Source organism: Aythya marila (assembly GCF_965140915.1).
Source record: "Aythya marila genome assembly, chromosome: 1".
NCBI classification, from domain to species: domain Eukaryota; kingdom Metazoa; phylum Chordata; class Aves; order Anseriformes; family Anatidae; genus Aythya; species Aythya marila.
Genome location: NC_139042.1, coordinates 181416743 through 181560921, shown reverse-complemented (window position 1 = coordinate 181560921; position 144179 = coordinate 181416743). Strand labels below are relative to the sequence as shown.

The window sequence follows — 144179 nt, the reverse complement described above, 5'->3', positions numbered from 1 at the left end:
ATCTTGACAGTAGCCTTTTAATCATGTCTGGAACAAAATCATCTAAAGGAAGAGAAAAAGGGTTAATGACACATTTTCCCTAAAAAAAAAAAAAAAAAAAAAAAAAGCTTGGACAAACATGGTTCACTATTTAATTTCATTTTTAAAAGCCAGATTTATAGATTACATCTCATTGAATCAATTATTCCTGTAAATATAGAGAAAATAACTATCTTTCCAACTAGAAACAGCTGTGTTTTTCCAATACTATTAAAAATTGAATTAATACTAAAAGGAAAAAAATGAAGGGAGTAAGTGGATTATAGGCGTTACTTGTTCCAAATGACATAATTCCACCACAGGCTCCGCACTAAGTATTTATGGTAAAATGATACTTCAGCTTTAAACTATTATTGCTGAGCTCTTATTCATATTTACTGTAAACTCTTCTCTATGGAATTGGTAATCACTTCCACGAACAAAAGAAAGAAGCAAAACTCAATGTGAATAAGAAGCTTTTAGTTTAAAAATGTGATTAATTAAATCTCAGCTCTGCTTTTCACAGATTTCTTTCATGGAGGTGATGTCCAGTAGGGACCAGTATAATCAACTGATGTGACCCTCTCCTGTCTGCAGACTTTACCTGAAAAGATGGATTAAAGCACATTTTATAGAAAACCACTTCTCAAAGACTGGAGGTTGTTATGAATTTACAGCCTCTGATAAACTGATACAATGTTTAATTACCTTCACAGCTAGGAAATTATATGCTATTTTAAGAAACAAAGCTGTTACTTTTTTTCCACCTTTTATCTTCAGTTTCCAGTTGTTAGATATTCCAGTGTTTTTGCCTGCAATATTGAAAAACCCACCTCTGTGTGAGCAAACACTTTGTTTATGGATCAGATCTTTAAAACATTCAGTCTCCACATTGTAAATTGTATGTTTCATGATCTGAATTATTCACATGCCTCTTTGGATGCATGTCAGTATGCCAGTCACATGGCCAGAGTCAACAACAATCTTCTAGCAGTGTTGCTGGTCCTGGAAATACTAGTTCAAAGCGCCTTCACAGCTTATTACAGTATTACCCTATGTTCCTATCTGAGTGCTGTATTCAGTGGCTTGGCCACAAAATTGGAGCAGGTCAATGAAGAACCACTCCTTTTTTTTTTTTTCTAGTGACTGCTTTGATGAGTCTCTCACACTGTAAGCACAGCTGGTGTTCTTTGCTCGCAAACACAGCACATACCACTTGCCCCTATTAGAATACTTTTTGCTGGACTGTGATCAGTCACCCTAGCAATTCTATTCATCTGTAGCAGTAACTTGTCCCTAATCTCATTAGAAGTCACCCATCTTGGTGACAACTTTATTCTGTGGTTATGATAATAAACTTTGATCTATGTTTATGTGAGAAAGTATTAAATAACTTCAGAACAAAAACTCCTAGGAGGTTTCAGAAAACACTGTGAGTGCTGGATCCAGGACTAATTATGAGATGAAACTATTACATTACTATTTTAATACACAATACTGAATGGAGATAAGTTTTTTAGCCTCTCCATCAACTCCCACTGCAGTTTCAGGGGTCTTTGTTCCTGTTCAAATTTGCAGAATTTTTTGAAACAAATTTTAGCTTCCTGTGGGTTTATCTTCATAATGGAGTCATATAGGTTGAGTCTTTGACTCTAACATAAACATTGTTTAGATATTTTCAGGCAATGACAGGCTTAATTGTTTAAATCCTTAGATGAATGTGAGTTCAGCAATATAATTTTTGCTCATGGATAAAAAAGTGTACAAAATCCAGGGAAAGGTATCATAATCCAATTGCCTTTATATCATTCAAATGATCTCCCAATATTATCATAGAATCATAGAATAATCTGAGTTGTAAGAGACCCACAAGGATCATTGAGTCCAACTACTGGGTCTGCACAGTACCACCTGAAAACTAAATCATGTCTGAGAGTGTTAAGCACTTTGTGAACTCCAGCAGGCTCGGTACTGTGAGGACTGCTCTGGGGAGCCTGTCCCAGTGCCCAACCACCATCTGGGTGCAGAACCTTAACCTAATAACCACCCTGACCCTCCCCTGTCCCAGTTCCATGCCATTCCCTCGGGTCCTGTCACTGTCCCCAGAGAGCAGAGCTCAGCGCCTGCCCCTCCGCTCCCCTCGTGAGGGAGCTGCAGGCCGCCATGAGGCCTCCCTCAGCCTGCTCTGCTGTGGGCTGAACAAACCAAGGGACCTCAGCTGCTCCTCATATGCCTTCCCCTCCTGACCCTTCGCCATCATTGTGGTCCTCCTTTGGACAACCAATTGTTTCATGTCCTTCTCATACTGTAGCACCCAGAAGCGCACATAGTACTTGAGGTGAGGCCACACTAGCATGGAACAGAGCAGGATAATCCCTTCCTTCAACCACCTGGCAGTGACATGCTTGATGCATCCCAGTTGGCTTTTTTGGCTTCCAGGGCACACTGCTGGCTCATATTCAACTTGCTGGCAAACAGAACTCCCACATCCCTTTCCGCAGGGCTGCTCTCCAGTCTCTCATCATCCAGTATGTGCATACATCCAGGGTTGCCCTGTCCAGGTTGTAGAATCTGGAACTTGCTATTTTTGAACTTCATTCATTTGGTGTTTGCCCAGCCCTCTAATTTGTCAGGATCTCTCTGCAAGGGCTTCCTGTCCTTGAGGGAGTCAGCAGCTTCTCCCAGTTTATCATCGTCTGCACATGTAGTATACCTTCAAGTCCTGCATCCAAGTCATTTATGAAAACATTAAAGAGAACTGGCCCTAAAATGGAATCCCGGGGAAACTGGCCACCAGCCTGATGTAACCCCATTTATTACAAGCTTTTGAGCCTGACCCACCAGCCATTTTTTCACCTGTCTTATTAGGCATTTTATCTAACCACATGATGGACATTTTGTCCAGAAGGATACCATGAGAAACAGTATCAAAAGCTTTGCTGAAATCCGAAAAGCTTATATCAGCTGACTTCCCTTGGTCGACTAGATGGATGACTTTGGTATAAAAGAAAATAAAGTTTGTTAAACAGGACTTTCCACTTGTGAATCCACGATGGCTGTGACCAATGACTAAATAGTCTTTAAAGTGTTTTTTGATATCTCCCAGAATAATATTCTCCATATCAAAGAAGATCTCTCTTTATTAGACACAGCCAAACATTTTCACACTGTATTTACAATGATGCTTTTTAAATCTGCTGGCACCTTATATACCATGAGAACTACAGTAGAATTAAGATGAAACCTGTGAGGAGGCCCTGGGGGGAGGGCAGTGCACCAGGATGATTTAAAGAAATGAGTTCAAAACAAAAGAACAAAAGGAAAAAAAAAGAAAAAAAAAGAAAAAAAAAAGTGAAATACAGAAGGAAGAATGATAAAAGAAGCACCTTCTAAAAACAACAGTGGCTAAACTTCTTCAGAGTGCAAAAGTTCATGAAATACCAGAAGTGCTATTTTTTTATATACTAGTAATGAAATTCAGACCTTTGCTAAGTCAAGATGCATATTTCACAGACAGAGGCAGTGCATTGTCCTGCAATGATTGATTTAGAATAAAGACGTTCCATCTGTAGCATGGCAGTTCTCCAAGCTGTGGGTCTTACAGGCAGAAATCAGGCAAAATCTCTCATGAGGTGAGGACTACAGACTATTGATGTGAAAGAGTGCACTGACTTAACAAACAGCCAAAACAGGTACATGGCAAGTGCTGAGAAAGAGAATGTGAGCAAGGATTTAATATCATCTGAATGTCTGCTGGAATACCTCTTTCATTAATTTATTTTAAGCAAATCTTCATGTACGCCAGCCACATGGGGTAAAAACTCCCTCTCTTTCTAATACGACAGAGATTGACCAAAGGGCAGGATTTAGATGTGTCATTGTCCTTGAGACAGTGATTTTGTAGCCATAAATGCAGGAGGAAGATTCTCCTCCCCTTTAAAATAAGACTTTTACTACCAACACAGAAGGCTATGAAGTAATTTTCCCCCATACCTCTAATGATACAAATGCCTGAAGTTCTTAGCCCGAAAACCTGAATTTACCTTTTTTTTTTCTTTCTTTTTTTTTTTTTTCCCCCTCTTCATGTGGGATGAATGATTCATTTTGTTCTCTGAAGCTGTTTCCAGCTGAAAGACTGCTATATAATGGCATTCAGGCTTTCCACTTTTAATTCAGCTTTGGGAATTTCCTATGCTTGCCACCAAGGCCTTGGTGGAATGAATATCAGGGTGATTTTGAATCAGTTGTAAGCAATGCACACAGGGTATATTTTTTATAGTTGTGTTATGTTTCCTTAAGAAATAGTGTACTTTCTCATATGTAGTAGTCATCCAACTTCAGAATTTAACGTTTAAGCTAAATATTGCTCTACCTTGTCCATGAAAAAAAATCTCATTTCTTATCAATATGAAATCTCCTCATCCCCAGAACAAAAAGACAGTCCTGTTCAGGAGGGAAGTCAGGCGTCTGTCAATCACAAGACCATCAATGGAAAGAATGTACAAAGCTTTAATGAATCAGATAGGAATGGACCACTGTGGGAAGAAGTTACTACAGATAACTAGATTTGTTATTCTTTTTATTGAAAGAAAGAAAGAAAGAAAGAAAGAAAGAAAGAAAGAAAGAAAGAAAGAAAGAAAGAAAGAAAGAAAGAAAGAAAGAAAGAAAGAAAGAAAGAAAGAAAGAAAGAAAGAAAGGGAAAATTATTCGGAGGTATTATTTTGCTTTATATAAAATCAAACAAGTATTTCATCACACTGTAAGCACTTACTGAAACAGATTAAAGACACTTGTCAATGCATTCTAGATATTGTACTCTTCTCTGTCAATGTGTTATTAAATAGCATTTTATATATGACAAATGTGTTCTCTAAGCACTGAAATGCTTTGTTTTGTTTGTGGGGGAGGAGGGGATATGCAGCAAAGCAGCACTATTGGGCCATATTTTTAGCTTCTGTGAATTAACATAGCTCCACTGGGAGTAATGCCAGGAATTTAAAACAAATGTTGAACTTCTTACAGTAGAATTGGCTACTGTGGTACTTCAACAGTACAGAGGGCTGGAGTGTAGCAAACATTTGAAAAAAGCATAATAAATTATCTCATGATAAGCTTTGCTTCAGTGCCAGGTGAATAGAATACATTATATCAAGCTGCAAAACATTCAGTGCCTGTAATGTGTTTCAGTACTGGCACTATAAATGCCCTATAGGGGCAAAGCTGATGCACAGAAGGAAACCATACCTTCTTAACAGAGTAGAATTCCCTGTGTGCAGACTCTGAAGTAATGGCTGAAAACCCCATTGTTTATAATCAGTATGGGGATTCACACGTTCTCAAATGAAATCCCTGTTAAAGAAGCCATATGGTCATTATACTATGGCTGGTAGCAAGAGGAAAAAGCGTTATTATGAATCAAAAATCAGATAGCAGGCATAAAACAAGAGAGTTAATGAATTACCTTATTTGGATAGCAAAATGAGATAGCAAAACATGTATTATAAAATTAGTTACTGCTAGGAAAAACAGTGTGAAACCATAATACTCCTAAAAAGGCTAGTAAGAGAAATGCAATAAACATTTATCAAAGGTGCTTAACTAATCATACAGCTCCACTGAATATTAAATTAATAATTTCAGCTCTGAAGAAAGCAAATGGCACCATGGAGGACAGCTCTGTGAAGACATTGCTATCCAACATGAGGTCTTAAAAGCAGAAAAAATCAGAATATTGAAAGAACAGTGTAGAAAATCCAACTGGAAGTAATCTAATATTGTGCAAATCAATCTTTCCTGGAATGCTGTGTTCAGTTCTGCTCCTCTTGTCTCAACACATATATAAACAGGAAGAAGAAGAGTTCAAAATTGGGTCACTCACACCACAATCACTAAAGGAACTCACCACCACGAGTCACAATTAAAATCAAGATTAATCTTATAGTAAGTGAATGATGAAAACAACAACACTTACAGAAACAAAGCACTATCATAACTCTGTCAGAGTTTTGCAGGGGAAAACCAAGTAAGAAATTACCGTGGCCAACAAGCGTTCTTTTCAAAGGTCATATGTAATTTGCCCCAGCTGCTTTCAGCTCTCTGGATGCCCCATCATCTGGCTAGGCAAGGCCCATCTTGGCAAACCAGGTACAGGAATTGACTCCTTGGTTGCAATAACCAGCTCTGGGTGTAAATCTCAAAATACTCAAAGCAAATTATTACAAAAATGGAAACTGAGGTACTGAAGTAATTCATTGCTTCGTATGGGGGAGGATTCTTAGTATAAAGGCATATGGAGGGCTTGATGCCGGTGAAATAGTTTAGAACTAAACAAAAGCAAAATAAAATCGTAATCATGAAAGAAGAACCAAAGCCTGTAGATCACTATCTGGTTCAACTGCTGCCAGATCAGTGTGCAAAATCCACTCCAACATGAATTTATCTCATGCATTGATGGGAGCTGGAGCCCAGTAACAAAACACAAAGGTTTTTTGTTCATCTCCCCTCCCCACCTCACCCTCCACCCAATATATATATATATGTATATAATAATTATGTCCACACCGTAGGGTTCTGGTTTTAGCCCTGTAGAGAGCAGAAGTGAAATGAGGGATTTCCCTCATTTAAGATGTAGCATTAATGTGCAGCCTTTCCTGGTGTCTTTTAACATACAATTATTTCTTCCTTGATAAGATTCAATTAATTGGTGAGATGATGAAGCAGTTATTCCCCAGGAATTATTATATAACTTACATTATCTTCACTTAATACAATGAGAGATATTAAAGTTAGCAGCCTTTTGTTTCTTTGCTGTTCCAGCTCTTTTGCACATTCATATTTTATACCAAATGATCATTTTACACACCAAGTGTTCAGTATTATAAAAAAAGTTCTCCTAAACCTCAAGCAAGTGGTGTTTTAACAGCACATCACTTCACTGATTTGCTCAGTGAATGTTTGTTTTGTTCTTATTAATTACAAATATGCATGTAATGACACACAGGTTTGATTTCATTATGTTACACAGGCTTTCTAAAGCTGTTGCCTAAGGAGTATAATGCAAGCTGCTGAGCCCTGGGCAGAGTGATTTACAGACTGTTCTACATTAACCTGTAGTTCACGCATCACTGAGCGTTTTCCTCCCCTAATTAAGACTAGCCAATTGCACTATTTATGATTACTTAATATGATGAGAATTTATGCAGAGAGAGATTAAACAATGAGAGATTTAACAAAAACACCAAGCACAGACTAAACATTTAATTAGCAGAACAATAACTTTCAGGGCACTAGTATCATCAAAACGTGCTTTTTATTAGTTTGCTCTTTTGTTATCTGAGCCTACTTTGTCCAGGTGGAAAACACATTGGCATAGTACAAAAAATCTCAGAGTCTTATGTAGAAAACACTGACACAAAAATCTTCTTGTGATTTCAATAAATGTGTTGATGCAGATAACAGTATTTCAAGCTCTGCCTCTTAAGAAGAAGGAGTAATTATTCCATATTCAAAGCTTTCACTAAATTCCCTTACAGTACTGGAATATTGAGGGGGGAGGCATAACTCCCACTTCAGATTTCCCTGCATCAGTTTCTGTGAGGGTAGCTCCATTATTTACTCATATGGAAATTTGAAAAACAAAAACAAACAAACAAACAAACCAAACAAAAACAAACAAACAAACAAAAAACAAAAACAAAAACAAAACAAAAAAAAAAAAAAAAAAAACCACTGCAAAAAGCAGTCTTAGCAGTAGAAGATCAGAAGTTCTTCAGCTACTTCCTTATGGAGCAAAGCTATTTCTAACCTAGTCCAGATCAGAGCTGAGCAATTCAGCTTTCTCAGCTTTTTCATCTTCTTTCCTCCAACAAAATTCCTATTCCAGGGGCTAGAGCGACTCATGTTATCTCAATAAACCCAGTTGCTTGAACGATTCTTTCCATAACAAGATTGGATGAAAGAGTTAATAATCCCTGATACAGTTATGCAAGTAGTTGCTTGCTCCCTTGATCTCTGATGCAGTCCATCTGGAAGATCCAGGTTAAAAAAAAAAAAAAAAAAAAAAAAGCTTAAATACAGTGTTTCCCCTAACCCAAGTCGTACTGACTGAACCAGCTCAGGGTGCAATTGTCTGTGAAGTTATGCCAGCAAAACAGAGAGAAGCATCTGTGAGTGTATAAGGGCAGAAGGGACACCCTGAGCAACTGCAGTCAGCCCAAAGAAAACCTTACCAAAGCAAATGTCCTAAAGAAAGAAAAGGATTCTGTTCTCTGGTTTTAAAAATATTTCTAACTTCTCTGGGCTCATTGTATCTGCAAAGTAAATCAGATGATAAAAACTGTTTTCTATAAAATGTGATCTGAAAGTGTCTTGGGAGAGACAGAATAAGATTTGAATTCAATGGCAGAAATATAATGTATAAATAAAACTATAAAATTTTAAATCCTTGCAAAAGCGAGAAGAGGAAGGAAAGTGTTTTGGCAGAGCCAAGATAACAAACACAAAGCAACAGTACATTTCCAAAATGAGAAACAAAAAAGCTCTGAAACTTTTGGAAACAGCTAAGAAAAAAAGAGCATAGCTCATTCTTTGCCAGCATCTTTGGAGTGCTTTCAAACACTCTTAACACTGGTCAATCCCTAACATTTACACAAATAAAAATATACCACCATGAACTTAGGGGCTGAGATCTGTGTGTTGCGACTAACCTGTACTACCACTTCCATAGGTGAGAGACAAAAGGAAACGTGGGCAAGCATGGTCAGGATAATTTTGCAAAGGAGACAGGAGAGCACCACAATGAGCTGTGTGGCCCTGTTGTGGTTCCCAACCTCAGAGCACCAGGCAAGCTCAGGCAAACTGGAGCTGAGTAACTCCAGATCCTTGAGGCTTCTGTCACCGTTGTGATTCCCTGGAGTCCCATGTGCCCCTCAGGAGCCTGCTGCTCACTGAGCTGCCAGCACACATTGCAAGGGGTTACATCTTGATCACCCAGGGTAAAGGAGAAGCAGAGGAGAAGGACTGCATACAACAAAGGCATGGATAATCTAGAAGTATGCTTTAAGGTTTGAAGTACACATTACACATACATGCGGTATTTACTTTTGAAAAATGTGCATATAGGTTTTCATTTCATCTTCTGAAGAGATGAAACTTTATCAATGGTGGGCAGTCTGTGGCTTTGCGTGGACAGCATGTACCCTTCAGTTTTGTCAGAAAGAGGAAGGTATGGCACTGTCCTTCATCTGGAGGAGAGAAGGGTGACTGAGAAGTGGCACAGTGCATTTAATTACCAAACAGTGTCACCTGCCCACAAGCGATTGAGAACTGTGTATATGCATAGTTGCAGCATGATGTTTATAAAAAGATAGGGCTGCATGTTTAGTTTCAATGAGAAAGTCTGATCAGCCTGTTTGGCAGTATCATCTCTTTCAAACCTTCTTACACACATTCAGTTAACAAAATGTACAAAATCAGCAGTGAGTTGCTACTGATGCTGTTGTGTTACAGAGCAAAATGCTGGGACAAAGCCAAAATGGCTGGATTACGTCAGTCCTGTGAGCTGACAGGGGACAGACCTATGAGCTGTTGAAAGGACACACCACGGGGAGACAGTGAGGGAAGCTTAAGCACAGGCTGCTGACTTCCAGAGGTCTCTAAAGGTGTGGCTGATCTGAAGAGAATGTCTGGCTCCAGCTAGGACATGTAGCAGTGCTGGAGTTTACTGAAGTGTGCTTTCAAATTAAGACTTGTATTTGTGAGATTCAGAATGATGTTGCAGTGACAAAAGATCAAGAGAAGTAACAAAAGCTCTGAGTTCTGCTTTATACCACAATTCCTCTCTGATACATGAGCTCTCATGAATGCTGTGAATTTGTTTTGCCATACTTTATCTCTTTATCTACCTATTTATCTATCTCTAATATATAGATAAATAACTATGTTATGGGTGCTCTGAAGGACTGATGAAATGTTATATAAATGAAAACTGCTAATTTTATATGCTGTTATACAAGGCATGCCAAAGATGTTTGGCTAATCACTACTCCCACTTTTATATTATATGTCTAAAATCTCTGACGTTTCACAAAGGTAACCAAGATCAATATATACTTTCTTTGCTTCATGCAGAGTGAAATCCTTGTTATAGAAAGTTAATGGTTTATTTCATTTATTACAAATATCACAGTGATAAATATTGCCTTTGACACAAAGAATTTTCCTAAATAAAAGATTACATATTTGGTGAGTTGTCACCCAAACTGGTCACTTGTAAAATTTTATGTACCTTTCTGAATGTGCTGAGAGAGTTCACACCTGGTATTCCATGTCTATTATCCTAAATAGCAAGTCTAATTTATTAAAAGAGCATTTCTTTTTTAGAAGATAAATAATGGTAGGATAATGTTACACTAGAGGTAAAGTAAGGTCAAAGCTGTTCAGAGCCATCAAATAATCTGTCCTGGAAAAAGAATACCAGCAGGCTGAGCTAATCGAACAGCCCGGGTGACTGAGCACTGGCTAACACACTGTAGCACCCTATTGACTTTCCAGAACACGTCAATCCGTCCAACTGCACATGCATTCATGTCACCATGAAAGATCAGCATACGTCCCAACCTTTGCTACAGTTCTAACTGCAAGCAAGGCAAATGTTTCTGTAATACTTTGTATCTTTTAAACCTTCACACTTCTGCAAGCTGACAAAAAAAAAAAAAAAAAAAAAAAAAAAAAAAAAAAAAGGACTAGGAAACCACTAAACCACTTGAAAAAAAATATCTCTTTGTTTTCCCAAAGAATCTCTGGAAAGTCATGTGTTTTTGACGTGCCTGTGAAATAACATCTGTTCTAAAAAATCCTTTGGTTTTTTTTACTCTTTCTTAATCCTTCCAGTTGTGAAGTCTTGGTAATATGTTTGCACAAAAGAGAATAGCACTTGCAATTTAGGTTATATGTAATTTATTCAGCTATGTATTTTTCCAAAACAGAAGTGCCTATCTGTTATCAGCAATCATTATTGGTGTACTCTATTGCTCCCCTGATGGTTTACAAACATGAACTTCGATCTCAGCTAGCGTTTCTTCTTTACTTCTAAAGAACTCCACTTGCTAGCAGTCCCTGGCTGCCACAAGACTTTCTCCCATTCTTTCAAATAAAGACCTTGTGCCTTTGCTTTCTTCTCTTCACTTGAGCTGCAGTCAGCTCAAGCTTTTACACAGTCTCTTCAATTTAATGAAATAACACAATGTCAAGTGCTGTACAGCTTATGAAGGAATTAAAATTTGCTACAAAGGGATCATTATAGTCAATAGCAGGAAAGAGGAAAGAAATAACAAACCATATTCAGTTAGAGACAGAAAGAACTCCATAAAAGCTCCTGAACTCTCAGAGAAACCAGATGGTTCAAGGCTTACGTGGTGTGTGTAGCTGTCCTACTATGCTGAAAACTAGAGAATTTGTAGAGCTGTTGGGCCAAATCCTGCACTCACCAGAGCATAAAGCTATAATATTTCCATTAGCCTTCATGGATTTATGTCACTGTAAGGGATATCAGAATCTGACTATTTATTTTCACTGCTTTATGTGATGAATTATGTGGTCATCATAAACACAGTTTATCAGGAAAATCAAAGTACTGCATTTTAGAGATTAGAATAAATGTCCTTTGAAGTGACTGGGCAGCAATTAAGACAGATAGATGTTCCTAGTGAATACACACCCAAAAGCCTACCTCTCACTCTTCTTTCCAACTTGACTTCAATCAGAACAGAAAGATACCCATTTGTCAATCTAATTTTCTAAGGGCTTTGCCCAAGAAAACAGAATAGAATCACAGAATCATAGGATCATTTAGGCTGGAAAAGACTTCCAAGATCATCAAGTCCAACTATTCACCTAGCACTGAGAAGTCTACCACTAAACTGTGTCCCTAAGCACTACATCTACACATCTTTGGATACCTCCAGGGATGGTGACTCAACTACTTCCCTGGGCAGCCTGCTCCAATGACTCACAACCCTTTCAGTGAAGAAATTTTTACTGATATCCAACTTAAACTTCCCCTGGTGCAACTTGAGGCCATTTCTTCTTGTTCTATCACTTCTTGCTTGGGAGAAGACACGCACATCACTAAAGCCTCCTTTGAGGCAATAGAAGAGGGTGATAAAGTCTCCCCCAAGCTTTCTTTTCTCTAGGTTAAAAGTTCCCTAAAGACAGTTCCCTGTCTTGAAATGACAGCTTACAGAATACAGAGAGAATTAAAGAATTTGTAATCACATATTTAAGCTTTCTTTAAGCACGATTTCAGAATTTTATGGGACCAAAATGTTGTAGGCTGGAGGTCCAACTTCAGGTGTTTTCATTTTATGCAAAAGGCAAAGACATAATCAAAAGTGGGACATTACGTTGACACATTCATCTTTGTCATAACTCTGGATATTAAGTGTTTTTTGAGGTAAAGAAATGGAGTATCTTATACATATGGATTCTGAATGTCTTTTGACACTGAATACAAATCAGCTGTGTACTAGACAATGCTCATAAGGGAGGGCCAGGGCTAGTCACCTGTGCTTTGGCCATTTGAAGGCTGAAGGTCACCAGGATGGCCTTCAAGCAAAGAGTGGCTTGATGCAGTGAAATTTGGGAAAGGAAATGCAAAGAGACTCAGCAACAGGGCTAGTGGTGGTGGGGCATCAGGCCTGAGTTCCTATCTGGTCTAATTACACTCATAGATCTCCAGTTCCTGCAAGATCCTGTCCTGGAGACAAAGTAGGCGATCCTCAGACTGCATTTGCTGAAAACACTACTTCAGCTCAACACCTGGAAGCAGGGTACTGACAGTCATATGCTCTGCTCAGTCTCATTGTGCTGCTGCTGGGGATGTGTGGCCTGATTTGGGGAGGAGCAGGGATGTTAGGAGCAATACACTTAGAGCATATTTTTAAATTAAAGTAGTACCTCATAAAACATTTAAAGACCATCATTGTCACCAGATTAGTCTTATCTCTGGCTTTGTGTCTGAATGTGTAGTGTTGTGAATCATTAGAAATCAGTTCATAAGCTTCTGTAACTTCTTGTTTACCTAACAGGCAATTATTCCTATTAATCACTTATGATAAACACATTTAGGGCTAATGACATATTTCCATAAATAACATTTCCAGCAGCCATTATGAAGCCAGCAACCATTGATGATAATAGGCATCCTGAAATATCACTGATAATATCTACCATCAGCCAGGCATGGATTTACTGGGCAAATGCAGACTTACAACCCTGTGCTGGCACCGCATGTGCCACATGCTCTGACACACTGAGGAAGAGACAGATCCAGGCCTGCCATCCATTTTAGAAAACTCAGGAAACAAGCATGTGATACGTTGCAGGTAAGGACAGTCTGCTAAAAGATGACAGTTTGTGCCAAACAGTGTTCTGAAAGGCAGACCTCTGCTGCCAGCAAGTCTGGGGATGGGGATGTCCAGCACCTAGAGGACAAAAAAAGGTCTCCAGGTTCATGCTGCACTGACCTCCTGAGAAAGTGGCTAGAGGTTCCTGTTCCTGGACAGAACAGCCTGGGGGTTGATGCAGTAGATGATGGACTCCAAGGAGAATCTTTTGGAGGATCTAATCTAAAACATGTTTTTAGAAGCATTTGCTGTTACAGTCAGCCCTTTCTATTGATGTCAAGTTTGGCAGCAGTGTCAAAGGTTTGGACCACTGTCCTAATATATCTTTCTGCATGGTAATATTAAATGATTAACTGAGGTTGCTTTTATACCCAGTATCATGGCTAAAGCAAAACTAGAGTCATATAGTTGGTAGCATGCATAAAGTTTCAATTTAGTCACTGGAAGATACCTGCACATTTCTTCATGAGAAAAAAGAAGCCTTGTATTTTTACAGAATTCATTTAAAGAGAGACAGAGAGAATAAAAGCAGTCAAAATCTGAATGGCACAAAATTCCCACCCCAACATAGCACCCCAACATTCAGAAATGCTATGGACTTCTTGCTTTTATTAATATCTGTGTATTTACTGTTTGAGAACATCTGCAAATCCAATGATATAACAGGAAACATGAATTTCAAAGTGCCTGATCTTAATTATTTTAATACTCTATCAGAAGACTTTTTAAAAGGCACCACCTTTGTCTAATTGCCAGGAGTTCATATGGGCATGAGCTGCAGAAAACAGACGCAGTGAGAGGTGTCCCAGTCATAGAGCGCATGGGATCAATATTAGCAGAAAACCATTTATCTCATATAAAAGTTATTTCTTTGTTTAGCTGAATTTACTTGAAATATTTCTAGACTTGACAGAAATATAAAATAAAATTATGAGTCAAAAATAGATGTTTAAGAAGCAAAAGAATCTTATTTTCAGACTGATTCTAGCTGTTACCCTGTATATTCAAACTGTTTTTTTCACACATAAAAAATCTACATGTACTATATATCTTTTGAGCAGCTATGTTTCCATTTCTGATGTACTGAATTTCCAAGGGGAAAATCTTCCCTAACCTTTAGAAAAAAAAAAACAAACAAACAACAACAACAAAAAAACATAGTACAGAGCTGTAAGTATACACATAAGAGCATTAGAAAGCAGATAAGCTTGCTTTGAACAGTTCAAAGTTCTCACATTTTATGTACTGTTTTTTTGTGTTTGTTTGTTTGTTTTTTTTCTCCTTAGCAAATTATAGAAGCCCATTCTATTTGTTGCATCCATCTTATATGTTCAGAAAACACTCTCTAGAAAAATTGCCTGTATTAAATGTAAGGTCTCATCAAACCTGAACATGGTTTCTTTATTAATTGCTTGGATGTCTTCTTTGACATAGCACTAATGATCACTGGTTTAGAGAAAATGTCTCAGTCACTGTAAGAAATAAGCTGACAGAAAGGTGATCAGCTTTGCTATTGGAGTTACACTGAAAAAAAAAAAAAAAAAAAAAAAAAAAAAGTGTCATTTTGCATCTATGTACAGAAAACCTGAATTCTGCTCTGCTGCACACTTTTGTAATAAAGGGATCTAAAGTGAGTTGTGATGATGGAGCTGCAAAAGGGATTCAACTTCTATAGGAACACCGGTCTGAAATGACAACCTAGGTCAACAAATCCATTTCCCTTTCTCATTTTCCAAGCAGCTGCACAAGGGATGCTAAGCCCTTGAATGGTCTAAAAAATCTGCTTCCTTCTGTAATAATGCCAATTTTTTAAATTGGGAACAAACAGTATCTACAGTAAGAAAATAGATCTATAATGGTTACAGAAAAAAAAATAAATAACCAAAGATACTGTTAATGTTGTAGGTTTCTGCACAGCAGGAATTTAATGTATTCACAGAGGATCTAGGGCAAAGACTGTATACCTCCATGTAGAGGGACAACAAAACAAACAAACAAAATGCCCTAGCTATTCCACTTAGCTTAAGGAAAAAAAATCTTCCTGATCCTAAATCTGGCTACCAGTTTAATTATAAACTCAGTTAAAGTGGCACCAGGAGCAGTGCAGCACTGTGTTTTTACATCCTGTCTAGACACGTGGCCTATGTCCAGTTGGCTGGTCATTAGAGAAACAGAAAAAAAAATTCCGACCAAAAAAAAATCTAGGAGCCAATTTATACATCAAGAGAGAAGAGGAAAAAAATCCTTCTTGGCCCAAAGGCAGCCAGAGAATGCCCTAAAGCACAAGGATTAATACAATATGATATATGTCACAAGCAAGCACTGATCCAATTTCCTTTCAAAACTGCCTGGAGGCTTGGACCCAAAGATTCATGTCTGTCCAAGGTTGCATTGGGTATTGAAAAGCATAGTTTTCAAAACAGTTTTCTGCAAGTATAACTTCTCTTTCTGAGAATAAAATAAAATAAAATAAAATAAAATAAAATAAAATAAAATAAAATAAAATAAAATAAAATAAAATAAAATAAAATAAAATAAAATAAAATAACAAAAATCTTTTATCTCTGCAGAACTAAACACTGATCTAACGAGGCATTTCAAAACATGAAGTCAGTGAAATACTTACCCTGGGTAGATGGTCATCTGGGATGTGGGACCTGGGGGCAGAGTTGCAAGCAGAGTTGTTGGGAGTGAAGACTTTCTAGCACAGTGCTCTGGAAGTCCTTCCCAATGAGGCTCCATGCCTTTCCATCTCAATATAGCATTTTAAAATTCATCACAATGGCTTCCTGTTCCTCATAAAACCAGAACACAAGGAAGCACACAAAGAGGATGGGGAACTTGACTGGATTTCTAGGAAGTCTCATTTTCATGTTCTAGGCATTGCATTTCAATTTCTAGGCATTGCATTTAACTTATGAGATGAGACATTTTACATCAGCAGAAAGAGATAAAATTGTGGTGGTGGTGATCATAGCAAAAAATGATGTATATTTGGGGACATGAAAATATTATTTTATTTCTTAGAATCCTAAGCACTTTTTTTTTTTTTTTTCTGATGTGTTTACTTTACTTTCATGGTTTATTATTAAGGTTATTCTTTCCTGTCTGATTACATAGGTTAATGAAATATAGTAACTATAGAAGTTGAAGGTATTACCCCTAGCTGAACTAATGTAATTGTACATCTGTGTGTATCTGTGTGTGTGCACTTGTGGGCAGGAAAAAAGAAAAAGGAAAAAAAAAAAAGTTTTTATTTTTTCTAACTTGGGAAGAAAACATCCATTATTTTTATTGGAGTTAATATTCACTTCAAAGGATATTGTTTCTGTTGTAGTAGTGCCTACTGTTCTAATTGGAGATAAAAGCCCCTGCTTGGCATGCACTGTACACATCTCCAACAAAAAGCATGCCCTATCCCAAAACCTTACCATCTGCACATTTAATGGGAGATAACAGTAGATACAATAGGCCAGAGCAGATTGAAGAAATGGAGGCACAATGAAAGCAGTGTAATAAGCATCAACCTAAAATGAGCCAAAGACTGGTCTTGCATTGCTTATTCACGACAAAGGGTGCTGTTATCTTCATATACCCCTGTTCTAGCACTGTGGGGAAAAAAAATCCTTCAGAAATGTCATTCTCTTTTCTGGCCATATTTACAGTGATGTCAACAATAAAAGGAAGAAATATTCCTACTTTAGCACTTATAACAAAGAAAGGTTTACCCCAACCCTTACTATTATGATATACATGTATATATATATATTTTTTTAATGGAGTCTTCCTGTACGAATAATATTTTGTATTTCAAAAGATGGTTACTTGAACTGAATTAGAAAAGCAAAGGTATTCCAAAGGAAGCAGGGTGTACTGGCAGATTTGTTAGAAAATTAATACATGTTCATTTCCACTAGATAAGACTAGATAGTTCAGGAAAATGGTAATTTCTTTATACATATTTAATACTGTCAGCTGGAATACAGCTTAGATTGGTTATAGCTAAAAGTCTCATTCAGTGTATAAGATGTGTGAGAAATGTTAACTTTATGGTACATTTTTATTCACTTCCTTTTGATGGCAGATATCATTGCCTCAAACCAATTTCTAGCAGATGGTTTTCACACAACCAAATTCACAATGACAGAGCAGAAGTGGTCCCATAGGTTGTCTTTTCAGGCAGTTTGGCAGTTACCAAACTGTTGTAAGTTGCATAAATGAATATATTTTGTGGTTTAAAAAAAATCTAGACAGGAAACATTAATTCTCCTAATTCACAGTCTAATACACACCTTTAATTTTGAATTTGTTTTATTATTGAAGTGTGGAAAAATAAACATTTCACTTCTCAAAAATAGACACCTTCAATTTTTATTAAATCAAAAGTATCTTTCTCCAAATATATAGAAATAAGAGAGATTTTTCCTGTGTGTTTAATATATTGCTAGTGACTCATGAATTGTAGCTCTTAAGTACAGAAATGGATAGCCAACATCCCAAAATAGAGAGGCAAGCCACACAGAGTGAGAAAATGCCTTTCATCTCCTTCTGGACACCTTTTCCCAAGGGCTTCCTGATACATGAGAAGAAAAATATTTCAGAAAATGTGTTGGTTTTTTTTTGTTTGTTTGTTTGTTTTCCTTCACAGGAGCTGGATGTAGAATTTCATTGAATATCATTGAATTGGACATGCCATAATGAACCCCTTGTCTCTCCGGTAGTACTACAGGAGCTGAGGTTTGGGTGCTTCATGCTCCCCTTGTTATCTTAAGGCTATCTTGTTGCTCAGCCTGTTTCTCCTGAGAGCCCCCACCCATCGAGTGGCATCAGGAATAGATCTCATGGAAATATCCTTGGAGCCATGACGAGGATATAGCAGACTGAACACACTGTCAAATTCAGTATTTCTTTTATTTATTGAATGTTGGAAAATATAGCTACATATTGCAGCTATATATTACAATAATATATCATCCAAACCTCAACTTATATATGGATGGATGGATATGCAGCAAGTTCAGAACATCTCATAGTCAGTAATCCAATACTTTGAGCGCATAATACCACAGCATGATGCAGGGGCTAATCTAGCTCCAAACGTGGGTAAGGTTTGTCTGAGGACATACACGTGACTGTAGAAAGATGCTGCTTTCTGGCTATTTTTTGAAGCTGAAAACAATCCTTTCCAAAACATATAGTTTTGCATATGTATTGAGGAAAGGAGGACATGTGCCATTCATTTGACAAAAAGATGGGCTAATTATCAGGCAGCCAGATGGCAAAATACAGACTATAATTCACAGGCGAGCATTCAGCACAGATCAACACCTCCCGTATGGCTCCCACACCCCAACAGCAGTAAAAGCACAGAGATACAGAAATGAAATGCTGCAAGGGTCTCAAGAAACCATCCAATCCATCTTCTTGCACGAGCAAGGAATTTTTTTGTCAGTGCAATACAATTTTACTCCACAGAAGGATTGTATGGACAAAAATTTTCATTAATCAAAAATTCCTTCATATGCAAAATGGGCAGAAACAACAACAAGATACAGAGCAAAACCTTGAGAAATTTGCTGAAACCCAAACCACAGAAACCTCAGAAGAGAGAATAACCACAGCACACTGCATCCTGACTGCTGCAGACACATGTGGCTCTTTAATGTGGTTACAAGTAGAGCATGCAATGGGAACCTTATATTGCACATGGGATCATTCACACACCTACAGAGCAAACAAACAAACAAAAAAAAACAACACACATTTCCATAACATGTGCAAAAAACTCAGCTTCTGACACAGACTAAAATAAGCTTTGCTGTAAGGGGCTCAGAAAGCAATGTGATGGACAAGTTACAGGAACCAGAATAAAATACATGTATGTACAACATTCATCATGAATTGGTGCCACCAAGAGACAACTGAAGAACCCACATGGGTAGGCATGCGGCTGCCATGGGCTGGAGACATGTAAGGGTGATGTAGATAGCTCATGTAAGGGTGATGTAGATAGCTCATGTCCTGCTGCAGAAAGTCGAGCATGAGCTATGCTGAGTGGTGGCAGCAAGGAAGGGGTCCCAAACCCTGTGAACACTTGTAATTCTTGAATTCATAGAAGATGACCTGAAAGACCCTTAAAAAGGCTATAATGCTTACATTTGGTCTGGACTCAGACCCCCAGAAGTCAGGGGTCTTCCTTGTCTAACTCTTGAATTGCATGGGCACATCTGAGGAACACTGCTGAGGCAATATGTGATGTGGGGATCCATTTTTGGTTTGTCCACCCTTGCACCACAGTGATGAGTACATGCCCACCACCTGCTGACTGCTGGGACAAGTGGGAGAGAATGGCATCATGTTGTACTTTGTGGTTTTTAATTAATCCCATATTTCTGTACTAGTTTCTATAATGCAAGAGAGGATACAGTGGAAGCCTTCTTACCCATTCATAACTGTCAGTAGAGTATATATAGGGCTGTCTGCTCTGTGTTTAGAGGAGAAAATAAGGAGTCAGGATATGTGTACCTAATTAGTGCAGTTTCTGAACCAAATTCTGAAGCAACATACATGGCAGTCTGATTTAAAGAGCTGCTGTTGTTTCCATTTTTTTTTTTTTTTTCTTTTTTTCTTAACCTCCCTGAAACAGGGAAAGCAGGGCAGGAGTACTGGGTATTTTTGCCTCAGCCCCTGTTACTCCTGAACACTGACCTGAACCATTTCTGCACTGGCCCCTTGGCATGCAGGAGGTCCAGCCTGCTGACAGCGCTGGCCCCTTCGGCGCTGCCCTGAGGGTGCTCACCAGAAGCAGCACTTCTGAAATTCTCCAGCGCTTCACCCACGTAGCTTTTGGGTGCCCTCCCATGTGGACTGTGGGTTGCACCTACCACATTTTGTGAAGGAAGAGAAAGCTTTCTACATTTAAAATTTAGCCTTCATGCATTTGCACAACTCCTGTGGTTACCAGTGGGTGGTAAGGGTTTTTCTCAATGCTAGTGCTTAGAAATTTAACTTTCTATATGAACTGGAAATGCAGTAGTCTCACCTTTTCTTTACATGTGCATTTACAAACTCACCTTTTTGGACTATTTTGTGATACAGTGATATAATGAAAAAGAAAATTTTATCAATGAACTGGATGTATAAGTGTGGGAAATACATTTGTGAACACATATATAAAGTGAACATCAAATTTAATTGCATTTTCTACAAGAATTATTGAACTGCTGATTTATTAAATAACAGATATATTTAAAATAATATGGCTACCTGAGATTTAACATTAGAAAACAGTAAGGATGGAAATGTCATTTTCTCAGATGATGTATAGCTATCTTTCATATTCAAATTCTGCTGGAATACTCACCAGAGATTTGAATTTCAGGGCCTTGTACACACATTCTGAATGCTGAGAGGCAGCCCCATAACAACACCTTTCTCCCCCCTCACTTTCTTCAGCTAAGACATTCTCTGTCTATGTTCCGCTCTTTCTGCATCAGCACTTCAGATCACACCTGTATGGCCAGAGAAAACCTGCAGTAAACCAGGAGCTCAAATAAACCAGAGTTGCTTTGTTGTATAATGTAAAATAATGCTTAGGCATCCTGCACAGTGGGTACCCTATGTTTAGTTTCCCTGGATTTTCATTTCACACAACTCTAGAACAGTGTATTTTGAATGACAGACCAGATGGGCTGGGTTTCAGTGACTGCACAGATTCCCTGCTCAGATGTTCCCTGTGGCTCTGCTTTCAAAATGGAAAGGATTTTACTGCTCCCACCATGAACTGTCACTGACTACCTCTTTGCATAAAAAATCTTTTTGAAGATTCATGTATTTTGTCGTAATATTTACATAGTGTTTGACATCTCCAAACTACTTCCATAATCTTAAGAAATATATTCAGACAACTGTATATTTCTAGGCACTTTCTTCCACAAGAAGTCCTGTATAAATCAAAGTTTTTGTTGTTGTTGTTGTTGTGCTTTTTGTTTTTTTGTTTGTTTTCAGAATAAAATGCTACCCAACATAGCAACAACATCAAAATCTTGTAGTGCAAATAACCTAAATACTCCAGGATGAGGGTGGTTGTTGCCGACGTTCAATGCTTACCCTCATAGGCCTTGATTTACATCCGAGGACAACACTACATTTGAAGCACAACCTAAAGTTTTCTGCAGGCTTTGTAAATTATTATTGTAGCTGTTACAGAAGGTACTTCGAATACTGAAACAAGATGTTTCTCCTTCTTCTGAGTGAGGTTCTCTCCTTTCTGGAAAAGTAAGCCAGAGGACAATGAGTAACATCCCCCTTGCAGCTCACCACTTTGCTGAGAATAAAATAGAAAAATGCATCCCATAATGATGTCTAACTGGCATGCAGAGTCTGGTACTAATCTTAGACACAGGAGTAATCACTGTGAAATCATCTCCTCTGCAGGGGCGTAAGCAAAAACTGATTTTGTAAAATCTTTTCTATGCATTTAGCCAGGATTAGACCTGATAATCCTGTGTGTTTTCACTGTGAACTTATCTTGACAAAGCAAAGGATCCTAAAAGGTTAATACAAACATGATTTGGAGACAGGATATTTTCTGTCCATATCTGCATGAATTGTCAGCTACAAGTGCACATGATTTGTACCACAATCAGAGTCATGACAACGGTGGGACAAGAGTGGCAGCAGATGGTGACAGATGTGAGGGCCACCACCTCGGGGTGCTTCGCAGGTCCAGGGCAGACTCTGGAAAAAGCATCTGGCAGCTGAGAGGCCACAGAGGGCAGCGAGACAGGGGGAGAGGGGTATCCAGAGAAAAGAGCACTGGAGGAATAAAGCACAGGCATCTGGTGTACCAAAATGTCCTGTCCTCCTCTGAACACAACGAACAGCTTTGTGTATGGTCCTTCAAGCACCATGTATAATTAGTGCTTGATTATTTTATCTGATTAAAATAATTTTATTTGGGGAGAGAGGAAAATACATGAACTTTTACTGCATCTGCAATCCACTTGTATGAACAAAACCTTCAGTATTTCTTTACATGTTATTTCACTTAAATCTGTTTTATACTGTCATAATCCTGCTTATTTCAGAAGACATTTTTACATTGCAATATCTGAGGTCAGAGTGGGTCCCGTGCAACTGATTTTAAGATCTTGGGGAGATCTTTCATCCTGTGGGGTAAAATTATTTATTTATTTATTTTTAATTTTCCTGGGAAAACTCAGATCATAGCTTTTGTATGCATTTCAAGTGTTGTGCATAAGGGACTATAAACAGCCTTTGTGGAAATGGAAGTATGGAAGTCTGAAATAATTATGCTGAATGTTTCAAATGTTTGCTATTTTCACTGCTCAGATTCATTAGATGTACAATTCCACTAGCAAAAAGAATTGTTCTCTGCAAAGGATTATTTATCTGATTTTCCTATTTAAACATATCCCCTTCACAAAGCATGCATTACATTTAGTCTTTCATCTAGTGTGTAGGTCAGTAACCCATGGTTTTGACATTTTCTCTTTTAATTTCCCAATCCACAGTGTTTGATATTCTACCAAGATTAGCCTTTGCATATTTCACCGTGGGTTATGATTTTATCAGAATCTTAATTAAGGGGCCCCAAGCAGAAATTTTAAACTCTGTCATGTTTAGTTTGTAGCATGCATTGACAAACACAGTGTAAAGTATGCATCTTTACAAGGGAACTTCTCTTCCTTGAACTTTTTGCATTAGAAACATTGTACCCTGTTAAAACAAGGAGTCTGCACAAGAAAAAATGAATTGTGTAACCTCACTTGGTCAGTACCACATCCTGCTATTTATTCTTCATCCTTAACTGCATGCTGCAGGGTCGTGGTCATTCTTCTGCTAATCAATGTCCTCTGTAATGCTCAGATGTTAAAATGTGGGAAGCATCTAAAACCACTGCAGCCAGCTGTAATGAAGTGCAGTCCATTACGAACATTTTCCTTACACCACACTGCTCGCTGCAGCACATACATTTATTAGACCCCCTAGGCACTGCCTGACATTGTGAGGACATAGTGACTGAAATAACGAGTAGCCACTATGCAGTAACATGTCATTTTACAGCAGGAAACCTTTGTGTGGTAGGCATGGTGCCACACAAAGATTGATTAGAACCAGATGGTAAAAAATGCATTGCAACTGGCACCCCAATGAGCTTTTTGGAGTGATTATTAAAATGATAGAGTGTTCTTCCTGAAGGATATGCACATTTCTGAAGGCCCTTTCCGGTTCAGGCAAAGTTTCGGACATTGGTATTGGAATGGAAATGATTGTAGTCAACCATGCTGCTGAATACATGCAATTATGTCTATAGTGTCCAGTACAATGCCACCAAACTCTAACCAATACAAGAGCTCCTACAGTCTGTTTTCTGGTCTGGAATTCATAAAATCTGCACCTCCACCATATTCTGCCTGTACACTGCAGTATTATCTCTGTGGGTAAAGGCCTAATCCAATTGCTGTCACTGGCAAAATTCCCACTGACCTGCACAGAGGAAGATTTTAATACTTAATCTGCATGTTCCTCATTTAGTAAATAAAGAAGATATTTCTCTTCTCCTAGTACATCTGTCTATTGTTTCTTTATTTAGACTGTAATCTCTTTGGACAAAGACTCTATCTAACTTTGGCTCTTCTGTAAAATTAACATCAATAATAGCCCGTGTCATATTGATTAACATCAATAATAGCCCGTATCATCCATCAGCATACAACAACCCAAAGATTGGTAACACAGCTTTCTAAATATCAAACGTTCACCAATGTGTGGAAAAATACAACTGAACTTTTGTCAGAGGCTTACATGATCATGGTGTGGCATGCAAGTGGCCCTTTCTTATTGTCAGCCCTTCAGTGCCTTTCCCACAGCTTCATGGTTGGCACTACACTGTGTGCCCAGAAAGAATAAAGATGTTGTCCTGCATTTCACTGGGAACTTAGAGCAGCTCAGCTGCTCCAAGTGTGTAGGACAATTAGATCATTCTCTGAAACCACTCTCACAAAAGGATGATCACTGCAGCACAGCTGATATTTTGTAAAGTGGTCATTCTCAATTGAGCTGGATTAATGTGGTTAAGAATATTAAACTTACTCTTAGATAATATCTAGTACAAAGGCCTTCAGTCTTAGCTGAGATCTCTCTGGGTTACAGTGATATAAATAATACTTAAATAATTACTGTGGGAATTAACTGATATTTAGCAATTTCAGTTTTATTACAGCACTTGCCCTTTGAAAACTGAAGATGAGGTGATAGGTTCTATAGGAACATGAGATGCTTGTGGAAACACAACTGTAATTAATGACAACAGCAAGATCTACTGAGAGAAAATGTGATGAAATCTCATAGCATAGTTTACACAAAGAAAAGGATTTGCAACATTAGCACATATAATAAGCATTTGTTTTGTTTGTTCTACAGGCTCAGCAAAAGTTTTAAATATGTAAGTATTGAAAGCATTCTTTTTTTGTCCAGAACTGCCAAATTGTAAATTATATCTGTAGTTTTCTCTTCAGTGAGACAATCCATTCTACTGGTGAGAGCTTGTATTTCTACAGTCTAGTAATACTGTCTTCCAGCGTGATAGATTTTGTCTTACACTACAGTGCAGAGTGAATAATTTTCCATTACAAGTAGGACTGTATTCTCACTTTCAGCAGGAAGGGAAAAAAAAAAAAAAAAAAAAAAAAAAAGCTTAATTTTCATCCCACCAGTATTTAATTCACTTTGGGTCTATTTTTCATTCTAGCTAGTTGAGTAATTCATGCCCATCTGTTTCTCTGTGAGTCAAGCAATCATTTTTATTTTTGAAACGTGTTCTTCTTTTTCATATATTGCAATAAATAAATTGAATAATATTTTGCTGACCAGTTGACTATTTCCACTTGTTACAGAAGACATTTAAAACTGGAGCACTAAAGAGTTGCCTTAGCACCCATGAGACACAGTTCACAGTAAGTGCAAAAATTTTCTTTGGTCAAAGCTAAAATGAAAGCAATTATTGTCAGCAGTGCTGGATTTATGCTATGCATTCACAGTCAAAGGCAAACTTGGGTTTCTAAATGCAAACCATTTAAAATAGTCTCTCAGCTCTAGAAGAATGTATAAGAAAAAGGAACAGAAAAATCATAACCTAAATACACATGGCAGCCTTCTCTTCACAAATTGACAGTAGAAAAATATATTTTAAAAAGAAAAGAAAAGAAAAAGAAGATGCGGTCATTCAGTGGTAAAAATAGTGAAATGATTCTTGTGGGTCAGATATAAAGGAAAATTCTTTAGCTTCAGATGCATATATGAATAACTGGAGACATTGCTGCCAACACACATTATACTGGTTTGACCCAACTTGTCCTTGTTATTGTCCACACTGCTGGGAGAAGTATTCTTTAGAAGTATTCTTTCTGATCTTGATGTGCTTCTCAATTTGGGCTCTGGCTGCTGCATAAGAGGAAGATCTCCTCGCCTCACTCCATCCCCACGAGGCAGTGTGTTCAGTGGAAGCAGCATGGGAGAGACCACAGCAGCCCCTAGGTACAGAAGTTGGAGATAATTTTCTCTGTTCCCTTTTCAAGGCGAAGAAGGAGAGCTTTGTGCGTCAGAGACCCAACACCCCCAAGGGCCGCTCCTGGAGTAAGCAGGTTGCCCAGCACACATTGCTCACAGCTATAGCTGAAGGCACAGCCTCACCTTGGCTCCTTGGCACCCCCCTGGCACTTAGGCTTTCTCTTTTCAAACTTACAAAAGAATCAGATGCTTTGATGAGACACTTCAAATAATATCACATGCTGGTGAATAGTTCTCTTGGCAGCAGGCTACCACGTCATCGTTCTTCCATCAATACAAAAAATATGAAGGGGGTCTGGTCTCAGCCCTCACTTTCATTCAGGAATAAGCTACCGGCTCCCTGGATTTGTGTTTTCTACTGCAGGGATCTTGGAGAAAAGCCAAAGAATCATTCCTAACTTGAACATACAGTAGAATTAGTTTTGTCTGTTTTTAGACATCTTCACTTTATTTTCTAGCCCATGACATGAAGCTTACAAAATTAAATCCTTTGTTTCTTCTTTTAGCTGGCTGGCAGCCAGCTCCCTGTCTTATTATCTTTGGTATTCCTTGACCAATTTCAGCCCTATATGGCAGATGGTTAGAGATCTCAACTATAACAAGTGTCTAGACTGAAAGCTAGAGGTTGATTAAAGAGAGATCTTACCGTTGCCTCCTCTAAAGAGAGAATTCAATGTTGTGTGTTCAGCTGCATCTAGCTGGTCAATCAGCAGGCATGTACTTACAGGTTATGCAGCTAAAATTAAAAAAAAAAAAAAAAAATAGCATCAGTTGAGGGAGAGCTAGGTTAATACCAGCAAGCTGTAGGAGTCCTGTGGTGTGAAGAGAAGGTATAGAGGTTTGAGGGGAGGCTGTGCATACTGCAGGGGAAGCTAGGAGGACTGCAGATACCATGACAGTGGCAAAGGAACACAAGAGTGTACTGTGGTGAGGGTATTGTAAAGGATAAAATGCACTTACCCAGTGCATCTTCACCAGTTCCACTGACCATGGGTTGACTGCTTTTGCCTAGCTTCCTCACCAGGACTTCAGGTGTGAAAAAGAGACCCTGGATAGGAGATCCTGACAGAACTTAGGTAATTGGCTTTGCTGTGGGAGGTTTTCTGCAGGTAACCAGGCTAGACCAAGAAAGCCAGACACTAACAGCTTCAGGAGCAGGCCCAAGTACTCTTCACAGACCCACAGCATGATCAAGGTTGGCAGGAACCTCTGAAGGCCAGATGGTCCAATCCCCTGCTCAAGCAGGGGCACCCAGAGCCAGTTGCTCAGGACCATGTCCAGGTGGCTTTCGATGATCTAGGAGAAAAACACCATGACATCTCTGGACAAGCTGTGCCAGCGCTCAGTCACCCACACAGCAGAGCTTTTTGATGTTCAGAGGGAACCTCTTGTGTTCCAGTTTGTGCCCATTGCGTTGTCTCCTGGCACTGGGCACCACTGAAAAGAGCATATCTCTGTCCTTTTTCCACCCTCCCTTCAGGTATTTATAGACATTGATAAGATCCCCCTTGAGCCTCCTCTTCTCCAGGCCCCTCTTGTTCAAAGGGGGCCCAGAAACATCAAAATAAATAAATAAATAAATAAACAAACAAACACTTTTCATTTTCCATGTTCAAACTAGTCAGTCTGGGACTAAACTGTGTACCTTTTAAGTCTGTGTGACTAAATTTTACCTGGCTCATTGCTTTTCCATTTCAATTTCATGGTTTGATTCTCTACTATCTTAATTTGTGTAATTGCATTGCTTCCTAATTTCCATGGATCTGAATTGAGAACATAGAACAGCAGAACAGGAAATGGTTTCCCAGTCTAGCAGGATTCTCAGCATTCTCCTACACGTATACTGAATATCAGACTGAAATTAAAGTTTTTAAAAAACATCAGAGGAAACAAGACAAAACCTATTCCTTCATTCTGGAACAGTCCCATGATAAAGGCATTCATATAGCATCTACATCACCTGCAGAGGAGTTAGTTTAGTTGGATTCACATACAGGCTGACAGTCTATAGATTCTTCATCTTTAATGTATTATGTGTGCACGTAAACAAACAAACATACACAAACACAAGGATATATCTATGGATTATTTTTCTGTATGATGTGTGATACTGATAATTCTGCAAAAAGTGTCCTCCCAACCCTGATGGTGAAAGGAAGCTTTTTTAATTTTTCAGAATTTTTTCTATTATTATTACACGTGTGCATGTGTGTGTATATGCATAAATATAGATATGCGATTATACAAAAATCTGAAAATGTTGCTGTGTTTGCAAACATGATTATTGGATATCTAAGTCAAAATGAGTGCTTTTTTGTACAGCTGTCAGCGCAGTGAGGTTGAATGCCTGCTCACTAAGCTATCAGCAAAGCCACAGGACTGGGACAAGTCTAGCCACACACAGTTAAGAAGTTTTACTGTTTGCGGACTATTTTATCTTCCAATAGAGGTAATCTGTCAGGGTAGCTGGAATACAGGATGAGAGGGTGATTTCCTCTCTGAGCAGGTCCAGTGTCCTAGAAGACTGTGACAGGCCCTTGTTGGATCCTTCAGCCAAAAGGGCAAGCGGCATAGAACAATTAGAATTATATTCCTGCTGGGTTGTACTGATGGGCAGATAAGCTGCTGCATTATGCACATGTCTGATAGATTAAATAATTAAACAATAGGTGGACATGTCTTCCTTAGAGTTTAAGATCATTAAGAAAATTTATGTGGAAGCATTCCTAGACTCATGCAATTATTCTTATTAGACTTAATAATACCACAGGATGATGTGGGCAGTCAGCATCTTTCCAGAAATGGGCTTCATGCTGTGTAATTTGAAGTAAAGTCATATTACTACTTGCCATTGTTTGTTTTTTTTTCAATGTTGAAATATTCTGCTCTCAGCACTGTGTATACGTGGCATGTTAGTGCTGGGAAGTGTCCGTGTTATCTGTCCTTCAGCAAGCACCCCCTTATTGACCAACAGTTAACTTGACAAGTAAATAGAACCATAAAATGACAAAGCAGTTGATCAGAGGAGTGTCTCTTACTGACTTCCCATTATTTAGCAATGGTCATCAGTCAAATATGCAGGTAAGACTTATCCATAAGGAATAAAAAGAAAGTTACATGTACAGACTGCCTCTATTAGAGATGACCCTGTTTGCCTTGGAAGAGAACCCGGGTTATAATGAAATAATCACATTTTATCTCCAAAATGAAAATATTATATGCAATGTCTTAGCAATTGCATAATATTGTTGCATCAAATTAGATGTTATAAAGCTTTTTTTTTTTTTTTTTTTTTTTTTTTTTTTTTTTTCTCTATCAGTATTCACTTCATGCCTTGCCAGAGCTTGGCTGAGATTCACCTTTATTTCAAGATGGATGTGTGATGACCAGTGCAGTTGAACCTCCAACAATTTGCTCAAAACTTCTGTGATCCTCTGATTACTGTTGACCACCTAGAAAGCTCCAGCCATATATGAATGCTGCCTGTCAACTGATGCACTCTCCCTTTGAAAAGGCCTCACTCTTATTACACTAGAAACAGATGAGCAGAATGAAGAGGGGAGGGTAGATATAGACAAAAGCAGAGCTACGGTTCTATCTTATATACCAGTCTATGTATTAACGAGGCAGTTTGCACAGCAAGTGGTGACGGTGCTTTCACTGACTCTGATGTATCTAACCAACCCTCACAGTGAAGAATTTCCTCTGAATATCTAATCTAAACCTACCCTCTTTCAGTTTAAAGCCATTGCTCCTTGTCCTATCCCTGCGCTCCCTGACAGAGTCCCTCCCCCAGCTTTCCTGTAGGCCTCCTTTGGGTACTGGAAGGCAGCTATAAAGTCTCCCCAGAGCCTTCTCCTCTCCAGGTTGAACCCCAACTCTTTCAGCCTGTCTTCATAGGAGAAGTGGCCTCATTCTAAAATTTCAGTGTCCTTCTTGTGCTGTGGCCCCCAGATCCAAATGCAGTGCTCATGGTGGGGTCTCATGAGAGCAGAGCAGAGAGGGAGAGTCATCTCCCCCAGCCTGCTAGATATGCTTCTTTTGATGCAGCCAAGGATATGGTTGACTTTCCAGGCTTCGAGCACACATTGCTGAGTCATGTTCAGCTTCTTGTCAACAAATATCCCCTTCTCAAGGCTGCTCTCAATCCATTCTCTGTCCAGCCTGTATTTGTGCTTGGGATTGCCCCAATCCAGATGCAGGACCTTGCACTTGGCCCTGCTGAACCTCATAAGGTTTGCACTTGCCCACCTCTCAAGCCTGTCCAAGGCCCTCTGGATGACATCCTTTCCTTCCAGCATGTTGACAGCACCACACATCTTGCTGTCATCAGCAAATCTGTTGAGGGTGCACTCAGTCTCACTGTCCATGTCACAGACAAAGATGTTAACAGCTCCAGTGCCAGTACCAACCCCTGAGGAACCCCACTTGTCACTGGTCTCCACTTGGACATTGAGCTGTTCACTGCAACACTTTAAGTGTGATTATCCACCCAATTCCTTATCCAGTGAGAGGTCCATTTGTCAAATCCAAGTCTCTCAAATTTAGAGACCAAGATGTTGTGAAGTACAGTGTCAAATGCTTTTCAAAGGTCCATGTAGATGGCACCAGTTGCTCTTCTCTTATCCACAATGCTGTAATCCCATCATAGAAGGCCACTAGATTTGTCAGGCACAATTTGCCCTCAGTTAAGCCATGGTGGCTGTCACCAATCACCTCATTATTTGCCATGTGTCTTAGCATATTTTCCAGGAAGATCTGCTCCAGGATCTTGCCAGGCACAGAAGTGAGAATGATTGGCCTGTAGTTCCCTGGATCTTCCTTTTTCCCTTGAGGAAAATGAGGATTATGTTTTCTCTCTTCCAGACAGTGGGAACTTCACCAGAATTTGTCTTCTGTGACTTGGACAGTGTGGCTAAAGCATTTGCCAGTGTAGCCTGAGGCAAAAAAAAATAATCTTTGAGCACCTCAGTCTTCTCTATATCCAAGGTGACCAGGTCTCCCGTTTCCTTCCAGACAGGGCTCACAATTTCTCTAGTCTTTCTTTTATCACTGATGTACCTACAGAAGCCTTTTTGTTGCCATAGACATCCCTGGGCAGATTTAATGCTATCAGGGCTTTAGCTTTCCTGACTTGATCTCTGGCTGCTTGGATGATTTATCTTTATTCCCCTCAGGCTACCAGTCCATTTTTTCCACCCTCTGCAGGCTTCCTTTTTGTGTTTGAGTTTGGCCAGGAGCTCCTTGTTTTTCCAGGCAGGCCTTCTGGCATTTTTGCCTGACTTCCTCTTTGTTGGGATGCATTGCTCCTGAGTTTAGAGGAGGTGATCCTTCAATATTAACCAGCTTTCTTGGGCCCCTCTTCTCTCCAGGGCTCTGTTCCATGGTACTCTACCAAGAAGATCCCTGAAGAGGGCAAATTTGCTCTCCTAAAGTCCAGAATCGTGAGCTTGCTGTGTGCCCTCCTTGCTGCCCTAAGGATATTGATCTCCTCTGTGTCATGGTCACTGCAGCCAAGGCTGCCCTTGAGCTTCACATTCCCTGCCAAGCCCTCCTTGTTGGTAATACCCATATCCATTCTGTGGTAATCACAGAACTCCACAGACTTCATATTTTCATCTTCATATGAAATACAGGACCTTGCCCATTGACTCATGTGACAGGGAAGCACAAGAGGCTGAGAAGTTCCATGTTCAAAGTGGAGCCTGTAGTTTAACACAGATAAACACAGGGGAACTGCAGAAAGTTCTCCAAATGGTCACATGTAGTTTACAATATCTGGTTTGTGACAACAGAGCTAAAACAAATATAGAAAAGTGAGTGGCTGCAATTCCAACATGAAAAGTTTTATCTCCTTCAGCTTCACCCAGCACGGAGTAATGGGAGCCATGAACATTGGTATGGCATTTTAAGTGGCAAGATTCCTTACTGTCCTATCAGTAGAGGCACTGGTAGCTATTTTCCTTCTCCTCTTTTGCGCTCACAGACTTTGTGCCTCTCTTCAGTTGATTAGCATTTTGAATTTTGCCACACAAGATCATTCTGTTTCTATAGCAATCTTGGCACTAATAGTATAGGCTCATTTCCTATCAGTCATGGTTTACTTACGTCAATGAACACATTATTTTCAATTGCATTTCTTTCATTCCTGCATCATGTAGGTCATTATATTTATATGCAGCCAATGAGACCAAGTTTCCAAAATTGCCAGAATATTTAGAACAGTCTGACAAACTGTACTATGTTCCTGCCTATTAATGCGCCATTATGTTGGGAAAACATAGCATAAGTAAAAAATAATTAGGAAAATAGGTAAATAACAACAACAATTGCAGTAAATCACTCAGAAACAAAAAAAATCTAAAGATATACAAGTTAAAAAGTCAGAGCGTGATGGTTCTTCAGAGGCAGAAATGTTGAGTCCTACACGGGCTTACGCTGCCTTAGTAAGAACAAAACAGAAATCTGTGACAGTCTACAGAAAAATCCATTCCTGTTTTTCCTGTTTAGTTGAGGTTCTGGCTATTATGCATCATAACATGCTTATAGCACAGGGCAGATCTCTTGTACTGATCTATCTTTTGAGAAGGCAGCTGTAAATCAGATAAATGAGCTTTTCTAATTCTGTGTCCTGTAAACAATTCACAATTGTCTACACCAATCTGTCTTTTTAGCTTTCAGTAACTACTATAATAATTTTTTGTTCTTTTGGATTATGAACGTGTATGATGAGGGAGGCCTCTGTTTCCAAACAAGGACAGAATTCAAGAAGAATTTGTCACTGAATGGGACACCTAACAGATAAAGACAAAACTCTCCCTATAAATGATCTATCGTTCTTCTAGTACAAGTAATCTAAAATATACTGATGTAGCTTAGCTATGACTGATGAAAACAGGGATGTTGTTTAGACAGTTTATTTAAATATGTTTGAATTTCTCTGTTCTTAAATCACATTTTCCATAAAAGTATCAGAATTCTATCTTGAGGTAAAGTTATGTAACAGAGATTGAAGCAAATAGTAAATGTTTCCATTTAAATGGAAGAAAACTACAAAAATATGAGGTTTTGTAGAGAGGATGGGTAGAGTTGAATGCAAGTATTCTTTGTTGATCACTATGTGCTACGATTCAGTAACATGCATGGCTGGGGAAAGAAAAAAAAAGGCTTATGAAAATGAGTTTGCAGAAATAGAAATTGCGGTATAGGCACTGAATATAACATTTATATCGTTCCAGTTAATACAAATCTGTGAAATCAACCTGAAAGCCCAAAGAAGGTTATTTGACTTTGAACTTAAGTTCATCTCTAGCCCAGCCACAAATGCTGCCATTTTATTAAATGTATATCCACTAAACTTAAGGACTTTACAAAGCCTCTTCTTTTAACATTTTAAGGCTAGAGACCAATTATCATTTACATTTGTGCTTCTCTATGTTCTTGGAACAAGTGATGCCTCTCCAGTTGTAATCTTGCTGATTAAACTCTCTGCAAGAATGGTTATTTTTGCTAAATAGTAGGATAACCTTCAGCAAAGCTATTAAAAAAATGAGCAAGAGGGGACAACTGGGTTAAGCTCTTACTATACAGCACTGTAGAACACTAACTTGTAATTTTTTGATATATATATTTTTTAATATATATTTTTCATATATTTTTTAATGTCATTAAAAAATGTTCTGGGCTTAATTGCAAGTTCGAGTCAGCTCTGCAACTGATGTGCATCATCACCATTTTGTTCTTTTGGCTGTTCGTTTTCTACAACAGCCAAGAATGTTTTCTCCAATAAATACAAAATTTACTGTTAGCTCTGTCAAAGTTCAAGGATGCAAAAGAAGGTAAATCACTCTATACCTGGAACTACTACTTGTGTTTGTATTCTCTAAACTCTAGATCCACAAAGTAGGACTGAGTCTTCAGAACTTTAAAAAGTCCTGAAAAAAGCTCTGCTGCTGCCTCTTCTCCAAAATAACCAATTTTCCAAGGATAAATTTCTAACCCAAGACCACTTTCTTGTCAGATTCAGGCACCTCCAAAACTAACGAGCTTGCTAAGCAAGGTGGTACCTAGGTCTCATTGAGGATCTGGGCCTGAGTGAAATCACTGCTGAAGACAACTGGGTTAAAAGTAACAATATCACAGAGAGACACTGAAATAGAAATGAGATGAAGGTTTTGGTTAGTCTGTAACAATAACTGATTCAGTAAATTTTCTGATCAAAGAACCATAAAACAAGTCTTAGCTATTTCTAATGAGAAAAATGAAAGAAGAAAATGTACTATAGTCAATGAATGAATCTTGACCAGAGGCCCAGGATTCACGGCACCAGATGACTAGGAGTTCTACAGAATGATTCAAAGTAATATAGCTACACCCCAAAATGTAAGAAAAATAGAGAACATTAATACACAGTTCATTTCAATTTTTATCTAATGCTTTCAAAACAGACAAGTGAGAAAAAATACAAATGTTCATCAAACAAGTATAAGGAAAAACAAGGTTTTAATGAAGATTCATAAGATTGCATCAGGTAGTCAAAAATCAGTGTTGCAAGTAAAGCAGGATGTGAGTCACACTTATTTGTAGGATATTGTGTGAGTTCTGTCATGTAGACAAGTTATATTGGTCAGGTTCTACAACAGAAACACATACTGAACCAGCCTGAAATTTATGGTTGTCAGCATGCAGTACATCCTGGCTCCTTGGAACTAGACAACAGATCCACCTGCTTTGGAAGTGGTACAAAAGGAAAATCTCTACTAGCTAGTAGAAATATATTACATATGACGAATGTTTGAGCAATATGATGTTATTGACATGTGCACTCTCATTCACTGCAAAATTGAAATCTTTTTTTTCAAGAAAACTAATTAAATTTCTAACTTTCTTTGCCTGTAACACATCTTTGTGGAACAATCTTTTTACTTATTTATTTTTTTTTTAATAAATCTTTTCCCTAATAACCAGTTCATTAGGAGGTGTATATATTATTTGTAAGTTGTTAGCCTTGAAAAAACACAGTCCATAATGCTTTTGTAGCTTGCATGGAAGAACACTTGTCCCTATGAATAGCAAAGGAAGGCAACTTTGCCATTTGTGTGTCCATCAAAATGGTGAATGAAATGGCTGTCTGTCATACCTTTCTAGTTAGAAGTAGTGGGGAAAAAAATAAAAAACAGAACAAAATAAAAACAAACAAACAAAACCAACCAAGAACCAGTGGAATCAACCACTGTGTGGTTGTATTTTTGAGATGCGAACTGCTATGGAGACAAAGAGCTGTGAAAAATTCACGCCTCTTGCCCACATTTGATTGAAATGGAATGTCCTCTCCAGACTCTTCACCACCTACTGGAAGAAGACAGGTTCATACTTTTTCTGATTTTATTGTGCTTGTTGTTTACCTGATAATTTTGCTTGCTAGCATGTTCTGTGGGCATTCAAAGCTATACAGTATCAGTCTGACTAATGTTTCAGTTCTTGAAGCATCCCAAGGCAGTTTATCAGACATCAATACTCATGACATTTTTCTGCCATGTATCTATCCAATGTGAGGTGACTCAGAGAACAGAGGGGGAGATTTACTCTTTAACACGTGTCTTGCTTGCGGGCAGGCCAAGCCAAAGTGCTTCCCATTGACCTTTGTTGCATTGCATGCTCCCTCTGCACAAATGTTAATGTATTCAAGACGTGGGAGAAGGCATCCTTGTGTGTACAAAGACTTGTGTGTACAAAGACTCTCCCATCCAGAGTCTCAACTTCTTTCTTCAACGAGAAAATAATTATCACATTCTCTTTCTGTAATCGATAAACATCTAATAATTTTTTTCTCTCTGATTTTCTTATTACTCAGTTCATGTGCTGAGAAACTAATTTATTTGCTTTGCTGTTGGTTACATTTAGTCATTGTCACTTTGCAGGAGTTTCCAATATGCTGCTGATAGTTAGGTTTTCACCTCCAATAGTAACTTGCTTTACTGTGAATGCTGGTTTTCTTTGCGATGACTGGAGTCTTATCTTGGCTGCCTGTTACAATTCAGTGGGTATAACCTGCCTCATATAATGAGTAAATATCTCGATAAGACTGAAATGGTTTTTGTATCCATCCCATTATGCCACTGATGCCTTACCAGCTGAGCATTGTGAGTGAATGACATATTAGTGATAGGCCTCAAGTTGCACCAGAGGAGGTTCAGGTTGGAAATTAGGAGACATTTCTTCTCAGAAAAAGCAGTCAGGCATTGGAATGGGTTGCCTGGGGAGGTGGTGGAGTCACTGTCCCTGGGGGTGTTCAAGGAGAGGTTGGATGTGGAGCTTAGGGACATGGTTTAGTGGGTGACATTGGTGGTAGGGTGATGGTTGGACCAGGTGATCTTGAAGGTCTTTTCCAACCTTAATGATTCTATGATTCTACGATTCTGTGTTGCAATGTGTTGTTATTGAATATTTTCACTGCAGAGCTTTCATATTCATACTCTGAAGCTTTCCCTTTTGTGCTCGGCTACAGACCTGAGCTACTCAAAATAAGGTACTGGTAAGGATCAGTTCAGGTCTAGGCACTTTAATCAGGGCAACAAAAGAAGAAATATTATATTCTAGCTCAGAACCTTTAAACACTTCACTGTAACCATATCATTGCTGAAATTCCCTAGCTGCAATTACAAGAAAACTAGCACAATAAAAAGCAAATATTAGGCTTGGCACAGTCAGACACCTTTGAACAATTTGTCAAATTCTGAATTTTCTGTGGATTAATAAAGCTTGTCCATCAGAATGCAAAATGCCTTACCCTGTGACGTGCCTAATTGCATATTTTCAGGATCCTCCACGGAAGAGGCCCATGGCAATAATTAATACCTAATGCTGTAAAAACCATCGCTTTGGGTGTTGCTTGGCAACCAGCATCCCGTAGGCTTCCGCAGGGGCTTCACATAAAGGCAAGACATGGAGCATTTCATACTGCCAGGGACAGAGCAGCTTTGGACTAGGCTGGCTGCTCTGTTCTGGCTGTTTCTGGAGTGGTCTCCATAAAACAAATCTCTCTTAAGAGGTTACACACCTGAAAAGCCTTTTCAATGGCTAAACAGATTCCAAATGTCACACGTGGTATTTTTTTCATGCCTTGAAACACCTGTTAGGATCAAAAATGCATCGGGTGTCCTCCTGTTATCACACAGAATCCCAGAATCACAGAATTTCTAGGTTGGAAGAGACCTCAAGATCATCGAGTCCAACCTCTGACCTAACACTAACAGTCCCCACTAAACCATATCCCTAAGTTCTACATCTAAACAAAGCCTTGTTTCCAGTGGTAGTGTTTCTGTGGGTTCATTTCTACTTCTAACTACAACAGTTTGCCTTCTCCAACAGGGCTGATTTATTTATGTATTTATTTATTTATTTTTACAATACTTTTTTTTTTTTTTTTAGAAACCATAAATTGAATTTAAAAAAGGAGTTGAGCTGCGAGGGGTTTTTATACAAATACCGCCGTATCTCAGTGGTATACGCAGGACAGGGCAGAGCATATTTCCCTGAAATGCAGTCCTTCCCAGCTGTGAAAGCATTCCTTTTAGATATTGCTTTTTTTTTTTTTTTTTTTTTTAAAGTACCAGTTCGCTTCCAATGCAATCTCTTTACCTTGGCGCAGGGACATCTAAATCCCATTTAATTTAATATATGTATTTATTCAGATGGCCACTTCAGTAAGAGCAAACCAATACTCCAGGTTTTCCTTTCTCAGTTACAGTCTCCAAACTCTTTTGTGGTCCTTAGCAAGTCGATCAGCTTTTCTTCATCTTTGTTTTTCCATCAGAATAACTGCTCAGATAACTTCTGACTCAGAAAGATACTGTAATGCTTTAATAGCAGCTACTATATTTTTTGATAGCCCTTAAGGAAAAAATACTAGTGTAGGAATGTATTTCATTTTGTTATAAATAATGCACAATTTATCTAGTTTTAAGCTAACACATTCAGCACCAGTTGGTTAGAAAAGATACAGCAAAAAAAAAAAATCTTATTTTAAAATAATCATTTTATTAACAGGACTGTGAGCAATCCTGTCCTGTGTTTCTATGAATCATAGTTGCAATTGCTCTAAAGTAATAAAGTTCAAATATTACAAATATTATGTAAATATCCCTCATTGCAAATCCACCAACTTTCCTTTTTTTTTTTTTTTTTTTTTTTTTTTTTACCTTTGTCCTTCAGCAAGATTATTCAGTGCTTTGAGATATTTTGTAAAGTCATTATATTCATACAGATTTCTGGCTGCAACAGATCTTCCGTAAAGCCTTGCTTTTGTATTCAGAATCACAGAATCACAGAATCACAGAATCACAGAATTTCTAGGTTGGAAGAGACCTCAAGATCATCGAGTCCAACCTTCATGCTCAGTCTTGACATCTCAGAGAAAATTGTCAAGGCACAGATAGGAGAGTTCCTAGCATCCATGGAAAGCTGATGAAACTTTGGAGCCTAAACACTCTTTTTTTTTTTTTTTTAATTATTGTTATTGTTATTTTGGTTTGTTTGCTCAGTCGGTTCATTTTTTGTTGGTTCAACATATTAGTTCATTCACACTTTTAGAATTTCATTTCTGCCTAATTCCCTATAAAGTAGCCAACTGACATTTAGAGGACCAAAGTTCTGTACAACCTAAGTGACGTAAAATATCTCGGTCTTGAATGATGGGCAAAATCCTCATAAAAGATAACCTTAATCCAGAATTTAAACAGTACAGCTGGGGCAGAATCCATGATCCATCTTACTTAAAGAGTTTGGTGAAGTTGTACGTTGAAAAATACTTGGGTTTACCAGGAAAGACTAGAAAGGATTCTCTCTCTTCTGCTTGTTGCTTGTCCTCTTTTTGCCTCACTTATATGTAAAGAAGTGAATTTTACACACATACTAAAAGCAACATGAATTTTAATTTCACCTTTTTTACTTGTGATTTCATGATTAAACTTTTTTTTCTTTTTTTTTTTTCTTTATTCCTTTTTTTTTTTTTTTTTCCCCTGATTAAAACATTCATCAGCTCTTGTGCTAGCCATAAATTTGAACCACGGACTTACATATGAGCTGCCTATCTTTATTTCAGGTCATTGTGCATCTTGGCAAAAAGATGATGTTAGTTCAGTTTATGGCACTCTCACACTGTCAGATCTCTGTCTTTTGACAGAATTATTTTTCATCTTTGAGAGTGTAAATAAGGAGTTACATTGCAAAGTTGAATTTCATCCATAAGTAAGTGCATTACTTTCCTACAGGCAAGAAATTTTGTTCCTTTATTCTAGCAAATGCTTGTTTTCCAGGAGAGTGTTAACTCCTCAGCACAATGATTTCTGTTCTGTGTCAGCAGCACAGGAACTAATTCTCCTGGGTTGTAGTTCTACAATGTATGTGGTGGAGCTAACAACCTATTGAAGCAGTTTCGTTTCATTAGCAAGGGAATTTCTCCCTAGTGGAGCATTTCAATACAAACAACATTTCATTACCAAGTCCCCATATAGAAGTTTAATTCAAGTGCTAAGGTAGCTACCACCTCACTGGAACTGATCCTTCTTGGCAATTGATTAACCTCCCTCGAGATTTGATTTCCACAATTACAGAGTAAAGCTCCTCTTGAAGCTGTTTCATGCACTGAGTGCCCACATACAATACTGCACTTGCACAGTGAGATCTCAGAGCTCTAGCTGAGCTCTGGCAGAAAGGGCAGCCTCCACTGTGTGCAATATCATTTCAATTCCAGCCGAGTTTCTTCTTAGATACAGTGGTCCATCTTGGCAGTGGTACAGCTTCATCCCTACAGGGGAGCATTTAGTCATTCAATTTTGTTCCTAGGATGTCAGCAGCATTAGAAAATTTCAAAATTAACCTTTTGCATAATGAAAAGGGAGAAATGCCAAAACAGTAGGGAAAGACATCAATGGGTTCTTGCTGAAAAAAGAGATTCTGAAAAAAAAAAAGTGATTTAACAATCACTGAAAAAAAAAATAATTTCACAGTACAGGGATTTGTGGGCTAAGAGTTAAATTCCAAAATGAGGTAGTGTACTTCCCAGCACTGCAGATCACTGCATAACTCCTGCCAGTGAAGGAACAAACTCTTCCAAGTCTGGCAGTTGCAGCATGAATTCCCCTGCCTGTTGCCACTACAGCCAACGTGATCACAGCAGCATGCATTTTTCCTATGTCCAGAAAAAAAAATGTGTTTTTTTTTTGCCTGGAAGTGCTGATGCCTGTAAAAGTGCATTAGTCATCAGGTCTGCACAGGAAAACTGGTTCTGAGAAGTCTTTATTCCTGCACCTTTATTTCTTCAGTTAGCGATCTCTTGCAGATCTGCTTTGTGTTCTTTACTGGTACACAGTCTTCATGAAAAGATGAGTGAAAATGAGAAATACTGCAGGGGTTTTAGTTTTTCTGAACATTTTTATGCATTTTCCATCTGATAATTTTAACTCTCCCATACCTTTCCAATACTTAAAATGCTGCACCCTCTTTTTAGTCTTAATAGCAAATATGAATAAATCATTTTCCACAGAGAAACAGATGTAAAGCTAAAAAATACCCAACTATTTCAGACATTGCAGCATAGATTTGAAACATATATTGATAGCCTGATAGAAATGTATAGATTTCAGCTCCAGGGAGATCAGCATGTGATTTATATATATATGTATATATATATATATTATAACACAGACTGAAAAACTTACTCTAAAATAAATGTTGTTTCAAATTCATAGACTGTACCCATTTTTAGTTTCAAATTCCATTCTGGGCTCAGATTTCTAAAAGCTAGGCATACCAAACTCTTAAAATTTTAGGTTCCAGCTGGATCTAGCTTTCTTTCCACCTATGTTAAAATGAAGTCTCATTCAGAATTCCCCTGCTCAAGGTAAATTTATTGAATTGTCACCTGTAAGTTTTAGACATTCCCAAAATGTTATGCTGCTGCCAGAATGATGTCACTCAAGGTAGAACCTCAACATTAGCAGTTTTCTCTTTATATGTAAAAGATACATTGAAATCTTGTCATTTTGTCCTTTAGTATGATGTGGGGTTTGCAGTAGACACTCATATTTCAGTTTATGTATCAAATATTAAAATGTTACTCATAAACATTCAAATAACATTTTCTGAGATGTCAGTAATGTTAACACATACAACACCATTTTGATATTTTGGTAGTTTTTCCCTTTTTGTCCACTTGTGTCTTTCTAAGCAGATTACAGCCAGTTTTCAACATTCCAGTCATGTGAATCACATCACTAGCTTATAGTAATATGCAGCACTGTTGAATTTATGCTCACAAATCAACAATTCCAGTACTTTTTTATTTATTAGATATGTTCCTTGTGCATAGCCAATTAGAGCTTCTCTTCTGTTGTTCACTAGAGATTCCATTTTGTTCTCAACAGTTTGATTTTTATCTCCTTTTCACCTTCCATTTGGATGTCAGTTTAACATCCTCAGAAACAGCCAACATGGCTTCTAGAATACCAATTCTCTTTCTATTGAATTTCACTTGGACAGTGGAGTGCCATCTTCTAGAGAAAATAACCCTTTCTTCACAAAATCCTAGTTAAGGTTCAACAGTCAGGGTGTTCTGTGTTGCTTGCAGGTCTTCAAGACCAAAGGTCCCTGAAGTGGTAATCAGTGCAACATTTGAATTATGTTGAATTCGTGTGAATTATGGCTTGATGAGTCCTAAATGAAGGTGATGGCAGAAATGCCTTAAGTTAGCACTGGGGTGACATTTTAAAAGATTGTGAGGAGACAATAATTTCTGAGGTATCTGGGGGTTCAATGCTTCCTTCTTGCTTTAAATTCAGACACAGGTATATTTTTTCTTTTTGAGAAGAATGAACAAAAATATCATTTTGCATGTTTATTGTTGTTGTTGCACAAAAATGGTTAGTAGCAAGTAAGTAATGCCTCAATACACTGTATGATTTAGGTACATAGCAGTTTGCTTCCCTGCCAACACACAGCCAAGGCATACATTTTCTATCACAGCAGTTGCGTGCTAATGGAGGGAATGAGCAGTGTTCAGCATAGCAGCTGCATCCTGTGAGTTGTGGACATCCCACCTTTGTGTGCCAGGTCTCTAATCATAGGAGAGGAACACATGTAAAGCTCAGCTGTAAGGCCTGCTCCTAGGCTTGGCCTTTCTTTCTGCCACTCGAGACAAGAAAACTGGAGCAGCAGAAAAAGAGTAAATTACCTCTAGTTTGCCAGAGAAAAGCAATGCCTTTGCCCTACTGTAGTGATAAAATTATCTGTAAAAACCATTGGCAATTTCTCCTGCTAGCAAGGCTCTGGCTTGGCCATGCATTAAGATGTTCTATTCCACATAGTACAGGCATAGCAATGACGGTGCACTGTGGGAACAGTCACGAAGTCATGCTGTCCCTCTCTGAATTCGCGTGTTATGTGTGCAGATGCTGTATTACTGAAGGTGTAAAGCCAGTTCTGAGAGAAAAGATGTCAGTAGCACAAACAGAAACCAGTGAATAAGTGACACCTTGTCCAGTGATGCAGCACTAACAATAAAGAAAAAAAAAAAAAACTTCCTAATAGACAGTTGGTCCCAAGTCCAAAGCCATTCTTCATGCAGCAAAATCGCAAAGACTTTTGGGCCCCAGTGCCATCACTGATGCATGAATGATTGATACACTGCATGAGAATCTATTCTCAGTAGCGACTAGTAATATTCAACATGGATTTTAGCACTCTCATGCCACCAGTAAGTCTTGTTGCTGTCATTAGGAGAGAGAGTTAAGAAATACAAACATTCAGTAGAGGCTCATACAACTGCAAAAATCAATAATATTTTCAAAATGTTGTGATGATTAATTTAGTGGCATAAAGAAGAAATCTAGATCATCCCTCCTTCAGAAGCATGCCTGTCATCTTTCTGACCACAACAGTAGGTCAAACTACTTCCAACGCTTCGATGATGTGCTGGATATTAGTTGTCTGGGGGCGGACTTTTAGTTGAAGTGTTGCTGGTCCATCTATCCTATTAACTTTTGTTGGATGAGATCTGAGTCTTCCACCCCCTTCTCTCTCAGAAATCATTTCTAAATTTGTCTTCCGATGAGGAAAGAGAGATCAGTTTTCAAGTCTGAGATGGTAAGCTGTGACTAATCTAATATGCATTGTTATTTTGATAAATGTACACTCAGTAATTGATAAAATATCAGTTAAACCCGAGTTTATGATCTCGGCAGAGCAAGAGATAAACGGTGCAGCCTTTGCTACATTACTGCTGTGATGCAGATGGAGTTAAAGAATATAAAACTTACATGGTATGTCGTGTGAGTGCTTTGTACCAGCTAAGACAGAAAAACACTTAGGTAACTGTGATGGCGAGCAGATGATTACAACATAAGTTAAACAACAGGGAAATATTGGTCATGATAATGGTGGACAGAATTCAATAAAAAATACTCTCAAACCAGTTAAAAAGCTTTGGTGTTTAAAACAATTTTGAAGAAGAGTAAATATGATGATATCCATATGAAACAAGTGACTTTTCAATGAGATTCTCAATGGCAAAGCACCAGATACTCTTAGAACTTTAAATAATTAATTAGTAATATATGGTACTTTGCTCTCAATAAAGTAAGCAGTGGCAATATATTATGAAACCAATTAAATGGTATTAGAGTTCTGGGAACTGAATAAAATAAATAGGTTTAGGCTCTGTCATCAATGGAGTTTCTCTGCTTCAGCAGTGAAAGGGATGTGAGTACTCACCACAGCTATAGAAAGTGAAAAACTTGAGTAGGAGGAAAGCCGTATGACTTTTGAGGGGAAAAAACAAACAAACAAACAAACAAAACAAAACAAAACAAAACAAAAAAACACTCCTAAACCCAGGGTGCATCTATTTGACTGGAGGGTTTCTGTGCACTGTAATGGATCCTGTACAATGAATTCTGCACTGTTCAGCCTACATTTGTATCACAGTTGTTTATGCCTCTTGTTGCTCATTGGTTCCCCTCCCAGCTATGTATAGGGGAAAGTTCATGTATGTTTTTACGTATATCCTCAAGTGCAGCACTCTTAGAAGAACATTTGCTGATTTTGATCAAGGGAAGTCATCAGTCTCTTTCTCCTGGTCATGGTGCCAAAGGAATTGGAAACAAACCTGAAAGTGAGGTGTCCCTATTAGACAAGGAGACCAGCAAGGCTCCTTGGGGTTACTTGTGTTATATGTGGTAGTTACATGAGGCTGTAGAATAAACAGGTCCCAGGTTTGGCTTGTCATGGATTTGTTTCTTCTAGAGAAGGGTTCATTTAGATTTGGTCTGTAGCTAGGCAGGTGGGTTCTCGCTGAGGGGGAAAAGAGTTGAGGCAGGGCTTTGAGGAACATCTCATGGAGGAAGGTGTATGCTCTTGGGGGGCACAGACATGCAGATAGCCTATAGGGTAGTGGGCTTAACATGACGGCCTGAACCTTCCTCTGGAGGGGTTAAAGCAGGCTTTGACTTAGGTACTGGTCTGGAAAGGCAAAAGGCAGCCCCAAACCAGGATGAGCTCCAGGGCTGGCGCAGAGATGCTTTCTTTAACCTGGCCTCAAAGCACTAGGCCTGCACGAAGGTCCACCTCACACAGGCTCTGAAGCCACTCAGGCTCGAAAACATGTCTGTAAACAAGGGCTGGTGACAGCCATGCGTGTCCCCCCTCCACCGGGGAGGCGGCGGGAGAGGTGCTCGTTCCTGTCAGCCCCCCCTGAAAGACTTCAGCTGGATCCAACCGGCCAGGTGAGCCAAGCCCACCACACCGGCTCCTCTCTTTCTTTCCCCCCTCCACCATCTCTCTCCTCTCTCCTCCTCCCAAGGCAGGGAAGGGAAGGGAACGGAAGGGAAGGAAGGAGGCGAGCGGTGCCTGCGCGGGGCCCGGCGCCGCGCCGCGCCAGGGGCACTCCCCTCAGCCACCATCGCGGGCGGGCAGCCAGCCGCGGGGTCCCGCTCCCCCCTCCTCCGCCCGATGGCGGGGGGCGGAGGGGAGGAGGGGAAAGCGGAGCTGCCGCGGGCCCGGCTCCGGGATTCGCTCGCCCGGGGCGGCTCGGAGCGGCGGCGGAGGGGTTAAGCTCCCCGCTGCCGGTGGGCTCGGTGCCGGCGGGGAGGGGGTTAAAGCGCCTTGGCGGCGGCGGCGGCGGCTGCCACAAGGCTCCGCGCCGCGCTCCGCGCCGGAGCCGTTCCAGCGGGAAGATGGCGACGGAGGGAGCGGGCGGCGAGCCGGGCTCCGGCGCCCGGGACGACTCGGCGGCTGCGGCGGCGGTAACGGGCTCGGCTGGGCCGCGGGGGGTCGGAGCCGGCTCGGCCGGCCGCGGGGGTGCTGCGGGGATGGGACGAAGCGGCGCTCCGAGACCTGCCTCCCCCGCGCCGTCCCTCCGCCCTCCTTCTCGCCCCCGGGGCGGGACGGGGCTCGGCTGCGGCTCCCCGAGCCCCGTCCCGCCCCGGGGGGGAGAAGGAGGGAGAGGCGCTGGGGGTCCCCCCGTCCTCCTTTCCGCAGCCGGGGGGCTGCCCGCATTGTTCCTTCCCCGCTGCCTGAGAGCGGGGCTGGGCAGGGCAGGGCGGGGGGGGGTGCCCCCGGGGTCCCCCCGCTGCCTTCCCGCAGCTCCCCGGGCGGGCTGAGGCGGTGACAGCGCCCGGGGCCGGGAGAAACATCGATCCTACAGCCCTCCCCGGGCTGCCGAGCCCGCAGGAGCCTTTTTTTTCTCCTTCCCTTCCCTTCTAGCCACCCCCCCCGCACCCCCACAGCCCCCGAAGGCAGCCGGGCAGAGCCCCCCGGGGGTGCGGGGCGCCCCGGGGCCAGCCGCTGGCGGGGCTTGGGGGCCGCCCCCTCCGCTCCTTTCATCGCAGGGCTGAGCCCCGTGCGGTGCCCCCGGCTCCCTGGGGCTCCTCGCCCCCCTGCGGGACCCCCCTTGGTTGGTGGGGGGGCTGCCGGGGGGCTCAGCTCCTGCAGAGCCCGAGGAGAGCCCCCGGCAGCGCCCAGCCCTGCAACCAAGCGCCGGGTCGGGGGCAACGCAACCGAGGAGCTGCGAGGTTTCGGCTGGGTCTGTGCTGAAAGCAACGGCCCCAGAAGGCAGGGTGGCGCTAGATTTGGGGGAATTGGGGGTGCTACTACTGTGTGTGTGCGTGCAAACCTCTATATACCTCTATATACCTCTATATACCTCTATATACCTCTATATACCTCTATATACCTCTATATAGATACATATTCTTTTCTTCCAAGTAGGCACAAATCCCTATCTGAAGCCATGTTCCGGCTCTCCAGTTAATTTTCCTTGCACGTTTTAACTCCTGCGCTGTCACAGACATTGAGTTTTACTTAAAAAAAAAATAATAATAAAAAGGTAAACCTTATGAAGTGAATCACACCACTGTCTTTTAAAGCAGTGACATGGCTGTGATATAAAAGAATACTGAGGTGATGATTCATAAAAGCAAAATATTAAATACTTTCAAGTCCTAGTTCTGAGTAAAAATTATACTAAATTGTTTAGTGTTTCATGTTCTTACTACCTTCAGTTTCGGCTTAAAGAATTCAAAAAAGTACCTTAATCAAGTGCTGCTTTAATATTGTCCTGTTAGGCAATGGAGTACAAGCTGCTCATGCAATTTGATGTTCTCATTGTCATGAAGGAGTGACAGCTCTACACTGCGCGCTTTTTCCCCTCACTATTATAAACGTTAAATTGTCGATTTCATTTTATTGTTGGTATAGGAAAGTAAAAAGAACACTTATGGGCAATGAAAAGATTTCTAAAAAATATTTATATGGTACTCCAATGTTCCTTTTGAAGGGTTACTGTGAGTAGCTTATTTTATGTCTTCGAATTCAAGATATAAAATTATGAATTGAATCATCTTGCTTACATTTAGGACGGCAATAAACATCTAGGTGGCTGTCTTGTAAGTCATGCTAAACTCAAGTTATAGTGAAATACTGTTTTCTGTACAGTTTTAGATTTAATTCTCAGAATCCTGATTGCACAAATGGTGCAATGGAAAACTGTAGGAACAGCATTGTAATGGTAATGCACTAATGTGCAATTTTTATGGTATAATCAGGAAATGGACACCACAGGACAATACAGTAGGGTATCTTCATGCTGTAACTCTTGTATGTTGGTACAATATCAGGTACATCGGTACATCATCAGTAACATCATTGGTGGGGGAAAGAAAGACTTGGTTTTTACTGTTTTTAGAAGCACTGTAGAAAAGGACAGAATGTGGCACCCAGATTTCTCCTTTTTTTTTTTTTTTTTTTTCCCCAACCCACCCAAGAGAAAGTGATAGAAAAGCCTAGGCTGTTCTATAATGTTACATTTAGGAGCAAAGCTGAGAGCCTTGTCCTTCCAAGTTCCCTTGGATGGAGTACAGCTCTTGGTAAGCCCACCAAGTGGGCTTTCCTTCTCGCAAAATATTGGTATTTTTATTGCGGTAAGGATGACAAAAATGGAATGGAAGTGGTTTGGTCCTTTTTCATACCTGTACAGCTTGATTGTCTGAGCCAGTGAAATTGTGGTGGTGCAATTAGGGATAAAATTCAGGAGAAAATATGCATGTGTTTTAAAACATCTTTGAATAACTTCCATCTGCATAATATCTACCACTAATAATTATATAATAGCAAGAAACAATTCAATTTGACCTTCTGTTTTTGAAACATTGAACACCAGCCCGCTGTGTGTGGAGGGCTGTCTTGTCACACATTGTTTCAGTGTAGGTTTAACAAACAGCATGAAAATCCTCTTATAAATCAGAGAGTTTGTTAAAGTTATTCAGTAAAATCTCTGGTGTTGATTTTACTTGACTAGTGATCAAAAGCACAAATGGTATTTTTCTCTAGAAGGCAGTAGTGTCTGCTGGCTGCAAGGCTGTACGTATGGAGCATATTGGTGGAACGATGCCTTGACTTCTCTAAAATGAGTAGGGACCTTTCTGCTGCCTTCATCAGTCAAAAGTTCATTGGGAATGATGTTTACATACTTGAAAAGATCACTCGGGGTCAGTCTGGGTTGCTGTGGATCAAGTAACAGCATAAGAAGTTACACTACAGAAAAAAAATTGTCAATATTAAGTGGATTAAAAATTGATGACTAAACGAAATAAATGGAGAGAAGTTCCATGATGCTTTATGGTGACATGTTGGGAGGATTTTATACTTAGCTTGGTGTATTCAATATCTATCGATCCGCAAGAATGTTTGTAGTAGAATTGCCATTGTGGGCAGTGTAGTGACATGCTAAACGATGGTTTGATCAGGTTGGCTCTACTGGCTGATGTAGATAAGTTGGAAAGAGTCTTGGTTGAAAAATACTGCGTGTAGCAGAAAATGAGACCATAACCCTTGAAAAGCAAAGACTGGGTCTCTTAGTAGGGACTGCATCCTGGAAAATTATTGCTTCCAAAAGGATTTTTGATTGACTACCATGACCCTCATCAGAATACAGTGCAGTGGCAATGTTCAGAGAAGTTATTTTCCTCTGGTCAGATGCACAGTGCTGTTGGGGTGTTCCAACAGGTAGGTGAGATGCAGACACTGCACAATCTGTTTCAGTTCTGCTACTGCTCTGCTTCTGCCTGTAACGAGTGGCTGGTAACAATCCACCCATCGTGCAGTGGTAAAGTTCAAGCCTTGCTCCACAACCTCTCTTCTGCCCTGCCTCCCGCTAGCCCAGCCTACATCCTGCCTTTTCTGTGCTGCTCAGCTCCACGGCTGGCAGCACGGCCTCTCTTCCCTTGCTGCCAAGGGTCTGGGGGAATGGAAAAAGAAAGCCAGTGAATGTTGTCCACTTTGTAAATGCTCCTTTCTTTTCCAACCATGGTCCTGTCACTCTGTCCCGTGCTAAAGGAGAAGTGCAGAGGGACAGTGCTGTGAGCCAGGTAGTGGTGTGGAGGGGCAGATCTGTGGGATTCAATACATCCTGCTCTTTTCCCAGCTGCTTGGATGTTTGTGCAAGTGTAGGGAAGAGAGGCGTTGCTTTGGTCTCAGAGGTGGTATAGCAAGACAGGATGAGATGGAAATGAAGAAGCAGAGAAAGTAAAGAAAGAGCTCAGTTTCGGAAGACAACAGCTGGAGGTCTGCCCCTGCACCCACTCCTCCCCAGAAAGGGAGCAGTAGATTTACAAGACCGGTGTCATCCTTGAATATGTAAACAGGAAGGAGTCAAGTAGGCTTAGGGAAGAGGCGCTGCCTGTGGGGTTTGGGAATTCAAGGTTTCCTGGGCATTGGGGTTTGGTTCCAACATAGCACAAGGAAAGGTGTGAAATTCTGAAAGATTTAAAAATAGCTCTAAAGATAACTTGATCCAGGTACAGGTTCACATTCTTCAAATCATACTATTTGCCTTAGAAATGGCCTTCAAGTAAGTGACTTTCTGAACAGGAATTTCCTGTTAAATTTAGTAGCAGTTTAAGCATGGTCATCGAAGGACAGGTATAAGCCTAGATTCAACAAAAAATACTTTGGCATCTCTGATTTCAGTGCAAGTTAGGTATCTAAGTACCTTTGTGGCTGTTTGTAGATTGCAAACATGTTTTAACAGCTATGAGAATATCTGGGTATGTGTAAAGGTCAGTGTATTACTCATTTTGGAGGGGCTGTGGGCTGTGTGTTTTTTTTCTGTTGTTTGTTTTGTTTGTTTCTAAAATACAGTTCTCAGTTCTGAGGTATATTTATGGTTAATGCTGGAGCTGTTAAAAGTTTTGCAGTTAGCCCAAGCCAAAAAAAATCCACAGCAGCTAAACAAAACCTCCCCCATGCCTTTTAGAGAAAGCCTTTGAAAAAAAAACAGAAAGCAAGGGAGCTGTGCTTGGAGAAGAGAGGAGCAGTGTAAGCTGGTAACGTTGTGTGCTGAACAGTCCAATAAGTCAATGAACTAATGGATGGGCATAATTAACTGCATTTAAAGTACCCTCAAGGTCCCTGAGGTGATGTTAAAGTTGGGCGATATTCTTTTCAGGAAGAAACTTGGTCTGAGTTTAGGATTATTGCTTTTCCTTGAAAGATATTTCTCTGCCTTCATATTATTATTTTTGTTGTTGTTGTTGCCAAGATCATTCCTATAGGTCTCATCTTCTTAAGTTCATTTTGGATGGGGTGGGAAGCGGACGTGTATTCTTGCATCAGATAATTTCTGGAGAAGCACGGCGTCACTCTTCTTCTGGTTTCAGCCTGAAGAACAGGCCTTCCACAGCCAAATCAATAAACCGTGCTTTCTCTTAAGTATCTGTGAATGTTATATGGATTTTGTAACTACTTCTTTCGCATTTTCTGTTTGCAGAGTTTTCTTTGCTACAAGAAGGTTAGGATTCATTTGAGCACATCCCCGTGTTTGCATTGAGCTAGGTCTTGAAACTTCCATTTATAGTTGGTGGAAAGACTTAAGTGGTTACAAGGAATGATCTGTTTTGAAAACATATTTGTGAAATTTCTCTGGCTTTAAGTGAAGTGGCTTGACAGAGGACTCTTGGAGGTATTGGTGGGATTCAAGGCACTTGAATTTAAATGTTTACATGTATGCACAGTGTTAATTATCCTATTACAGCGAGTGGAAATCCGACCGATACTGCCAGTGGAGCCTTGAGCAAATAGTTCCGGTGGCTGGTAAGCTGAACAGCTTTCTTGGCTGTTTTGACTGGGCTGATCAGTTTTCTCTTGGCAATAACGGGAAATTCATCACCTCACTCACATACTGACACCTGCCTTTTGGTGTCTCAATCCTGTCTTGAGGGCTCCCTTTAGTGATCCACATGCATGCTCTGGGTATCCCAGCTGACCTTCTAGCAGCCCAAACAGTGTGGGTGATTCTCCTAAGTTCTGTATCATATCTACCTGCCCCCCTCCAGAAAATCTCTTTAATCCCCAAGATACCTAAAATTGCACCAGACACTTGCATGTAAGCAACAAAGTAGAATCAGTTGAAACGTGCTTATACTTGGTCAGGTGAGTTCTACCTGGTGGACATTAGGGTTGGTGGCAAATTTGTCGTCAAATGTGTGAATCAGGGTTGTGTTTCCCTGGTACGTGTATTTCCTGGGTCTGACAGCTTTGAGGCCATCATGATATTAAAAGTTTGCTTTGTACGACCTAATAAGTAATAGCAAATCCTTTTTATTTTTAGAAGCTCATCTTGGAAGTCTGCTTTGTGAATCCTCAGGAGGATTCTTGTGTGTATTTAATGGAACACCACATAAAATATGTAACAAATGTGGATATGTACCTTTTCCCTCCCTTCTGAAGGGACTCCCGATGTGTTTTCCTATACACCATTTTTTCTTTTTGTCTTTTTAATTTCTCTTCTCCTCCTGTCTTTCCACCTCAGCCCGTAATCATGCTTCACAGTTTTCTTTCCCAAGTCCTGGGCTGTTACCCAGCTCCATCTCTAAAAAGGCCACCCAGCTGCTTTCTGAGCAGGAAGGAGATTGTTTTCTCTGGTCATCCGTGATTAATCCACAGCTACTGTGCTTTTTACCCTGGTTCTGCTTAGGGACAGTACAAAGCTGTGGCTTTCCTGCTGCCCCTATTCACACTTGTGCTGAAGGCACAAGGAACGATGCCTTTAGCTCCTGAAATTGCCAGCAGCATCAGCAGGGCTAGGTCAGTAAAACCAAGCTATTGGTACTGCCCATCCCTCACAAGACATGTTGTTGTTTCTGGGGCACGGTGGGGATAAATCTAACGCTAAAGACTTTTTTTAATCTCTGGTTTAAATAGCTCTGTATGTGGGAAGGAGTCCCTTCTGTTCCCATGTCTCTTGGTGCTCTTCCCATTCCATCCCTTCCTGAGTTTTCCTCTCTGGTTCAATCCCTGTGTCCTAACTCAGCCTTCTCTTGTTTGGAAGTTGTGCTTTTGTCATCTTGGCTCATGATAGAGCTTCGTTTATCTTTAGATGGTGCAGGTTAGGGTTTTGCCTCTACTCTTTTGTGATGAGGACACGGGTATTTGAGTTTTAGCTAATTAGCAGTTTTCTCTGTTGTCAGTGTGCTTGCTGCCAGGCAACACAAACCCCTTACAAAGTTGGTCTGAAAAAATAACACCAAGCTTTAGAGACATAGAGAACTGAAAAGGACACAGTGTTTTTCAGATATTTTATCCTTATAAATCAAATAAACCAGACATTTTAAAATCTGGAAGAAGGAAAGAAAAAAAAAAAAAAGGCTATGTTCTGGTTGTGTATGCCAAATTTCACCCTGGGGCACCATATTCATGTATCTCTGTTGTAAAACAAATATAGTGGATGGCTTGGTTATATAGTTGTTAAATTGTTGGTTAAATTGTTACAGCTTGGCACTCTACCAGAGGTATTGTAGCTAAACCCCAGATGACACATAAGCCATGAGCTACTAATGGAGTCTTTCTTTTCTGGAGATGTAAGTGTTACTGCTCCGCTGGAAGATGTTAGGAAGATTACTTTCCTAGGCCTAAACAACAGTTTTCTCTGTAATACAAGCCAAAAATGCTCCATCTGGATGAGAACTTCACGCAAACCTGCCATGACTGACATCTTGGTCCCCAGAAGATGGCAGGAAAGTGTTTAAGAGGAAGATTAGTTTTATTTCATCATATGCCAAAACTACGTTTAATAAATCAGAAAGCATCAAAGAGAAGTAGCTGATGGCAGACTCACAGCAAAGGTGGCAGTTCTTCCCGCAAGGTATGCAATGAGCTGCAGGAAGGCTGTGGGTTCTTAAATTACATAGAGATTCAGAAAGCAGAGGGGCAGATTCATAAAGTCTATGTCCTTCAAGGGACTGCTATGTGCAAAATAATTTATGGCTCAGAAGGTGAAAACTGCTGGAGGCTGGAAGAGTATTTCTGGGAAGTATCATTATGTGCTTGTCCTGCTCTGGTGCTGATTTCAAGTCATCCACTATTGGCTGCTTCTGGAGACAGGGCACCAGGCTACGTGGGCTTTTAGTCTGGTGTGCTAGAACTGTTCATGTATGAAGTAGCTTTGCTAGTTCATGTTTTTCAAGTCAAGTTTTCAAAACAAATATATATATATATATATATATATATATATATATATATATATATATATATATATATATATAAATTGAGCTGTGTATGTAGTTGGTATGTTTTTCTTTTAAAATTCCTTGTGTCTATTTCCATCTAACTTTAAATTACTGGAGAGCACGTTTGATTGGGGCAGCCCTGGATAGATTGAGGGACGAGAGGCTGGAGAGCACCCCCATGGAAAGGGATCTGGAGGTTCTGGCTGCCAGCAGGCTGAGCGTGAGCCAGCAGTGTGCCCCCGCAGCCAGGAGAGACAAACGTACCCTGGGGTGCATCAGGCCCAGCACTGCCAGCTGGGCGAGGGAAGGGATTGTCCTGCTCTGCTCTGCGCTGGGCGGCCTCACCTCCAGCACTGTGTGCAGTTCTGGGCACCTCAATATAAGAAGGACATAAAGCTATCAGTGTCCAAAGGAGGAATACCAAGATGGTGAAGGGCCAAGAGGGCAAGACATATGAGGAGCAGCTGAGGTCCCTTGGTTTGCTCAGCCCCGAGCAGAGCAGGCTGAGGGGAGGCCTCATGGCGGCCTGCAGCTCCCTCACGAGGGGAGCGGAGGGGCAGGCGCTGAGCTCTGCTCTCTGGGGACAGCGACAGGACCCGAGGGAACGGCATGGAGCTGGGACAGGGGAGGGTCAGGCTGGGGGTTAGGGAAAGGTTCTGCACCCAGAGGGTGGTCGGGCACTGGGACAGGCTGCCCAGGGCAGTGGGCACAGCACCGAGCTGCTGGAGTTGAAGAAATGTTTGTACAGTGCTCGTAGACATAGCGTCTCATTTTTGGGTGGTCCTGCGAGGAGCTGGGAGTTGGACTCGATGATCATTGTGGATTCCTTCCAACTCAGGATATTCTATGGTTCTACGATTTTATGAATTGCTCATTGTTGCTGTCTTTTCATATGCTCTAGTTTGTGGTATGTACTTGAGTCAGATTTACTTTAATTGCTTGATCAGATGGTTAGTTAAAAAAGCTCATCTTGCACCACATATGTTGAATTATGCCTCTGGTTTGTAAAGAATGTAAAGGTCTTTTTGTTTATGTCTCGTGGAAGACTGTAGGAACGAAATGTTTCACCTGTGATGTACAGTCGGTCTTCTGACAAAGGGCTGCCCTGGGCTTTACCTCCCGACAAGCTGAATTTACTGACTCAGAGAAAAGAGGAGGGTCACACTTCTTGCACTGTGCTTTTGCGGATGCCCCTCTTAACTTTGGCGGTGCCTATCAGAAGTCTTGGGTGCCTTTTATTTTTTATTTTTCATCAAAGGAGGCAGGTATATTTTTGAAGGCGAAACCACCGAATGGAGACTTAAGGCTTTTTTACATTGCTTTCTGTGTGGTTTGGAAAAAGTACTTGATGTCTCTGCATCAGCTTTCCATCTGAAAAATGGAGACAGTTTTTCATGTATTAAAGGAAATTTATATGAATGGATCCATTGTTGTCCTTCAGCCTTTAGATATTATGAAGGAGTTCATACAAGGAGGAGGGTGTATAAGTGGGTCTTGCTATCTGGCAATTAAATTCAGTGGTTAGAAGTGCTGAGAGTGAAATCTGCTGCAGCCTGTGAGGCAAAATCTAAAATTTCATGAGGAGCTGCATGCTTTCGGTAACTGCACTTCATGCACATCCATTGATTGCTGAGCCATGTGGAGCACTGTGAGAGGCTGCTGCAGCATATGTTGGGAAAAAGCCTTCAGAGAAAGAAACTGGTTGTTTTTCTTAAACATGGGCATGAAGGATCTTTTGTATCAGCAGAATAGCTGAGCCAGGCAGCAAAATTGGAGGATAATTGTTGGTGGAGGATAATTGTTGGTCATTTTTGTTGGTCAGTCTAGAAATATCGGTTGGACTGGATGGTCCTGTCCCAGAAACAGTTACATTTGGTAGAAATCATTGGTGTTCTTTTGATCCATGTGGTTCGAGTAGATGAAGAAGCTCAGCCCAGTGTGCATCGAATATGAACAGCTAATGTTCTGGCACACAGTTCTCACTAGCCATTTGTGCACCTGCATTTTAACTGCAAAGTAAAAAGGGAACCCAGAGTAAATATAATATAGTTAGAGCTTTGGGGTGCTTTTGATCCATCCCTCTGACCAGAGGGAAGGACAACTGTTTGCTCTCCTCTTGCCTTGAGAAAGAGGAAATGGCACCTTAATTTTTATTGTATTTTCCTGAGAGGAAGAGTAGCTCCTGGGTACCTGAACTCTTACACTTGACTTCTTCCTCCAGGGAGAGCAGACTCTATACCCAGGTAGGCAGTTAGCTAATTTGGCAGCTCATTACATTAGACTGAAGATAGATGAGTGTCCTCATCTCAGGGCTTCACTAGAAGGCACATCTGTGTCATAGCAAGGACTCTAGTATTTCTATTGTGGTGAACAGCGTATGGGAGATCACAATGGCAGCTGAATCTGGCACATGGACTAGGTGCTGTTTTTTTTCCCTTAAAATGATCTCCTAATTTCACTGTTTCCTTCTGTTAGCATTGTGGAGTTTGGTGAACAAAACCAATTCGTATTCCTCTTACCCCCTACCTTTGTGATTTGTATCAATAGCATCCCTACACACAACCTCGGAGAGAAGATTTCCACCCTTGTGGTCTTTCCTCATACAGCAGTTACTCCTTCTCTCTTAATCCTTTTAGCTGTCCAGTTCCTTTGCTGTGGGTGAGAACTTCATGCCGCAAAGGACCCCCTCTACGCGCCTGTCTGTTGACAAGACCCTAGCAGTATGAGGCAGGAACTTCATTTTACAGGAGCCATGCTGACTTTCCAAGCAGACAGTGTTTATGCATGTGCTCAGTGATCTTATAAACTCATTCTACTGCCTTTTCAGAAGTGGACTTATGTGAAGCTTGATAACTGCAGAGTGAGGAGGTAATTGTTGCTATGAACTGTTTTTTGTCAGTGCCTCTTAAACCTGAACTATATCCTCCAGTCAAAAAAACGGGACTGCGAATTAAGTGTACAGATAAGATTTCACATCTTTTCTCAAGCTGTGCTTCGAAACTTCACATTTAGTCCTGTAATTTGCTTCTGTCATCATCTATTGCCTTCGTTCTTGATGTGTTATTTCAGGTCTGCTGAAACGTTTCTGTCACTGTAAGGCTGTATATAGGAACAAAGTTATTTTTTTTTTTTTTATCATTTCGCCCTTATCAATTATGAGACTTTCAAGGGTCAGTTTCTTGCAACAGTATAGGATATGAAGCAATGTCATGCTGGTGGGCTTTTAAGTTCTTCACCTTAAATGAAAAGAAACAGACTATTTATTTTGACGTTGTGTGCTACAAAGAAAGCCATCTCAACTTTGACAGTCATGGATGTTTGAGTAACCCATAATTAGGATGCTGATATGTCTTCATTTCATATCTACAGTAACCATTGCAAACATTTAATTAGTGTGTTCATTAGTGTTTTGTTTCTTACAGAAAAGAGAGTTTGATGTGGATAACTTGAGCAAGCCAGAATTGCGGATGCTTTTGAGTATAATGGAAGGAGAACTAGAAGCACGAGACCTTGTAATTGAAGCTTTGCGGGTAAGTTACAGGGTTGTTGTGGTTTTTATATATATATATAGATATTACATTCTCTTTTGCCAATTCTTTTGTACTGAGCATAGAATGTTATTAGTGGAAGAATAAATTATGATTTTTAAGCTTTAGGTTGACTAAATCTCAGTAATCACAAAACATGTTCTTGTTTAATTGTTGTCATTCAGTAATTCTGTGTAATTTTGGTGTAAAATACCAATAATGTTTCAGGGAAAGAAGTGCAAAAATGTGAAAATGACTTCCTCTTTAAATTCTTTTATGCTGCAGAATCTGTTATTTGTGAAATGAAGGAATGACTTCAAAGGAGAATTCAGTCCATTCTTCATTTGTTCTGATATTCTATATATTTGTACATTCAATCATTCTGTGAGACAGGAGGAGCAACAAAGTTGGATGGTTATATCCAATTAAGAAAAAGCTTTTTTTTTTTTTTAACAAAAAAAAAAAAAAAAGGAAACTACAGGATATGTATTCTAGCAGCACTCCCAGGTGCTTGATTAGTTTTGTTTTTGTTTTTTTTTTCTGTGCTAGGCACATGTGAAGGTTAGTTTCTGCTTCGAGAGGTTGCAGTCTGAAAGTCAACTTAGAAAGCTGACTGGAAATGTACAAACAAAACTGTATTTTAATAATAAGATGATACATTTTTATGACGGTAACAAATTTAAATTTTATTCTGTTACCAATCAATTTAAACAGAGCTGCCAAACAGTGCAGGTTTAGGGGGAAAACAGTCTTACATGGATTGAAAATATTTATAGCTTCACAGTTGGATAGAGGCAAATTATGCCCTTTAAGGTCTCTTAAAGCAAAAACTGAATGCAATAAAATATATTAATACTAAATATTAGTAGTATATGCAATGATAATCAGGTAATGTGGGAACATTTTCCATTTGTAATGTCACAGTAACAATTGCAAATGCATTTTTATTCAATTTTAATTTGTTTTTTGGTGGCTTCACATCGTGATGCAAATGGAACTTTAAAGTAGCTGTCACTGATGCACCTGCGTTAATAACTAAAGACTTTATAAGTATAAAACTCTATTATAAGATATAATTTTCATTTTGTAGTGACAATAAGGTGCTGGAAGCAATATGATTCTGGGGGATTACTGCACTTTGAATTCATTTGGTGTTGAGCCTTCATGTGTGCGCATACATTGAAATGTATTGCCTTTTCATCAAGCTGCTTTACAATTTCACATCTCAGTTGTCCAGACAAGAACCTTTTCTTTTCTGTGACTGCCAGTTAAGATTTTGTAAAAGGGGGAACGTGTACACCTCCATTCAGAATCTGTATTCTGTTTTTTTTTACTATTTTTTATACTATTTTTATTATTTTTTATACTTTTTTTTTCTTTGGTTGGTTGGTTTTGGCTGTAGGAATGCAAATATTCAGACAGTTTTCTTTACTATATGTTCATGGCCAACCTACTATACTGCACACCAAATAATGGATGCATTGAGATTCAATGAAAAAAAAAATAAATTAATGAGAGTAAATGCTAAAAATGTGGAGCGCAGTCTCAGGAGAGAAAGAGTCTACATTGGATTCCCATGTACCTGCTAAAATAGGCAGTATATTGGTCTGTACATAGTAGTTTTTGATAACTAATACAGATCGATATAAAAATTGCTCCGTTATACATATGGTATAGAAATGTTGAAAAATGGTGATGTTTTTTTTCATTTATTCTCCTGCATCTCAATTTCTACTTCCCGTGTGTCGTAGTAAAATCCTCTAAACGAAATCCATATGGAACTCAATCTTCCAGGCAATGTGCCTGGTTAGCTGTACCAGTACTGGGAAACTTGGAAGTTGTACCTGCTGAAGATCTGTAGCCTGATATCTTGGAATATGATACTTTGGGATCTCCTGGTTTCTTGAGAATCAGTTACCACAAGTCAGCAATACTAGCGGATACAGTCTTTTAGGAACCTTTAAAAAAAAAAAAAAAAAAAGCTGCTAGATAGTCAGATATTGTTCCTTTTTTTTTCTTTTCATATTTTTAAAAAAGAATAACAAGATAATTCCATTGGAATTGTGTTGAATTTAGTACCGACATTGATTCATTTTGACAAATGGACATACATTGTGTATCTTTAAAGCCATAAGGAAAGGCAAATGACTTTTTTTCCATAATTTCAGAAGCTGCTAAAGCTCTATTTTAAAATGAGTAAAGTTTGGGATGGGTATTGTTTTTGTATGTGTGTTTTGTTGTTTGTTTTCTTTTTGATTTTATTCTACTAGTAATGCAAGGCTTTTGTTTGAAAGCCTAATTTCTTGGATAGGTTGGAACTGGTTAATTTCAAGCCATATACTAAATAGTGTAAATCGGCTTTTACTCTTAAGTGATTTTCCTGTCAGATTTTAGTTTCTGTGATGTATACATTTATTAAGCTATTTCATATGTTATTGAGCTTTTTGTAAGACCAAAGAACTGGGTCTCTTAATCTCCTCTTAGAAAGTAACTTCATCTTTGTGGTTGTTGTATCAGATTTTTTTCTCTATAATCACTAAAATTTAAATACATCATTCTTAAATGTACATGCCATTACCCATACTCATTTTGCAGCGTTTCACTGAGCATTTGTAAAATTTGTGCAATCAATAGTGTTTATACATCTATTGGAAATGTCTCTCCTGGAAGATTCAGACACTGGAAAGAACTGGTCTTGACTGATCACAAAAGAACTGGGTAACACTGAATATAGTTCAAGACTGACTCATGTGGTACTACTCATAACCTGCCTCCAGCATTAAGATGAATCCATTCTAACAGGACCTGTTTGAGGCATCTGTTAGTCTGTCCTTTCCGCATTGTATGTGTTCATACACCAACCTCTTGTTTCCTGCTTCGCTAATTTTGTGTGAAGCCATGTCATGTGCTTTACTGAAAATCTGAGACAGATCTAATGTACCTTCTCTGTCTACAAGGCCAAGTATGTTTAAAATAAATAAGTTTCAAAAAACACCTTCAACATCCATAGGTGGAATTTCTTGTCAAGATGACTCTTACAGGAGCACAGTGCCAAATGGTTTCTCATTTCATAACAGTCAACACCTTATCCACTGTATTCCCTGGTGGAATGGAACAGAGATTTCTTTCAGAGTTAAGGGGTAAGAACTAAGGAACAGAAAAAATCTCATTGGATAAGATATGGATTGGAATTTGTGCCTTGCTGTTTTTTCTAATTGACATGTTTATAGTTTATACATGTTAGGGAGCTATCGCTTAAACCACTTAAAAACTTGCTTTAAACGATTTTTTTTTTTTTTGGCTTATTTTGGAAATTTCCTTTTCATGATTGCAGTTTAATTCATATCATGTTGTGAAGAGTAATTTGCTTGTGTGGGTTCTGCTGGATTAAGCAGAAAACATTACTGACTTTGTTTTTTTGTGGACTGAGCCACAGTCATATATGGAGCAAACTCTACTGAATAGCTCATAGAAATCTAAAATAATAATCTTTTGAATGTGTTCTGTTTTCATAACTTCTGTTTTTTCTTGGTTTCTCTTGTTTAAACAAAAATAGCAATAAAATTATGCATGGATTGAGGAGTCAGTGAAAGAAATTAAACTCCAAAAGGATACCCTGTATCCATTAGTTCTGCTGTAATATTGCTTTCTGAAAGGGAGGAAGTGCCCTTGGATTTCAGGATTGTGCTGTCTTCAAATGCTTCTTCTTTGACTGTTCATTTACACATGTTCATTATATCACAAAAGAAATTCATATTTTATGAGCTTCAGTTTAATTTCCTATTGGTATTAGTAGGCATCAGAGAAGATGGCTACTTATTCCTCATTTAACACTTATGTTTAGGATGTTGCATAGACTTTTTTTTCCAGAAATTTTCAAAAAGGTCTAATCAGTGGAAAACAAAAATTAAAAGTGAGAAAGGGCAATAGTTTGGGATCATGGGAAGAAATCTTATTAAATTAACTACTCATCCCACTGGGGAAGAAAAAAAAAAAAAAAAAAGGAAATTCAGTTAGTAAAGTTAATATTATTGATGTAATAGATTTTATTAAGGCACTTGAATTTGTGCCACATGATTAATTAGAGAGAACCAAACCCAAGGTGTCATATATAATAATTAACTCCTTTTATGGCATCTTTGTGCATAATGTCTTGTTTAATGTTGAGCTTTCATTGTGTTTTATATAAAGCTTTGATATTTTGAAGTCTGTTTTGAAATGAAAATCAAACTTCAAATCCAAACTGCATTCATAAGAAATAGGCAAATGACATCCGTATATGTCTGCTTTTACAATACATTGTTTGGTTGTCTTCTATAATATGCAGATACATAATGACGCATAGTATTCCTATTTCTAAAAAAAAAAGAAAGGGCTGTTGTTTCAGTTGGTGAAGCAGGAAGCATTATCTAACTGGGTTAATATCTCCTATTATTGCTGTAATAAAGTAGATTGGTGTTTTGATATAAATAAAAGCTGTGGGATTTCTTTGTTTGTTGTTTTTGCCCTTAGCATGTATAGTATAGTTGTGATAATAGCATAGTATGTTGTTATAGTATATTCTGATTTTTACAATACACAGGCCTTGGTATTTTGCTGAATCAATCACTATTTGAACCCTATTTCTTTTTTGGAGAACTCTGGAAACTGGAAGTCAAAAATTCGGACTTGGAAAAAAAGTTATAGTTACTATCATCTAGCACAATTTAGGTTGCTGCAGAATGTCAGTGCTGTGAGGAGCAGCATCCTTGGAACAACAGACCTTTGTGACACTCAGGTCAAATTTCCAGATCTATTCTCCAAGTGAACAGTTAATTTGCTGTGCAGGGCAACATCAGGATTCACCTCAAAGGAGGTGATCTTTCTATAAATCTTTCTAATTAGCTCTCTGGCTTTGTAATAACTACTACACTGATAGTTCTTTTTGAATCTGTAATTTCTTTATTTTAATAGGTCCATGGCAAGGATTGCACCCCGATTAAACATAAGATCAGATTAACTTTTAAATCATTAAAGTTATTTTGTCAATAAGAAATAATATAGCCTAATTGCCATTGTAAATGCGTATATGTCCTGGTTTCAGTTAGCACAGAATTAATTTTCTTCCTAGTAGCTGGTGGAATGCTGTGTTTTGGCTTAGAATGAGAAGAGTGCTGATAACACCCCGATGCTTTAATTGTTGCAGAGCAGTGCTTATACTAAGCCAAGGACATCTCAGCCTTTGCTCTGTCCTGCCAACGGGCAGGCTGGGGGGTGCAGTAAGAGCTGGGAGGGGACAGACCCAGGACAGGTGACCCAAACTAGCCAAAGGGGTATTCCATACCATCTGACGTCATGCTAAACAATATATAGGGGTGGCTAGCCGGGGGGAGGGGGCCGGACTGCTCGGGGTTAGGCTGGGCATCGGTCAGCGGGTGGTGAGCAATTGCATTGTGCATCACTTGTTTGTACATACTATTATTACTTTCGTATTATCACCATTGTATCATCATTATTATTATTGTTATTATTATTTTTGTTATTTTTTTTTCCTGTCTTATTAAACTGTCTTTATCTCAACTCACGGGCTTCACTTTCCATTTCTCTCCCCCGTCCCAGAGAGGGAGGGGGGAGGGTGAGCGAACGGCTGCGTGGTGTTTAGCTGCCGGTCGGGTTAAACCACGACAGTCTTTTTGGCGCCCAACGTGGGGCCCGAAAGGTTGAGATAACGGCAGATCTGATCAGAGTGTGTTAAACTAAAATTGGTGGAAGGATTAGACCTGCTTAATAGTCACTTGTCATGATGCTGATTGCTTTAATCACAACTCTGCTGCGCCTGTTTTCCAAATTGAGTATTATAGTACATTATTTTCCGTATTTGCTCTCTGTAGTGTTGTTTCTCCTCTCCGGGCCCTGGTTTCAGACCATTGTGGTACTAAGTGTTATAGCAATGGCTTATGAGACGATAAGATATCTGGTCATGACTCTAACTTGGTATTTATACTCAGTAACATCGTGGACTCTGTACTTTGGAAACAGCATCTTGGGAACTATTAGCAATTATACCTATTGTTTTTCTCCATTAGAGAGTCAATCTGTGGAGGGGAAAGGGGAGGATATTTTTCCTTACTTGCTTACTCTCCCTTTCTCCTTCACCACCCCTGTATCCTCCTGGGTCACTCTGCCTTCCTCCTTCACCACCCTCTTATCCCCTGAGCTTGTCACAATAGCTCTCCAAGATATTGAATATTTCTGGAATACTCAGAATACCATAGTCTTGTTGTTCTGCCTCATGAATGCACTTCAGATTCTGCTTAAAGTTAAACAACTACTTATGAAGCTCATCCGGAGATCTGCCCGGAGGCAGTATAGTTGTGGGTGGCAGGGAGTATGGGTGGATATGGGCAGGCATCTAGAGCAGTTGGCACCCCCAGTGTGTTGGAAATTCACCCCTGAACAATGGCAAAATCCTCAAAAACTGGCAGAATGCTTGAAAAAAAGGTGTAATGATTCTGGCAGTTCCAAAGTAACACAAATCATTGTAACGTGCTGGGGCCTGGCTCATGCCTATCGAGCTGCCATTGATACTGCTGTCAACTTAGTGACAGACCCTGCGGCCACTCCAAACCCTGTGACAGATCCAACGGCCACTGTGACCCCTACGGTGGACTCTGCAGCCGCTCCAGTCCCAGCTCCTGCAGCCGCTCCAGTCCCAGCTCCTGCAGCCGCTCCAGTCCCAGCTCCTGCAGCCGCTCCAGTCCCAGCTCCTGCAGCCGCTCCAGTCCCAGCTCCTGCAGCCGCTCCAGTCCCAGCTCCTGCAGCCGCTCCAGTCCCAGCTCCTGCAGCCGCTCCAGTCCCAGCTCCTGCAGCCGCTCCAGTCCCAGCTCCTGCAGCCGCTCCAGTCCCAGCTCCTGCAGCCGCTCCAGTCCCAGTTCCTGCAGCCGCTCCAGTCCCAGCTCCTGAAGCTGCTCCAGCTCCAGCTCCTGAAGCCGCTCCAGCTCCAGCTCCTGCAGCTGCTCCAGTCCCAGTTCCTGCAGTCGCTCCAGTTCCAGCTCCGGCCGCTACTCCAGTCCCAGTTCCTGCAACTGCTCCAGTCCCAGCTCCTGAAGCCGCTCCAGCTCCAGCTCCTGAAGCCGCTCCAGCTCCAGCTCCTACTGCTGCTCCAGTCCCAGCTCCTGCAACTGCTCCAGCTCCAGCTCCAGCTCCTGTAGCCGCTACAGCTCCGGTTCCTGCAACTGCTCCAGCTCCTGTAGCCGCTCCAGCTCCTGTGGCCGTGTCAGAGAAACGAGCTGTAGCAGTGCAAGTTGACCCTGCAGAGGGCATTCCAACCCCTGTGGCAGACCCTGTAACAAAGTCAGAGAAACGAGCAGTAGCAGTGCAAGCTGCCCCTGTAGAGAAGGTGAAAATATGGTATAGAAATTCAAGTCGTTTAGAACGCAGAGAGTCTTCTGCCAATCCAGGTAAGGCTTCTGCCAAAACTAAGTATAGAGATGACGAAGATGATGACGACGCTGGGCCGTCAAGGATTCAGGAGGAGGAAGATGAGGATGCCGAAAGAGCAACAGTAACTACCCGAAGCCTAAACGAGCGCGAGCTACGAGATGTGCGAAAAGATTTTGGTCGCTGTATAGGTGAGCAGCTTGTCACCTGGCTGCTCCGGTGCTGGGACTCTGGAGCCAATTGTGTGGAATTAGACGGCAGGGAAGCCAAGCGACTGGGATCCCTTGCTAGAGATGCAGGCATTGACAAAGCAATTGCAGATGGAGCACGACCCACCAGCCTCTGGAGGCGTCTCCTCTCAGCTGTGAGGGAAAGGTATCCCTTCAAGGAAGATATTTTATGTCTACCAGGCAAGTGGACCACTATGGAGAAGGGAATCCAGTACCTGAGGGAATTAGCCGTACGGGAAGTGATTTATGAGGATCCAGACCTCAAACAAACATCCACAGATCCAGATGAAGTCAAGTGTACACGACCCATGTGGCGGAAGTTTGTACGGAGTGCACCATCATCATATGCCAGCTCATTGGCAATAATGGCCTGGAAAGAGGATGAGGAACCCACAGTGGGTGAAGCGGCTAAACAACTCCGGCAGTACGAAGAAAGTCTCTCCTCTTCCTTACAGGCCTGCGTCTCAGCTGTGGAGAAACTTTCTGAAAAGGTTCACCAACTTGAAGAGAATCTATTGTCCTCCCCACCTGAACCAACCAGTGCCCACCGACCAAAGGAGAACACTTGGGAGAAACTTTCTGAAAAGGTTCACCAACTTGAAGAGAGATTATTCTCCTTCGCACCTGTACAAAGCAGTGTCTCAGCTGTCAGGGGTAGGCGTTCACCCACACAAGGAAGACGATATGGTGGGTACTCACCCCGTGCCACCCTGTGGTTTTACTTACGAGACCATGGAGAGGACATGAGAAAGTGGGATGGAAAATCTACCGCGACCCTAGAGGCACGGGTACGTGAGTTGCAAAAGAAAACAATCAGGAAAAAGGGATTCTCCGAAAAGTTTGCTGCTCCAACTTCCAGCAGACAGTCCTTCAAACACAGAAACGAGGAAGATTCTGACCAGGATTAGGGGGGCCCTGCCTCCAGCCAGGGGGAGGAAAGGGACAATCGAGTTTATTGGACTGTGTGGATTCGATGGCCTGGCACATCACGCGCACAGAAGTATAAGGCTTTAGTAGACACCGGTGCACAATGTACTATAATGCCATCGAGCTATAAAGGACCAGAGCCCATCTATATTTGTGGAGTGACAGGGGGATCTCAGCAGTTGACTGTATTGGAGGCTGAAGTGAGTCTGACTGGGAATGAGTGGGAAAAGCACCGCATTGTGACTGGTCCGGATGCTCCATGTATCCTTGGCATAGACTATCTTAGAAGAGGATACTGCAAGGACCCAAAAGGGTTCCGGTGGGCTTTTGGTATTGCTGCCTTAGAGACAGAGGGCATTAAACAATTATCTACCTTGCCTGGTCTCTCAGAGGACCCCTCTGTTGTGGGGTTGCTGAGGGTCGAAGAACAGCAAGTGCCAATTGCTACCACAACTGTGCACCGGCGGCAATATCGCACCAACCGAGACTCCCTGATTCCCATCCATAAGCTAATTCATCAATTGGAGAGCCAAGGAGTGATCAGCAAGACTCATTCACCTTTCAATAGTCCCATATGGCCAGTGCGAAAGTCTAATGGCGAGTGGAGACTAACAGTGGACTATCGCGGCCTGAACGAAGTCACGCCACCACTGAGTGCTGCAGTGCCGGACATGCTGGAACTTCAGTATGAACTTGAATCGAAGGCAGCCAAGTGGTACGCCACAATTGATATCGCTAATGCATTTTTCTCCATCCCTCTAGCAGCAGAGTGCAGGCCACAATTTGCCTTCACTTGGAGGGGAGTCCAATATACTTGGAATAGGCTGCCCCAGGGGTGGAAACACAGCCCTACCATTTGCCATGGGCTGATCCAGTCTGCACTAGAGCAGGGGGAAGCTCCTGAACACCTGCAGTACATCGATGACATTATTGTGTGGGGTGACACAGCAGAGGAAGTTTTCGAGAAAGGGAAGAAAATAGTCCAAATCCTTCTGAAAGCCGGTTTTGCCATAAAACAAAATAAAGTCAAAGGACCTGCACGGGAGATCCAGTTTTTAGGAATAAAATGGCAAGATGGACGTCGTCAAATCCCAATGGATGTGATCAACAAAATAACAGCTATGTCTCCACCAACTAACAAAAAAGAAACACAGACTTTCCTAGGTGTTGTGGGGTTTTGGAGAATGCACATCCCAAATTACAGTCTGATTGTAAACCCGCTCTACCAAGTAACCCGTAAGAAGAATGAGTTTGAATGGGGCCCTGAACAACGACAAGCCTTTGAACAAATCAAGCAGGAAATAGTCCATGCAGTAGCCCTTGGGCCAGTTCGAACAGGACCAGATGTAAAGAATGTGCTCTACACTGCAGCCGGGGAGAACGGCCCCACCTGGAGCCTCTGGCAGAAAGAACCTGGGGAAACTCGAGGTCGGCCTCTGGGGTTTTGGAGTCGGGGATACAGAGGATCTGAGGCCCGCTATACTCCAACTGAAAAGGAGATACTGGCAGCATATGAAGGAGTTCGATCTGCTTCGGAGGTGGTCGGTACTGAAGCGCAGCTCCTCCTAGCACCCCGATTACCGGTACTAGGCTGGATGTTCAAGGGAAGGGTCCCCTCTACGCATCATGCAACTGATGCTACATGGAGCAAGTGGGTTGCACTGATTACTCAGCGGGCTCGAATAGGAAACCCCAGTCGCCCAGGAATATTGGAAGTGATCATGGACTGGCCAGAAGGCAAATACTTTGGGATATCATCAGAGGAGGAGGTGGGTCGTGCTGAAGAAGCCCCACTGTACAACCAGTTGCCAGAGAATGAAAAGAAATATGCCCTGTTCACTGATGGGTCCTGTCGTATTGTGGGGAAGCATCGGAGATGGAAGGCTGCTGTATGGAGTCCTACGCGACGAGTTGCAGAAGCTGCTGAGGGAGAAGGTGAATCGAGTCAGTTTGCAGAAGTGAAAGCCATTCAGCTGGCTTTAGACATTGCTGAACGAGAAAAATGGCCAGTTCTCTATCTCTACACCGATTCATGGATGGTAGCAAATGCCCTGTGGGGATGGTTACAGCAATGGAAGCAAAACAACTGGCAGCGTAGGGGCAAACCTATCTGGGCTGCTGCATTGTGGCAAGATATTGCTGCTCGGGTAGAGAACCTGGCTGTGAAAGTACGCCACGTAGATGCTCATGTGCCCAAGAATCGGGCTACTGAAGAACATCAAAACAACCAGCAGGTGGATCAGGCTGCTAAGATTGAAGTAGCTCAGGTGGACCTGGATTGGCAGCATAAAGGTGAATTATTTATAGCCCGATGGGCCCATGACACCTCAGGCCATCAAGGTAGAGATGCAACATACAGATGGGCTCGTGATCGAGGGGTGGACTTGACCATGGACGCTATAGCACAGGTTATTCATGACTGTGAAACATGTGCTGCAATCAAGCAAGCCAAACGGTCAAAGCCTCTTTGGTATGGAGGACGATGGCTGAAATATAAATATGGAGAGGCCTGGCAGATTGATTACATCACACTCCCTCAAACTCGCAATGGCAAGCGCCACGTACTTACAATGGTGGAAGCAACCACCGGATGGCTGGAAACATATCCTGTGCCTCATGCTACCGCCCGGAACACCATCCTGGGCCTTGAAAAGCAAGTCCTATGGCGACATGGCACCCCAGAAAGAATAGAATCAGACAATGGGACTCACTTCCGAAACAACCTTATAGACACTTGGGCCAAAGAACATGGTATTGAATGGGTGTATCACATCCCCTATCATGCACCAGCCTCCGGGAAAGTTGAACGATACAATGGCCTGTTAAAGACTACCTTGAAAGCAATGGGCGCTGGGACGTTCAAAAACTGGGATACGCATTTGGCAAAGGCCACCTGGTTAGTCAATACTAGGGGATCTACCAACCGAGCTGGACCTGCCCAATCAAACCTGTTACATACTGTAGATGGGGATAAAGTTCCTGTAGTGCATGTAAAAAATATGCTGGGTAAAACAGTCTGGGCTACTCCTGCCTCAGGAAAAGGCAAACCTATTCGTGGAATTGTTTTCGCTCAGGGACCTGGATATACTTGGTGGGTGATGCAAAAGAACGGAGAGGTCCGGTGTGTACCTCAAGGAGATTTAATACTGGGTGAGAATAGCCCATGAACTGAATTGCACCATGTTAAATAGTATATTATACTGTATGTTATCACTACCATGATTACTATAGGTGACTAATTAGAATGTATGGAAAAGAGTGTAACCTGAGCATGACATAAATGGTATGGAATAAGGGGTGGATAGATGTCCTGGTTTCAGTTAGCACAGAATTAATTTTCTTCCTAGTAGCTGGTGGAATGCTGTGTTTTGGCTTAGAATGAGAAGAGTGCTGATAACACCCCGATGCTTTAATTGTTGCAGAGCAGTGCTTATACTAAGCCAAGGACATCTCAGCCTTTGCTCTGTCCTGCCAACGGGCAGGCTGGGGGGTGCAGTAAGAGCTGGGAGGGGACAGACCCAGGACAGGTGACCCAAACTAGCCAAAGGGGTATTCCATACCATCTGACGTCATGCTAAACAATATATAGGGGTGGCTAGCCGGGGGGAGGGGGCCGGACTGCTCGGGGTTAGGCTGGGCATCGGTCAGCGGGTGGTGAGCAATTGCATTGTGCATCACTTGTTTGTACATACTATTATTACTTTCGTATTATCACCATTGTATCATCATTATTATTATTGTTATTATTATTTTTGTTATTTTTTTTTCCTGTCTTATTAAACTGTCTTTATCTCAACTCACGGGCTTCACTTTCCATTTCTCTCCCCCGTCCCAGAGAGGGAGGGGGGAGGGTGAGCGAACGGCTGCGTGGTGTTTAGCTGCCGGTCGGGTTAAACCACGACAGTATAGTTAAAAAAGGAGGAAAACTTGACTGTAGCTGCTTCCTCCGCCTTTGTCAATTATCCCAATAAATGGTCTGCTTTAACAAGGGGATAATAGGGATAATGTATTCCTAATGTGGAGGTGGTAAAGTGGCCACATACTCATGACATGGCACGGGCCACACACAGCTGTGACCTCAAATACAGCATTAATTTGTGTGGTTGGTTTTGTGATTGTGTTGTTTTTTATTTTTTTCCTCCAGCCATAATGTGGTTACTGCATCTTCCTGCTTTCCAGAGGAGTTTTTTAACGTGCACTGACCTTCAAATGATGAAGTTCTAATGTTAGCTGTCGAAAGGGACTTAGAAAGTTCAGATGCTCCTTTTGATGGTGACTCTTATGAAGTTAAATCAGAAGTAGTTTATTTTTCTTTAAAAATTTTAAAACCCATCATAGTTGAGATTTTTATTTAATGTTATTATTTTAATTGTTTTGTTTGGATGTGTAAAATTCAGTAGGTAGTGCATGGTAAAATGAAAAATGTTTATCTCGCTTCTAAGGTGTGTGTTAATTAGTGTGACAAAAAATGCAAATACTAGGTACTCTGGGGGAAAAATCCCCAATGAAATTCAAAAAAAATTGACTATAAAGTCAACACCAACAACATATATATTTTTGTTTAATCAAAGGTGACTAAAGTGTCAGTAACATTGCTTTGGGGCGGTGTCTTTTCTTCTGAACCGAATGAACAGGTGTTGTATACGTGATGGCAGGACCAGGAGGGCAGCATGAGAATAGCAAGGCGAATTTGGTTGTAGGCGTTTCATCAGTATTATAAAGCCTTGCTGTGTTTTCTTCTTTTCTTTTGTGTTTAAAGTTCAGACAATACCAAAAAACCTTTGTGTATCATGTATAGTTTATGATGATGGTATACTAACAATGTTTGGGTTTGGTAGGTAACCTACACTGATAGTGGAAAAACTTGATACTTCTAAGTATGCTTAGTGTGGAGCCTTTCATGCATGGTTTTGCAATTCAGTAATGAATGAGCTATTTCTTGGAGGGGTGGGGGTTGCACCTCAGGTAAGTAATAAGCAAAAGCTTTGGAAAGGGAGCTGCAGAAACCTGCAAACTGTGTTTACATAATTTGATCTGTCTGCTTCCTGGTAAATTCTATCCAGTATAAGAACTTCCTTCACTGGGCCAAGGCAGACTTTTGACTACTACAGGTTGAGGTTTTAATCAAGAAAATTTGTTTTTAGCTACAGCTTTTGCATCCTTTTTATGTTAATTGCCTTCTGCGTGTTGTGATGGGGTGATACTGCTTTTTTGTCTATGCTCTGTAAATTAAATGTTAAAATAGAGTTGTCACTTGAATTTGGATAAAGTTTTAATCATGAACTACTGTGCAGAATCAAAAAGTCATGCTATAAGACAATACTTCTAGAGTGAACTTTGAGCTTAGAGGAGAAGGAAATCTGGGAGCTCTAAGAAAAGGGGGAGTGAAACCATATAGAGTTTGGTTGTTCACAAATAGGCTGAAAGGAAAGAAGAATTACACTTAATATTAAGTGTGATCTGCCAAAGGAAACTCTGCCACCTATAAATTTTGAAGAATCTTACTTGCAGCAATTATGATAAGTTGTTGTGAATTTAAAATTCAAAGGTGAACTTCCACATGAATCCCACTCTTCTCCTGTACCAAAGAATGGAGCTGGGAGTGCACAGGAGGCAGCTTCAGAGGTTTCTGGCAGCCAGCAAGACAGACTGTTTTGTAGCAGGTGTCTTTGAAACATGGTGATTAGCTAGAAGGAGGAGCAGATGATTTTAAATTGTGTGTAACAGAAGGTTATTGTTGTAGACAGTATGATGGTAATCGTTGGCATTGGTGGCAAAAGTGAACTGTAGAATAATTAGGTAATACCTTATTTGTATTGTCACTTTTGTGTGTTTGAATTTCTTTTCAAAAATTTAATTTTTACTGAATATTTAGGATGTAGTGATCTGTAGTTTGTGTCCTTACCCATCTGATCGTTACTCTTAATAAGCAAGCATAATTAAAATTTCAGTATTTCAAGATATTTCAAAGTGATTGTAAGAAAACTATGAAGTATGAATAAATCTCAGGTTAATAGATGACCTGATTTTCAGTGCTTAGTTTTGAATGGTTTCTTTGTCTGCTACTTATTTAAAGAGGCCAGGGAAAGTGCCCTCTTCCCATAGGGATAATCAAGGTGCTGGAGCACCTCTCCTACAAAGACAGACAGAGGGAGTTGGGGTTGTTCAGACTGGAGAAGAGAAGGCTCTGGGGAGACCTTACAGTGGCCTTCCAGTATGTAAAGGGGGCCTGCAGGAAAGCTGGGGAGGGACTCTGTGTCAGGGGGTGTAGTGATAGGACAAGCGGTAGTGGCTTTAAACTAAAAGAGAGAAGATTTAGATTAGATACAAGGAAGGAATTCTTTACTGTTGGGGTTGGATGGGGCTTTGGGCACCATGGTCTGGTGGGAGGTGTCCCCCATGGCAAGGGGGGTGGAACTGGGTGGTGTTTAAGGTTCCTTCCAACTCAAACCATTCTGGGCTTCTGTGAAACAATGTAGTGTGTTCTTTGTTCATCTATGTCCTGTTTTTCTAAAAAGTGTTATACACAACCTAGGAGGTGTTCAAACCTTTCAAATCATGGGTTATGTCTTGTATCTTTTGTAATTTACACTATTTGTAATTTATACTATTCAAGATAAACCTTTTATATAAATTGAAGTTTTGATACACTGCTTTATTGCTAAACATCTCAAGAAAGTAGTTATCTATTAAGTATTTACCTATTAAATAGTAGTTAATAGTGAAAAGTAGTAGTCTATTGAATATCAATGTAAGCCTCATTTTTTAAGAATTGCATGACTGGGTACAGTGCTAGAAAATAGCTTTTGTTTGTCTCATTTAAAGAAAATCATCAATACACCTTGAGACAGTGAATCCCAACACTGTAGTTCAGGAAATGTGTAAAATGTTAGAGATCTTATATTTTTATAAAATGTGTGTGTTTGTTTGTTTGTTTTTAAATCAAAGGACAGCCTTATACCTTATTCTTGATATTGCCAGAGTCTGTGTTTCAATAGTTTGGAAATACTGTTTCTGGTATTGGTGGGTTGGATTTAAGTATTAATATCCTATATAAAAGATGAGATGTTGAAAAATAAAAATTTGGTTGCCTATCAAAGTATTTGCTTTTCTTATATTCAGTATTCAGTCTTGTGTTTTTTTTTTTTTTTTTTTTTTTGTAGCACTGGCTCTCTAAGTGTGGATAGCTAAGAGTAAATGCTTTTCTTTTCATCATGAAAGATATCAAGTGGATTTTTCCTTCAAGTGTCAGCCTTATTTTTGGCACTTCATTACAAATGGAGCGAAGTCTTGCCTTTTCCAATAGATGTTGGGGATGCAATAGCAAAAATTAATGGATTCATTAACTTTGATCTGAGGGATCCTGGTTTGTTTGGTTTTTGACATCTACAAAGGCCTCTTCTAGAAGCCACTGACAAAATAAGTTTTTAGTAGTGTTACATTACTTCTTCAGTTATTTGCTCTTAGCCAAAGGGAGATAGTAAGCACTGAACAAAGAAAAACAGTTGTTAAATGATACAAAAACACTACTTTCAGTGCGTTGTTTACTAACCTTAAACCTCACTACTCAGGTAGACACCCTTATTCCAAGCTCTCCTAAAATTAGAGACTAGTAGTATGAAACTAGTATAAAATTGCTGGAAACTGTCTTTTTCCAGCAGTGACTGTTAAACTGATAATGTTCTCTTTCTGTTTTTGACATAAGATCTGAATAACTTTATTGTTGCCAGGCATGTAACTACTGATTTAGCTGAACGTATTCTGCTAGTTGCTTATCTGGGTAATTGCTTTACCGTTCCTACTTGATTTGCCCTATTCCCATTTGCCATTTGTGTGCATGTGTCATCCAACTGACTCTAGCCAGTAGATATGCACACAGATTTTGTAAAATAATAATAAAAATATCTATCATTGTGTTGAAGTAACTGTTGGTTTCTGTGATCTTTATAAATAATACAGCTGAGACTTCATTGTTACAGTGACTTATTTAACTGTGTTTTCTCTGGCTGCCATCATTACTCTCATTGCTGACAATGAGAAATGTAATGGGGACAGCCTATCTGTATTGTTATATTAACTGTAATTTTCCATTTTTAGTTACGGAGACATACACAGGATGTTTCCTCTATGCCAATAAACGGTGCAGTTAATTTTGTTGATGGCAATACTGAAATGCAACTGATATATAATGCTGCTTTCCTTTCTGTGTGCTTCTCTCATGTGTGCAATTTATTTTAGTGCTTCTTTCTGTTACTGTTGCTGAAGAAAAAATTATAGCGTTTGTTCTTGGATCTTTCAAATTAAATTCTGATACTTGTTTATAAAAGTATTTCCATTACTGTGAATACGGTAAGAGATTTCAGTGGGGTGACTTTCAAATATGCAGAAATACTCACAAAACATCAACTACTTCTGTTACGTTTGGGTCTGTGTGTCCCTGTGCTTTTTTCCCTTTCGCTCTGTTTTGATGCTGTTCTGCCTGGTGGGCAGGTCTTTCCACCTGCATTTCTCCCAGAGAGACATCTGTCTTAGCAGCTCTGGCAGAGTGCTGAAAATGCTTAGCTCTAGGTCTGTTATAAAGGCCAGCATTCCATTTGTTTAAATAAATGGAAAAATCGAGAAAACAGAGCAACAGTGATTATAGAGATCTCTATGAAATAGCAGAGTAAAATTTTAGCTAGGTTCTGTGGAAATATAAGCTGTTACATGACTAATTTAAAATTGATAATTTAAGTATCTATGAAGAGAGTACTAGCTAGGAAGGTGCCTTAAATTTTTAATAAAGGGTGTCAAATCCAGAATGCAGATAAGGATTCTGTTTCCTTTAAAATGTTACATTCAAGAAATCAAATGTATTTAGTTAGATGTATTCATTCATTTAAACTCTTCTCCAGGGATAGTGGCAAAAATAAAATTGTCCTTGGATGTAATACACATTACTCTCCAAAATTTTTTCTCCAAAATGGATACTGGAAATCATTTCAAAACTTTGAAGTCTTATACTTTACCTCAAGTAAATCCATACTGTTAAGCAGTGTAAACACGCAGTTTGCTGCCCTTTTAAATTATTTAGTCTTGTAATCAAGTAATTGTCATGCAGTAATATAGGATGATATTTTTACCAATTGCTATGCAGTAACATGAGTTACATTTTAAATGAGATTTTGATAATCTGAAAATATGAAAATCTAAATAGGAAAAGAAACGGACTGATTTAGTTACAGCTTTTTGTTATATGTATGCTTTGTCTGTTGCTGTGCTGAGGAAACTTCTACCTGCTAAGTATGGAGGTTGAAGTCCTCTTTTCTTTGGTAGAGGAGAAATCAGAGTTCCTTCTATAATTCAGAAAAATGACTGTCAGATTTCCAGACAAAGCATTCTGAACTGATTTGCACCAATCTGAACTACAAATTTGAATGTGCAAAGTGTAGATGACGTGGCTGTGTAAAGTAATCAGAAAGTTTAATTCCATTCCGTCCATTGAGACTGAATATCAGGATGAAAATGTGTATTATTTTCACAAATAATAAATGTCTGGGTGGTTAGATAATCAGAGCATAGAACAGTGATACTTCCTTACAAAATATTGGCCTATAACTTTCAAATGTATAAGTATCAGACAACAAAGCTGTCATAAAATAGGCCTAATATCATGTTTATAGAGAACATCTGGGTGATTATTCTCAATTAAAAACACATGTTGTTCCATGATCTGAGCTTTGTCTTTTTCTGCATGTAGAAACTCAGTACGAGGCCTGAGTTTCACCTTCTACATTTGTGTTTAAATACATACATACATACATACATACATACATATATATATATGTAATGTTGACTGTCTTGGTTTATTTTTTTGTTTTGTTTTGTTTTCTTTTAGTACTGATGTGTTAGTAACTGATCTTAGCTTTGTAATAGGGTCTGTACATTTTTATATCCTTTTCTTCTTCCAGCCTCAAAACAGGGGATTTTCATTACTCTAAGGGGGGAAACTAGTAAAGAAGAATTGGAAACATATGTCTGTTCTGTGTGTGCCTCTTTCTTTCATGGATGTTTTTGTCAGGTAACAGGGAGAAATGGAAGTAGACTTAGCAATACTGGGGTAATAGGGAATTGGTGATACCGGGATATTCTCTTCTTACGGAATCAGACCCCAAAGGAGATTCAGGCTTGATCATTACCTTGACTGTAAGCTGCTTCTTCAGTGCTTTCTGTTAGAGTGTAAGTCAGGTTTAAGTGTTAATTAAGCATCTGTCTTCCTGTACTTTCAAGTCCTGAGACTTGATTAAGAGTGACATTACTGCTAGGCACGTTGTACTTTTGTTAAGTCTGCTTTTAGGTGGAGAAGAATGAATTGTACAGCTTTATGCAAACCACTTTAATATTTGCATACTTGGCATGAAATGGAGAAAGTTTAGTTTGCCACTGTTCTCATCAGCTGCTAGTGAAGATCTGACCTTTTGTGCCTTAAAATGATGATCTTAGTGCATCTTCTTGAATGGAGGTTACTAAGGACAGCCTTGTAAAACAACATACAGTCCTCATGTATCCAGAGCTTTGTTTTTACCCTGAAAAAATATTTTTTAAAAACCTGGATTTAGAGCTATGCAATTCTGAGAGAAAGCAACACTTTGCAAGTGCACATGCAGCCTACTTTACAGTCAAATTTCATTGATTTATCTGGATGACTGAGATTAGGCAGACTTTGGCTGTCATGGGACACTGCCCCAAGACAGTTTTGAATGCTTTTTATGAGTATGTGTACCTTACATTAAAAATTATGGAGAAGTTATATTTTCCTTACCAGTACCTCTACAAAAAGACTTTTATGATCCTGATCAGTGATCTGTGAAGAGCTCTTTTTATAGTAAGAAGCAATTCTATAGTTCTGTTAGTGTAATCAACCTATATGTTAGTTTTATTTAATTTGCCAATTGTGTCATCTTATTGCTCAATTTCTTCTACTGTTTTCACCCCTTCTAAACTAGCTCTTCATTGCTCTTCAGAGAGTCTCCATTTTTTTCAGCTCCTGTAACATCCAAAAAGTGTACATGAAAGCTTTTGTCTTAGAGTATTTGGCATTTACTATGGAAACAGTTTAAATTTATCGAACAAATATTTTTTGGCATAACATTGGGTTCATTAAAATCTAACTCACTTGTCGAATTTGCATAGGTATGCATTATCAGAGTGCCAAGAAAGGAATGTAAACTGTAGTTAAGTTTCTAAGGAGTAATTGAGCATCACATGTTCATTGACAAAATCATGCTGCAGGATTCTGTTTCTTCAGCAGTCACTGACATTTACACTTTTCATTTGCTCTGTAAAATGTTTTATGCATAAATAACTTCTCATGTGGTATTTGGAAAAAATTCACTTACACATGCATTTAAAAAAAAGTGCCCCCAAACCCTCCGTCATTCTTAATTAATCATAGTAAGATCATAGCGAGACATTTTTATTTAGCAGGTACCTCTGAAAGTACTGCTTTTATTATGATTATGCATTCATTGATAACTTTTTTTTTGGCTCAAACAAACATGTTCTCTTTCAGCCACCTTCCTCTTCTAAGTAGTTTGTTATCTTTTCAGTTTTGTTCGGAATCAAGATGTTACACACACACACTCTCCCTAATGTAACATGTAGAATAATAAGCTTTTTACTGCCTCCTATTCTGTGCTGGTTAGTGTCAGAAAACTTCTTGCCACTCCCCAATACATATGGCAAGAGACAATATTAATATGAACCTATCAACATCTGCTGAAACAATTTTAGTAGATGTGGAAAAGGAAATTAATCAGAGGAACAAATGCTTTTGAAAGGAAGGAAATTTTGTTTAAGGGTTCTGGAGAAGCTTTAATTCAGCTCCATTGTTCCACATCAGTATAGGACGTGCAGTCCTATTTCTGATGTTTATCTTCAGTTGCTGCATGGAAGACTTGTTGAACTTTTAACTTGGCAGGTAAGTGAAGAGGAAACTCGGAAATATATTGGGGGAAAAAAGTGTAGTACCAAACTTAAAAATGTTACTGCTTGTATATTCTGCTACTAGTTATATAAACTGAGCATGAAAACTTATTTCAGTGATTGTGTGCAATTAATATCAACTTAGATTATTATCAAGAGAAAATTAACAATATAGTTTATATTGTGTGATTATTTTTCTCATTTTTTTCTCATTGGGCTTATTTTTTAGTTATGTGTTAATTGGTCATATTTGTTGTTTTTTTTTATTTTGCTTTGCTTTTACCTTTAGGTTCACAGTAAGATAGGTATTGTTTGAAGTTTCTCCTTGCTCCCTTGCATTCATGTTTAAATAACGGGACAAAAAGAAATCTAATTAGATTTTGTAATTCTAAGTCTAGTCACTGAAAACAAATATTTTGTTCCCTGAAGTGCCACAGAAACAAATAAGCAACTACAGACCAGTGTCTGTGCTGGATTTTCAGCTCGCCCTGCAGCCCATCACCCAGGTACTTCCATGCCTTTTGCTCCTCACTCTACACATCCTGCTGCCAGTCTCCATCCCCCAGTAGATAGATGGGATCAGTGACTGCAAAGGGTCAGCTTGAGAGATGGAAGTGTCCAGGAGGGAACTGGCAGATAGGTGTGCAGGAGTGACTTGAATAATGTGAAAATAGGTGGTATAGGGGGGAGTGAGGTGTCTTGATGTATGTGGTAGGAGGGAGGCTCCTACCAAGCAATGAAGTAGTATTTTATTTTACAGCCTTATCTATCAGATTTTTGTTGGCTACAGACCTAGGAGAGAAAACTTGAGAGAAAACCTTCCCCTTGTGTTGCACAGCTGACAGTGCTGATTTTATTATTTTGGGGAGTGTGACAGACTAAAAATTCTGCTAATTTTTGACGAGTATTTTCATGATTCACGGCAAGAAATAAGAACTCTTCTACCAATAAGCATTCAGTTGTTTTTCAGTTGTTAACCTCCAAGAGCTTATTTCTGTGCTTTGTTACTTGAGTTTGCTAACGTATCTACAAGGGGAAAAAACAACAACGGAAAGTTGTAGAATAAATCAATAATTATGGAATAATTTAGGTTGGAAGGCATCTAGAGAGAACATTCAGCCCCGTCTGCTGCTTACAGCCGGACTGATGTCAAGGATGGATCAAGTTGCTGAGGGCCTTATCCAATCAAGCCCTAGAAATCTTCCAGTGACAGGGGTTATACATTTTCCCTGCGCAGCACGTTTCAGTGCTTTTCTGTTATCTCTGAAAATAATATGAGTCCAACTGGTATTCTCTTTTCATCATGGGAGGACTGCTGCTTGTCCTTTCAGCGTGCAGCCCCCTAACATGTTTTGTCTCCATGATTGTTTTACACTGAACAGTCCTATTTTTACTTAGCTCTTCCTCTTAAAGAAGACACCTTGACTCTTTTTTTTCCTCTCTGAAGACGTTTTTCAATTCTGCTTTAATTTTTTTTTTGCATGTGAACTCATAGTCCATCCTTGATCTAACACAAAGCTATAGGCCAGCCTGCCCATAAATAAACTTCAGGCTCTTGTTCTATAAGTGGTAGCTGCAGTCTTATTTTAGTCTTTTGCTTCAAACCATGTGTAAGGATTTAAAAGTTGTGTATAAATGTGATGTTCTTATTGGATTGAATTGAAAAGCTATTGTAAATCTGTCTAAGCTTTTGCCCTTTTGCAGTAGTGAATTTCTTGAATTAACTATTTAAAGTTTTTTCCTCTGTTTTTAGATATTTTCTTGATTTGTATGTGCTTACCAGTATCAAAAGCAATTCTCCAGTTGGAGATTGGAGGATTTATCTTAAGATATCATTTTGCATAACAGTGGCATATGCTGCAAATAATAGTATTTCCCATGGACACCTTTCTATACCTTTATATACTTTAATCTTAGCCCTCTAATTAAAATATGAGTTAATGTGCAAATGGGTATGTACAGGAGCGTAAAGTTGACAGTTCATAAATTCATATAGCACCTTTCACAATGCAGCAGTCATGATTAGTTCCTGTAGTGGGTGCATATTTTTTTCTGGTTTTGAAAATTTGCTGTTTGAAAATACATTCAGTTAATTATTCACAAGCAGACATTTAAAATGTTATTTTCTCTATATGTTTCTGTGCAATTTAAGTTAATTTGAGACACTGCTAATGCTGTTTCAGCACAGCCACCAAATTATGCAGACTCTTTAAAAGAATTAATTACCCTTGTGACATTAGATTGTACAGTCCTCAGATAACAAGTGCCATCAAAAGTAGGTATCTTGATATTTTGACTAGCTCCTGTGACTTGAAACTCAGTACTGAAAGATGATGTCAGAGAGAAAATGTTCCAATTCTAGCATTTCTGCTTCTCACATCTAAGATATTGGTGAAGTGCAAAGGAACAGAGCTATTATTTAAGGGCTAAAGGACCAATGTACAGAGAAAAAAATGATTATACATATCTATTATTAGCTTCATGAGATGGTATTTGGTAACAATGCTAGCTTAAGGTATTCTGATTTATCTCCTTTTTACCTTTTTTCCCAATTTGCTACTGCATTGCCCTTAGGTATATTGGCACATCTGTTCGTCAGCTGCCCTGTGAGAAAAACTGGGGTGGATCCTGTGGAAAAATTACCTAGGAAAAGAAGCCTGGGGTTTTGTCATCTGTGCATTTTCCTCACCCTGGTGACAAAGCTGTCCCATGGGAGCTTTCCCAGCCTCAGTGAGGGAGTTCTATGTGGTGATGGGTGAATGAGCAGGACATCAGTACTTTTATCTGCTGTTACTGTGGAATATTTTGCCTTGTGGAACCAGGGCCTCATGGAGTCAAAAGACACCTATATTTTTACAACCTATTTCACTCACATACCAGAAGTTCTGCTCTTTATCATGCCCAAAGGTTCTGCCACACTGGCTAAGGCAAATGTATAATCAAGCACCTGGCTCCAGCATCCACAAATTAGGTGTTTTTACCTCTGAGATCTCCTAGAGCAAGGTGCCCCAAGTATACCTCAGACAGTGTTACACTGAAAAGTTCTTATTTCCACAGAAAATAGATTTGCACTCAAATTTGCATTCCACTGAGAAAGAACTGAATGTGGTTCTTCCTTCTGCATAAAAACATAATTGATATAAATTCAGACTTGTGTTTTAGGTATTGTCAAGGTGATTGTGTTCCAGCTCGCTGCTCCCTTTTCACTTGATAGCTCTCTTTTTGGTAGACAAGCATGGAAGTGGTATTTGCCGAAGTCAGGCTATGGTTATGATTTTCAAAGCCTAAAAGCCATTTGACAGAGGAGAAAGAGATTATGTCTGGGAAACAGTACACCTGGTTCTGTTCCTAATTCTTTTTTTTTTTTTTTTTTTTAATTTTCTATTTTTTTAATGTAATGCTCTAGCAAGTATCTACATATAGTAACTACTGCAGGATCCCAGAAACTTATTTTGGGGAACAAACGCTGCAGATTTCTAATAATAGTGTTATATGTATGTTAAAATGTCAGTGGTTTTCTGTGTGTGCTAATGGTATAATTTCTGGAAAACTAACTTCAGCTGGATACCCAATGACTCAGCAATGTTCCATGAAGCTCTGTAGTTTATTTCAAAATATCCAGATTATCTTTTCCTTTAAAATATTAGGGTTTTAATGTGAAGTAGGTATTTGTCAATTTACAAACTTGTCATAAATCATAATGTGGGGATTATAAAAGGTGTTTGTATGTGGGAAGAGCTGTGATGCTTTCAGTCTTGATAGGTATGCATTATTTATGTTTATTCTTCTAGGTTTATATACAACATTTTGATGAGGAAGTGATTTATTATATTATACACTTAATATTCATCTGCTTAAATCTAACCATGATAATCACTCAACGTGACCTTCTGCTGTTCCTTGCTATTTGCAGTCAGTAGAATGTATTGAAAGCGAGGGTTAGCACGACTCAGAAGAAGTGAAAACAGCATGATTTACAAGATTTTGTATTAACTTCTGTCAAAAACAAAACAACAACTAGAAGCTTCATCAATATTATGATGTGTTATACAAAAAGATATGTTTTTGCAACTGTTAAAATTGTTTCAATTAACAGGGCAGTTAGCAGGAAAGGAAAGTGGATGATCTGAGAAAAATGTTCATGTTAAGGTTAACAGACCTTTTCATTTTCCTATCAGACTATGTTTAATTTCTTAACCTCTTCTCTTATTACCTAAAGGTAATTGAATATATATTTTCTGAAAAGCAGAAAACGCACTAAGAATATTTTTGCAGCTCTCCTCAGTGCAGAATACTCATTGACTGTTTTGCAGTTCCTGTTGTGGAAATGGTAAAATGCCTGCGAAAGCCTCTGGTGCTTTCGTACACTTGTTATAGTGTCTTGGCAGCCTCAATTACTGTTTTGACATTCTTCATTCAGTGTTTTTCTTTTCAGTGATTTTTTTAGTATGTTCTTTTATTCAAAGTGTCTATATTTAAACTACTTTCTATTTTTATTTTTCTGTGGCACGACAAATTCCAGAAATACCCAATAAGTAGTCGGTTTCAGCTGAACAGAGAACTGAACCTCGTGTGTAACGAAGGGCTTTAGACGTGCCTGATGGCTGTTGCCACCTGTTCAGACAAGAGGAGGAGATGATGGAGACTATTTCAGCTCTATTCACCCCTGATGGTGTGTTTGAGACTAGTTGGGAACACGAGCAGTGATACTAACATACAGCTCTCATCAAAGTCATCCTGGGTAACGAGCAGGTAGCCAGAGGCCACTGTAATGTCTTTACTACCTGGGTCTTCCTTTAGGACCAATGCTGTGGCTTCTAAGATAGAATGATAAAAACTGAGAATACAGACAAATGTTAATTGATGTTGCTGTATCTACCAAGCATTCATTATAGTCAAAATGGTGTTCCCACCTTTCTGTTCCAGTTATTTGTTTTTACATGAGCTATGTACAATATCATAACAGCCAAACAGCTTCAGATCGAAGCTCCATCTAGCCAAATATTCTATGGAGTTACTGGATACCCCTCAATCCTTAAATTAGATAATTAAACTGTAACCCCTTACTCAACTGTTGCATTCATAACTGTATGGTTAAGGTAGATACTCATCTTCTCCACCATTTTCTAAGCAGAACTGCTCTAGCCAGGATGATTGTTTCTCATGTGGCAGCTGTTCCAAACTTTTGATTGTCTTTCTTGTCCTTCTTTGGTCCTGCCACAACACCCCCTGTGTGTTGAGTGGGACAATTGCATGCAATATTCAAGATACAGGCAAAACATTAATTATACAATGGCAACAAGATGGCTGCTCTTTTGTTCTTTATTTTTCTCTTAACGATTCTCAGGATTTGTTTTGTTTATTATATGATTTCTATTAAGCACTGTACTGAAACTTGTGTGACAGTAAGGGAGAAAAATAAATCATGCTGGATCCAACAGGGGCAAGGCCTCTACTGCTCTACGGTTCTGTATACCCAGGTCCAACCACTAGCAAGGCAGAAGATGGGTATACCCAGCACACACACATAAATATGTGAACTTCGTATGTGATCACAGACAAACACATGAACAGAGGGAGCACTCATGGCCTCATCCTGCTCCTGTCTCTGTCTGGACAAGCTGGAATCCACTAGTGAGAATCTGTGCATATGTGTTCACGTGTGTATGCATAGGTGTGTGAATATACCTGTAATCATATATACCCACCTATACACGTACAAGGTGGGTACCCCTGCTCAGTGTGCCCAGTAGCTGCCCATGCTTCCCAGTCTCCCAGACACTGGTATCAGCAGGACCTGGAGGCCCCTCCCCATGCCAGCTGCTGGCACAGAGCTTTGCACAGACACACACAGCTGGAAACAATGTCCCTGGTCCCATAGCCAACCTCTCCTGCTCACCCCTGATACACAGGTGCTCTCACACCAGAGCTGGCCCTTGAATCCCCACTCAGCCCTTGGAGCCTCACTCACACCCTTGCTCCCAGGCCCCTTCACCCACGCGTGGGCTGGGCTGGCTTCACTTCTGCTGCTGATCACACACTCACTCACACACCCAGTTGAGCTTCAGTCACTGGCACCATGGAGATGTGGGTCCTCAGCCCCATGGTCAGACCCCAGCTGCTGCACTCACACCCCATGCACATGTGCACAGAGAATAGGGAGCCCTCACCCAGTACAGGGTTAGGAAGGCAGCTGATGAGCCGGACTGTGGAGATCAGGCACAGGGCATGGCCAGGTACTGACCAGCAAACTAGTTAGATATGACCACCCTTTTTTATCTATTTACTACTCTGTCTTCCTACTCTCTTACATCCCAAAGTCACCCAAACCTCTCCCTTGTCCTGCTCTGGTTTCTTCTCTAAGCATTTCACTTTAAGTCCTGTGTGATCCCAAACTGCTATTCCTTACATCCCGTGGTATGTCCCACCCGTAGGCAGCAACCCGCACAGGAGCTCCTACAGACTCAAAGCAATGAGTTTCACACCTGGACAATTCTGGGCTCATGGCTTTGCTGGGACAGCCCAGGCCCAGACAATGAAGTCCTTGCTTCAGGTTCTCCCCTGCCACTGTGTGCCCCAGTGCTCCTCTGAGCTGTGGAGATGACCCTGTGGTGGGCCCAGCAGGGTTTTATTCAGGCTCCCCTTCTGCTATTGGAGCCTGAATATCCATCTCTGGGTTTTAGGCTGGAAGCTCTGGTGGCCTTTTTTTATTTACAGCTGAGCTGCTACCTCACTGTCACTTCCTTTACTTTGATGTCTCTCTCTATATAAACAGAATGGCTTTTACACTGCCGATGATTTATGGATGGATGGTGTCTTCATCTCCATTTAAATTCTTAACCTGCTTGGGTTTATCATCTTGTTTGCCTGCTTAGCACTTGAATCCATTTAGAGTCAGGTTTTTGGTTTTGATTGTTTCCTTTATGTGAAGGTTGAATTCTTAGGCTACGTAATCCCATACAATCCCGGGTATAAAGCCAGGAGCTGCAAATATAGCCCCTCCCAACTAACTACTTTAAAATATAAGATACAAATTAGACCTTTGAAATCTTAGGCTAATTAGGGGTTATTTGCAAAGCAATTTATAAATATATATATATTAAAAACAAAACAAAACAACAACTTGGATTTGTGGGTTTATTTTTGTCTTTTCAACCAATCCCTACCTGGCTTTGCAATCCTAGCTAGACTTTCTGTCTGAATGAACTCTGGGAGCTTTTCTGAGTTGTGCTTTTTTGTTTGTTTGTTTCTTTTTTAATATTTTCAGCTTCAATTTATGCTATCAAATTAGAAAATAGACTTAAAATATTTCAAGTATCAGAATGCTCACTTGCATCTGCTGCAGTTAAATTCACTTTTACCTTTTAATTTCCTGCAACATCTCAGTTTTGTGCTCTATATATAGGCAAAAGTTGGGCATTCGCTAAGGTATGTTATTTGTAGTTTGTCTCTGGAGAATTTTTCTCACATGGTTCTTACATTCTTTGGTTTCCTATGCCCTGAATATGTGTCACCTTTTATGACCTTTTCATATGTTACAATTTTAACATCAAGCTTTTGGGATGGTCTCCTAACCCGTTTGGTTAACCTGTTCCTCTGCTTTTACACCTCAAAATTTGCTTATTCTTCATCTGGTTTTGCTTGTTCCTGAAAACTGAGCTTCCTGAGTTTGAAACAAAGCACACGTAAATAACTCAGCCCTTATTTCTGAGGGATTCCTTTTTCTGATAGTATTTCTCTGCACTGTGGTTCTTGTTCTGATTTTTGAGGCATACTTAAAGGAGTTGCTCTGGTGGTTGGCTTAGTTTTAAGGTAAAAAAAAAAACTTCACTTTCCTCCAAAGTTTGCACTGCAGTGGTTTGGCTCGCTTCCTTATACTTCCTGTGACATATGCAGGCACAAAAACACCACAACAAAATCTTCAGAAATCTTTCAATAGTTCTGTTGTTTGTTTGTTTGTTTCACAAATTAGATGAGACTTAAGCCTGAGATTTTGGAACAATATTTTCTATAAAAGCTGTAGAAGTCAGTACTAATATGTGGCCTTTTTGTGTACTGTGTACTAAATATATAAAAAACCTTCCCTGAAACTGATCTTGTTTACGTCTTGGGCTGAAGAACCAAAAAAATGATCAAGCAAAATTGCATCTGATCTTTATTGTGTAATAGTTTCGTTTTGCTAATAAAGTGTTGTACTGTATTTTGGAAATATAATTGTGTTTTTAAACAACAGCTTGTAGAAACGCATGATAATGAAGTTCTTGAGCAGAAATTTGGGAAGGGTCTTAATTTCAAAGAGCCTTGGAGGTATTTTTTCTTTCTGCTTGTCTGTGATCGTTGCTTAAGCGAGTCTCTGTATGTGTAAAGATGCTGTTACTTTTTTATTTTAAAAAATCTTATTTTGGTACTGCAGTAAACACATGAAATGTGTTTTCATGGCTTTCGCTAACATAATGTTAATACACTGAAATAGAAAACTGTTTTAGAATGTTTTTCTTCCCTTTCTACTCTGTGTATCAGCCAGTTTACAAGATGTTATTTTATGATATTTCTGAAACTGTTCCAAACTGAAATTTCTCTGTTAAAGTGAGACGGGGAAGGATTTTATGTAGCAAATTGTATTGACTATGATGAAATCTGTGTGCAATGTATCTGTCCAATTCTATTAGAAATTGGAAATACTTAAAGAAAACATTTTAAAAACACATGTAAGTATAACTTTCCCAGTGGATTAAGTTTGTTCTGTGTGTAGATGTACTCCAAAGAATGCATTTAGTTTTACTTCTTTATCTATTGTTTCATGTTTTATTTTGTTAGGCCCGACGCAAAGAGGTTTTTATCCAGGAACGATACGGAAGGTTTAATCTGAGTGACCCATTTCTGGCTCTGCAGAGAGACTTTGAGGCAGGTGCTGGTGAGAAAGAAAAGAAGCCAATCTGCATGAACCCTCTCTCCATTTTAGAAGCCGTTATGGCTCACTGCAGGAAAATGCAAGAAAGAATGTCAGCTCAGTTGGCTGCTGCTGAAAACAGACAAAAGAAGGTACCCTTCTACCAACTCTCTTTTTCCTTTCCCTCTCCTGATTTGTTCTTCAATTTGCTCCTTTGTCTAACTTGATTATTGTCACGAGTGTTATTTTTTTTTTCCGCTTAGTTGTCATATATAGTGAGGTGCTAGTTGTCTGGTGATATTTTGTGGTACACATCATTAGTTCCATGAATTTAGCTCTACTTATGGAATAAATGAAGTAGAACTATTATGAGTCAATGCACTATATAAATAGACAGGTTTACATGAGCTAAAGGAAAGCATTGTCACTATATATTTTTAAACTAACTCCATTGACACCTAGAGGAGCTACTGTTATTTTGCATAACCTAAACTGCATAAAATAAATCATTTATTTGTTTTTCTAATTAGGTGTCTCTATTTCATAAAACAGTACTAAAGTAAATCAGAACTAAAAAATATTTTTTTAATATTTAGAACATTTGGTGTAAGGAGAAAATTATTTTGGTACAAGTATGATGCCAAAAAATAAAAATAAAAATAAAAAAATAAATAATAAAAAAAAAGAAAGAGAAAGAGAGAAAGTCTCATATTTAAAACAAAAGAATGTCATTTTGAAAGTGAATTCCTGGGCAACTCCTGACATACCTACAACAGGTTGCCCAGGATGTGCCTGCTTGAGCAGGGGGCTGGACCTTCAGAAGGTCCAAGTTTTAAGCTAAACTTTAAAGAACTACATTTAAAAAAAATAAATAAAAGTATTTTTTTGGAAGTGTGTCACTCATATGCTAACTTTTTTGCTCCTTATAACAAGCAGGGATTTTGAGTGAAACTCATGTACATGACTCTCTACAGAACTTGCATTTTTTATTTTTTTTTAAGTCAGTTTGAAAGGCTGTTTCAACAGGGCTCCCTCTTAAACTTCTTGGTTTGTAGAAACAGATGACTTTTCTCTCAACCATCTCCATTAACCTCCACGTAAATTATTCTTTCAGTGTTTTCCCTTCCCTTAGTTCCACATTTTCCTGTCTGTTCTCCATCTCTGAAATCCTTCAGTAGAAGAGATTAATGAAAGTATTTTGAGGGATTTTTTGAAAGGTTCGACAAAACATGGTGACCCTGCGTAAGAAAAAAAAGTTAAACCCAGACAAATGTGATCTAAATACAGAGCCAGCTGTACTTCCTCTAGGAGTGGTTCCTCTTTCTCTAGATGTGTGATGCCTCTATCTTCATGTTTCAAACTGCATCACTATCTCACTCTTGCACTAAGTGGTGAGGTCTGTGTACAGCTCTGGGTACTGTTGTCTCTGGATATCACTGGACTCAAACAGGCTCTGAGTGAGCTCTTTTTCCTGAAGACTTATTGCCTATGAATATAGTGACCCTGAAGGTATTCTTTAAATAAAATAATTATTTGATCCTAAAAAGTAAGTCATAACAATACTCAGGAATGTAGAAAAATGAAGAGGTGCACAAATGACTGTCAGTTACGGGCTTACTTTATACCAAACACCTAATCCCCAGATGTCATCTGCTTTGTGTTAAGTTTCCAGCCCTTTCCATCTCTTTGAATGCCTTTCCTGGAGTTGCTGACAAAATTTATTTTGAAGTTTCCTGGAAACTCAAAGCCAGATCATCAAAATGACAGTTTTTGGTCTGTCAAGTGTTTGCAGATAAGTTAGTATTAGGATGCATACTCATAGATAGACATGATGGTTGGAAGAGGCCTGTTGATGGGATTTTGTATAACTTTGTGCTTAACACAGATTATTACCAGCAGTACGTTCGGTCATCTGTGAATTTGTCTAGCTGAGTCTTGAAAATACCCAGGAGTGGCAATACCACAGCCCTCCTGCACTACTATAATTGTGAAGAATGTCTTAAGGGGCAATTTCTCATTACCCTTTTGTTATGGGGTCCCACCTTCCATTGCTGAGAAGAATTTGGCTTTGTCGTTGCTGTAAGAGCCCTTCAAGAAATAGTAGTATCCCACTATTAGATCATCCATCAGTCTTTTTTTCACTAGGCTAAGCAAGGTCCCTTGACCATTTCTCAAAACACGTGCCCTCTGTCTCTCACTTTTAAAGGGCCTTTCCTGGTCAGTTCTTTACTGGTCCCTACCAATGTTCTCAGTATCCTGCTATATTCCTTTTCAGAGCCTTCTTGGGCACATTTCCAGATGTTTATGTTACTGATATGATTTAGTGTATGCGTATAGTACACTTCACAAAAACTCGCCTTGTAGTTAGTTCACAAACTCATAAATAATTGCAACTAGTTCCAAATCTGTCATCTAAAGGAAAAAGTAGTGTAAATATTCATAGATGTGTTATTTTGTTTGCTTGTTTTTTAATTCAAGCAGATACAAACAAAGGAATGCGATGAGGGGAGATATAGGAGATAAAGTAAAATAAGAAACTAATGCTGCTCTTGTCAATTTGAGATCAAATACAGGAACATACATACGTATGTACGTATGTATGTTAGGGAATTCTTGTTTTATACGCAATGCTTACAAATAAGATAATAATTTGGAAAGCCAATTTCATCCCAGCTGTATGTTAAGATCTACTTGTAATTTTTTGAAAGTAAGATAAATTGTCTTACATTTACAATGATTTTTGTACCTGTTTTAGCAAAAAATAATAATAATAATTATCGGATGCTCCATTGTTACTAACTAGTTGTGTTTGTCCATGAGGGACAGTCTTGTGAAATTTAAAACAATGAAATGGTTGAGAAAAAATTATGATTTTTCTTCACTTTAAGAACTGGGAATGGGACCACTCCTAAATACAGTATCATCATAACAGCTTCTTAAATTAATTTGCAGCCATGCTGTCATTAACATAACTGAAGAGGTACTGTTGCTGATATTGTTTTATTTAACAATGACTGATAAAGTCATACCTTATATGTTTCATTTTATATTTTATATATATATATATTTGTTACTGTTTTTAAAGACAGGTGTACTTGGTTGTGTGAATTGAATTACACAGATTGGGTTAGTTAACCTGGGATGAAGCTGTGGAGCTCTTCCACTGCTAAACAGTTTTTGATGTATTTGAATTTGATATTTATGGTGTAGATATAATTTCCCATAGTGATTTCTTTCTCGTAGTTCATGGGTGTTTATTATAATGGCATGATTTGAGGAAGAAATTTTACTCTTACTAAAATATTTCACATAAATATTGCTACCACCTGTTTATGCTTTTTGCCATTATTCATAAGAAAATGGAAGAGAAATATACATTCAGGTAACATGATTAGAATATTGGTAGATGGAGGCATACATTCCACTAGAGCTAATTCCTGCAGGATTTGTTGTCTATGTCCTCTTTGTCATTTCTCCTGCTTTCCTTTTTCATCATTTTATTGTGTTTAAATTGTACTTAACATGTGGGGAAAATTTATTTTGGGGACAATGAGCTACAGTGGGTGGGATTTATTTCTGTTCCAACTGCAGTCTGTCTCTCTTGAACTTCTCTCTTGATAGCATGAGAGTCAATTCTATATGGTACAACCAGAGAGTAACAAAGCTCTTATTTTAAGATGTCATTTATATTAGTTGTAATTTAAATGCAGTTTAATTTAAAATTAATTTCAGGCATATCTACAGTGGTGTGGAAAACATTTCAAGAGCTAAGAAATTTAATCTACTGTTGTAAAGGAGAGGGAATAGCGTGCTGTAGCAGCAGGTTTCTGGAAACCTCTTGGTAAAGCATGTGGCTGTTGGTTTTTTTCTGTTTGTTTTTTGATGGTGTTTTTTTCTTGTAGCAACCAAGACGAATTTTAAGCAATGAATGAGAGAGAAGATATTCCACTCCTATTACCAATCTCTTAGGCCATCTCATTTCCCACATTCCTGTTTACAGTAAATATATGCTATACTATATACAATAATATATATACACTATAGCATCTTAAGCTGAAATCAGTATCAATTTGACCAGGATACTAAAATCTGAACCTTTACTATATTTCTCCAGCTGCTGAAGTGAAACATTTATTCCAAGTAGGATCTTAAATATTTGCCTCAGCTTTCACCAGATTTTTTTTTTTTAAATCTGTGAAATGTTCTTATATCACGTCATAGAAGCATGAAGCAGTTTCCCGTTGCAGTCAAAATAAAACTTGCGTGAGCACTTGATTTTTTTCTAGGTACCTGAGACTATTTTTCCAGAATAGTCTCCAGGAATATTTTTCCAAAATTCCCACTTAAAAAAAAAAAAAAAAAAAAAAAAAAAAGCACTTTATCGGTACAGTTCTGAATTGTTCTTCCTGTATAAATCTCTACATAAGTATTAAGCAGAATTGATAACTGACAAAAAGAGCACAGGAGAAGGGACCTGTGCTCTGTCTGGTTTTATTATCCAGATGAGTCATACAGGAAATGACTGCACCAGTGTGTAAACAGAGTAGGAAGAAAGAAGCCAATTTTTCTTCTGTTGTAATTTGACATGTGTAAAAGTTTACCTGGGCAAATACAAAGTAATTTAGGATGCCTTACTATTAGTAATTATTTTATAAATCAGTGTGTTAACTTGTATTTTTCCAGTGCTTTTCTATGAGACAGTCTTTGAATAAAGGAACAGTTAGTGGGCAAAATGAGTGAGTTAGAGGCGTTGACTGTATGAATGAGTGGAAAACTTATTCTCATCTGTTTTCTGCACATAATAGTAGATCCTAGCCTACAGCATAGATTATACATCACTGATGTCAGCAAGACATTCTACTGTTAGTAAGTACAGGAAAATGTCTGTGACTATACCAAAAAATTGCTCTCAGAAATTAATGTATTTTTTATAAATGTTAGTAAATAAGACAACTGCTATGGGCATGGACTGTGTTTTTCAACATTAATTTTCTTTAGTCTGAGGAAGGCCTGGAACTTAAACTTTCGTTTCTGGGCTTTTTCTGCAAAACTTATTTCTTAATTGTGTCCAATTCCTGTACTGAGAAGAGGACTCTGTCATGTCTTACGTACATGTTGAATCAGGTATCTAATTTCAATGCTTGCCTGATTTCTGGAGAACAGGCAGATCCTCACTCAGAAATCATGAGGATTTAATCAATTTGTGGAGTCTTTGTGTTATCGATAGAGCAAAGTAGATAGTTTTGCTTAGTCTCTGCATTGCTCTGTCTCTTTTTCTTGCTTATAGGCACTTGCATTAGATACCACAAATCACTTTCCTGGGCAGACAGGTTCATTTTAGGCATACTCTCAAAGGTTAAAATATTAATGTCACATTAATACTAGGTGATGTTGAAAGTCTGCATCTTGCTAATGAGAATTTTTCTATATGTTTTCGTACAGCTGGAAATGGAAAAATCTCAGTTACAGAATCTTGAGCTGGAGCACAAAAAGCTATCTGCTCGTCTTGAAGAAGAACGTGGCAAGAACAAGCATGTAGTATTGATGCTAGTGAAAGAGTGTAAGCAGTTGTCTGGACGAATAGTAGAAGAAGCCCAGAAACTGGAAGAAGTGATGTCAAAATTTGAAGAGGAAAAGAAAAAGGCTAGTGAATTGGAGGAGTCTCTTGCAGCTGAGAAACAAAGGAGTACACAAATGGAGGCTCAGATGGAAAAGCAGCTGTCTGAGTTTGACACAGAGAGAGAGCAGTTGCGTGCCAAACTTCATAGAGAGGAAGCACACACCAGTGACCTCAGAGAAGAAAGAGACAGAATGATAAAAATGATTGAGCAATTAAAGAAGGAGAATGACAGTAAAGCTAATCTTTCTCTTAAAAACAAAGATAAAAATAAAGATAGAAGCCTTGTTTCTGTTTCCGTTGAAACAGAAGAGCTGAGTTCAAGAACTATTGCCTGCCAAACAGATCCTGTAGTGACGGACAGTAGCACTGAGAATACTAAGAAGTTGCCTTTGACTGTATCTGTGAAGCCTTCCACAGTGAACCCGCTAGTGTCTGGCAATACAAAAATGAATGTGTGTGCCAATGCAGCACTTGTGAAACCTGTCATTGATAGGCAGTCTTCACATAATGAACTTGTCCCTCCTGCAACTCCTGTTCCTACACAGAATCAAAACAGAACTGAGGAAAATGGACCAAGTACAGGCTCATCACCTGATTTACCAAGTAGCACTTCCCCCTTTCCAAATAGTACTTCCCTTTGCACTCCTTCCACACCAACTGTCACAACTCAGAATCACTCAGTAACTTCATCTATGCACAGTTTGCATTCACCGTCTGCCAATGCTACTGGCCATCCAGGCCTAAATCCACGAGTCCAAGCAGCTAGGTTTAGATTTCAAGCAAATGCTAACGATCAAGACCAAAATGGAAACACAACCCAAAGCCCTCCCTCAAGGGACGTATCTCCTACTAGTCGTGACAACCTAGTTGCCAAGCAGGTAGCTCGGAATACTGTCACCCAAGTCCTTTCAAGATTTACCAGCCCTCAAAGCGGCCCTCCGTCGCGGCCTGGGACATCACATTCAATGGAAGTTGGCACTTACCCCCCAGTCGGTAGAATGAATTTAAAGACGCCTAGTGTATCAAGAATTGACAGAGGAAATCCTCCGCCCATTCCTCCTAAAAAACCAGGGCTTTCGCAAACTCCTTCTCCACCACACCCACAGCTTAAGGTTTTAATGGATAGTAGTCGATCCCCAAATACAAGTGTAAAAACTGACAGCAAAACCGTGACCTCACCTCTTTCAAGTTCACCACAAGGAATCAGGGTAATAAATGAGGAAATTATTTCTAAGTCCTCACCTCAGCTGCCACCAAAACCTGCTATAGATTTATCTGTGGCACCTGCAGGCTGTGCCATACCAGCCATAGCCACATCTCAGGTGGGTGCCTGGCCTTCCCACTTCCCTGGACTGAACCAATCTGCATGTTCAGAAAATTCCTTTGTCATTCCCACCACCATTGCCTGTAGCTCCTCCATAAACCCTGTTAGTGCTTCATCCTGTAGACCATGTGATTCAGACAGCCTCCTGGTAACAGCATCAGGTAAAGGGATTGATATGCTACAAACTGTCTCCCTCTGAAGTAATGTTTTGTTTTTACTCTAAATTTCTCATTTGCTTTATTTACCTTTTTCTTTTGTTTCCTTTCTAAGCACTGAAATTTCCATTTATATTTTTTCCACATTCCAGGGGTATGGAAATTCTTTTGCATGAATTAGTAATGTCCTCAATTAGTTTGCTTCCTCAAGGAGGTCTCAAAATTGAAGCTATTTTTTTAAAGGTAAATAGTTCTAACATTTAGAGCAAATGGGCAGTGGATTATGAAATATTAAACAAATTACCTTTTATTAATATTGTTATTTTGGACTACAAAATGCTTTCTTAGCCTGAAATAATGTTTTGAACTTTATCTCTGCTGATGATCTTCCATGTAATATGTGCTTCAGTTACTTTCAGTGCTTTTTTGAATCTTTTAGTAAATAGGGCATAGCTGTATTCTTCTCCTATGGCACTAAATGCTTGCAGTTCAAGGTACATTATTGCCTGGATAACAGCACAGTTTGAAATATAGCACTTCATACCTACAGAAATATACTGAGGTTTTATTTCCTTTTTCTGTATTTTTTTTTTTTTTGGCAGGTATTTATAGTTGTAGGCTTTATTAATAGCTATACATGACATCTCACAGGTTCACTTCAATTAATATCAGCAAAGGCTTGATGTTGGAGAACATTAAAATCTAAACGTTATGTGAACAGTCCAAGTCTGCAGTCAGTGCATGTATCTGCTATTCATTTTGCATTGTGGTGAAGACTTTCAAGCCTCATTTGTTGCCAGCTTCAGGATATCTTCTTGATGACAGCTAAATGAACAAAGAAAGCCCTGATCTCCTTTTGAGTTAATTGCAGATCTCCTATAAATTCTTTTCAGTGTATGTCCTTGCTGGGATCAATAGCACTGAAAGATCAGGTAGAAGCCTTTCTTTACCCTCACTTGCACTGCGGTGAGAAGATGGTTGCAGAGTTGAGCACTTTGGACACAAAAAATCTTTGTTAACGCTGAAGAATGCTTGAATGATCTGAAACTTCATACAGTTACTTTCAGTTCAGTTATGGTCCTTTAGTCCCTTTTAACTTGAGTATCTTTATCTCATCTATAGGGTACGAACTGCCCCCCACAGTTGGTGTGCTTCCATCACACAGCTGACCACTTTTTGGTGGTGGTTGCTCCACGCAGTTGGCAAGTTGGTAAGGCAGTTGGACTAACTCTAGTCTTGGGGAAATTGTTCTGATAGCACCATGGGACAACCTGTATCTGTGTATACAGGAGATTCCAAGGTTTGCATTATTTAGGAATTTTTATTCCCATTCCACTTCAATGAAGACTTCCAGCACGTTTCTCAAGTTTTAATATCTTTTATTTACTTTTTTTTTTCTTTCTTTTTTTTTTTTTTCCAGAAAATGTTTGGAATTTCAAATTTACTTTCAGTTAAATCAGACCATAGTGAAATCTTATTCATACAGTTATGCTTTTAACATTTGCCTAGTACACCACACTGTCAGAATCTTCTCTCCTTTCTGGAGTATGACACAGAAATATGACCTCAAAAATCTTATCCTGCATTTGTCTACTACATCTTGAAGTCATCAGCTGTGGGATTTGATGGCTGCCTCTTAGTTTATTGTTTTTCATATAGATGCCCTGAATTTTCAAGCTTTATTTTTTGATAGTCCAATTACTGTGTCAGATAGTTCATTAGTCTTCCAGTGTTCCAGATATTATCTGAATCTCATTTGCCTTCAGGAGCTGTTAGACTCCATAATGGAATTATAACTTTGTAAAGAATTTAAGTTTCTATTAATGTACAACAAATTAATTATTGGGAAAATCAGCTTCAAAGTTAATAGTTTCTGTGGGCTAGAGGCTGTCTTGCACAAACCCTGCCAGTGTGAAATAGACTGTATATTTCAATTACCTTTACATTAACTAGATGATCTTTAATGATCAATTAAAACAGTTTTTGATTATTCTCTAAAAAAAAAATAAATCTTCTATCTTAAATATAAGTTTACTTTATTTCTTTCCTACTTGACTTCATAACTGCATGCACTAGTTTGTGCTTCTAAGTATGAACGTTTTTAGGCAACAATCATTCTTTAAATAGGACTCTCACCAAATAGTGAATTTTTAGCTTGTGAAATTCATGACAGTTCTTAAAGGCAATTCTCAAACATGAGATTTTTGTCAAAAACTGTTGTTTTTTCAATTGTACTGTTTTATGTGTTCAGATTGCCTTTCGTAATTTAGGCTTTACTCAGTCTTCACTTGCTATTGGAAGGGATAGAAACAATTGAGACCGTTTAATCTCATAATCCTTGTTCTGAGTATTTGACACTTAGTGTTCTGTAAGTGGCACTGCTTTTTGTGAATTTTCACAAATGAAAATGGGAAACATATCCCATAACCAGAAGTACGCAAAAAAAGATTACTTAAACTATATTTGGTGGTCTACTGTTAATTTTTATCAAAGCTGTTATTTTAATATTCCTCCTCTACTGACCTCCAAAATAAGGCAGAAAGAATGTTAGTAAATTTGCAATATTCAGGTGAATATTCAGGAGCTCCTTTGACTTTAACCTAAAGTAACACTTGATTGCATTTTTCTCCAATCCAACCTTGTTTCTTATTTTTTATTTGTTTTTAAGGATACTTTATCTATTTGGGCCAAGTGTTCCTGTGATCTGCACTAGAACTAAATAAACTTTGAGCAGTAGACATTAAGCAATTATGAAAAGACATTTCCATTGAAATTTTATGCTGAGAAAAAAAAAAAAAAAAACAGATTTAATAAACAAATTGACTTTGCCTTAGAAAAAAGCTAGACCAAACTCAATAACACTGTTTTAAGTAAGATGATTTGGCCAGTAATGCCTGAATTAATATCACTCATTTGCTTTCTTTTTTCAGTTTCTTTTTTTTGAGTATGATCTTACTGAAACCTCTTTCCCATATCTGCATTTTGCCATGCCCTCTAGCCACAGATTCAGGTAGTTTTGCTAATTTTCTGGTTGGCTTTAATCTACTTTGTTTACTTTTTTTTTTTTTTTTTTCCAGAAAATGTTTGGAATTTCAATTTTTCTTTCAGTTAAGGCAGAACATAGTGAAATCTTATTCATTTTTTATTGTATAGTAAGTAGTGAGCTTCAATCTGAATTTTGTAATATTTTACAAAAATGTGAAAAACAGATTTAATATTGAAAGAAATGGAAAGAATCCTCAACTTTCATATTTTTTGGTTTCTTGATAATTTCACGTTTCTTTCTTCTTACTATGGAGTCAGAAGAATTGACAATAGCCTAGTCACTAAGGCATTCCTTTTCTTATTTTGAAAACAAATGTCCTAGTTAGGTTGGATTGCTGTAAGAACATATCAATAGTGTAATTTTCACTGGGGGAGTGTCTTGGTTCTAGAAAGAACAAGTATTAAAAGAAATCTTAAAATATGAGTTCAGATAGTTTCAGTCACATGTTCTGTTAAATGAATGCAGTGATACCTTCCTTTAAATGTGGGGCACTGTACTGTGTTGCTCTTTTCAGTCCTGGTAAGAAAAGACACCAGCTTTTGTCATCAATGTTGAACAGACTGCACATAAAGAAATTACAATGAACATTTATGGCCTGATTCAAAATCTGCGACAGTGTTTTCATTAACTTCAGCAGCCTTTGAACTGGTGCCAAAGTGCTTCTGCTCTGTTTGGATTCCTACATTTCAATGGCTCTAAGACTTCAAAATGGAAATGAATCTAGGCAGTTGGATTTTCATACCCCTGGGATCTCTGCTTTCACTTTCTTCTTGGTTTGGCGCTTTTTATGTCACTTTTCAGTGAAGTATGTTTTTTGTTTTGCTCATTTCTATAATGATTTCTTTAATTATTCTCTCTATTCAATTGGCTTAGAATATAAAAGGGGCGGGGGGGGGGGGGGGGGGTAAGGCACTGATCTGGGCTCTGAAATTAACCATCTCCACATTCTGAAGCTGATGCCAGAAGCTGTTTTTGTCTATCCCTTTGCCCTTCATCACTGCATGTCCTACAAGCTTTCACAGATGCTTCACATTTCCTAACTTTTTGCATCTGTAATGATGTACCTTATTTATTGGTATTTCCTAATATTGATGTATTTATTTTCTATTTAAATGCAGCCTGATTGTATTCATTTACATTGATGATAGAAACCAAACTTGCATATATCTTATTGTTCAGTTTCTGTATCTTTCTGTGCAGAAAGATTTCATCCAATGATAGCTACGTATAATGAATGTCATCACTGAATTTCCACAATGTAATTTCAGGGTGTTGGAACAAAAATTAAGGTAGCACATATGGCACAATAAACATTCCTTATTATTATTTTTTCTTTCTATTTCCCTTAATGCTTTAAAACAACAACAATAAAAAAACTACGTTGCACTATTTTCAATAAGGAAGGATTCCCAGCAATACTATTCACATTATGAAACAGCTTTGCAGAGTGGACTTCATGCTTACAGCTTAGAGTCAGTCTCCCCAAACTCCCCTAAATCCCATACGAATCAGATTGTATTTCTAAAATGAGGAGGAAGCTTGAACCAAGACTGTTCCGGAGTGCCATACGAGCAGCGTCCACTATCAACTACCATGTCGAGACAGTAAAAAATACATATCAAATGCCAGTTAAAAAACAATGATGTGTGTACTAACAACAGCAGCACACTTAGTATCAAATAATAATAGAAAATCAGAAAAATAAAGGCACTTTTATAATGGAGAGGATGGACAATAGTTATTAAGTTCTTTGGGGATTTTTTTTAAGTCAGCTGTTCTCAACTGTTGGAACTGTAAATGTAGTATATTTTATCACTTAAAAGATGTAATTTACTTTGTATCTTCCTTAGTTTTTCTGAAAACTTTTGAAAACCTTCAAAATTCTTAATTAAAAATATAGGAAAAACAAACATTAATAAAAGTATTAGTAGTCAAAAGGTAACTTCAGAACTGAAGTTATAGAAAGGTGGATGGAGTTAACTTTAGAGTTTTTCATCAGTTTAAAACTAAATTTATAAGGTAATTTCACAGCTGTACTGATAAATTTTATACTCTATAAAGAAAATAAGTTGAATAGTAAGCTAACATTGTGAAAATACTGCAAATATATTTTCTTTTATGTACTAAGTTAGTAAATTTAATTTGAAATGATAAATTCAGCTTGCTTTTGAAACAAGTATAACAATACTCAGCACATATTTCTTTGTTGTTTTGAACTGAGATCAAGCTATGCTCTCTTTATAAGTGCTGCTCAGCTGATGGTTTCCAATGTAAGACTGGAACTTAATTAAAATTTGCCTGGATCTTGCAAGGTTCCCAAATCTGTTACATCCATAGAATTCTTTGGGGGGAGTTTCCATATTTAATTTTCTTTTTCTAAAATGTAGAGCTTACCCTAGCACAGTACTATTTTGGTTCTAGGTGTTGAAGGTTGGGTAGCATTTAACCAGCTTGATGGAGCTGGAGGTAGTGCCCTGCAGCTCCTCTTCAGTGTTGAGTGTCACAGAGCTACGTTAAAATCTAGTCAAACTTTCCTCATATTGTCAGATTTCAGTCTGATATAATATTTTGTATGTGGCTAGAGAATACGAATAAACTTACTTATTCAAGAGGGAAACAGAGAATGTGGAATTTCCAAAGGTAATATACAAAAAGATCTTTCTCCTATTTTCTCTTGCAGTCCTTGATCAAGGAAGAATGCACAAAATTTTTTATGCCTTATGCAGCAAACTTCATATTCTTAACAAACTCCCTACTAAAGCTGAAAAGTAATGAAGGCAACATTTAACCAAGATAATTCCAAAGCTTTTAAAGCTTTGGGTTGAATACTGTCTTTGAGCTGCATAACTTGAAAGCTTTCACTAGTGAATTTTATATAACCTTTATTCATTCACACTGGAACATTTATAATATATCATTTAAGTATTGCTGAGTAAAATGGTCATTACCTTAAGATGTTGCTCAGTATTTATTTCTGCATTATTTCTGCAAATTATTTTTTCCCACAAAGTTATTGAAAGTCAGTTGAAGTTATTAAGAGTTGTCTGCATTATTTGTTTATATAACTATGGATGAGATATAATGAGGTTTGGGCTAAGACTGTAAGGGATAATAAATTTTCACATAAACACATTTTGTTTTGGAAACCTTTCCTTAGATACTTTAAAAAAAAGCCTTCCCAATATATCCAATTAAAACTTATAGAAAACTTTCAGTACTTTCTGAATTTTATTAATATAAATTTTTAATTTTGGCAGACATCCAGCCACTGCTACAATTCATAACAAGTTTTACATTAACCTGTTGAAATCGTTTGCTTTAACAACTTGTCATCCCTGTACAAAGTTTTTATTCTTCAGATTATGTTCTTGCAGACAAAGCATTATCACATAACTTGTGCTAAACTAACGAATTCTGTCATTTTGAAAATCCTTCTTAATTTTTGAAAGAGCACAGAAAATGCAAAGCTTTATTTATTTGTCTTCCTTCTAACTTCTGTTGCTTTAACTCACAGGCTGGTCTTCCTCCCTAACCCCTTTGTTAACAAGTGGTGGTCCTGTCCCCCTGGGTGGCAGGCCCACCCTTCTTCACCAAGCTGCTGCCCAGGGAAATGTCACTTTATTATCAATGCTGCTTAATGAAGAAGGACTGGACATTAATTACTCTTGTGAAGATGGCTATTCTGCCTTGTATTCTGCTGCTACGAATGGACATACAGGTAAGTGATTCCAAGTTTTGTTACAGCATTCATGTGAAGTAAAGTATTACTTCATTAGCTTTTAATATTAAATTAATCAAATGCACTTTTTAAAATATGAAACTGAAACTGAGATACATAGTTTACATGACAAAAGTCATAGTATAGCATATATTTATATATAAGCAATACTTCCAGAGAAAAAAATGGGAACACAGAAAGGCATTCTTGCTTGTGTTCTGCATGAACATCCATTCTAATTCTCCACTCCCTTGCTATAAAAAGCAATCAAGTATCTTCACCCCAAGTTCTTTGACAATTTTGATTTTTTCTTTTTTGTAGCAAAGGCAAAAACTTGAAAGAACAAACTTTGCCTTACAGTAAGCAAAGAAGAATATGTCATCACCAGTGTTTCTGCAGCAGCATTGAAAATGATGGAAGATGTTTTCAGAGTAGTGTGTTACTTGGGGAATCATTAAAATGAACCTTCTTTATATTTGAACTAGATGAAATAGCCTCAGTTCATTCCCTACATTCTACTGAGGTAGTTAACAATTTTCTTTTTCTTTTCTCCACTTTTCCAGCCCTTAGCCTTGAGGAGGTAGAATCTCTGAACCTTCACACTGTCAGTCTTCATATTTTATAGGTACTTTAACAAAATGATTTAAAATTATATAGATACAAAGTCCAAGTAACAGTTTTCACAGCATTATCAAAGGCTTTTGAACAGCAGCTTTCTCTAAATCAGAGTACACTTAACTTTTAGTGAAATCAGGATTAGTTTTTCACAAGAGAAGGTGGAATGTGGTGACTTAAAAGCCACTGCATTCAAGACTACTTTGTTATTTCATCTAACAACGTATTTGTTAGTGACATAATCCCTGATTCACTGATTAAAATAGTATTTGGAGAAAAATATTCTTTTTTTTTCCCTGAAGTATTTTTAAAATCAGAGTGTAAAGCTAGGTTCCAAAATCCATAGCTAGGCAAATGGTATACGTTTTTCTGGCACATTCAGGGTTAATTTTGCTACCAGGCATGAGGATAAGAGGAATTTTCCCTTTGTTCACAATGCATTTTGTCTTTCTTTGCTAGGTGCTATGGTTTACCTCCTAGTAACATCTGGGCCTTTTCATCTGACAGATTCTTTGCTGTTGCAATGACCCTTATACTATTGCAAAAGTCCTTTATTTTATTTTCTTCCTTTGGCACTTAGTATTTCTTGCAACTTTTTGTCTACAGTATTAAGGGTCCACATTTATTATACAGCATGGATTTATTTTTCCCCTTACTGAATGGATGTTCTGTAGATTTTTCTAGATTTATGTCCATTGGTGGTATTTGTGGACGACAGTGCTTGCCCCAGTTCTCCTCTCATCTTGTATTCCTAGTATGTTTTCAAGCAAATGCCCTGATCTGCAGTTACAATTACTAAGCAGCTCTTACTGACAGCAAAGGCAACTTGATTTCTTGTTTTCTTAGCAAATTTTCAAATAATAGGCACTTGGAGAAGCATGAAAACAAAATAATACAAACAAGCATACACATATGCATCCTGTAGCTGTTTGGTACCTTTTACTTTTTAAGATAAAAAAACATATGTATATATGTAACCATAGTTTTAGTGTTGCACTGCTATTTATAGTTGACAGGATGTGAATAATACTTTGTTTTACAAATGGCATTTTAGTGACTAAGTGGATTGTATGAGTTCTTGAACAAGAGAATCACACAGCAGCAACACTGGTGTCTTCTTAATATATTATATGAAAATTAAGAGTGATGCAAATAATTAGATTTATAGTATTTTTGGAGAAAGGTTTTTGTGATTATCTTTAATATGTAATCCTCTGTTTGTTACTTGCAGTTTGTTCCCAAGTGCATGGATAGATGCAGCTCTTCAAAACGCAGTCTTTTAAGAATAATGTTATGTTAAAACATACAGATGGAACAAAGGAATTATAGGGATAAATCTCATACTTTAAAAAGTCTTTGTTAATAGCTTTCTTAACTAAAAAGATGGAAAGAAATGACACTGATGTATTTTTAAAAGGATAAAACCATTTACATTTTACAAAGTTTTTCATTGTGTTAAGTAGGATTGTCAATGGAAAGTTACTGTCTTTTGACTGATTTCTTTCTTTCTTTCTTTCTGTGGAAGACTTAACACATATGCTTACCCTGGAGGGTGAGAACACCATGATATGATTTATTGGGAATACATTCAACCTGGAGTTAGTGACTAAATAGGTTCAGTGATTTTTGGGACATCTTGTTTCCTCTAAGTCAACTAACCAGATTTTTTTCTTTCTCCTGGGATATACTTGACCAGAAATAAAGAGTAGCTCTAGACTTGGTAGGGGCCAGTTTAGTGAGTACCTCCCTTCAGAAACAACCACCATATTGCAGAGCTTGGGAAGAGTGGAATGCAAATGGTCTCCACATGCTTTCAGTGAAGAAATATAGTATTTAAGATCTGTAGATATCTAAAGAAAGGTAGAGCACACTGTAACCAAGACTGCGGCAGCAGCTGTTATGTGCTTGCAGCCCAGTCTATAAAGAAAACTGACAACTATACAAGATAAGAGAACACTCAAATATTCTTTATAATCTGTTCTATTTACAAAAAGGATAGCCTTCCTGTTCAGAAACAGTTGGCCTTTGAGAGCTGCAGCTTGGTTTTTTTGGTTTGTTTTTTTGTCCCAGCACATGAAGCTCATAGCAGCTTCTTTGTTTCTGTGCACACACTGTCCTCAGTTCCGTGGGTCTGAGAGAAAAAACTTCACCCTAAAAATATACACTAAGTACTTTCTTTCTGTTTGAATGGACACTAGGAAACTGTTGTTGTTATGATTTAACCACTAAACTGGGAGAGCTGAACAGATTGTTTGTCAGGCTATCTTGGTTTAAGCCATTAACAAAGTAGGAGCCACTTGAATCTACTACGTGTTTGATAACATGCACACCAGTTCATGTGACTGATGCATAGAATGGTTTGTACTGGAAAGGACTTAAGATCATCCAGTCCCAACTCCCTTGTCATAGATCTGGTCGCCCGAAGCCCCATACATCTGCATCTTGACTAGTGCTGGCAATCCTGAGCATTCTCTGCCACTCACGAGGTGGCTCAGAAAGAGAGAATTAAGCAGTAAGAGTTCCTGAAACAGAGATGTAAAGAGAATAATATCCAATAATAATATCTTTTGGACTCAGCTATGTGCTAATCACATGCTTTTTTTGTATAATCAATTCTCCTCTACCATGAGTATTTGGAGGCTGTGGGACCATCGTTGATAGAAAAAACTGGAATGCTTTGGGAAGTAGAATGGGTGAGGTGCAAAGAGAGAGAGCTACGTGAAGTTAGGTCTGCCAAGCCACTGGATATATCTGCATGGTGTTTGCCAGCACTCTGGAGGAACTGACTGTCCCGCTTTGATGGAGAGCAGCAAAGTCTCCAGGTGTTTGCTAATGAACTTCTACATTTTGTTTTGACCAACACCTTTAATAAATGACATCAGTATCTGTCTTGTACCTGCCCTTCTGCCCAGTACTCTCCACTGCTGATTACTTCTATGGCAGTGAACTGGAGTTAATGAGTCTGGATTGACCTCAATTATTCTCATCCAAATTCCAATTAAAATCCATCTAGAGGATGCAGGCTTCTTGGAGATTATTGCTCTTTTACGTGATGTGCTACCAGAATAGGTTGTATAGACCTTGCTAGCTCACATGGTATGCCTTATGAAAGTAGCTATGCTTCCTCATGCTTGCACCCGGCCTGGAGAATAAAGAGCTCTTTTCAGTGATCTTCATCAGAAACAGTATTTTCACATAGATAAGCTACTACCTGAATGATCTGCCAATCAATAATTGTGAGTTAACTGTACCTTTCTGGAAAGGTGGTCTTGTTCTGTGCGTTCTTCGTTGCTTTTGCATGGCTAACGTATGCTTTGTGAAGAAGCCAAAGAGTATTACCAAATACTTGAAACTACTAGAAAAAAAAAGTAATTCAATATCCTTCAAAAACTTTAGAAGAATTTTAGGATAACAAGCAGGAATCCTTTTTAATGTAAGACTGGGATTGACAATGGAAAGAGGTACAAATTATGTCAATGTTAAAGTATTTTTTCCTGCTGCGAAGTGATTGAAAATACAATTTGCCTTTAATTAGCATTGTATTACATGTGGAAATACTAGTTAAGTTTAGTTGACAGAGAGTTTCTTCATGACTTAAAAATACTACAGGTTAAATTAGAGAGTTTATCTTGACAAACAACTTTAAAAAAGAAGTGCTATTTCAAATCAGATTATGCATTTAAGAATCTTAAATTGCAATATAATGATTTTCAATGGTTTAGAATCTTACTTCTTAATCTTAAATTATTTATTTAATCAATTCCACATCTGCCGTTAATATTTGAAAGAATTGTAACAGCAGTGAGTATATTCAGAAATGTTTCAGTCAGATTTCGAAATAATTCTAAAGGTATTTTTCTGGTGTCTAGAGATGAACTTAACTATTACAACTTGGCTCCAGGATCTTACTCAGTGCTGTAACAGGATGCATTAAGCGTGCTCAGAAACTGGGCCAGGAGTTTATAACTGGTGTTCAAGCTGAGCTTATTTTCAAGGTAGTAGTTTTAGCTACAAAAGACTTGTTTTATTTTGATGTAGAAACAATTTTAAGAATATAGTGGAGATTTAGTATTTTCTTCAAGCTTTATTGAATTAAATGATATTCCAATATATGGATGAACGTCAGTATAATTGCTGTGTAATTACTTTTTTTAATTTAATTTTGCTTGATGGAATCAGGCTGCTATTATTTGAACCATGTTATTCAGGAAACATTCTGAATAGGAAAAGTTTTGGGGTTTTTTGCTTTTGTGATCTTATTAGTCATTGCAATCCCATGTCAAAGTGTCCTAGTAGAAGGTTGGCCAGCCTGCTGTTTGAGTTCCGTGCAGTTTGTGAGCATTTCCACTGTGGCTGTCGTTTTGGGGACTTGTCACGTGGCTGCCAGTGGGAACGTGTTGCCATTGGGGGCTGCTGGTTAATTCATATTTCCAGCTTTGGAAATAGCTAAACTAGCTAACACTAACAACGGGAGTTGCCCCTAATGGGCATGTTTTTGGATCCAGTAGAGTCCAACCCAGGCCCTTTTTGCAGTAGAGCGGTGGTGCCCCGAGGGAGCAATTCTCATCTCTCATCTCTCTCCTGCAAATTCCTTCCTGAGCTTCTACTTTGGTTCGCTAAGATGTGTGGCATATAGTCATAAAGGCTGGCAGCTGTTGCTCCAAGGTGATGCTCCTTGAGCAGGTTTTATCTTCTGGTAGTTTTAACCACTTGGTTTTGTTGCATCAGTCTATGTTTATTCTCAATTTATAGATTGTGTGAGATTGCTGCTGACTGCAGAAGCACAAGTTGATGCTGCTGATAAAAATGGCTTTACACCCTTGTGTTCAGCAGTTGCTCAGGGACATGTCAAGTAAGTGAAGTCTTAATATTTTTCTCATCAGCTATTGCTCTCCTTGTATTCTGTTTACATTACTTTACATATTTTCCTTACATTACACTTTACACTACTGTTGCATTCTTAGCTGTAAGTGCATTTAAATATAATTTACTGAAAACAACCACTCAAATTCATATGATGTTCTATTTTCGATATTTTCCTATTTTCTTTTTTTTTTTTTTCCAGTTGCAGCTCTTATGGTTGTTGAACATGTGTACTGTTAGTAACCACAACATGATGCTGGTCTACATGGTAGTCATACCTTTGAATTTCTTAATTTTCTTCATGTTCTCAGCCAAAATACAGGCTTAACAGAGGAATAAGGAAAATAAATTATTTTTGTATTAAATTTTTGAAGCATAGAGAAGTGTGATTTATCATATACAGAGACAAAAGAACATTTATCTAAGTTTTCTTATAAGTGATGGAATCAAATACTTTAAACATCCAAAAGAGTTTTTTTAATGTCTAAGTTTTTGTATCAGTAAGTTTGAAAAACAGAAAATTATGTATGAGTCAAAGAATATTTCTAAGAACATACTTACAGTAATTTGCTTTTATCTTTGAAGCGCCTGTTTTAGAAAGATTGGTATTTTATGACAGCGTGGTTTGAGAATTCTGTCATCTCTTTATAAGAGAACCAGTACACAACAATTCATCCAGATGATTTTTTTTCCTCCCTTTTCTTTAAGTGGAGGAGCTGAAAGCTAACCCCGTGTTTCCTTTTTGCAGCTTTACTGTGTATCATAGAATCATAGGAAATAGAACTGAAAGTTGGAAGCAGCTATTAGATAACCTCTTCCAGAGCACCCTTATCCAGAATAAAGCTATTTTACAGATGCAAAGATGCAACTGTATCAAACAGTATGACTAGGGGGTCTTTATTATAGACTTTACATTTGTTTGATGTATGTTTGGTTTTATTTATCTTCAGTTTTTGATTATTTTTTTTAGTCTCACATTTTAATATTTGTAAGGGTTTTTCTGAGCTACAGTAGCATATAGGAGTCAAAGTCTTTGAGCATTGTTACACTGTGATAGGCCCTGAGCCAACTAGGTTGTCCCTATCATTTTTCATGATCTTCCACAGATGTATAAGGAACATTAGAGATTGTTGCCACTTCTTAGAGAACTTCAAGCTTATCAACTAAGGAATACCTTTTACTGGAAGTCTTTAAACCAGAAACACCCCAGTAGGTGTTTTGAGCACAAAAATACAGGTCTAATAAAATGTTTCGGTGTTTTACAAAGAATCTGTAAAACATATATATGATTTGATAAAATGAACCAAAGTTACACTTTATTTTCTCTCACTAAAATAAATATCTTTGATTTTTTCATTTGTTTCAATATTTAGCTTTTTATTCATGATTTACCCTCACACTTTGCTTTGTATTGTCTGCTGTTACGGTATTTCAGACTTCATCTTCTTTTTCTCTTAGTGTTATTACGTAGCATGAAATCCCTAAATGCTTTTTTTCCTTTCACTTTCTTAGATATTAAACATGAACCAAATTGTAAAAGTGAGTGTGGAATAATAACAGGGCCAGATGAAAATATCAGAGAGACTTCAAATGCTTCTAGCTGTTTTTATTTGTTGATCACTTGAAATTTCTGGCTCAACAAAAGTCTGTAATAGGCAAAATCTGGGGCAGTGTTGTAGTCTGTTGTTGTTGAAGTGTTCTGTTGCATAGTCGGTGGTACTTGTGTTTCTGCAGCAGTAAGAATCTGGAGTTATTGACAATAAACTGCTATCAATTACACACTATTTGTCTGTGGTAGATTTGCTAGCCAGTCCCCTGTAACAGACATGTCAGTTAACGTTACTTGTGAACTGGGACAATGTTGTTGTTCCAGACAGAATTAAGGACTCAGAAAAAAAAAAAAAAAAAAAAAAAAAAAAAATTGACAGCTCTTTGGGGTTGTTTGGTAATTCAGAAAATGCTTAAGTAAAACTTTGAAAGTCATTTCCCATGTGGTCCAAACCAAGCTGACCTTAATTGCCCTTGACATAAAAATGAGCGTAGCATTTCCAGAGTCATCCAGTCCCCCAGGGAACACTGTAGGATATTCAGCAAAGTCTTCTTGAAGCTGATTTATGAACCTGCAATTAGACAGTCTTCCTTGAAGTGTCAAAGAATCAGAACTGCTAGATTTTTAAGAACCTGCTATCATCGTGCAGTACAACAGCTTGAATACAATGCAAAATGACAGAATAGGTATTTTTGATACAGCAGACTCAAAACTCAATCTGCAGTTGCTTTATGGAGGTGTCTTGCAATGAGCCCAGCTTAAGACAACTTTTTGGTTTGTGATGATATGGTTAGAGTGCATGTTCAACATATGATAAAGTAGAACATTAATTTTGTTTTCTTTCAGTTTATTTGAATGTTTTCTGAAAGTGCAGCTTGGTCATTCACACTGGAGTTAAAAAAAAAAAAAAAAGTCTTGAACAATTGATTTTCTGACTAAATAAAACCCTTACTAAGAGTAGGATTTTTTTAAGTGCTTCTGTTTTTTCCTCTGTAATTTCTTACATTCTCATATATATGGAATATATATATATATTATAAACAATATTATATATATATAATATTGTTTAAAATATTTTGTCATACTGTTTACTCTAGTATGGTGTCCTTACATTTAGTTATGTGGCATTGTGTTAGTTGCTTTCAGGCTTCAATGTTGCTATCCTTTTATCTTTATAGACTGATAAATACTGAGCAAGGGAGATGGGGAGTTATCTTATGTTCAAACTGTTTTTAACTGCAGAGGGAGTAGGAAAGAATTAAGATTTTTGTAAAGCCTTCAGAGTTGCTGAAAAGCTGGGTTTGGAAGGGGAAAAGGGGACAACCCTGTTGTAAGAATCAGGAAGAGAACTGGACTTAATGCTACAAGGTCATGAGGAAGTACAGGATCTCGGATCCATACTCAGGCCCCTAATGAGTCTCAAGTGCTCCTCAGCACTGCACCTCGTCTTCTCTCCTCCCTGCTCCAGTAGCTGCTGCCAACACACCCCAAACCATCCTGCCCCTTTTGCTGTCCCTTCCAGTTTTCTTCTCTTTTGCTGGTGTCTAAAGCTAGTCCAACCAACAAACAAAGAGACCAGTAGTTTGATAAGAGGAATGGGAGTTGCTGTGTTTTGTTTGTTTTCTTCTTGAAACTATTTTAAAGATCAGTAGTCACAAAAGAAATACTACTTCATTGCTCAGCTGTCATAAAGTTTTTTATTAGCCTTGTAAAATTAAATGTTAAATCATAACATTAAAGACATAAATATTTATTTTCAGATTTATGGGTTTAAAGTAACTTGATTTTACATCTTTATTGTACATAAGTATAAAATTATATACCTATGTATGTGTGATGAATAAAATCATGGGTTGATCTGTGTCTATACAATCAGTACTTTACCCCCTCCCCCCCCCACCAAAAAAAAATAAATTGATATTTAAATATTGTCAATTTTAAAGTTTTTGAATGTCAAATACGGGATAATTATACTAACTTATTGTTTGCTGTAGGTGTGCAGAATTATTAATTATGTATCAAGCTGATATTAACCATGCTGCTGAAAGAGGACAGACACCTTTGTACCTGGCTTGTAAAAATGGAAATAATGATTGTATTAAGCTCTTGTTGAAAAGAGGAGCAGATCGAACAGTAAAAACCAGTGTAAGTGAAAGTAGTTTGTAAAGTTAAAATACATTGTATAATCCTGAATAATTGCAAACACCTAGACAATGTTTACATTGAAGTATTTATTTAAAGTTTTCTTTAAAGCTGGAATATGTCATGTCATTTGAAATTAGTATTATTTTCTTTTCATCCTACTTTCCTTTTTTGTTAAACTGTGTATTTTGACTAAAATCTCCTGAGGTACGTGACTTCCATATTATTTTACATACTTCAGATTCTGTCTGCAATTTGTTCTACAGACTATTCTTCAGCACCAGACATGCAAAACAGGACTCTTCTGGTTTGAATTATTTTAAGGTGGAAAGGTGGAGATAAAGATTTTGTTTCCACCTTTTATGTTATGAGTTACTATTGTTGTCTTTGAGCAACACACACACACACACACACACACACACCCCGCCGCCCAGATTTGCTAGCCAGTATTATAAAGTCTCATATCACAAATGACAGAATATGGCAAAAAAAGAAATCAAGTGTGCAGTAGAAAAGGAGGAGGACTGTCTCAAAATTAACATCTAGGTACTGCTCTTTTCAGGTAGTTTCCTGATTGTTTTTTCCTGAAGATTTTGAAGTAAGCATGACAACAAATGTGGGGTGTAGGCTGTCCAGAAACAGAAAAGAGTGTTAGCCTCACAGTACATTTTGCTAAGCATATAGGGGATTTTTTGGATTCATTTATGATGAGTTTCAAATGAAAATATTTTTTTCACATGAGGGAAAGTTATGATGTCAAACACATGAAAATACCTGGTTAATTGATTGTTGCAATATGATACAGATTATTGATCATTAGTCATGTTAATTTGATATGTAGTAAGGAATCAGTCTTCTAACAGCAAATACTTTATTACTTACACTCCTCTTAAATGCTTTGAAGTCTCAATCTATTCCCCCATCCTTGTACAAAACTGTAAAATTACTGTGCTACATTTCCTTCCCTCTCATTCCTGCACCCCAAATACATATAAGTAACTCCATATTCCTGAAGGATTATGTTGTCACTCTTGCCTATCTTTTCAATTGCCAAGCAGAGCATTTCATTCAGATTCATTGCTGATACGAGTTCTGCAGTCATTTTCCTATGTGTTTGGTGGGAGTGTGCTTTTTGTTTTTGTTTCTTCAGGATGGCTGGTCACCCATTCACGCAGCAGTGGATTCTGGTAATGTTGACAGTCTCAAGCTCCTGATGTACTATGGAGAGCCAAACAATGGGAACTCTTTACCTGATATAGAGCCTAATTCAGACTACTTTGATTTGGAGAAGAGAGAAGATGGCTGTGGCAGTAGAGGAAAACCTGTTATTTCTGCAGATCTCATCAACCATGCTGACAAAGAGGGTTGGACTGCTGCTCACATAGCAGCATCAAAAGGCTTTAAGGTCAGTCTATGTGAACAAGTTACAGTAGTGTGCTAGAATTTAGGCAAGATAAATCCTTTTTTCACTTTGAACCACTAAAACTTAGATGTCAAGTCTAATTTTCTTATTTAGTTTGTTGTCATGCTTGATTTAACAGAGATGGAAAGATACTTCCATTGGATCATTTACCCCAGGAGCTACATATCCAACTTAAATGGGATGAATCATTCTTTTAAATGCATATTTATTCTGGAGAAATTAAAATAAAATAAAAATTTTAAAAAAAGAGAGAGAACATGATTACCTGAGATTCAGACTTTCAAAGTTAAGCTGAAGTGAATCCCACCCTAAATGCCAGGTCATTGGGTGACATGTATTTAACAAAGATGTTAAACAGATATAGTTTACAGTTGTAGTTAGGGACAATTTAACTACAAACAATTTCCCTGCAGGAAAAGAAATATTAATCATCTGTGCAATAATACATTATTTAATTACTTATTTTGGGCAGCCTTTTTAGCAGGCAGTTAATAAGCTTGGGGTCAGGAAAACTGATAATATAGAGACAAACGTTGACAGGTTTAACTGATTACACACAAGAGCATTTCTGGATGTGGAATAGTGTTCTTGACTATTGAGAAGGTGATTTATTTATATGACAGCTGTCAGTCAGATCTTACTGTGACACTTTTACCCAAGGAGAAAATAAAGAATAATTACAAAACACAGAACAGACTGAATTAGGATAATGCAGTGCAAGATTTTAAAAAGTATCTTGTGGCTGCATGCCTGATTCAATATCTGCCATTATATCTGCTTTTTTCCTGATACATTTGATATGAAAAATTTATAATAGCTACAGATTTGATGGTTAGTATATTAACGTATGTTTATTTATTTTATTAAATGCATTTTTTGACTCAAGAAAAATGTTTGGGCTATTAAGAAGATAAAGAATGCTTAATACATCTTTAAGTACTATTAACAATTCATCTCCATTCTCTAATCCTTTATCTGTACTGCCAGTGCTGTGTCTTTCATGACACTACATGATAGTTGCCTGTAAACAGTTCTGGCACTTGCACAGTAGTTCAAGATTGTTAGGCATAAGGCATTCACAGGTGAATTATTGTAGGGCATCTTAGCCGCTAATTGTTGCTGCTCTGCAGGCCAGCTAAACTTCTTATTCTACTGAGGAAATAACCCTCATTTTTTGTTCTTTCACACCTCTTTTTTTCCCTCCTTACTTCCTACTTTCAGCCTCACAGTTCAATCCTCTCCGTTCTGCTCTCTGCCACTCATTACATTCATTTGAGAAACACTTAACTTACAAACCTGATGAGAATATACAGGAATTTTGTTTTGTTTTGTTTTGTTTTTCTTCCTCATGATTATTTTTTTAATGGAGAATTTAGTGAGCTAATAAATTTTTGAAATGTTTGGCAAGTGCTAGAACTGCTGTGTAGTAAATCTCACGGGAAGCTAGGGCTTAAATGACTGAAATGTGTCAGAATATCGTATGTACTGACAGATTTCTTTCTGTAACAGCAGCTACAAAACAGGTAACAAAAGCCAAACGTGGAACGATTGGAACATTTATAAGCTGTTTCTCTTTATTTTCGAGATTTGTTTCTCTGCTACAGTTAGATCCAGAGGTTAACAATACAATAATAATTAGTATCATTAGTGATAACGAATTTTTGAAATGGATATCTGTCCTTGAAGGCATGTCTAAGGATGACAATGCTTTCATACAGGCCACCTGTATTGTTGTTAAATGTCATTAAAAATCAGGAATTAATGGGTCTTCTGACCACTGATTTCAAATCAAAATTTGAAATGTAGTTTCGTGAGGGCTTTTTTTTTTCCTAGTTTTGAAATGCCCATATAATTGATTTTTTTGGTTATAGTATGATTGTACCAATTCAAATGTATCTGTTCGTAGCTTGTTTCTAATGAAATGTAATGATTTTTTGCTTTTGTCAACCATGCCCCCCTCTCTCTCTATATATATATTTTTATATATATAAATATATATAAACATAAATATATTTTTAATATATATATGTATATATTTAATCAGTCTTCAAAGTTTAAAAGGCAATCATGCTGTTGGTATCTACACTGTATGATCTAAAAAATGTTTGTGCTTTGAGTTTAGTATAAATGCATTGTTATTATTTCACTGTATGCCTGGAGAAATTTGTGTTTTTCTGCCAAATGAGAGGCTTGCAAGGTGATTTTAAAAGATTGTTTTTCTTTTGCTCTGTACCACTAAGATGTCAGGCATGATGGAATCTTATACTTGCTGAAACAGAGAGTGAAAACTGGTTCTATGGATTCATTTGAATAGCTTCCTGATTTAGTCTTTATTAAGCTTTAGAATTGCCTTTTTAGTATTGCTTGAATATCGAGGAACAGATTTTCAAAACAGGATGTATTGAAATGGCTCTGTTGTGACCTATTGTCACAACAGGTCTATTGTGACCTAGGGCTTCTGTTTCCTTATGTGAATATCTAAACTAGTGGCCGGATGTTAAGAACTGCTCATTTCAATGGATCAGCTCTTGATGCTTGAAGACTGTAGAAGCCTGGTTGTGTTATGTTCTGCTTTTTCAAAATCTTCATTTGAGACTTTCAAGACTGGTGTATAAAATATTTTTACACCTGGTTTTCAACTCAGTGAGGAATATTGCTTGGACAACCATATATAGAAATTCTGTAGCTGATCTTTGGAAATGCATTTATAAGAATTTCAGTTAGGAGTCTTTTGTAATGGTAGAGCTTTGCAATGCAGCAAATGGACAATTAATTAACACAGCTCTTACCTTTGCAGAACTGTCTAGAAATCCTTTGTAGCCATGGTGGACTAGAGGCTGAAAGAAAAGATAAGTGTAACCGAACATTGCATGATGTTGCTACTGATGACTGTAAACACCTCCTAGAAAACTTAAGTAAGTAATTGCTATTAGTAATGTATAAAAATTGATTTAGTAAAGAACTTGTGAGATTAAAAAAAAACAGTTGTCACCAAAAAATGTTCTTACTTTAGCAAGTTACTATTGTCCAAATTTTGCAAAAGCATATGATAAAATTTTGCTGGAGAGTGTCACATGATTTATATCTTCATGTTTTTAATCCATTTGAAAAGATGGCATATATAGTACACATGCAAGCATCCATATCCTTGTAAAATTTCTGAATTTTATATTAGTAGCTAATTTTTCCAAAGCTATTATCTTCTTCGACCTTCATTCTCATCTTTTAATCAAATTCTTGCAGAAAGATCACTTAGTGTTGGATAGCTGTCATATTTCCTCAGGCTAAGACAATCATCTAGTCTTTAAAAGCACAGTTTCAATTGTCACTTGTTTATAGTGTTAGGGATTGTTTGTTTATTATTCAGAGCAAGTCTTAGAGAAAACTTCAAACAATTTCTTTTTACCCACATGAATAACTTCTGCCAGAAGATTGTTCTTTTCTTGGAAACTGTCTTATTCCTTGTCTGTAAGTTTTCTTAAAATCTGGTAGAGCTGGCGTACCCCTGTATTTCTTGAGTTCCAACTCAATCCATCCACTCACAAGTTCTGTTTTCTCTATTCTTCTGTATTGTCAGAAGTACGAGCTTTGTAGATTTGCATGCTTTGATTTATTCACTTTCTCTTTTGTTTGCGTTGTGGGATGTAGCTATGTGATTAGTAAAGTTCATTGATTATCAACAAACTAAAGAAACTTTCTCTGAGCTGTTTCTGATTTTCATCTTCAGCTATTATAACATCTGGGTTCCTACCATTTTACCATAGGTGCACAACTCACTTTATGATAGAAACTCCGCCTCAGTGGTCTACTTCTGTATCAAACTGAAACTAGTTTCCAATGGCTGAACCTCTAGCCTGCTAAGTAGATGCTTGTATTATTTTCATCAGTCCTAATCTCCTGTCAGTCTGGTCAGGCTTATCATGAATCCAACTGCTTTTATCAGGTCAGAACTTTTGGGCTGCATTTCCCATATGGTTCATTTGTTAAGCCCATAGTTCACATCACCGCAATCATAATTAGCTCCCACACACATGCACACGCAGTATCTGATCTGTAGAAACTTGGAAATATTGCTGTTGGATATGGATGTACACCTCACCAAGCCAAGACTGCATTTTGGGTAAACTGGGTATGTGCCATCCTCTGCCTTCCTCACAATCCAGCAAGGTTTTCATTGTAAGGAGTTACTTGCATGTAAAGGACAGTTAAAATGTGCACCAACCTATGTGAATGACCGGGGGCCAGGATTGCCAGCTACTCCGTAGAGGTAACCTGCACTGAGGTTTAGGCATACACTGTAACTCCATCCTAGGGGGCTGTTTCCTTGTAGAGAACCCCCTCTGTTTCTTACGGTCATTACTCATTTCCGTGAGGTCCAGACATCAGAAGGGCAAGTCTTTGATACATTTCTCATAATCCTATATCTGAAGGATGCCTGAGTAATCTTTTCCCTATGCTTGGCTAATGTATTTAAATCAGGGCTTTTATGAAGTCAGAAAATCCTCATTGGTTTGTATCAGCTGAAGATTTGGCTTCTGAGCTCAAAACCAAAACTAAGATAATATTGCAAGATTCCAGGATAAGCTGACATCATTTTTTTGCATTGCACTTATTTTAGATTACATGAATAATTTCTGAAAGGTACTGGTTTTGCAGTAAGATTGAAAATAGTTTCATTTTTATTTTTAGTCATCTGATTAATCTATACAGACTGCTGCTTCTCTTGAGTTTTATTCCAGTTTTCAAAGAGTAAGCTTCAAAATAGCTAAATTGATTTTATTGTATGTTTCTTGCATATGGATGTAAATTTTCTACTTTCTTCTTTTAAAATTTTCTTAGTGTTTATTCAATAGAAAATCAAATACACAGTTCTAAGTGAATTTTCTTAGATTTTATTTAAAGACATTTGGCTCACCTAACTGTGTTTTCCACTTATGCACTAGAGCCAATAAGTTCCTTTCTGTATTGATAATAAAATGGGCACAACCACAATAAATTGAAACATTAATAAGCATGCTACAATATTAATTCATAATAAATCAGTCTATGCAGAGAAAAACAAAGATTAAGTAAATTTTATCTTTCCCCTTATTATTTGAGCATGATAATACTGATTTTATTTATTTATTTATTTATTTATTGTAATAGATACCTTGATATCTACTTTTCATTATTGCTCTGATTTTGTGGTGGTGACCTGTGCTCTGCTTTTACATTTGCTCTTCTGTAGCAGGAGTTATGTTGTGGCTTTCCTTTTAAATATGAGGTGTTACTGGTCTTTAATAACATAATTTGTATTAGGTTTTACAGTTTTTCTCATTTTAGTTTTTCTGTTTTTCAACAGATGCTCTTAATGTACCTGTAAGGATTTCAGTCAGTGGCATTGAACCAGCCCATTGTGGTACAGAGGAATTCGATACAGAAAACACAATATGTGCTTTAAATATCCGCAAACAGACATCATGGGATGATTTTTCAAAAGCAGTAAATCAGGCAGTGACAAATCATTTCCAAGCAATCACTTCTGATGGATGGAGGAGCCTAGAAGACCTGTCATATAATAGTGCTGCAGAATCCAGCATTGGCCTCAGTGCAAGCAGTATATTATCTGTCAAACTAGGTATGATTATCGGTGTAATAAAAGCAAAAACGAATGGTTTTCCTGAATTAGTGAAATCTTATTTTATTCCATAGTTTAAAGTATACTAAAAGTTACTTGTGACAGTTGCTGAATGTTATCAGTGCTTTCATGACTATACATACGTTTAATAAAACATTTTTATACTCACTGTTTATAAGTATTACTTACTATAAAGAAGTAGAGTAGGATAAAAATATCTTAGGTTTCTTGATCTTTTAGATGTCAGACTAAGAAAGGCCAATAAGTGTAAAATTTTGAACATTGCTGACGTGAAAGTATGCTTTTGTTTTAACCATGTATGGTACTTTAACATCATCTTGGGGACCAACTGTAAGGTCCTATGACATTTAGTCCCTTACTCAGTTTAGTACTCTAGAGGAGGTATCTGTATTACATGTGAAACAAAATGAGTTAAACCAAAGCCCACACTATCATCTGTACAGTACAGCTAGACTGTACAGTAAATCCAGAATGTAGATCATCAGCCTAAGTAGAACAGAACTACCCTTGTTTTATGTAGTTTCACTTATCAATGTATAATATAAAAATATTTTGAAAAAATCAAAATAATGAGAAAATTGACCAGAATGTGGTAGTACTAACAGTTGCATAAGACACTTGAAAATTCATGTATATCATCTTCTCCACCTCTACCCAAAGAAAAAAAAAGTTACCACCACCAACAAAATAAATCTATTCCTATTTGACTGTGCAAATTATGTTCTTTTACTTATAGGGTAGTGTATTACATGTAAAGATGTAAAGACAATCTAGCTATTAACTTGTCTATTAATTGGCAGAAAACATCAGAATCATCAGTCATGTATCAAATAATAGTATAATTATTACATGAGACTGGTCTATTTCTCAAATTGATAAGTGTATACACACAATCTTTAAGTAATTGTATATGCATAAGTATAGGATACTTTACATTGATGCAAAGAATCTCTCATTTTTCTCTTTTTAATAGGAAACATTTCATGGTCAACAGGTCAGAATTTTTCCCAACCACCATGGGACTTTCTGAAGAAGAACAGAGCTGAACATATCACAGTGTTTTTGTTTGGTAATTTTAAATTCATAATTTTCAGTTTTGACTGTTCAAACACTACATGAAATACATACTTTGAGAATCGTTTACTGCTGGTTTTGTTCTTCAGCATTACTCAGTCCTTAGAAATATCGTATCCGGTCAATTGTTTAGCTTGATTTGAAAGGGCTTACAACATTTAGAAAATATGGTGGCACACAAAAGCCGTACTGTCTTTTTTGATTGTATGGTAGTATCCATTTTACATATGTCATGGATAACTCTGAATCTGTGTAGCTAGATGTCTTTCATTTCTTTGTTATTTTAATTTGCATAGCCTGTAATTTTAGGAGATTGCTGTAGAAACAGTACAAAAAGCATGTGTATTCATTATACATGCGTATCAACATGAGAGGTTTAGAAAAGTTATGTGCTTATATCTTTTTTAAAGGACCTCAAGAAGGCTGCCTAAATAGTGTGACCTATGCATCTATGATCCATCTTCAGACTCTTCAGAATTACCTCCGCCTGGTGAGTACCAAACTAACTTATCTCCACATGCTTTTCATATGTGAAATTATTACATTAATAGAGGTGACTAAAAAAAAAAAAAAGCCTTCTACTCTAGAAATGTCAAGATTTCTAAAAAAGTAAGTAGGATGAAAGCTGCTACTTTAAAATAAAATTCCCAGTAAACATTCTCCCAATAATTTAAGCCACGTGAGAGCATTCCCTTCATTCTTTAAATAACTGTCATCTGATTAACTTTACTGTTTAATAAAATATATTTAAAAATCTTTGATATCTTATTTCTTTCCAAAGTGATTTCATTCCACTTGTTGAGGGAAAAGTAAATTAGAAATCATGTAAGCAATTATTTGAGACTTTAATTTTATTATCAGCTTATATGTATAAAAGTTATCTATCTGTGTGTATATGTGTATGTGTGTATATATGCATGTATATATACATATATATCCTGTAACTCCTATAAGTTATTTAATATCTGAAAATGTAGGAATAATTGGGTAATGTGAGTTAACTTTCTTAGGTTATTTGCTTTAACATTGATCATCAAATCGGAATTAGTTTAAAAAACTACATAAATTTTGCTGTGTCCTACGATAACATTTTGTGTTGTTTAGAAGAGCAGTTGTATGTCATAGATTTCTGCTGTGTTCAACAATATTGCACAATGATGTGCGTGTATTCTCTTAATTACTTTTTATAGGTGAAGTAATTTTAAAGTTAAGATAGACAAAATATTTTTTATTCTGCTGCATCAATAAAATTAACCCATTTCATCTGGAAATAAAGTCCTTACGCTAGGTCCATAAGTCCTTCGCAGTGACTTAAACTACTCTTTAATGATTGTAACATCATTCTGATATATCTATTCTAATGTGAATGAAGAAATGCTTAGCTGTGATTCCTAGACATATCCTTCCTACACAAACATTCAAGTTAATGAAAAGAATACTTTTGTCCTATGGTTTTACAAATAAAGATATAAACAGGAACTTCCCATTTGAAAATATTGTGGTATGCAAGCATTGTCTATTTTGTATCTTATATAGTAAGAATTATCAACTCCAGTAGTACAAAACAAAGAAAATCCAAGTCTATGAACTTTCAAGAATAATGTATTGTCTGTATGTAGGTTGAACAATACCGTAACGTCATCTTCCATGGTCCAGAAGGGAGTTTGCAAGACTACATAGCATATCAGATAGCGGCCTGCATGAAGGTATTAACACATATATAGTAAATCATTTTGCAAATGGGAGTATGTACCATTTCACCAAATCCATAAATTTTCGACACAGCAAAAACAAGTGGCTGCAGGATCTACATGTGACATCATTAAAGTGGAAGTGGATGCTGGTTTCTCCAAGGAGCAGCTTGCAGAACTGTTCATCAGTAGCGGTAAGCTTATTTCAGCAGATTGACTTTGGTAATTTGTAGGAAAGTTTTTAATTGTACAAAGAAAGTAAATACATTAAAACATTTTGCATAGTGGGTGACGCGTTTTAACAGAACTCATGGTTTTCCATAATTTTACTTGGGATTTACATGATTTACTTTTAATGGTAAGCGTCTAAACTGAGGTAGAAATAAGTATGACAATCCAGTAGGGAGCTCTATAAAAGTTCATGACATTTAAGTAAAATTAATAGTTCTTTATATGGCTTTTTTCTGTCTTGTTCCTTTTTCCCTTTGTTTGTGAGCCTTTAAGTTGATAGCTATGGTTCAAACCTACTGAATGAAAAATGAAAGTATTATTGCCTTATTGTAGCTGTTCAAATGTTTAAATATATATGGGAAGAGAAGTTATAATTACTAGTTCTTAAAAAGCCAGATCACTTGCTTTTGATATATGCCTGTTTACTAGATACTTAAGTGAGGTTCTGTGCCCAAGTTTTGTCATCGGGGCAGGCAAATGTTAGTGTGCTTGTGTTCTGTATCCCATTACTCCAGGATAAAGTTGAATTTCTGTTAAAATGAATAGTTTTCTTTTAAAAGACGGCAATAATTACTTGTAGGTTAAAGTCCCTTTACTTGGGTGCTCAATAATGAAGTATTCTCAGAGTGCTCCATAGGTTGTACCTGTGCACGTTCATGATGAATGATCGATAAGAGTGGAAAAAAAGGTAATAGTAGCCAAAGTAGGGTGACAGTGTGAATGGTCAAAATAAGTACGGAACCAGAAGAATAGAGACACATGGATCAGTCAGATGTAGCAAGGAGGACATAAAAAAAAAAAGGAATAGAATAATGTTAGAAGTAAAGGACCAGGTAAAATTTTCTCTGGAGGATTTGTTCATAAGCAGGTTTTACTGCATTCTGCATACTCATACATTTAAGCTGGGACTTCTTTTATTTCACCACGGTATTAATCATACAGTAATAATAATAGTATATAAAAATAATAATATATAGCAATATATATGAAATATAAAATAATATGTAATATATATAACATATTACACATAAGGTATTAATATAAGAGCCTGAAGGGTGATAGGACACTTTTTCTTCTTTGGTACTGTCCAAATTAATTTTGGCTCAAATACAGTTTTGCTGTGTGAAAGCTGTTCTCAGCTATGCAGCTGGTTTCACCCCTTTGAAGTCTTTTCCTTTTTTTTTTTTTTTTCCATTTCTGTTTCATAAGTTTTTAGTTATACTTTTCATTAAGAAAAAACAGCAACATAGTTTGAATCTAACCTTGGTAGCAAGACTTAATTTTCATCCAAAAATGCTGGACCTTTCTTTTATTACTCTGGCTTATTCTAGAGTGCTAGGATTTAAATTTTACCTTTCATCCAATATTTTCATTCACGTTAATAATAAATGTGACATGTCATTACTTTTTGAGATAGCCTTGTATTTCACGAGCTGTGAATTTTATGCTTCACTTTCTCTATTGAAAGAGCCTGGGTTTTAGGCATTTGAGATTGGTATGTCTGTGGATACAGTCTCCTGTTCTATCATGGTGAAACTTTGAAACAGAGCTTTGAAAGGATCAACCCCTAACTTTTCCTTCTCAGTATTGGCAGACCTGTGTGCAGTTTTGGGTGCCACAGTATAAGAAGGACATGAAACAATTGGGTGTCCAAAGGAGAGCTACAAAGATGGTGAAGTGTCCAGAGGGGAAGATGTATGAGGAGCAGCTGAGGTCCCTTGGTTTGCTCAGCCCAGAGCAGAGCAGGCTGAGGGGAGGCCTCATGGCGGCCTGCAGCTCCCTCACGAGGGGAGCGGAGGGGCAGGCGCTGAGCTCTGCTCTCTGGGGACAGCGACAGGACCCGAGGGAACGGCATGGAGCTGGGACAGGGGAGGGTCAGGCTGGGTGTTAGGGAAAGGTTCTGCACCCAGAGGGTGGTCGGGCACTGGGACAGGCTCCCCAGGGCAGTGGTCACAGCACCAAGTCAGTTGGAGCTCAGGAAGTGTTTGGATAGTTCTCTCAGACACACAGTCTGATTTTTTGTGTGGTCCTGTACAGAATCAGGAGTTAGACTTGATGACCCTTGTGGGTCCCTTCAAACTCAGATTATTCCATGATTCTGTGATTCCCAGTGTAATTTCTATGTCAGTTTTTTGTTTTTGTTTTTGTTTTTCTCCCAGGAAATCCCAATCACAGCTGGGAGGTAACGTGTGCCAGTGATTATTCCCACATATAATTTTGAGTGCCACCACATTGCTGGGAGAGAACACTTAGTCAGAATTCAGATAGGCTTTGGCATTTACCCTGCAGGCCAGAAACTCATTCATGGTCTGGTTTATTTACTAGCCTCTGCGTCTGTAGGAAAGTTTCTTTTTCAATGCTTTACTCCAAGTCAGCAACACGCTTTTCTTAATAGCCTGTACTTGCATTTCAGCATTGTGCATCTGAGTCTGTTTTGATGCCTGTTTCTTTCCCCATTGTCTTGTCATATCTTCTCCCCTAGGAGAGCTCTCTCTTCCTCCCTCAAAATGGTTAAATCAGACCCAAAGGATTGTATTTAGGACTTGGTAAACCTGTCCTCCCTGCTGCCTAGCCATATCCTCTTAGTAAAACAGGGCAATAATAGTAAGGAAATTGCAAATATGTAAACAGCAATCATCAGCTACAGTCAGTCACTACAGAAATGAGTGTGGTTCAGTGAAGGTCACGTAGGATGGGAAACCAAAGTATTCAGTGAGCCAAAACTTTAGGGAATTGCCAGTTGGAAGAATCTTCTTGTCAAAACTTCTTGGGTGTTTTTTGTTTGGCCATTGTTTTTTATTTTATTTTATTTTTATTTATTTTCTATTTGACTTCTGGGACTTTGCGTGCAACCTCGTGTTCTCCTCAGAGAACCTCAAAAGCTTTCCAGACACATAAGAATGCGGTCTCTTCAAAATAAAAGAGACCAGGTTCCAGAAAAGCCCTCTTGGTCTTGGCTTCTCCTTCAGTGGCATTGAAATATCTGAAGATTTCCTTATGATCACCAACAGGTCTGACATCAGTGTCTTCAGTTCAGTCGTAACCTAAATATATTCAAAGACTGATCTTGATCTCCTTCTCACCTAGCACAAACAATGTGTTGCTGCCCAGCTTTAATGTGTAAAGAAGTGTATATTAAGAAGTGTATATTTGTCTGCTGGAACTCAGTCAATTGCTTTCTCCTGACAAATTTCATATTTGGAAGGACTGTTACCCTTAGCATTGTAAATACTGAGCAAGTTCAAGCCTAAGTGATACCAGTAATTAGAACTGATCTGTTTCTAATATCATTCTTAATCAACAGAAACTCAGAGAGGTGTCAGTTTTGCCCCTAAGTGCAGGTGATTAATTTAGGCAAAAGTAAAGAAAGTGATGAACAGTGAGTGCATCACTGAGTCCAATGCCTAGGCACTGCAAGCAATTATCTTACAGTTTCTTAACAACATATTAGACATTTTTGAAAACTAGCTAGATCTCCCTACTCGCTTGTGTTTTTTTCTTCTTGTTTTCATTGAGTCCTTCTGGAAGCCTGTTCCAGACTACATTGCCATGTTTAAGATATGTTTTCCAGCCTGAGTTTTTAATGTATGGTTTAAATGTTTGCTCTCTTGATGATTTCTTTTGTGTTTGTTTATTTTAGCTAGCTCTTTCCCCCTCATAACATTTACATCCCATGTATGTGTACCATGTATTTGGAGACCATTCTTGTTCTCTATCAAAGTTTATTTTTCCTAAACAAAACAAGCTGAGACTGCATAATTTGATGGGCCTGTTATTTTCCAGACTTCCTATGTCCTTGTGCTCTCAGTATTGTGTTGAAGATCATGGTACTCTCTGATTTTCACCCATTAAATTCTTTGATTTCTTTGGTGTTTTTTTTTGTTTGTTTGTTTGTTTTTGGTATTTGTGTGTGTGTGTGTACGTTTTGTTTTGTTTTTAATGTCCTTTATAGTATTTGTGATTTACATTATTGTTATAACTGCTGGCCATTCTGGTTTTGCACTGTTACTCATCATTTTCCTTCATGACCATCTTTAGTGTCACCTTCAAAAAGTTCTGAAATAAACCAAAGGACACTCAGGACAAGTGTTTTGTTTAATAATAGTATTAGAGAAATATTGTTCTGGGATTTTGTGTTATGGGAATACTTGCAAAGACAAGTGTTCACCCAGAGAAGTTGTGGACGTCCTGTCCCTGGAAGCGTTTAAGGCCAGGTTGGAGCAATGTGGTCTAGTGGGAGGTGTCATGGCAAGGGAGCTGGGAGTAGATGATCTTTAAGCTCCCTTTCAACCCAAACCATTCTATGATTCTATAACAATATCTATTTAGGCCATAAGGTGCTGAAATCAGGAGGAAAAAAAAAAAAAAAAAAAAAAAAGAAATGTGAAAAAAATAAATATTTAATTTTAATGCCCGTTAGATTCAGGTGCTACTATTTCTCATCAAACTAGCCTCAACCTAGTTTTGATTATTTAGAAGATTCTTAGAGATATGGAATGACCTTTTGAAGAGAGGATAGTAGCAAACAAACAGTTAATTTCATCAAGTGATGAAGTTTCATATGAACATGGAATATTCTTTATCCATTTATCACTGCATGGAATAAAGAGTACATGTTAAAAGCTTAAGACGTATTAGCAGCAAAAGAAAGAAAAGTTTCCAGAGATCTCTGCTATCGTCTTGCTATTTATTTTCAGTGTCCTAAAATCCTTTCTATATGTAAAGATTTCATTATAGTCATTTCAGGATTATTTTTAGCTTTTTATTTTTTTTCCTTACTGCACAGTGTGAGATTCTTTCCACTGTTTTTATGCTTTCTGTTTTGAACATATTTTAGAACATCTTAAAAGGAAAAATAAAATATAAAAAAGCCTTTGTTGTACGAGTAGCATTAAAACAGTATACATAAATGAAAATCAATTTTTGTAAGTAGACATTAATGGGATTTCTATATTTCAGCTTGTCTCGTCCCAGTTAAACAGCCTCCTGTAAGCAAGACAACCATCGTGATTTTAGAAAATCTAGAGAGAGCTTCTTTATCTGAATTACTAGGAGATTTCCTGGCACCTCTTGAGAATCGTAGTTCGGAAAACCCTTGCACTATTCAAAGAGGTATTTAAAGAATTTTGTATGGAGAAATGTTTTTACTATGGTTTTATTATAATACACAACACTTGGAGGGGAACTTGGAGGAGAAAAACAATTTGTTCAGTTTTTGTGGTTTACTGCAAAATACAATTAGCTAAAATCAGCATGTTAAATTTTAAGGGTAGCTTATGGTTTGTTTTTATCTTTCTAATAAAAGCAAGACACGGTTACTTAATATAAAGTCAGGTAGAGGCATCTGGGTATTTTAGTAAAATGTTTTTTGTTTCATTTTTAGCAAATGGAGCTTCTGGTGCCTTTTACTTTCATGAAAACTGCTTTTTACTGGGAACGATAGCAAAGTGTCATCTTCATGGCTCTGACCTGCTAGTCCAGCAGCATTTCCGTTGGGTTCAGCTTAGGTGGGATGGGGAACCAATGCGTGGTTTGCTTCAAAGGTTTTTAAGAAGAAAAGTTATAAACAAGGTAAGCACAACTTGAATTAGCTTCACTGATTTTGTTTATCACCAATTCTATGAAATATGTACAGTGGTAATGTCAAAAGCTGATCAGATAACGGAATTGTTTCAGGAAAAAATATATTTCCAAGAATATTTGGGGTGTCTATCTGTAAGCGTCATGCTTGACTTAATATAGGAAGGTATGTACTTGTGGCATAAACACACAAGTTGGCTACAAAAATAATACTGCATGTAGTTGCTTATCCACCACATGAAATCTCCTTCAGTATTTTTTTTTCATCTTCTGTGTGAGCATGATAAGGAAGAATCTGTTCTATAAATATTAAATCCTTTCTGAATAAATTGTCTGTACATCTAAAATAAGATAGTTATATGCCCCGTGTGTATTGTCTAAGCTTTATGCAGCAAAAAGAGTTTTTGTAAGGAACTCAAACAGGAAAGAGAGGTGAGAAGCATTAGTAAGGAGGTTGTTTTGAGCCAACAGGCCTGCTGAAGTTCGAACAAGACACCAAAAGAGAATAAAGATGGAAGCCTATTTTAAAATGAGTAAATAAATGGATAGGAAATGGGAGGGAAAAAAAAAAAAAAAAAAGTGGGCAAAAGCAGAAATGGAATTTTGAATGTTATTTGGAAAAAAAACAGTCCTGTGTAATCGTAGCTGTTATAGACAGGCAGTGTTAGAGAGGGGGAGGGGAGTTTAATCAGAACAGCTGCAAAGGAAGATAATCTTGGCTGCAGAGTTTTGGACAGGCTTAAAAAGAGAAATTGTTCTAGGAATAGGAAGAACTCAGTAGTAGAGAGTCCTGATCTGGGACAGCAGACCTAGTGTTAGTTCGGAGTGTACAGCTGTGCATCTCTTGGTTATCCTTGAGGATGTCATCTTTTGTACCCTGTGCCATCTATCATAGTCTCATTTATAAAAGCTTACTAATTTGAAGAGATTGTAAAGATGAAATTTCAGTCATGAGAGTGAGGAAATTTTAAAACATTACTAGATATACTTTAATAGCAAGAACAGGAGTACAGAATATAAAGAATAAAGGGGAATGTATCAGTTGAACTCTTACCAGATTACTCCCCTTAGATTACTTTTTACAGTTTCTTTTTTTCTCATGTTTACTTTTTTCCCCGTAAGTTTTAAATCTTTGGATTCGCTACGAGTCGTTTTCTGGCTGAGAGTCTGAATGATTTCCAGAATCCTTGCAAACGATAGAGGAGAGTAGCAATTGTGTGTAGGCAAGACAGTAGGATGGTTGAAACTGCTGTCTTGCAAATATGCTGTAGTGCTGGAATGAGATACAGACCAGAGGACAGTGCAAAAGTATGTATCAGAATTCTCCTTCATCCTTTAAGGATAGAGGTTGCGTTCTCAAGCCTACACTGGAGAATATCTAAAGTGTGATCTAAGTCCCTTTATGAAAGGACAGGAACACAATCCTAGGTCATTAAAGATCAGAGAGAAGGACTTTTCTTCATTTAAGTACCAGGCCAAGAAATACAGCAAAGCAGGCAGTTGCAGAAGCTGCTGTATTTTGACTTGGCCATAGGCATGGGCTGGATCAAACTGCTTTGACTACCAGAACTTGCAGCATTGTGTAACATGTCATTTTCAGGCTATTTTGTTTAGACTAACAGCAGTCAGTCTCATAGGTAAGAGCCTAACAGTGTAATAGGTTCCTACCTCTGACTGAACTTGAGCAGAATTTGGGTAATTGGCTCATTAAGTTCTTTTTCGCTAAAACATGTATGCTGATGGTGGCTATTTGGAGAAAAAAAAAAAAAAAAAAAAAAAAAAAAAAAAAACATGTCTTCTTGTATCTTCATCTTAAATAATGACTATGAATGCCCAGTGTATTAGCATGGGTTTTGTTTTTGCTTTTTAACATGTGTGTGTGCCACATGATTTGGGTTTTAAAATAGGGGAGACCAATGTTAAAAGTAAAAGAAAAATTAATCTGTTTTAAAAATCTAAGGGAAAATAAAAGCACCTTCATTGTTTCAACAGTACAACAGTAGACTATTTCATAGATACTTGTTCTTTATTTTAATAACTTGCTTGTGCATTAATGTTCATGTTTTCAGATTAAAAGTTCTTCTTCTCCTTGTTTTGGAGATGTATTGGGAACAGTTTAAATGTTTTTCTACGTTAATATTAAATTGTTCACCTGTAGACTCTGTTAGTTATTCCAGGAGCTCTGGCTTCAATGCTGGCAAATACTATCCCTAGTGCATCTTTTAAAGCTTCCTTTAATTCAAACTGCTCCAGAGGATAATCCTAGGATTAGGATGATGAAGACTGTAATTTGGACTCAGATGAGATAGAAGATCTTTTTGGCACCAAATAATTTTCCTTTAACAAGGCATACTAAAAATGTAAGTCTTACAGGAAGGCATTTTTCCTTCACTGCTACTAAATATAAAACTAAGTTAGAAACCCACTGACTATATGCCTGGATCAGACATTCCTGTTCAGTGTGATGGTATATTCTTTTATGTGCCCTATTTTTATTATATATATTGCATAGGATACGGTAAATGCCTCTTGTAATTCTAATCTTGAACACCATATAAAAAGCAACGCAGTCAAATTTGTGTCTCAGTTTCCAAAAACAAAGTAGGGGCATGTCAGTTCACTGATAAGGAGTCATAGTTGGGGAAATAAGGTTTAATACCAGAAGACTTCAGTATATGTAATTGAAAAGTTTGATCAGCTTTTGTCTGTTATTGGTTTTCATGATAGAAGGAGGAAAAAAATAAAAATTAAATTAAAAATAAAATAATAATAATTAAAAAAAAAAAACACACACACAAAGAAAACAGGCCTTCTCAGGACTTCAGGATAAGTGTTTACAGCAGAGGTCTTGCACTGTGTCAGTCATCTTTTCTCTCTCTGCAGTTCAGAGGCAAAGTACCTCCTCCATGTGATCCTGTGTGCAAGATCATAGACTGGATTCTTGCTGTTTGGCACCAGCTGAACTCTTGCTTATCTCGTCTTGGAGCACCTGAAGCTCTTATGGGGCCAAAACATTTCTTCTCTTGTCCAGTGGTGCCAGGGCACGGCCAAGCAACAGTGAAGTAAGATTTCTGTTTGTTTGACCCTGTTCAGTGCCAATCAAATATTTCCTACCAATATAGCAGTTATGTTTCTCCCCAAACTCATCTGACTCAGCATCCTTGGAAGTATTTTAGTGGAAGTTACTGAAAGCTTTAAGACTTTTGTTTGGTATTTAATTACCAGAAGGGCAATTTTGAAGGACAGAAGTGGGAACTGGGTGTCTAACATTGGTTGAAAATCAGTCTTTTGTTGTGACCTTTCAGTTATTTTCCAACACAGTTTCTAAAATAGTGTGTGTACGGGAACGGCTAATTTTGCTCAGCCCTTTAAGGGTTCTGTTCTTCATTCCAAGACAGTACTGTAAAGAAAACTTTTCACTGGGGAACAGATCAAAATAAGAATCAAGAATTCTGAGCTTGAAAAGTTGGTAAAGTTTCCTTTTGAAGTTGCATATGAGAGAAAGATGGAGAAGTAGAATGCTTTCTCACCCTTTCTAATGTCTGGTATCATTTCTAAACACACACAGTTTCACGGAAGGATTAGCCTAGAAAATAAGGCAGATACATTCTTTTTAGCTATGCACATGGTTAGATGTCCAGTGAAATCAAAGAAGAATGATGAAAATTTGCCTTTTCCTGCCTGGTACGTATTGCTTGAACATCTGCTCACATTCCAACCTCTGCAAATATTAGCAAGTGAAACAAGAAATACTTACAGAAATTTAAGCTATATTGATTTCATGATAGGATGTTGTTTGGCTATATTAGAAAGGTAACGAGCCCTAACGAAGATTCCAACTTCCTCAGAACTCAAATAATGTTCTTTTCTGGGTTGTGTGACCTTACTTTTCTCACCATGTGATCATATTTTCTCACGTATAATCAGCATTCTCCTTGATTGCCCCTTCTATTCCCTCTCTGACTTTTCTCCCCTATCAGTTTCTGCTCACCATTAGTCCAAGGTCCGTTTCTTAGTGCATGTGTTAGCCTTCTCACCTTTTTCTCTGTCCAGATCTCGATAAATTTTGCTTGTTTATTTTCTCGTCTCTCTCTAAAGGGCAAGGTTTTCTAATATCCAGAGTAATTATCGAATTCTAAATGTGGATTTAGCATTGGCTGAAAATGTTATGGTTGCTGTGAAATAAAAAATGAATAAAGCACACCATGCATTTATCTCCTGTCTTCCTCTTAATCCGTGTCCACTGAAATGTCTTAATCAGTTATTTATTGTAATGGTATCAGTAGAAGGCAGAAAACGTGTTGCTTAGATACCTTAACTATGCATTTCTTGGTTTGGATTTGTCCTGAGTAACCTTGACTAGATTCACAATGCAGTATTTTGAGGTAATTACCACATCTCCGTAATATCTTTCACAGTAGTGATATGCCACCTGACTCTTCATTTGAATGCAGTTTTTGTCTACTAATAAACAATTAGAAAGCACAGCTGCAGTGAGCACTTAGTAGACACTTCAGGTTTAGCAGTGTGACGCCTAACAGTGTAGTCATATAACTAGCAGTAAATAGGTTTAATTAACTGCTCACTGGTTGGTGTTATTTCAATCTAATTAGCCACTCCTGTCCTCTTGCCCCTCTTCTCCACTGCTATTCTGCTGCTTTTTGCATTTGTCAAAGCCTCTCTGAGTCAGTTCAGTTCATTAACGTAGTAGCCAGCTATCTGGAAACTGAGTTAGGTCTGGGCTGGGTGTTAGCGCAAGGTAAGTGGTAAAAGCAGGCAACTGGAAAGAGAGGGGGAGAGAGAAAGCACAACAGGATATTGTGTCATGCTGTGAGCTCTTTCATGTAGCTTCACATGTTTTGGAGAGTAGGCTGAATAAATGAGGAAAATTTTAGCTGCATTTTTTTGTTTATGATCTAGAAAATTAACAATGATGTTCTGATAGGGAAGAGTTCCTTTTTACAGCTCTTTTTCAGAGATGAGCGATACTACATCTTTCCAAAATATCAGGTACATCAAAGAACTGGGGATTTAATCAAAATGTGCACAAATGAAAACCAAACTTAGGACTGAATTTAAACACCGGGCTGAAATTTTATTAAGAGAGGATGGCACTGTAAAGCCCATCAGCAGTTAACTGTTAGATTAAATGTGCTAAATTAATTTTTATCTCTGCAGCATTCATTTCTGACTATTCCTACTAGCAATATTGCAGATTGTCAGAAGCTTACATGAGCAGAAAGTGAGAGATAAAGTTACAGTTTGGCAATTTATAGTAAACCAGTGTTTACTTCCATAGCTTAAGTCAGCTAGCAGAAGCAAACTGTGTCTACATGGAATGTATCTACAACATCGTGCTAAGAAGCTTCAAGGAACATCTTAAATATGCATTTTACAGCTTATTAGCTGTACTAATTCTTTTGTGAATTAATATAACTTTTACCAAGCTTATACAAGCACTTTACAGTATAATTATATATCATAAAAATTCAATCTATGCTTCATAACTAATGAAAAATATATATTAAATGACTCATGCATTCTAAATTAAAAAAAAAAAGAAAAAGTTTTATTTCTAGCCAGCCAAAAGCCATCATTTGGGGTAATAAGATGGCTTCTGTGTATCAACATATGAGGAATATGGTTCACCTCAGTGAAACAGACTTTTTCGCCTTCATTTTTTCTGAATGGATTTCTGAGAAGCTGAAGCATCATTATAGCCTGTAATTTCATATAGACCTTTGATATAACCTATGTAGCTCTAAATTTTACTCATCTACATCCCACAAGATGGTAATAAGGAGGGAGAAAAAAAAAAAAAAGTTGTATTTGATTTTAAAAAGATTGATATAGTGTGAAACAAGCCTTAGTCCTGAAACTGCTAGCCTTTCTCCCCTGAGAACTGTAAGCTGTGACAAATACCACTAATTTATTTGTTAATACACTTCTTTTTCACTCCTGTGCTAAAAAGGTGTAATATTTCTCTCTTAAGCAAAAATCCCCCAAGAACCACATCCCATTGAATCAATTTTTTTGTAATCAGACCCGGTCTCTAAACCAGACAATCTGGAAAATCCACAGCATCCTGGAAACACAGTTCAGAATAGACCAAATAAACAAAAGGAGAGAGAGAGAGCAAGGCAGCTGTATAAAAAGAAAGGTCATGCAAGCTGGACGAGTTTGGAAATGGAAGAATACTAGAAAGGGTGAGATCAGGACTGAATAGCCCTTTTTTCCCACCCTGGCAGCAAATATGCTATGAATGAACACCTGCAAGCATGGAAACTTTTCCATGTGCTGGCAAAGGTGAAAGAGAGGTTTTTTTTCGGTTTGGTTTGGTTTGGTTTTGGTTGGTTGCTTTTTTTTTTTTTTTTTTCTTTTTAATATACATGAATACACATTTTTTCTGGAACGTTCTTTCTTTAAGCTTTAGAAAGAAAATGATGGTTTATGTTCTCATTTGAAAGAGGAAAAGAATCAGATGGTAAACAGTTTGCCAAAGCCATCTGAGAAAAAAAAAAAAAAAAGGTCAAATAATTGAATATAAAGCAAACAAATAAAGCAGTTCCTTGATGAAATCAGTTCCTTGCTGATATTGAGTACAATGGGATGTCCAAAATATATGTGCATCCCGAAAGCACAAAATCTGATGTGCTACCCAAAGTATTACCCACAAATCTGGGGGGCTGATAATTTTCTCTGAGGCTAAAGAATTGTTTGTGCACCTACAGGTGGATGTCCAAGTTATGGAATGCTGTGATAGCTCCCAGAGTCCAAGAAGCAATACTCTCCAGAGCCTCTGTGAAGAGACCATCTGTACCAGGACAAACAATAGCCAAAAAAAATCCCAGTCAAGGTCAACAGGCTGTTGTTAAAGCTGCTCTCAGTATCTTGCTAAATAAAGCTGTGTTACATGGCTGTCCTCTACCCAGAACAGGTAAGAGTGAACAATCAGAAAGGCAAGTAGCTGTATATTGCCAAAGTGGGGCTTTTAACCATTTGGTTTCTTTTGCAAAACTTCCACAAAACTTAACAGAGTTGTACAAATTTGTCAAAGAAGCACCATTTGCAACAATTCTTTCTAACGTTGTTCTATTTTTGTTTCAGAGTTAGATAATTACATAGCAGATTTTAAGGGTGGAAACTTTCCTTTATCCATGGTCTCAAGCTACAAAAATTGTGGTAAGAAAAGAGGAGAAAATGCTTCTTGGAGAAAAGTGAGTACAAGTCCTCGCAAAAAGTCAGGCCACTTATCCTCCCAGTCATGGAATAAACAAGAGACAAATACTGAAGGTAAAGTTTTCTATTTGAATTGTGGGGAAACAAACAAAACAAAAAAAAAATGTGGGGGTTTAAACTGAGTACGTAGGAATGTAACTTTTTTCCACATCATGAATTTAAACTTTGCTACAAAATAGCACTTGTGTTTATGTTTACTCATTTTTTAAAAATGACTTTTTTTTCCAAAAAAATATGTTTCTTTGTCACTATGAGGTAACCTAATCAATTCCTTATTTTTTTTTTTTTATAATGCCCTTTCTCTTGTGTGATAATGAGGTAGACTTTGGCTCTGATGGTGGGAGATAGAGCAATAGTTACACGTCACACTGATGAGAGTGATGCTTTGTCGTTCCCTTCCTCAGTACTGGCTGTGAGGAAGCTTAATTACTTGATTGCTTCCCTCCTTCATGCCTTAAATCTGCACCTGATTTAGAGTACACACACAATGTTTTGGAGGGTTGTTTTGTTTTTTAAATCTTTATATCATGTAAGGCTTTGTGTCACCAGGTTTATGGGTGTGTATAAATGTGGAAGCTCTACTAGTAGCTGACACTTCTGAAATGTGTTTTCACCTCAAGATCATAAGCCATCTAACAAGCAGTTTACTACAAAGGGATATCATCTGGATATATGTAGAAGCAACATTCATTCTTTTGCAATCTGTCATTCTTGCATTCTTTTTTAGAGAACTTCATTTTATTTTTTATTGTATTCTTTTTTATATCTGTCTAGAAGTGAAACCTTGAAATGCTGTAACCAAATGCCATGTCGAACAGGAAAATTTCTAGAGGAGAAAACCAAATTACTTGTTTTTGCTATCTGAAAATGAAGGTAACTCTCCTTTAGACAGGAGAGTTAGGGAGGAATTTAGAAATGATTTTTTTTTCCTTCATTTTAAAAACAGGAAGATTTTAGTCTCAATTGCCTTATATATAAAAGACTGAAATACCTGATGCCTGGTGCTTTTTAATGTTGAATTGAACGATTCATTTCTTCAGCTCTTGTTCAGAAAGAAATCTGCTTTTGCTGAACTGCAAATCTAATGTCCCAGTTCTGCTTTCTAGTTCTCTGTTTGAATTGTGAACAAATCTAACCCCACTAAGATTAATCTAATTCCACTAAGATCCCACTATGATTTGGAGAACTCAGATGAACATAAACTGAAGTAGGATGGTTAGCACTGTACTTTGTATGCAGAGATGCTTTTGGAGTCGAATTAATATCTGTAAATAAGTTTTTTGGTTGGTTGGTTGGTTTTTTTGTTTGTGTGTGTGTGTGTTGTTTTTTTTAAATGGTGAATTTAATTTCGTTTCTGCTATGTTGTTCGTATTAAAAGTACGGGCAGATTCTTTGATTTTTCTTAAATGAAGTTAAATCTTTACCCATTCATAAGTGATTTCTGTTTGAGAGAACCAGTAACACAGAAATCTGATGTTCTGACTTCCACAAAATGGCATCACTCTTGCTATTTTAGCAGTCCCATATGGACCTGATGCTACTCTGAACAGTTTGAAGGGATGTATTCTGAACTTTGGAAGACTTTATTTATTTAGCCAGTAAATGAGAGCACATTTTCCCCATTTATCACAGGTTGTTTTTTGTTTTTTTTTGAAGAAGAATTCAGCAGACATAATAATACACTAATAACTCAAACTCTCTTTTCTGCAGGTGTAAAATCTAAGACTATGTTGCAAGCAAACTGTAAGAAAAGAGCTTCTCTTGCCACAAAGTAAGTTTTAATCTTTGATATTTGTAACACATAGGAACAATAAAGATCTTGAAATGGTGTGGTAACCCAGCACCTAACAATGAATAGATGAAGAGTTTGCACTTGATAATGTTTTGTCTTTACATCTGAATAAAAGAATGCTATTTAATTTTCATGTCCAAGAGAAAATAAAATTTGTACACTTGGTATTATTTTAGAATCAGTTTCTATAATTCAAAGCTTGCAGCTCCTTGTGTTCTTTTTATGTAACAGAATAACGTATGTCTTAAGAGTATTATGTAACATTTTTTCAGCCATGAAAAGCCAACCTTATGCTTTTTTCACTTGGCATTGTATTTAAAAAAAAACAAAACAAACAAACAAAAAAAACCTCCTCTGGCTGTTTTGGCTTACTGAATGGCAATTTGAAGTTGTACCATACCTGCACTTTATTCTAAATAATACCGAGTTTCTCTAAGAAAGGGTATGAATTAGTCACATAGAACTGCATTTGAGATTTGACTTCAGTCTGAAACCTTTATGCCATCATATCATCATATTCACAGGAGCAAAGAACGTAGAATACTTTATGCTTCCAGTATGCTGGCTTTTTAAAATCAAAGTGTTTGGAATTAAGTCCAATGAAGAGATGAGAATAAAATTGATTGTGCCATTAAAAGATAATAATGATAATAATACAGTGGGCAGAAGAATCCCTTCTTAGAATTTCAGGTTAGAGAGAATAATTTGAATAGACAGGAGATCTATTATGATAATAGCAAATATTTACAACTGCTACTGCCAATGAATTAGATATTTTTCCTGTTTGTAGTAGTAAAAACATTTGGAAATAAATTACTGTTTTCCAGGTATATATAGTATTTATTTTTTAAATTCTATATCTTGTTTTGTTTGTGGTTTGTTTTGGGTTTGGATTTATATTTATTTTTTTTACTAGGTCTTCAGAGAATGATCAATTGAGAACATTAAATCTAGAGCAAAGGCTGTCCCTTGGTTCTGATGATGAAGTAGATCTTGTGCAGGAACTTCAAAGTATGTGTTCCAGCAAATCTGAGCCTGATATAAGCAAGGTAAACATAAGGCTTTTAAATAATTTACATAATTACCATATGCAGCTGTTTGCTACATGCTTAAAATAAATTTTTAATTTACAAGCACTGCTTGAACTGAAAAAAATTGTAAAGTTAGCTGGCAATAAACCAAAGTCAACTAATAAATAATACATTTGAAGGAGAGTGTTCTGGTTTAATACACATTATTTTAAATTACACCTTCACTATCTTGTATTACAGAGCTTTTTGCAGTAGAGGCTGAAATTTATTAGTTCATAAGTGCTACAGACAATAGCCTTCTCTGCGTTACTGTTCCCCATGTTATCTTTTATGTTATTATTGCTTCCTCTGGGAAACTTTTTTGCAGTCCTAAAGACAGAGAAAGTTTTTCTCGGTATGCATTGCACATTTTGTTTGTATAATGTAATCTCATTAGCCATCGTAGAACTGGCTCAAAGCTCATCTGCTGTGTAGGCAAAATTACGTTTTGCTGCCTCATGCAGCAAATGGGGCATTAGCACAATTCTTTTTTCTGGCAGAAGAGGGTGAAAGGACCTTGCAAGACTCCTAAGTCTATGACTAAGACTTATGCTGGAATGGATTTTGATCTCCCGGTAGCTATGGCTATTTTTTTGTTTTCTTTGTTTTCTTCCTGGCAGAGCTGAGGTAGATGTCTGCAACAGCAGGCTATGTTCAGACTGGAGTAGCTGATCCATGTCTTTGGAAACACAGAGAGCAAGCAAGCTTCTGCAGTCCTAGGCTGTTGTCTAGTTAGGCCATCCATTATATCCTCTAGGATCTCCTTGAACAATAGTCTCATTAGTTTTGTTTTATTAAGTATTCTGTTTATCCTTAGAAGACAAACACATTTTTATTAAGAAATGCTATGTTTGGGAAGATTTTTCAACGCATTTAATTAAATTCTTCATTATGTGATTTTTGTTTTGTTTTGGTTGGTTGGTTTTGGGTGGGAGTTGGTAGGCTGTAGTTTGTTTTGATTGATTTTTTTATTTAAAAAAAAAAAAAAAAAGTATTCACAATACTTGGATGAGTCACATTCTCCAAGCTGGTCAGCTAATCACTAAGTCAGCTAACAGGGATTTACGGTATCTGCCCTTGAAAGAATGGGATGTGCTTAAAGAAATGGTAACCAACTTAAAGTTGTGTTTAATAACATTTAAAATGTAATTGGTTGTTGACAATTCAAGGAAATGTGGATTAGATGAGGAAGGAGATAGATGTCACTGTCTTTTGTTCGGTTTCCTCATCATGGGTGGAACCATCCATGGTAGCAATTTCTGTTAATTCCCTAACTGCCTGGTAGAGGCTTACGGAAGTAAGGGTGCTGTTGTATGCTTGCTTTGTGTGATGTAATTTCAGGCTGCCATCAAAATAAGCACATCAACTTTCTAATTTGCCTTTTCACTACGTGTTCCTGCTGCCTCTGTTATGATGGAATTGAGTACTTTTGCAGTTGCAGAGTGAATCGGGTCACCATGCCCCAGGATAAAATACCTAGTTCTCAGCAAGGTCAGAAGACTGATCAGATTGTATCTGTTACTTCATGGTCACAAATTTTGATGGAATATAGCAGGAAAGAAATATGGCAGGAGGAAGAGAACAGGATCATTTCTTTCTGTGACATCCCTGAAGCTTGATAAAATGTAACAGGAAACTGCCCTTAAGCTCCACTATATAGTATTGCTCTGAAAAAGATGTTCAGTCTTCTCTGACAATGGGCAATGTTAACTCTCTCTCTCTCTCTCTCTCTCTCTCTCTTTCTCCCCTCTCTTTCTCTTTCCCTCCCTCCCCTTTAAATTCTGTCGAGAGTAAAAGGAAAGTTATTTTACTTGTTCATTGGATATTTATGCGTTGCTACTATACACACTCTCATTATGCAACTACATGAAAATCAAGTCAAGATTCCAAAACTTGGTAAACAGAAACATAACTTCTTGTGAGAATAATAAAGAATTCTTATCATTTTTAGATTGCAGATTCTAAGGATGCACTACTGATGTTCAACAACTCTCAGAACAATCCTGTATTTTCAGCAAGTGGTACTAACCCAAGTAAAACAACGAAACAAAAGGTAGGTGAAGAGTTTCGTAGTAGTACTGAAAGTGTCTAAAGTTTAGGTGTCTCTAACATCTGAGTTCCTGATTGGATACAAAGAATGAGTGTTCCAGTGCCCTGTTTATTATGAGAATAAACTGTCATGATTCTTAGGAAACTCACTGGACGCACCATGCCAAGTTTCTTCCATGTGTCTTAATGGAAACGAAGATTTATTAAACAATGAATGTATTTGCTACACGTTTTTCATGTTTACATGAAGCGTCTCCCTAGGCCAAGTATTGTTAACATTCCTTCAACATTGTAAGTTATTTGTATCAGATTTTGAGAGAAATAAAAGCTCTGGTTTCTTTTTTCTTTCTTTCTTTCTTTCTTTTTTTTTTTTTTTTTTGTTAACTAAGTAAATCTATTTAATAAGTTTGCAAAAGCTGAAAACTTCGTTAAATTCTTGATGTAAAATTACTGGCTCGTGGTTTATTTTTGTACCCACTTTTGCAGTGATTACCAAAATATGTAAGATCTCAAACCAATATTTTCCTAAGTGTTTTTATCTCAGTAGAATTGAGTCACTCTGGTGTCAGAGCTCTCAGTGGGTGAGATTTTGAGAAGGTATATAATCAGAGTTTTTGAAAAGTATGATTTTCTTGTTTAAAAGTTTTATTTCTCTGCCTAGCTATTATTCTACAGTTGTCTTGGCATATTATTTATGAGATGCCAAAAGCAACACACTGTTATAAGGTTGGTGGCTCTGCGAAAAGAGAGTCTAAATGTGAACAAACTTCACTATCTTAAGAGTAGCTTCAGAGTGGGAAGGTACATTCAATACTACTGGAATATATATCAGATCCACTCTCTGTTCTTTTTTTTTTACAGAAATTAAAAATAATTGTTTAAGGGCTAAACAACCCCACTAAGTGTAAAGATATACTATTCCCACCTTAGTTTTCATTCTTTGGATGATAATTTCCTTTTCTTTATTGTTTTTGAACATTGAGAGTATTTGTGACCATACAGCTCAATTAACCTTAGCCAGCACAGAGTCTGTTGTCCGTGTTCTCTTAATAGGCATTCAGAGACTTGGGTTCCTCTGGAGATCAACCCAGACACTGTCTCACTGTGGTAAATTGTATTTTGGAGGTACACTGCCTATTCTCTGTCAGTACAACAAAGTAGCCCTGAAAATAGTTTAACTTGTGCACCTAAGCATTAAAAAAAAATGAAGTTAGATGAGATGACTTACCACCCTGACCATCATCTTTTTTCATATTCAAATATTCAAAATTTTAAAAATATTGTTTGTAATTTTACTTGAAATCCAGAGAACAGACTTCACTGAATGGAAAAAATTTTAACATTGCAGATCCATGTTTAGGTATACTGCTTTTGACTGTTTCTCTAAACACATTAATTTCAGACAGTCCAAATCAGACCTTTATATAGTAATGATGCTTAGATAATTTGGCAAGTCAGCTGACCTGATCATTCCCACTATAATTTTTTTCATAGTGAATTTGGTTTACTTTTAAAAATCCTTCTAACAATGTAAGGCATAACTAAATGCCCATTTTTCCCTTTTAGCTGTGGCTGCAGCTGTCATTTCTCTGTTATGATGAAAGAAAAAAAAAAAATGTTACTTTGAAAATTGAGATATTTGAGAATTAAATTTAAGATTTTTGAATGCCAATGCAAAAACCTTATTGACTTTTCTTCTTTTGGTATTTTAAAATGCTCATGATATTTCCTTTCAATCACAGAAGGAAAAAAAAGCCATAGTTCACCAAGTAGTAACACACTGTCATATTAAACTGTAAAGGATTGAAAATAACAAAGGTTTGGTAAGGGCAGAGGGTTGAATGGCTGTTTTTCAGGTCAAGTACAATAATTATTTATACAAAAATGCTTTCTTTTATTCACAGGATGGAACCCGTCCTCTCAGCAGCAGTCGAACTGTAGAAAGCAGCAACAGTAAATCAAAGACAGAGCTGGGTGGTTCAAGAGTTAAATCTTTTCTTCCTGTACCTAGAAGTAAAATCACCCAGCCTTCTCAGAATACTAAAAAAAGCAGCAGCAGTAATACAAGGCAAATAGAGGCAGATAACAACACAAAAAGAGAGATTTGGAATTTGCACAAAAAAGAACAAATAGAAAAATCTAATAAATAAACCTGCCTACCATACAATTTTCTGTGTTCACATGATCTCTATTGCAAAGAACCAAGTACTCAAATTTGTAAATACTTTTTTAAAATAAACTGTTTCCCTGTAATGTAAAGTTTGTACAGGACCACAGTTTTGTTTGTATGTAAATCAGCTGGAAATTATATTGTTTTAAATGTCAAAAACTGGCAGTTTTGCCACCTTCATAGATTTCTTTTTCTGTTATGAAAATGACTCTTGTTTAAATGATAATATTCAGGGGTATTACCACAAGATTCTGTTTGTGTATATACTGTACATAAATATATTCTATTAAGTTCATGTGTTAAATTGCATTCAGATGAGTTGCACAATATGTACAGTACTGGCTTAAAGCTATTGTACATGCATTTTAAAGACATGTTTTTATCTTCAGTTAATGAAAAATTAATGGAATGTGGCAATAACTAAAATGATCAGAAGTGCAGATCAGTTACTTTCAGCTACAAGCCATATTAAATACTTTGATTTCCACATCATCTGCCTGCTGAATTGCAATTCTGTTTCTCCCAAGCTTCTCTTCATCTTAAATGTCATGAATTTGTGTTACAACTTTTATCTTTCAAAAAAGGAAAGAGATTGAGAAATTAAAATGCAATAAAAGTTATTTTTCTCAGACTCTTATTCTTTGATAAATTGAAGAAAATGTGGTCATTTATTAACTAAGTTTTTCTTGTATACTGTAAAAACAAAAAATTATATGCTTCATTAGTGTTTTTTAAAGTACACAAGAAATAATAGTGTTTTATGGAAACAAATTTTACTGAAAAGGAATTTGAGCACAAGCTTAACTACAGTATTACGAGAGAGAATGGAGTAGCGATAACATGAGTTACTATGTAATTATCAATTTCTATTGTGGATTTAAGATGTAATTGCTGTGAAATGATACTTGAGTTGCAGTGAAAATGAAGTCTTTTTCATTTTTCCCCACTACAGAGGCAGAACATTTTCCCAGGACAGAGTCTCGATGAAGGGAATATTTCCCCAGTCTCTCCTTATGGTAGTACAGTTATCTACTTGTGCATTGTTATAACGTGGCAACACTCGCTGTCTAGATACCTCATTAGATATGTAGAGGAACATGTAGAGTTATCTTGAGGTCAGACTTAGTTGCCTTCTGTTGAGTTATCAGGAGATGGTTTTGAGAGCTATGGACATGGTCACGCCTATAATTTCCACAGTAGCTTTTTTCTCAAGATAAATCTGAAAGAGAAAAAAATGACAAAACTGTTTCCTACCAGTTCACCTTTATATGTAAAACAGTCATCCCAAACTCATGTCAATAAAATTTTTGTACTGCATAGTGTCTATCTTTGTCTCTTAGTTCGTATGTTTGTGTTACCTCTATAGATACGCTATATTAGAAGTTTATTTCTATAATTGTTTCCCTTACGGTATGGCTAGAAAGCATTATGATTTTCAGTAACCACTGTTTTATTAGCACTTCAATACTTTGTGCAATAGTACTAGTTATATACAACTGAATAAGGGTAATTGCTGTAGAGGCTGGTTTTTGGTAGTAATTTTGGTGCTGAAAAATGGGATGCTGCTTCTACAGTTGATTTTACAGTAGAATGAGTCAGCTGTGAAGGGCTGTAGGTCAGAGAAGCTGCTCTCAGAAGTTAGCATCCTTTATGTGCTGTAGTTACCACACAAGCTGCAATATCAAGATTTGTAATAGTGGTACATGTATATATTTTTAAGATCTATAAGGAAAAAAGAAAAAAAGAAAAAAAAAAAGAGCTAGATTTGTTCTACCTTAAAGATACACATTAGAAATGGCAAGCCCCATTTAGATGAAAAGTTAGCAGTGTGTTTCTGTGTGAGACCATCTTAGGCACAGTGTCCTAAAGCCTGGTTTTAGATATGTTTTCAGACTGTCTATTGTCTGTGAGAGTCAAAAGTCTTCTGTGCTGTACTTTGAATGAAAATCTGTGGAAGACTGGGTAGCTTTGATCATCTGCTCATTGTTTGGAAGTCTCTGTTGCTAAATTTAGCATTGCCTGTAAATCCTCTCATTATCCTTTCTTTCCAGCCTGCTGTCCTAATCCCTCTCCATCTGCATCTTTTACCTGGTTGACTTCTGCCTGCTATCATTCTGTTTGTCTGTCAGTTCACCGCAGTCTGTGATTTTCATACGTCTTTAATCACATGGTATATTGCAGATCTGCTAATTCAGTCTTCTTTCCAAACTGCTAAGCTCTCACTAGGCCGTATCGGCCTCTCCAGTGCTTTATTATTGGGATAGGTGGTGCAGACGCAAGGCAAGGCTCTGTTCATGAGTTACAGGTGTCAGTGTCTCTTCAGTTTCTTCCTGTGATGCTGCAAACAGCACATCTCATATGTCGCTTGTAATAACAACTCTTATTTGGGGTTCATAAAAGGCAAAATCTTTCATCTCCATGCCTTCTTGTGTCTTAGGCATAGAGGTCCTTCTAAGCGTGCTACCTGTGGTGAACCACGCTACTCCATGCTACACTCCACTTCCATCTGTTACCCTTTTCCCCGTCTTTACATGAGGTGAGGTAGGTGGGGATACCCCCTAGATGGAGAACAGTACTCGGGGAAGTTTCTAAGGTTCCATCTGCTCTACAGACCATTGGGTGGGCTTCTCTAGCCCCTGACCACACTACACTCCTACGTGGCTCTGTTCTCATCCACCAATGACCATGGTGAGTCCTGAACTTTCCAACTCTCCACTTCATCAGCCCTGAAAACAAAAGCTTTCAGCATATCTCCTGTGACTTTATTTCTTAACAAAGAATATGGAATATGTTGCTTAGAAGATAATCAGATAGTATTTGCATCAGTTATTTACTGAGCATGAGCTCCAAAATGGAAGAACCTGTCCCATCATTCAACAAAGGCATCCACATTCATCAAAACGAGAAAAATTACAGGGCCTAAATTTCTGAGGCTTGTTTCTTCTGATAACATAGGCCAAGTGATTTGCAAAAACATCAAGACTCTGCAGCTTTCCAGTAAAACAGGAGAAGCAGAATAGCTGGTGAAAGATGCCTGTGGATGGAGCCAGTCTGGAGAAGGGATGAGTGGCCACTTTTTGGGTTAAAAATGGGCTAAAGTGATGTAGGTGATGTTCAAATTATAGCTAGGAGAGACATAAGAAAGCCTGGTGTAAAGGGATTGCTTTCTCAGCACAGCAGCAGTCCAGGTGTAGCTAATACCAGCTCAAAGGGTTGCAGTCCCCAGTTCCATGTGCTGCTCATCAGGTTTAGAAGAAAGCTGAGCACAAGCAGCCCATGGCTCCTGCTGGGGCACGCTCCTTGCCCTGCTGCACAGGGATGTGTTGCCCCCAGCCCACAAGTTGGTCACAGAGACAGCGGTGGTGATTGCAGGGCCCTGAGTGTATCAGAGGTAAACTGGCATTTATTTTTATAGAATGTGTTAGAAAGGTTTGGGGAGAGTAAATAAATAAATAAAAATAAATAAATAAATAAAACCGATCACAATGAGAAAGAATGTGTTGTGAAAGAAGAGAAAGTGAGGCAAGAAAGTTAAGGCATCTCTTGAAGACCTCAAGTTGCATTTACAAGGATTGTGTTTCAAGATTTAAGTGAATCCTAGTGAATAAAATTAGAAGTTGTATTGTTTATCCTAAGAACAGGAAATTGTTTGGTGAGGAATATGATGGTTTATAAAGGAAATGTGTTAATGTATTGTATGTTGCTAGCTTTGCAAGATTTTTAAGCAGCAGTTAACTGTCCATTAATGAATAACTGTACCCACAGTCCTACATGGCTTTTTTTTTTTTCTCCCCAGTGCCAAACAAATCATAGCCGAGTCATGGTAGAGCTAAAACTCCAAGCTTGTGACAGAAAAAGGAGAAAAATATTTCAAGATTATTTTCTAGATGTAGTAAGTAAATAAAATGCAACAAATTTTAAAGTTCTGAACTGACCTCTAGCATTAAGCACCAATTCAGAAGTAATCAGAAGTGGTTCCCAAGGTTCCCAGAACTGCCACATTTCAGGGAGCCAAAGGAGTGCGGTGTGGTCCCTCAAAGCCCAGGAAGGTGGGAATGGGGCATTGGGCAGCTCTGTTGCTGGTGGGACAGGCATAGGGATGCAAGGTTTGTGCGAATAGGAGAGGTGGAGCTTACAGAGAGATTCTGGAAATAGGATATTTCATGCATAAAATGATAAACCTGGTAAGGCACCACTTAAGCAACTGTGAAAGCAGAACTGGTTTTTGGAGCAGCAGACTACTTTGAGCCCAGCGAGCAGTTTCTGCTCATGATGATGATCAAGCTGCTTTGTGTAGTCATTTTGTATGTAAGATTTATGAAGACGCGTCGATGTGTACATCCGAGTTTGTTTAGGCTAACTTTGGGTGGCCCTTGCTGTCCTAAGAGGTTCTTGGTGCTGACCGAGCAGTTTGGCTGCCCTTTTCCCTTCTCCTCTGTGCGTAAGGAGGGCTATAGATCTTTCGCGGGGTAATTTCACTCTTTTAATCTTTTTTGACTTCTTCATAGCAGGCTGTAAAAGAAGTACTGTAGTACTAGAGTCAGCACGCTCCTTGGCATTTATTACACATGTGCGCAGACACACACCCCTTTGATAGTGTAGGTGTTTGCTGTCAGTTACAAAGTGCTTTGGGAGGGGTGTTTGTTTTATTAAATGTATATGGAGTAAAGCACATACTAGAAGAAAAATCCTCTTAAATAACATTCAGCCTGTGCTTATGAAGGTCATTGTTGTTCATTCTTTCCTTCCACTATGTTGGGTTATATTCTCCTTTCTGTCCTTCTACTGTGCTCTATTTTACACCATGAACAGTGCATGCAGCTCCTAGGGAGGCTGGCACTAAGCTACCTCCTGCCCCAGCCTGAGCATGGTGGCTGGAGCAGAATTTTTGGACCTCCTTTGGAGGGCAGGGAGAGAACAACTTCTGCAGCATCTTGCCAGGGAGCTTTGGGAAGTGGGGTGCGGTGGTGGTAGCTAGGACCTGATGGCAGAGGGGCCGGCAGCTGGGTGGCTGGGATGTGTTGCAGCACCCTAAGGGGCTGGGGGCAGGCAGCTGGTGGTTTATTTCACTCACTCAAAGCATCGTCTCTGAAATGTATCAGCAGCATCCACATGTGTCTCCTCTGCTGTATTTGCCTTTCTCCCTAACCCTAGAAGAG

The 144179-nt window shown here is 38.1% G+C and overlaps 1 protein-coding gene across 2 annotated transcripts; it reads left to right on the top strand.

Annotated features, from left to right (window-relative positions):
• The first annotated feature begins 44988 nt into the window (after window positions 1-44988).
• CTTNBP2 (cortactin binding protein 2) lies at window positions 44989-140331 on the top strand. Of its 2 annotated transcripts, XM_082779948.1 has the most exons (23): window positions 44989-45313; window positions 56494-56601; window positions 85956-86180; window positions 91471-93133; window positions 99688-99891; window positions 105259-105358; window positions 108913-109063; window positions 110211-110465; window positions 113281-113398; window positions 115828-116103; window positions 117098-117193; window positions 117609-117688; window positions 118818-118904; window positions 118984-119083; window positions 124080-124232; window positions 124504-124691; window positions 127584-127762; window positions 131432-131637; window positions 131808-131993; window positions 133650-133710; window positions 134648-134780; window positions 136753-136854; window positions 138755-140331. In XM_082779948.1, exons 1-23 carry the CDS (start codon window positions 45245-45247, stop codon window positions 138998-139000), a joined length of 4986 nt encoding a protein of 1661 aa, XP_082636074.1. In that variant the 5' UTR covers window positions 44989-45244; the 3' UTR covers window positions 139001-140331. The 2 variants fall into 2 exon arrangements, 1 of the variants encoding a protein (XP_082636074.1); XR_014319101.1 differs by lacking the exons at window positions 127584-127762; window positions 133650-133710; window positions 134648-134780; window positions 136753-136854; window positions 138755-140331 and having other exon boundaries at window positions 131808-131941.
• Window positions 140332-144179: the final 3848 nt, after the last annotated feature.

What these genes read in the sequence shown, in the direction of transcription:
- CTTNBP2 (XM_082779948.1), top strand. Translation starts at nt 45,245, where the DNA reads ATGGCGACGGAGGGAGCGGGCGGCGAGCCGGGCTCCGGCGCCCGGGAC. An exon ending in ATCGAACAGTAAAAACCAGT is followed by an intron (nt 109,064 to 110,210) that starts GTAAGTGAAAGT and finishes TTGTTTCTTCAG; the next exon opens with GATGGCTGGTCACCCATTCA. An exon ending in GTAAAACAACGAAACAAAAG is followed by an intron (nt 136,855 to 138,754) that starts GTAGGTGAAGAG and finishes TTTTATTCACAG; the next exon opens with GATGGAACCCGTCCTCTCAG.